Source organism: Molothrus ater, chromosome 19, assembly GCF_012460135.2.
Source record: "Molothrus ater isolate BHLD 08-10-18 breed brown headed cowbird chromosome 19, BPBGC_Mater_1.1, whole genome shotgun sequence".
Classification (NCBI taxonomy): Eukaryota; Metazoa; Chordata; class Aves; order Passeriformes; family Icteridae; genus Molothrus; species Molothrus ater.
Genome location: NC_050496.2, coordinates 10451481 through 10594504, shown reverse-complemented (window position 1 = coordinate 10594504; position 143024 = coordinate 10451481). Strand labels below are relative to the sequence as shown.

The following is a 143024-nucleotide window of genomic DNA, read 5'->3' as shown; positions in this document are numbered from 1 at the left end:
CAAACGGCATCGTGCGCTAATTTATGTTAATGAGCCTATCAGCAGTGCTTCCACCTCTCCTCCAGAGGGAAGAACAGCAGGGACAGGTGCAGGGTGGGGTTTGGGAGGGGTCTGGACGTGCCTTCCCTTCACAGCCCCCCTGGGTGCCAGGGGGGTTCTGTCCCTCTGCTCTCTGTGGGTCAAGCCCTTGGGAGCAGAAATCCGATTTTTCACAGAACAAGTCACCTCTGGAAAATGGAGAAGCCACAGGTTTTATTGCAAGGAATGGTGTCTGAGATAAGGCTGCTCACCAAGGGATGTGTTCCTAGCTCATCCCTAACTCCAGGCCAGCACACCTCATCCCATCCCTGCCCTGCTGCCCTGAGCTTCTCCAGAGGTGCAAACAGGAGGGGTTGTGTTACACAGCAGAGCTCCAGGGTTAAGAGGAAGTGCCAAGCTAAAAAACTCCTCTGAGATCACCAAAGTCCATCAAGCACTCAACAAGCAAGTCCATACAACCCTGGAAGTGAAAGCTTCCTCCTAATCTCTGCCATCATTCCCTGAGTGCCCATCCCTCTGGCAGGGCCGCCCATCAGTCACCAGGAAGAGCTGAGCCCTCGCTGCAGACACACAGACGATGACAGCAGATGCCCACAGTGCCTTTGATCCCTGCTCTGTGTTTCGTTTGGGGAGTTTATTCCTCGGCTCAGTGGCACTGGGGGGGCCTGGCAGCTGCTGGTGGAGACAGAGGAGCTGTGGGCGCACAGCCCGTCCCAAGGACACGCACTAAATAACAAGAGACTGTGCTGAAAACATTTCCTGCCTCAGCTCAGGCCTCTGGGAGTGACTGTCTGGGAGTCATTTGGAGGAACTCTACCAGCAAGTGCAGAATCAGCGTGAAACTCCTCCAGACTGGGTTTGTATTTCAGTATCCAGCAGACACCCTCATCTCCTGGGAAATTTGCAGTTCTGTGGCACACAGAGAATGTGGCACAGTGAGAAGGTTTCCAAGGAATATCCTGCTGTTCACCAGCTCCTCAGTGCCTCAATTGAGCCACCAGCCAAACCACCCCTGCAAACCCACAACTGGGGGTCTGAGTGTCTCTAAGAGCCCTCATGGGCTCCTTATCCCAGGTTTAAAGCAATCACTCAGCTCTCAGTTCAGCAATTCCAGGTTGGCAAAATGAGCTGCTTAGCCCAGATTTGCTCTGCATGGGTGTCTCATCTACATCCACACACACACACACAAATTTACCAACTTCCATGTGCTAAATGCTTTCTAAATTCCTGCCTGACAAGGAGCTGGCTGAGCTGCCAGCAGGATTCCTGTCTGATGGCTGCTTGGTGTGTGCCAACAGCTCCCTCTGGGTTTTTTGTCTAAGATTTACTTCAGTTGCAGGGAAAAAAAAAAAAAAATTAAAAAATCGAGCAGTGCCTTTGTTCCCAGAAGAATTTTTTTGGCAGCATGACCCATCCAGGCTGATCAGTCTTTACATCAGCCCTCGGGGCCAGCACAACCTGGGGAGATGAGATGAGCTCTGTAATGGAAACTGTTGTGCCTTTGTGTCTGGGAAGGCAGCAAGTGTCAGTCTTTGGGGCACAGAGGTTTTTTGGGAAGGTTTTTTGCATCCTGAGCGGAGATTCCTGCAGCTTTCCAGGGCTCCATGGAGCCTCCAGTTGCATAACCCTGACAGTCTGTGCTGGAAGGCTCCTCAAATTCCCCCTCTCCTGTTAAACACAAAGCATCAATGACCTCAGTCCTTGGCTGTCCCATCCATCTCCAGCAGCAAATGTTAGAGGGAGCAGCATCTCGGAGCCCCTCCCATAATTTATGAACTACCACAGCTGATTTTACAGCTACTAAAACACAGCAAAGCTCCAAACAACAGCTGGGTGAGCTGACTGAGTGGGTAATGGGAGCCAAAAGTAGGAGGCATATGGGTTTGGACTGAGGTGAGCACCAGGCAGAGGTTGGGCTGCAGTCCTGCAGCCCAGATTTGAGGGCTGACACATTTATGCTGAATTTCACCAGCTGAGAATCTGGCACTGTGGGTTTTTTACAGCCACCAGTGCTGATAGGATCAGATCTCTGATACGAGGTGGCTGCTCCATGTCTTTGTTCATTGGAACTGGAAAGAAAGAGCTGACCAGTCTGGAAAAATTCTGTGGAGTCTGGTAGAAATGGGACTGAGCTGCCATGGAAATTTAATAGAGTCATATGCAGAAATTACTGTAAATAGTTGTAGAATTTAATAAGTGCTTTTATGCTTCCTGTTGGGTTATTTTTAACACTCTGGTAGAATTCCATAGTGGGATATGGTTATGTATTAAATTTTAACAGTTGTTTAAAAAAAGAAGCTGTTGAACAGTATCATTTTCTATTAGGTTACACGGGATGCCTCCATTAGGAGTGTTTTTCTGCTTCCAAACAAAGCCTGAACAGATTTGAACACTGTACATGAACAAAATAATCCCAGCTCAGGGAAGATATTAATGAAATCCAGGCTGGAAATATGTGCAGGAAGCTGCTGTAATGTTTCTATTTCCAACTTCAGTTCACACAGGTGAATTGAAGAGCAAAATAAGGTTCACCACATCCTAATTGTATTTGGGGGCACTGTCAAACCCCTGAACTCTGAGATTTCCCTTAAGGAAATCTTTTTGATTCCTATCTTCTTTTGTGATCAAGGAGTTTCCCTGCAATTTGAGCAGGCTGGATACATTTCATGCCTTTTTTAATCTAACCCAATGTGGTCCAGATGAAAACCCTTCATGAAGTTCAGTGATGAAGCTGGGTAATCTTGCACCCTGTAGGATTTATCCTCCAGGAAAACATCTGAGTCTGCTGTGAAGATGTCCAAGGCTTCTGTGCCCTGGCTGTGTGATTAATCACTGTGGTTTCTGCAGGACTAACACGGTCATGTCTCATTAGCTCCCCTTGGCCACCACACATTCATTAGTCAGGCATCATCAGACCAGCTCTGGTTTTAAGGGCTGCAGGAGGTTTGCACAAAATCTGCCCAACTTCTCCCAGAGTGCTGGGGAATGGTGGTGGAGCTCAAACCCCTGTGGGAAAGGGGTGAATTGTTCTCTTCACACTCATTAGCTGAGGGTGCCAGGATGAAGAAACACTGAGGAGGATGTGGGCAGCTGCAAGGCTCATGTGAGCTGCTCCCAGGGTTTGGGGTGGTGGATTCTGCCAGGATTCAGGCGGGAGAAGATTTGCTGATGAAAAAGGAAAACTGAGGAGAGGATCTGCAGGTGAAGGTGTCACCCTGTCATAGCTGAGAGGGTCACAAAGCAACACACTCCATTTTCAGAAGGTTTCAAACCTGTTTTCATTCCATCATGCATGCTTTTTATCCATTCTTACCAAACTTATAAGTTTACACTTCACTCATTGGTCAGGAAAGACAAAGTGCTCATTGGAACAGGCAGCTGCAGCTTTCTCTTATTTCTCCTTCTTCCTTTCTTGGTTTCTGTGTCGGTGACCTTGGTAGAAATTTTTTTCAGGGGTGAGCATGGATCCTCTGATCAAACTCCTCTCTGGCTGACAGGAGTCCCTGTAAAACCTCTTCTACACCACCACATCTTCAAGCTGTCGCCACATTGTCCCTGACCCTTGATGCATCAGGAGCTGAGTTTCTCCCCCATGGGGAGAAATTTTGGGATGTGAACTTTTTGGGATTTTCAATTTTGGGATGTGAACTTCTGAGCTGGCTCCTCCCAGCCATTCCCTGGCCGTGCTCAGTGCCATGGGCAGGTTTGGTGCCTGAGCTGGAGGCTCTTTAGGCTGGAGAGGAGGGGACATCACGTGAGAGATGGGCAAGGGCAGGGATCCGTGTCCAGAGCTTTGACTTCTCCAGGGAGCTGCTGCAGTGCCCTGGGCCGTGCAGACATTTTTCCAGCTGCAGATCCTGTCTCCATTCATTCCTCATGTTGGGACTATTCCTTCTGACTCCACTTCCTTATCTAAACACGTTGCCTGCTGACCAGTCCAGACAGGGTGTTCTCTTTTTTTAGCTCCAGAAGGAAAGGCTCATGAAATGTGTTGCCAGTCTAAATCATTCCATGACTTGCCTACATTTCAAATTAACTGGAGGAATATCAACAAACACAATGGCAATTCCTTTCCAATTCCATCTCCTTCAGCCAGTCTTTAACCCACTTATCAGACACTTGTTATTACAGAAATAATCAGGAGAAGAAAATACACCAGTGCTGAATCAACACTACTGGGCTTTTTTTTCTCCATTTTTCTTCCTCTTTTTTTTTTTCTTTTTTTGTACTCGTGTAACTCCCTGGGTTTCTGTTGGACACACACCAGCCTGGAATTGCAAAAACACAGCTGGCTAAATCCATCACATCTCATTACTGGTTATCAATTCTCCTGTGCAATAAACACATCTGACAATTAGCAGGGAATTGATGAGTGATTCAGATTAGAGGAGACCATTTTTTCCTATCTTGTGCCTAACAGAGAAGTTTGCAATACAGGCTGGATTTGCAGAAAATGCAAAATGCTGCTAAAGCCATTAGCATTTCTTATAACCAAAATGACAAATGGTCTTTACATTAATCTCAAATAACTTCTTTAAAGCAAGGATCAGGAAAGAATTTTCCTCAGAAGGATATTGCTGCTCAAATGGAGAGGGGCTTCCATGGGGCTTTCTCACCTTCTGTGGGATTGATGGGCTTGAAAAAAACCACCGGTCTGACTTCCTTTGCTGATCCTTCTGCTAAAAAAAAATCACAGTATTGCAAAGTCTGCATAGACAAAAGACTGAACCACGCTGTGACTCAGAGTGTCCAGTAAATCCTTTGGAGTAATAGTGCAATAATTCAGATTTAATTTGTTCAGCTCCATGTCTTGCTGCAATTAAACTGGGCTACTGTGGCCAGCTGGCTTTTTTCAATTCCAGCCCTTTATTTGGTGGGGGGAGATGCCAATGCCAATCACAACTCTAGAAAAGTCTGAAAAATAAATCCTGAAGGAGATTTTGAGGAGGAAAGTGTTTCTTCCCTCTCCCCGAAGTTGAGACCTCCACTCACTGCAATCACAGTGAGTTCTGTCACAGAATCTGAGTTTTTTGGTTGTTTCCATGGGTTTGGGCTGGTTTGGGGAGACTTTTTGTGGGTATTTTTTCTAACCAAGAAGTTTTTTTCTCTTCATGCAAGCTAATTTTTTTTTCACTCATAACCTTGTCCTAACTTTGTTTTTCAAGTGCATTTTTCCCCTTATTTTGGTGCCCTCTGTCCCCAGCTGGGGCAGGGATTTGCTGTGGCCCTGGGAGAGAAGGGTGCAGGTGACACTGAGGAAAGAAAGCAGCAAAGGGATTTGGTCTGACCAGCAGCATGAAAATGCCCCACACATCCATCAGTGAGTGAAAGAGATTTATCTGACAAATCTCCCAGTCCAAAATTCAGCTGGGTTGGGAACGGTTGGGTTTATTAGCCTGTACTTTGTAAGAGCAGTTTGGGATTACTGAGGTTTGCTGATCACTGTGTGAACAAGGGAATATTCAGAGGGAGGGTCAGAGGGGGTGCGGCTGGGTGGACACAGGGCTCAGGGCTGGTCAGGAAGCTCGAGCTGCAGCTTTAGGGTGCTGATGTTGGGGGTAAAACGTTGTTGCCTCTGCTCATCAATGCTAAATGAGACTTCAGGGTGTGTTTCGCGCTCCAGGCAGGAGATGCAGCCCCATTTCCCCACAGATTCCCATCCCTGGAAGTGTTCATGGCCAGGCTGGATGGGGTCCTGAGCAGCCTGACCCAGTCAGGTCATCCCTTAATCCCTTAACGAGGAGGCCCTTCCAACCCAAACCCAGGAGAAGATTTGCTGATGAAAGAGGAAAACTGAGGAGAAGATCTGCAGGTGAAGGGGTCACCGTGTCGTAGATGAGACATTACCCATTCCATGATTAATGAGTTATTCCCACATTTCTAAGCCTGGTTTGTATTTCCTTCAACGTAACATCCAGCACACAGAAGCTTCAAACAGGATGCCTTGGTTTGCATTTGCCACAGATGCAGAAAACCAGGGGAGAAAAAAAGCACATGTGGAGATTTCCTACAGCTCAGCTGATGCACAGGCACTTGTTAAATCCCAGGAACTTGAAATCTCTTCCTGGCAAATGAATTACAGCTCTGCCTGGGCTGGCAGGGCCTTAACAGAACACAATGGCACTTTGGAGCCCTTAATGAGGGTTCATTAAAAAATAGATCCAAATTATATCATGCAGGAAGTACGTAGGATGGAACAAAGAGGAGTGGGTGAAAAGCAGAGGTTCCCAAATCGATGTGTTTTGGGAAAATCATCTCCAGGTTCCAATCACCGTGTCAGCTGAATCGTTTGAGCTGCCTTTGTGTGCAGAATCATGCAGGAAATCCCAACAAAGCAGAATTTCTCGTAAGACTTCTGGTGCATCAGCCCTGTGGGCCGAGCCAGAAGGAAACCACAAAAACAACTGCACTCTTTGCTGCGTGGCTACTGAGAGTCCCAGGTGGAAGCTGAAGATGAAATGTGTGTGAGAGAGTGTCCAAACACTGCAGGCCTTTCCAAAACCCTCCCTCTGGATGGAGAAACAAGCACATGACAGGGGCACAGGGTCCATCTCTAAATTATGCATTGTTCTCTCTTCAGCTTGGCTGGAACTGACCCAGTGACTTCATTTATTTAAGAATATTTTCAAACATTTCCTATAGGTCTCGGATCAGGTATCACTCTGGAACATCTTTAAGGAAACTTTAGAGCTTTTATACACTTCCCTGAACAATGGGTTCGTTTCTTCGTTGTTGCTGTGAAAGGGGTTTCTGCTGAACCTGAAATGTATAAACAGTGAGAAAAATTGGCTCTAAAAGGTCTTTAAAGGTAATTTATATTCAAGGCATGGTTAGGGAGTCGAATTGGCCCACCCTCACCTTTTAGAGGACTGAAATAATAAAGGTTAAAGACCAACAACAGTAATACAAGATGGATATTTAAGCCACAGCTAAGTGTTATTGGTGTCTTCTGAATGTTTAGTGCACATAAATTAATAGTTGGACTCGATCATCTTAAAGCTCTTTTCCAGCCTAAAGGATTCTCTGATTTTCAGGGCTCTCTCTCTCTTACAGGATTGCCTCAAAAAGTCACAGCCTTCCCCTCCTGGGTGGTTTCTGTGCACACTTGAGGTTTTCCTATCACCAAGGTGGAAAACCTCAGGGATCCTCTGTCCCAGGGGAAAGCAGAGAGGGCAACACCAAAACCCTCAATTCTCCTGCCTGTGGTGTTCCCACCACTGAGGAGGTTGGGGGCGAGCAGGGCCCCCAGCAAGGTGTCTCAGCACCACAATTTCCCATTTTTGCAGTCACTTCTCCCTTTGCTGAACCCTGGTAAAGTCCTGGGCAAAGGAGCACAACACCCTGGAGGAATTTTGGACAAAAGCTCCAGCAGAAGGGTTAATTTTCTGGGAGTGAAGGATGTTCTAATTTGCCCTATACCTCTTTAAGTGGATGTGTTTCCAATACATATATAATTTGTTCTTGGTACAAATTATATATGTATTTTTTAAATTTCCTAAAATCCTATTGGGAAATAATTTTCTCAGATCTCCTCAGCAATGTTTGTTATTCTGCTTTCACTGGATTATGAAAAAGAGAGATGCCTGCAATTTCTGGTTTCTTTAGGGGTGAATTTCATCTCTTTTGTGAGATGAAAAAAAAATAAACTTCCCAAGTCTGTTTTAAGTCTTCCCCTGTAGTTTTTAAAAAATTTACTAATTCTCATCTAGCAGCAACATTTCCTGGAGAGAGGAATCGAAAATTCTCAAGCACAAGAGGAAAAATGAATAAGAAAAAAAGAGCTTTATACAGATGAAAAGCTGGGAAGTAGCACAAAAATTGGACAGGGTTAAAAAAGGTATTCATGCCAAGGATCTTGTCTTGTTGTCTTCCTCTGCAAGATCTCCAGAAAGCTGCTGGCACTAAATGAAACCCTCTGTGAGGCCGCGGCCGAACGCGCCGAGGCTCCGCTGAAATCCAAGTCCTGCTCCAGTTTTTTTTCCAGAGTTTGTGAGAGCGATTTCCCTTCCACCTGCTGAGCAAACAGGATAGCAGTAAAATATTTCCTCTGAGTGACTCACAAATCTGTCGGAGGTGATGAGGCCCCTTGGGAGCTGGATGATGTCTTAAATAACGATTTGCTTTTCTCCTCCTGGCCAGCGGCGCTCGCTCGCCGGGCTGGTAACACGAGCTGCATTCTCAGGCTGTGCAAAAGCAAGGAACCAGGGAATGTTCTGCTGTTGGTTCTTTTGCTCTCAGGTTTACAGCAGGCAGCTTGGTGGGATTTGGGATGCACAAAGGAAAAAACAACAAAACACAGGGAAGATTTCAGGAGTTTAGTGATGTGATGCTTTTACAGCCTGAAAATGCTATCTGAGTTAATAGCCCAAAATTCCTGCTAGGAATGGGCTCTGTTGAGTGGAACATGAGGTTTATCTGCTCAGAAGTTCTTTTAGTGGGTATTTTTTTTACCATTTCAAGGTACTGAGGGATGAAGGCTCCACAGCTCTGGGAGCAGGCACCTCCCTGCTGCTGGTCTGGAAGTAGGGAATGTACTTTTGGAAGAGAACATGATCCAGTCTATTGCCAAAGGGAAAATCAAGGGTTTGTGTGGCCCAGCACGGCTCATCCCATGTCATCCTTGGGGCAGCTCTTCACTGACTGTCAGACCAAGCTGCTCCTCCTGCTGACAGCCACAAACCCAGGAGGCTCCAGCAAACCTCACCCGGAGCCCTTTTATTTTTATTTCGCTTCCATCAAGGCAAGACACCAACGGAAGATTAAAGTGAATTATTGTGTGCTATGGGTTTCGGAAACATCCTTCTGCTTCCTTCCTAGGTCATGCTCAGCCCCGTGGGTTGGGACTGCAGGCTCTGCTCCCACTCCCAGCCCTTCCCATTCCCATTCCCATCGCTGCTCTTCCCAACGTGTCTCCTGGTGCGTTTCCAAGGGGAAATGATTAACTCCAGCCATCTATAGAAAGAAATTCTTCCTATTTAAAGACATGCCCGACAAAGCTGAGCGGGAATAAATGGCTGCAATTGAAATAGGCTGCGGTTTTTCCCAAGAATGTTTTCGTGTTTTCCGTGAAGGATAAAGAGAAGTTTCTGCAGGAGAACATCTGCCATCATGCTCCTATAATTGCTTTTTGAAATTAATATATCCACTGCTTCCCCACTTGAAATTAAATCCCATGTATCCAATGGAAATATTGATTTCTAAACAGTCGGAGTGCGAAATTAAAGCATGAGCTGGAGGTGTAGTGAATTAAAGAAAAGGGATATTTAGTTACACAGTAATTAATATTTGGACTTGTATTTAACTCATGATCTGAAAACAAGGTGACACCTATGAACAGTCAGGCTGAAAACAATTTGGGCTTATTTTCTTTTGTTTCAGAAACGTATTGAGGACTGAAATGTTTATATCCTTCTCATTTTCCACTCCTGCTGAAGAATTTAAACCAAGGTGAAACAAGAAAAGAAACAGCATAGGCAAATTTCAGGGCACAAGATTAATTACAAGGCATCTGTAGCTTTTTTCCCCCATTCTCTACTAATCTACCCAGGAATATTTGGGTGTATTTTCCCCATGCCAGCAGATTCCCACTGAATTTATCCAAAGACATCTGAGTTCTTAACTCACACCTGGCCTCAAGCTGCCTGGAAGCCAAATGGAGCCAGTCCTTCGCCAGTGGGCTCAGGTTTGTTAACAAACTTTAACATTTAACATGCTTTTTCTTTCCCTGAAGTCATCATTTTGCCCATGCCTGGACTTGATGATCTCAAAGATTCTTTTCTGACCCAGTTAATCCTGGGATTCTGTGATAACACCTCCAGGAGGCTTTTGTTGTTTTTTTGGGTTTTTTTTAGGCATCTGTTTGGGGGATATTCAGGGGAAAGGCCCCAAATCCACAGCAGGAGGTTTCAAGGTTGATTCCCAACTTGAGGCACTTGCAAAGTTGATGTCAGGGATGAAGCTGTTCCCATTCACACACAGACAAATCTTTCTTGCACTACAAAAAAAAAAAATAAAATAAATGCTGTCAGTTTGCATATTTACAGCATCCATGGCATGGAAGGTGAATGCAATGGGGGAAAAAAGGAAAACTGAATGAATTCCTACCAGGAACAGCTGAAGCTGCCAGGCTCTGGGCTGGGGAGGGGATGGTCCAGCTGACAAGTGAGGCTGCAGAACTACAGAGATTTATTGTGCTCCAAAATAATTCCTGTGCTTGCTGAGCAGAGCTGCTGCCCTGGAGTAGCTGCTCTCAGAAATATTTTCCATCGTGAGCTCCAAGTGCCTCTTCTTGCCCAGATTCCATCAGAACAAAAAGCCCCAGGATTTCTGTGCCTGTCACTTACCTTGGGGGGTGACCTGATGGCCTGAGGTACAGGATTTGTGGGGACAAGAGGGCAGGGTGCAGGGAAACTGGGGGAATTGAGGAAATTGGGGGAATTGAGGAAATTGGGGGAATTGAGGACTGGCCCATCCTCAGGAGAGCAGAGATGCCCAGGTGTGGTTGGTGTTGCCATAGCCCAGGTCTGGTGTGAGAGCAGAGCAAGGCCCTTTCTCACTCAGGGCTAACAGTGCCCAGCCTCAACCCCACCAGGTTTTTTCCTCACAATTAAAGGCATTTTCAGCAATGTCACATCACCTCCTTGACTTGATAACAGCCTAAAACCAGCAGATTTTGGGTAGTGATGGGGAGATTCAAAATCCTCATTCTCTTTTCACATGCAGGTGCCCAAAATGAATGAGAGACAATCTCAGCTTCAGAACAAAAAACTATTTATTTATTGTCAGGCAGCTCCTGACCTGCAGCTCAGCACCTGGAGCTGATGGACCTAAAAGCCATCACTACCTTGTTGATGGGGATGCTTAAAAGTGAAATGAACCTTATGTGACTTCAGGGTGTCTCAAAGCTAAATGAGTAATCTGGGCTTGTGCCCTGGCCTCCTTTATGTCCACTAAAGAAAACCAGACATCACCAAAATTTCCCTGTGTGCACGAGTCTGAGGATGAGACAAAAAAATCTGGACTATAAAGGGAGCACAGATAACAAGCCCAGACTGTGCCAGTGGCCTATTTATAGGATTTCAGGGATAAATCAGGGATTTTTTATTGTTGTGGCAGTAGAAAACTCCAAAATGTCTTTGTCCCACGGGCCATCACCTCCTCCTGCTGACAGAGGTGGCCTGGAGAGGACAGCAGGGACAGTGACAGAGGATGGCATGGAAACGAGCCAAGGGACAAATGGCAGAGGCTGCTGTGATGAACAGGGCTCCGAAAACCATGAATGGCAAAGGGAAATCGGAGATTGTGGGATAAATGAGTGTCAGGAGAGCTGAAAATGCAGGTGGGAGAGGGAAGGTCCCCCCGGGAGGGGGGCACAGCACCAGGGCCTCGATGGAGCAGGTGCAGAGGAAGATGTGGGGCAACCAGGGAGGGGGAGGAGAAGCTAAAATAGCTTTGTCCAGGCTAGGAAAAAGCAGGAAAAGGCTAGGAAAAGCAGGAAAGGGCTAGGAAAGGGATTGCTTGCTATAAATAGCCCAGGTAAACCCCCAGGGAAGGGAGAGAGAGTTATTTAAGCTAAAGGACAATGTTGGCCACAAATCAAACTGGTTGTGAGTAAATAGAGGGGGGAAACATGCAGGAGGTTTGCTCATGCTTTTCTGAGCATCACAGGAAAGATGTTCTGAAACAACTTTCCAGTCCCAGCAGGAACCTGAGCACTTCTAAATCTGTCAGAGCAGGAAATGGATCTCTGTGCCAGGATAGCATCAGATCTCCACTCTCATTACTCAGGCTTGATTTCATCTTGATTTTGCCAATGACAAATTTTTTGCCCTGACTGGGGAAATGGGAGTGGACACAGCTTGAGAGGCCGTGGTTGAGAGCTTGTCTGAGGGCAGCTCCATTCCCATGGATGGGAATTGGGCTGGCATCACTGGGACATCCACAAGTGACATCCTACACCTTTCTAGGCCTCCTCATTACTGCCTAATTCTGTTAATTGGTTGGGGTTTTTTTGTTGTCTAAACTTATCTCCCTCCCTGCAGTTTAAGTAGATCATGAGGTTAATATTGGCTAATGGAATTTTGCAAAAATTGGGGTGGTTTTTTTTTGGTTTTTTTGTTTTGTTTTGGTTTTTTGTTTTTTGTTTGGTTTTTTTTTTTTTTTTTTGGTTTTTTTTTGCCTGGCTAAAAATGCCATGAAACCTCCTTTGGAGAAACTTCTGTCAGCAAAGAAACAAAACGAAAGCAGTGCTGGGTTGAATAAGAAAGTTCAGCAAACAGGGAAACTGAGGAAATTTGGTTCAGCTTTCCTGTGCTTTAATTACCCCTTTCACACAGCCATAAACAGAGGAATTTGATAGTGACACAGGAAAAAGCAACATTCCCACAAAACCTTTGGTGCACACGTTCCAGCAGCAGTGGGTGAGGGTAAACCAGGGTGGTCTCTCATTTCGGGATTAGCCTCATATGAGATTTTGGCTTGGCTCTGAAGCCAGTGAAAAGTCCTATTCTAGCCCAGTTTGCAGAGAGTTGCACTCTCAATTTTACAGAGTTTTACCAAACCGCTTTCTTTTAAAATCTTTATACCTGAGGGAAATGGTGCAAGACTGACACTCAACCCTTAAGTAGTTAATACTCCAGGAAAAGAATTTTTCTTGCCATATAGAAGAGATTCCACTCTATGGCCCAGAAACCAATAAGTGATTTTATTAAAAATAATTCCTTTTAAGTAGGAATTCTAGAGGAGAGAGAAATGTATCATTTTCTTTTTATTCTCTGTTTCTTGTTCAAAAGATCAGATTCACACTACCTGAGACTTCTAATTTAATCAGAGTAACCTTGAGTCATTCACCACTGAATTGACCAAAGTATAGCAAAGCAAGAAAAGAGCTTTTTCCAGCTGAAAATGAGTGAAATGTCCATCTCAGCCCCTCAAATCAAGGGCAGGCAAGGCTGGCAGCACTGGGAGGAGTGGGGTTTTGTCAGGTTTTGTCCACTAAAGCAGTCTGTGACCCCAGTGATGAAGAGAAATAACCCCTCATTAAGAGTGATGCCTTAAGTGTTCCTAATTAGGAGTGATGCCTGAAGTTTTACCTTTCATATTTTCCACGTTCTGTGCTGCATTTTGGTTACTCTGAGCTCCATATAGAGTGTCAGCAGTTCTCCTCACAGCTCAGTCACACAGAACAATCCTTCTCCAGCCCCAGAACCAAGGACACCACTGCACCTTCAGGCCCAAAAAGTGCAAACAACAAAAAGGCCCAAAATAGCCAAAAAGTGTAAAACCAGCAAATTGAGGAGAGCAAACAAAATAGCCAAAAAGTGTAAAACCAACAAACTGAGGAGAGCAAACTGGGAGGGTGGGACTGCATAACCTGGAGCTGGAATTGGACAATTAACCCCAATATGGACATGGACAAAAAATTATGAAAGTGTGAAAACTTTTGACTCTGAGTCCACCTTGTGTGGCATTCACGTTCTCTGAACAGAGAGAGACATAATTCTCTCTCTCTCTCAGGTTTTTCCTGGAGAAAGCAAGCACAGAGATCAAAACAGTTCTTATCTCATTTACTGCTCCTGTGTTCTGGAACATGTGGAATGTGCTGGAAGATTGTTTACCTGAAGGAATTTGCTTGATTGGATTCTGGTGTGAGTGTTTTGTTTTCTTGACCAATCTCAGTTTGCATTGGTGAAGAAAACAAAACACTCACACCAGAATCGGTCAGGAGACAGTCACAAGATTTTGTTCAGTTGAGTTGAGTGCTTGTGCAGTTTCAGTTCAGATGTAGTGTAATATAATATAGAATATTATAGTATAATAAAGTAATTAATTGGCCTTCTGATATCATAGAGTCCTTCTCATCATTTCTCCTTGCCACAAGGGTCACCTTGAATCTGATATCTTGGGTGTAGCCCTGGCTGGGCTCTTGCACTGCCCAGGGTGTGTCCTTTGAGGCCTTTTAATAAATCCCTACTTTATTCTTTAACTCTGTCCAGCCTCTGTTCTAGGTGAACTCTCAAGACATCAGGAGGGCAAAGAGAACCTGCGTCAAATTCATCACCACCGTCATCATCTTCCTCTCTCATGCTTCACCTGAACCTTCACTCCCAACCACCCCACTGGTGATTATCCAGGGTTGATGAACAGCCTGTCTCCTCTGGAAACTCTGTATTTAACACAAGCTCCTGCTGTGTCCCAGCAGCTGCCCTGGGAGCCCTCTCCATCTCCCACATCCTAAGAAAAACCCATTTGTGAGAGCAGGAGCTGAGTGAACTTGGCCCCAGCTCCCAGCCAGTGCAGGAGAGCATTGCCAAACGGGGAGAAAAGTGCATCTGATTCTCCTGCTAAGGCGTCCAAGGAGGGCCACAAAATTATAGCTCCAACTATAAACAGAATGAGTACATTTTGTTCATTTTCCTGTTCTCTGCCTAATCGATGCAATATGAAGAGCTGCTATCAGTGCAGAGTTATACAATCAGATGGCAGCAATAAAAGGAACGTTAGCAAGTCTGGGCTATCATGGGAGGCTGACTGCAGGAAGCAGTTATAAAACAAGGCCCTTTAGATCTGTTTAGATGAGAACATCACATTCGTGACAAAGTCATTCTGATGTCTGCCTGCCCACTTAATACTCAGCTAATGGACATCTGCATGGAGATTTACTGGGGCTGCCTGGCCCAGGGGCAGTGCTGAGGGTTGTGGGTGCACAGACAGGGCTCTTTGTGCACCTTAAATAAGATGTGTCTTACATCCAGCAATAAAACCTCCATATATCCATGAGTTCCTGTTATCTGCACAATATATCATCTGCAGAACTGGATAATTGTTGTCTGCTTTATTGTTTCCTTGTTCTCTGAGACTCCTGGAAGGTTTTATTGTGGTTTTAGCACAAATCAGAGTGCAAACTCGCAGACTTGCAAGTCTGTGGCATGAGGAACACAGTAGGAACACTGTAGAGGGGTAAAGCACAAGCTGGGCACCTCCAGCAGCTGTCAGCAAGGAGCCTTTGCTGGAAAGTCTTTTGTTCTTTGGTAGCTGAAAAGTTCCTGCTCCTCTGCTGCTCCTCAGACTGGTTTTCTTCTCTCCCAGCCACCTCTCCTCTGGTATCTGCACAATGCACTTGGAAAACCCAGGGACTATCAAAAATGAGAGCTGTAAGGCTTTAAAAACAAACAGACATTTCACCTGTCTCCAATCAGCCCCTTCTCAGGGCTTGGCTTTGATTTCCCCAGCGCAGAAAAGAAACGGAGAGGATTTTAATTTCCTTGGCTCCCCAGAGCAGCATGAATGAGGCTGCAGCCTTGCACTGGCCTTGTGTTATTAATGGGCTCCATGCTTGCAAATGTCTCATTCAATATATTTGCTCCAAGTGCTTCCAAAAAAAAAGGGGGAAAAAAAAGAAGAAAGCAAACCTCAGGTTTCTGGGCCTAATGTATGTGACCTGACAGCATGAATACATTAGATCTTCCCCAGAACCACACAATTCCAGACTGTGCACTGGATCTCCAGCCTTTTTGTCTTCATCTCAGCTCTAATCAATGTGCTGGCAACGAGCCTTATTTTCCTGCCAGTCTGGCTCAGGCTTTGTCTCCCTCTGACAGGGTATGACATTCCTGCTTCCAGAGTGCCTGTGAGCTGGGAATGGGTCTGAGCTCCCCATTCAGGCATCCCCAGCATCTTTCCAAAAGCACTCATTGCTTTTCTGCCCAGTTTCTTGGCTCTCCCAGCCCTCTGCAGGCACCAGGAGCAGTGGCTCTGCTCAGGGCTCTGAGGATCTCATCCATCATTCCCCAGCCCTAAAGAAAGGCCTGAAATCCAAACCCCAGGCCCAAAAGCTCTCAAGTTGTCTTCTTAAACTCCAGGCAGGTGGTGGCATTTCCCCACTCTGTGTCTGGTTTTCCCTTCCCAAGCTCTGGTTATCTGCAAGCCTTTCAGATCCCAGAAGGAAGAGCTGGTTTATATTATGGGCCTGGACAGTGTCTAACCCAGGAGGGCCCCACTTTGATTAGGGTCCCTTGTGACCACTGTAATACAAGCACTGCTAATAAAATGCATTTGAAGCAGAAAAAAAAAGGCAGTGATGCTCCTTTTCCAGTTCATTCCTAACTTGGGAAGGCCTGGGAGAGGTGGGATTTTCAGCCAGAGGTGAAGTGGCCTGACCTGACCCATCCCAAGCCTTTGAGCTGCCCTTGCAGTGCTGCAAGCTGAGCTTAGCAAGAGCTGTGCTCATCTGTGCAAAGCCTTCTGTGCACATCCAAATGTGCCACATATTTGCCTTCCCAAAGCTGGACCTGCTTCTGTTAACAGCAATTAATCACTTTACAGCCAGCCTTTTATTATTATGAACGCAGCAGATGTGTTTCCATTAATAGGTTCCCGAGTGAGCCTTATCCAGCATCGCTGATACTTTAATGAAGGAGATTATGTGGCCTAAACAGACTTTTCATTTGCAGCATCCTCCCATTTCTATCTGCACTTCCCAGTGAGCAAACAAACCCGAGTGGGAATCTTGTTTCGGGCTCAGTTTCAGCACAGAAGATAAACTTGCTGCCAAATAATAAAATGTGTCCCCTGGTTTAATGTGATTTGTAAGAGCTAAACCTTGCCCTGCTCTGTTTGCAGGGCTCTGGAACCAAACATCAAGCACAGAGATGTCTGCACCCTGCTGTGGGGACTCAGAGCTCTCTGCCACCCCAATTAACCCCAAAATCTGAGCCAGGAGAGGGCAGGCACTGGGCTCCCCAGGGATGTGTCTGTCTCCACAATATGGGAATTTTTCAAGCATGCTGTTGCCATTAAAAACTCATCACTTCCGACAGTGGCTCAGACCTAGGAAGTCATTGGGTGCTTATAAAATAGTCCCTAATTAATGACAGCAATCATGAGGGTCACCAAGCAGTGCCATGGGAGGTTTCTCAAGCCAAGAGGATGTTTTATGTTTTCCAGTGTTTTTCTTTTGCAAGGTCAGACTCTGCAATTGCTTTTGCTCCCCTAAACCATTTCTAGAGCCAGATCCCTGCACCCCACGTGGCTTCTTCACCCATTTGCTGCTCAGCATTCTCTTTAACTTATTGAATTTTCATCTTTAACTTGGATATTAAAAGCAGAAATAAAGAGGCTACACTGCTCCTTAGTAAATAGAGGAGGCAGTCCCTTCTGTAACACAGACAGAAAAAAATCCTGTGCATTTCAAACAAGTGCTCTGGGATTCCTAAGGAGCACCTCCATTGTATAAATGTATCATTTTAAAATCCAGAAGGATTTTAAATCCTTCCTTAAAATCATATAAATTCTATAGATCTGCCTTCCCCTGCTCTGTGCAACAAAGGATATTGAACGATGTCGTGTCTGCAGGAGGGAGCTCAGCCCCTCAGCGTGGAGGATTTTTCTGCTGGACAGGGACAAAGTGGCCTCAGACCCAAAGGCAAGGTGGCAGTGCAGCCGCAGTGAAATCCCAGGGGATTGTTCTCCAGCTTTTGGGTCCCTGCACCAAATGCTTGAGGTCTGACAGAATGGAAAAAGGATGAACTTTCCTTCACACCCGCATCCAAACCACTGTACCATGAAAAACCAGAGATAACGAGGCGACGACTGCCCCCCAGCCTTGTCTCTTTAAACCAAACCAAAACAAAGCGCTGCCTTTTTAATTTGAGCCCAATTAATTTGAATAAAGTGAGGAAATCACATCTGGGCTGTGGCTGCTCGAGAGCTCCTAACCACAGCCTGCGTGAGGTTATGTCAAGGACTTGCTTGTCAGTTTTGCTTTAACTCACATATGGGACCGGGGAGGAAAGAAAACCCCAGAGTTTTTACTTTCTGCAGTAAAAGCCAAACTAACATAAAATGAGATTAATGGCAACAGCAGTGACTGCTTTCATTTCCCAGTGAACTGTCTCAATAGTACCAGTAATCAAGATCAGGTTGGCTTTCATTCTTTTTTTTTTTTTTCTTTCTTTCTTTCTTTTTTTTTGGTTAAAAAAAACAACTTTTCTGCAGAGAAAAGAAAAAGAGATACTTAAAATACATAGACACATCTGTTCTCCCATATTAACAACATTACGTCTTTCTCCATGTGATGCATAATGAATCATCTCAGTGTGTTTTGCTTTATAGTTTTGTACAAATCCAATTCCTTGTGACTTTTACTGTAATAATAATATTTTCCAATTCAACAGTACCTTTCATTTTGAGTTTCTCAGCACTAATGAGAAGAGAAGTGTGCTGAACCCATTGAAACAGCTTGAAAAAGGGAGGCACAGTTGTAATTACCAGAAATTGAATTTGTCTCCTAATGGGGAGAAGAGAAAAGCACTTACAGCTCTTTTTCTTAGGCAGACATATAATTTTCACTGCACTCTGCTCAAAGGAGCTGGTGTTGTCAGCTCCCTTTGGAATGCTTGGAAACACGAGGCTTGGAGCACCTTACAATTAGATTTTTTTGTTACTTCTTGAGATTTAAATTACATGGATCATGCATTCTGGGAAGGTCAAATTCGAGCCACTGCTGGGTCTGTGTGATGAGCATGGGGCAGAGGTTCTGCTTCCATCCATCCATCCATCCATCCATCCATCCATCCATCCATCCATCCATCATCCATCCATCCATCATCCATCCATCCATCCATCATCCATCCATCCATCATCCATCCATCCATGGATCCATCCATCCATCCATCATCCATCATCCATCATCCATCATCCATCCATCCATCCATCCATCCATCCATCCATCCATCCATCCATCATCCATCATCCATCCATCCATCCATCCATCATCCATCCATCATCCATCCATCCATTCATCCATCATCCATCCATCCATCCATCCATCCATCCATCCATCCATCCATCCATCATCCATCCATCCATCCATCATCCATCCATCCATCCATCCATCCATCCATCCATCATCCATCCATCATCCATCCATCCATCCATCCATCCATCCATCCATCCATCATCCATCCATCCATCCATCCATCCATCCATCATCCATCCATCCATCCATCCATCCATCCATCCATCCATCATCCATCCATCCATCATCCATCCATCCATCCATCCATCCATCCATCCATCCATCATCCATCCATCCATCCATCCATCCATCCATCCATCCATCCATCATCCATCCATCCATCCATCCATCCATCCATCCATCATCCATCCATCATCCATCCATCCATCCATCCATCCATCCATCCATCCATTCATCCTTTGTGGAGATGGTGTCGAGGCACAGAAATTAAAATCCAGCATCTCCTCCGTGCTCTGCTGCCCTTTGGATGCCCTCAGGCCCCACGTTTGCCTTCACAGCCTCAACTCAGAACAGCTCTGGGTTTTCCTGATGCCCCTCATGGACCAAAATTAGATCCATTTTTTCTTTTCCTTCCACATGGCCACATGGGAAAGGTGATCTGAGATCACTTTTCCCCAACAAATTTGTTAAACTGAGCTAATCCCAGTTCTGACATGCAGGGTTGGAGGGGATTGATGCTCCTAAGGAGGTACCAAACCATATCTGAACCCTTCCAGCCCGTGGAAAACCTCAAATCCTGGGCACCTTCGTGGGGTTTATAGGAATTGTTAACCTCATTTGGCAGCAGTAATTAACATTTCCTTGAAAGACAGAGATCCTGAGACATCAGACAAAGTGTATGAAATTCTGCTTGAGGACAGAAGTCTTGTTTGTATTTGCTACCAAAATCCAACAGGAGCAAAGGAATGTTTTCCACAGCAAGAAATGGGAATGATGGCTCTTTTTTTAAATTAAAAAAAATAAAAATCAAAAGACAGAAGAAAGAGCAAAAATTCTTGATTCAATTAAGTTCTTAGTCATGTAAATAGTTGGGAGTTTCCACAAAGTAATGTCTTTATAGCAGGATGCCAATGCAGTGTATAATTAAAATGTAAAAAATGTAGGAAGTTGGCCAAGCCTTTGATTACAAACAAGATTTTCCTAACCCACCCATGACTTGGCATTTTGATCCCAAAATTTATCAACAGGAAAAGGTGATGATTTCTTTTTCTGGACTGAAATGGAAAATAAGTTAGTTTGTAGAGAAATAAATCTCGTTCACAAACTTGATTTGCTCATTACAAAAGCTTTTAGCATTTGATCACACTTTAGAAGGAGAAGGATTTTCTGGAAAGGGGATTTGTTGTCTTTGATTGGTTGCTTTATATAATAACTGCTTTCTATTGTATAATATGAAAGGCGATGGAAAGCAAAGAGCTTTTACATAACAACCATTTAATTAGAATAATTTAATTCAACTTTACTGTGCTGTACCAAAATGATAACAAGACTTTGGCAGCAAATACCAGTGTTGAGCACAGAGGAATCCCAAAATATCATGGAACACTCTCCCGTGTTTTAACCAGCACCCCTAAGCAACTTCACTCTCAAACCTTGGACAGCTTTGTTTTTATTTACACTCTTCACTAAACTGGAAATTAAATAGAATCCTTGACAGGAGGTGGTTGAATGGGTTGATAAATGTAGTTTTATGTTATTATATAGATGCAGGATCATCAAGCAGGGTCAAACAGTGGGAACAACACAATGTCCCACCCTGAGCTTTTCCATAGATTTGAAGCACTGAATGAGGATGAATTTTAAAATTCAATGTTGTCTTTTCCTTTATTACCTTTACCCTTGCATTAAAGCAGCCATTAATTGGAATATTGTAAGCAGCAAATCTTCTTGCTCAAAGTATGAACAGCAAGGAAAGATTCATTAAACTCCATATTTTGTTTATTGTACAGTTCCTTTGGTATGGTCAGGTCTTAGGGAATTGCAGAAAGCCAAATCCATCTCTGAGCTCTCCAGTGTCCTTTCACTATGAATCTCCAGCCAAAAAATACCTTTTGCCAACATTTGCCACTCAACACCCTTTGAGCTGCAAGGTGGGAGAAGAGACCCAATCAATAATAAAATCTACCCAGAGATGAATATTTTGACCAGCTGGGGAATTAATCCTCCAAACAGTCACTCCTGGTTCCCCAGTTGGGTTCCCCCACATGAAGGAAAGAGGAAAAGTTGGGCACAAATCTCACCCTCCTCACTGCAGAGTGGGAAGGTTCAGCACCCCTAAAATGCTCCAGATTTATTTGAAATTTGAGCCTCCAAATCTGTGATCTCCAGTGCAGAGTCTCCACTCAATGTCTCGTTGATCATTTATTTTGCTTTGTAGCACTCTGTGGAGTCCAGGCTTTACATTTTAAGCCATAAATAGGTAAGATCAGTAAAAGTTCACATAGCATGTGGTCCCTGATTAGTCATTCCCAAACAGTTGGGGCTACAGATTTTCTCAGCCAGGTGTCTTTAGTACAAGGCACATTCCTCTCTCTTTTTCTCGCTGTGATTGCAACGCTTGAATTTTGCAAAACACAAGCTGTGCAATTTCATCAGAATTTATTTGGTACGAGGCAGCTGAAAAGCAACGTTATGCCAAGAAAATGCAAGGAGAGAAGAATTCACAAGTCATATATTGTGCAGCCACACTTCTCAAAGGGTATTTGTGTGTTTTAGTGGAGCACCAAGCATGTTCGTGTCTTTTATGACCGAATAAAGCATTCAGCAGCCCATGATACAACTATTCAGACTGCTGGCAGCCACCAGCCAGTTTCCACTTCTTTGAGTGCAAGATTCAGGGTGTGGAAACTTTCTACTTCCTTGGAAACTCTTCTGAAAACGGGTTTTCACTCAATTCAGCCTCTAAGTGTTTAAGAGGTGACTGAAATTCTGAAAGTGGACGGGCTGTTTTAGTGCCATTGGCAACCTCGGGAAGTTTCTCACTATGTGAAGGGAAAGGAGGGGAGAAAAGTGGGGGAGAAATCTGTGTTATTAAAAAGTCTAACTCAGGATTTTCAGTGAGCGCCTCCTCTCCCTCTCCTTCTCTCCCTTTGAAAAGCGGGAGGTGGAAATAGCAGGATACTTTTCACTTCCATGTATCATTCACCCTCTGCATCAAAATTTCTACCCCTGCACTCAGAGCTCCACTTTCTGCTGTTGCTCAGAGCTGCTGATTCAGTGAGATTGGCCAAATGCTTGATTTAACCCAAAAAATCACACTTGAGAAAATTCCCACCATCATCCAAGCAGCAGGGAAGATTTTGCCTAAACACACGTCATGACTTGAAGGATATTCCCAAAGAAATCAGTGATGGGAGATGCTTAATGGACCTGGGATAGAAAATCCCCCTGGATGGGACTGATTTCACCCAAGTTTATCAATTTAAAGTTAAATATCTATTTAGAGCCTGTTGTAAAGGCTCTGGAGTGGCTGGTGGTGGGAGCTGGCTGTGTCAGAGGGTGATGGATGCCCTGCTGGGGTGAATCACCCTCTGGATGCTGCTGCCATTCCCTGGGCAGAGCAGGGAGGATCCAGGGTGGCTGTGGAACGGCTCTGCTGGGTGGGATGAGAGCTGGCACAGCCTCCTCTCCCCACACACACACAGCAGGAGGAGCTGGGTGCTTGCTGGTGTGTCTCACAGCAAAGAGGTGACACAGAAATGACAGAGATGGAGAATGGTGGAATATCCCACAGGACCATTGATCCAGCTCCTGGCCCTGCACAGACACCCCAACAATCCCACCCCGAACTCCTGCAGCTCCAGCAGCCTCTGGGGGGACAACCTTTTCTGACATCCATCCCAGCCCTCCTGACACTTATTATTCTCCCTGATAACAGAAAAAACTCATTAAACCCATGTTCAAATCCAGTTCTCTGTTGCTTCATGTACAGCTGGCTGGAGAAGGCTCCTATCAGTGACTTGATCTAATTTTGTGTAGTACTTAACAAGATGGTCATAAGCCTTTATGAACTTTCTGCCAGGATAAAATAGTCCAATTTGTGTCTCCACTTCACTTTGGTCTCTAAATATTGTCCTAATCTCACAATTTTTTTTTCCACTCCACTTTTAGATCTCAGCATTCCTTACCTTTGGGCAACCTTCATTATACAAGAAAAAAATAGGACTAAACAAACTAACCTTGAGGTGATTAAAGAAATAACTCTATTCCCAATGGAAATATCTGAAATTCCTCAGCAATACCATGAGAAACTAGTCTTGAATGTGATCTGATTTCAGAGGATGATTCATGGTTTCTGACTCAAGAGAAGTTGTTGATTGCAGTTTAGGTGTCTCATCCTAAACAAAGAGACACTTTTTATTTTGGTACTTTCTAACTAAACAAATTCTTTTTTCTTCCCATGTTGTCAATATATTGTGAATATTCATAGCTGTGGACAGAATAACACAGGGAAAATTAACATTTCTCACTGAGCAGCCAAAGGAGACCAGGCAGGACCTAAAGCACCGGGGGGAGTTTGCCATGAAGCTCTTCCTGAGTGGATTTAGGGACAGCAAAGCCTCTCAGCTGCACCCTCTGACCTTTGCTTTGTGTTTGCTACATCATTTTTTGCTGTTGTTGCTGTTTTCATGGAAGTTCTTGGAACAGCCTGTGCATTTCTCAGGGCAAGGCTCCTGCACATGCCATAACACAGCATTCCCAGTGTCCATGGGAGAAATGGGGCCATGACAGAGCATTCCCAGTGTCCATGGGAGGAATGGCACTGTGACAGAGCATTCCCAATGTCCATGGAGGGGACAGAGCTGTGACAGAGCATTCCCAATGTCCATGGGAGGAATGGGGCCATGACAGAGCATTCCCAGTGTCCATGGGAGGGACAGGGCCATGACAGAGCATTCCCCGTGTCCATGGAGGGGACAGAGCCATGACAGAGCATTCCCAGTGTCCATGGGAGGGACAGGGCCATGACAGAGCATTCCCAGTGTCCGTGGGAGGAATGGGGCCATGACAGAGCATTCCCAGTGTCCATGGGAGGAATGGGGCCATGACACAGCATTCCCAATATCCATGGGAGGAATGGGGCCATGACAGAGCATTCCCAGTGTCCATGGAGGGGACAGGGCCATGACACAGCATTCCCAATGTCCATGGGAGGGACAGGACCATGACAGAGCATTCCCAATATCCATGGAGGGGACAGGGCCATGACAGAGCATTCCCAGTGTCCATGGGAGGAATGGGGCCATGGCAGAGCATTCTCAATATCCATGAAGGGGACAGAGCCATGACAGAGCATTCCCAGTGTCCATGGGAGGAATGGAGCTGCCCTTCTATCCTGGGGGAAGTTCTTCTTGCTCCTCCCTGGGATTTATTCACCCACTGTGTGAGGAGCTGAGCGTGTGGCTGGTCACTCCTCCCTCAATCCCAGTGCTGTGTTTGCACTCCTATTCCCAGATGTCCATCAGATTTCCAGGAGATTTTCTTCTTGCTTGGTCATCACAGGGACTTCCTTCATCACAATTCCCTCCCAGGGATTTCCTTCATCTCAATTCCCTCCAGGTGTTGCTGGGACTTGTGTCTTCTGGTGTGAGAGTGGCCATTCAGAGTGAGCAGAAAGCAAATGCAAACCCAATCCTGCATTTATCCTAATTCCCATTTTTCCTGCAGACTTCCAGCAGTGGATGGAAAAGAAAGGGAACTGGTTTGTCCTTTGTGTGGTGGCCCTGCCACAATGGGGACAAAGCTCATGAGCCACCTCTGAGCTCAGGCACCCAAAGCAGGGGGAGGCTGTCTAAGCTGAGCTAGGCTGAATTTTAAAGCTGGGAGCCTGGGATGGCTCTGCCTCACTGCTGGGAGAGAACAAGGATATTAAATTGTGAGTATTTCACCATTGTTATCCACAACAGCACAGCCACGCTCACTGGTGTCAGAAGGCTGCAGCAGGAGGAAAGACTTTTGAATTATTAATTCCTGAGGGCTAATTAATAGGAAGGATGCTGGGAAAGCCAGCAAGCTGAAGTTCACAGCCTGCATGTTTGTAGCTGTGAGCAGCCAAAACCTGGCCTGGTATTTCAGGCAGCCAGTGACACCCCTGACATCACACGCTCAAATAATGACACAAACACACCAACCTGGCACTGCAGAGCCTTTGTTACCAGCAGGAGACAGATAAGAGAATTTGATTTATAATTGATTACAAAAAAAAAAAAGAAAAATACCCCCAAAAAAGATAAATAAAACAAACGGTTTTATTTATCTGATGCCAACTGTTGCATCTCCCTGAGCCAATTCAGTGCACGATACAGAGCAGATTGCCCAGGCTGAATTTCTGATTTCAGACTTGTCTTTTTTCTGACATGTGCAGCTGAAATCCAACTGAAGAAGCTGTTTTCCCCAAGGCAGAGATGTTTGCTGCAGTGATTCCCTTTTGAACCCTGGGCTGGTTCTCTGCCTCCCAGCACAGCTCACCCTGTGTCCTGCCTGCAGCATGCCCTCACTGCTGGGCCTGCAGCTCACCCTGCTGAGGGATGGGCTGCTGGGATCCCCATTCCCACACTTCCCAACGTCCCTCTGCCAGCCCTGAGAGGGACAAAAGCACAGCAGCTGCCAACTGGCCTCACGCTGGGAGGGCTGACATCCAGTTGGCACCCAGTGGGTTCCTCGCGCTGCAACAGGAAGAGAACTCCCTGCTGCAATTCCCCTTCAATCTCTGCTGTTTACCCCAGGAATAAACTCATTGCTGCTGTAAAACCCCCTCCCAAGGGGTCCAGGAGGGAAGCATGGAAGGCAGGAGTGTCAGCCAGTTGGTCAGTGGCCAAATCACTGGCCAGAGGCCAACTGGCATCCCGTGTTTTACTCTCAGTGGAGGGCCTGGCTGCAGATCACCTGCCCGGTATTTCCTCCTGTTTATCCTACAAAAACCCCAAATGTCACACCCTAAAGCGGTGTTTCCTTGGTGGCCTAGCAGAAATGTGGGAACCAGGACAGCTCTTCATTCTCCCACTGCATGAAGTCAATTTATTTGAGAGTTAGGAGCAGGGCCTGAAGGGAAATGCCAGCAAGGTGGAGAAGGATCATTCCCATGGGAATGCACAGGGGACATCTCTCAGTGACTCAGCCCAAAATGTCACCTGCCACTGTATATCCTGAGCCTTTTTCCTTCTTGTTCTGTATTTGCTTGCAGGGAACACAGCAGGGGATGGTCCCAACCCTGGGTGTGTGCTGGGCAGGCTGGGGGTTCACCAGCCAAAGAGGAAAAATGCAGCTCCTCATCCCTGCCTTGGGTTTGCTGCCACTGATTGTCCCTGAATCCTTTTGGGAAGCGTCGCAGACATCTTTTATGAAAAATCCTTTCCTTAGGAGTTTTTCCTCCTGAGAAGCTGAGAGGCCTCAGGAACAAAATGTGAACAATGGTTATCTGCTGCTGTGGGATGCAACAGGTGCATCTGGGATTGGCCCATCTTGCATGTTTATAATTAATGGCCAATCACAGCCCAGCTGGCTCAGACTCTCAGCCCGAGCCACAAACCTTTGTTATTCATTCCTTTCTATTCTATTCTTAGCCAGCCTTCTGAGGAGAACCTTTTCTTCTATTCCTTTAGTATAGTTTTAATGTAATATATATCATAAAATAATAAATCAAGCCTTCTGAAACATGGAGTCAGATCCTCATCTCTTCCCTCATCCTCAGACCCCTGTGAACACGGTCACAGGGAAGGGCCAGGCTGGTGGGTGAGCCCAGCTGGGAGCAGAACCCTGCATCCCTCACAACTCTCCAGCAGCTTTTCACCCATCCCATGCAGGGCAGGCAGCCTGGATGGAGCCAGTCCTCCTCTGGAGGAGGATCCTGAGGGCTGTCTCTTAATTGCAATGCACTCCATAATCACTCCTCTATTTCTGTCTTTCCAAACCCTGCTGGCAGTGTCAAAGCCCATTTTGGGCATGGCAGTAAACACCATTTGTTTTTCCCTCTCAGTGTCGCTGTCCCAGTGAAGAGGAGTGACAAGGGTGAGTCACCATGGAATCTGGCAAAACATCCTGGGAAAAGTGTTTGTCTGGAAAGCTGAGGAACCAGCCTTGACCCAGGAGAGGTGACAGGATCCTCCAGAGCCTCTCCAAACCTGCAGGAATGGAATCTTCCAGCACGAGTGGACGGTGATAAGCAGCAGAAAGCAGCTCAGTCCCGAGCTGTGGGGTGCTCCACTCCTGCCTGGCAGATGTTAGCAGCTGTATCAGGTTGCACATCTGCCTTTTCCTCTTTTTTCCATGAGGCTCAGCTCAGCAGCTCATGTCCCCAGGCTCAGCTTTACCCTGGGGCTGCCCCTTGCCCCTGGTGCCATTTGTCCCCCATGTCTGTGTGACAGATGAGCAATGCCAGGGTTGGCTCTCACAATTAAAAGGCAAATGTTATGTATTTGTTAAGAGAAGTTTTATAGATGTACAGTTATATTTTACCCCACCTTGTGTTGTTGTTATGGGGTTTGGGACAACAGCTGACTTCTAATCAAAGTGATCCCCACCACTGGACAGGGAAGAAGGAGTCAATTGACAAAATTTTGGGAGGGGCTAAAGGGTTAAAAGGTGAAACCTCCATTGTGTGGATGAGCACAAAAAAATCCTTTGTTTTTTTTTTCCTTTGGTGGGAAAAAATCCTTCGCTCCCAGTGCTACAACATTTCTCTATTCAGCCTTCTGTTGTATTTTTGATAAGGTTTTAATAAATCTTTTAAACTTTTAGAAGTGAGGATCATTTCTCACATGTGGGACAGCAAAGGGCACACAGAGGGGGCTGTGGGCAGCAGAGTGGCTCCTGATGCAGTGGGAAGGATGCAGCAAGGCTGCTCCAGTGGGTTAGGGGCCAGCTAGAGAGGTCTCTGTGTAAAACAACGTGGAAAAGGGCAAGGATTCACCAGCTCTGTTCCTACAGAACATTTCAGCCATTTATCCCCAGCCTCTCAGAGCTGGGATGAGTGGTGAGGGAGGCAAAGGAGGGGAGGGCAAAGCCTCAGCTCCTAAACCCTCACCCTGTGCATGCACCCCCAGCACATCACGGACAGGGACACAGAAACCTTGAAACTGGGAAAAGGGAACTAGGAAAAAAAAAAACATTTTAACAAATCCTAATTTCCCAATTGAATTAACCCCAAAAATTCCTCTGCCTCCTTGTCTCACTTGTTCTTAAAGCTTGCAAATATTTCCACCTGATACTTTCCCTTCATCAGATGTCTGTGTTCCACTTAACCCCCCCAGGACCTGTGAGCAGGACTGGGAAGGGTAATAGCAAACAGATCACAAACTGAGCAATAGACTAAGCACAATTAGGCCTCACATTCCTCTCACTCCTATAAATAACTCTCAGTTTCCTCTCTGTGTCTGCAAATTTCATTAGTATGATGGAAAGAAAAGAGAAACACACACACACACACACACACTCTCTCACACATACACCCCAAAATTGCTTTTCTTGCAAAGCCCAGATCTGATCTCTCAATCAAAGGTTTTGTTCAGCCTGGGGAAGGAAGGGGGGAGTTAAACCCACACCCCCACCAGTCCTTGGGCCATGTGCTCCTGGCCATGAAGGGAAAATTCTCTGCAGATGGCTGAGGAATTCACCTGCAAGAAACAACAGAGAGAAAAAAGAATCCCCCTCTTTGCTGGGCTGTGTGTGCAACCTGCAGCTGGGGCTGTGGGGTTTTGGGGCAGCATCCCCCCTGCTTGTCCCTGATCCCAGAAGGGTGGGTGTCACTCCCAGGCCAAAGCCATCCCTCAAACACCCCCAAGTGTGTCCTCTTTGAGGTCCCTGCCTGGGTGTGAGTGCTGGGATTCAGGCTGAATTTCAACAAGCAGATGGAAAATGAAGAGGATCCTAAAACAGTGAAATTGTGAATTTTATTCTCTATAAAGGACGCAGCTGCTCACTGAACATTCAAGGTTTGCAGGTCTTCATCATCTTCCCTCAGTGGAGACCCCTGAGTAACCTCTAAGTGCAGGTTGCAGTTGCAGGGGGGACAAAATTCTTCTGTCCATGGGACCTCAGCTAAATTATTAAGGAAAAAAATAATTTGTATTAACTGCAGAGAGAACAGAAAGAAAAAAAAAGGGAAAAAAAGGCTCAGACAGGAGTGTAAAAACCCTTGGAAACTTGCTGTGGTCAGCACTGTGATGGAATTGATAAAAGAAGTTGGAGGTGTTTCCCTGGGTCTCAGGGCCGGACTGGCTGCTTTGTCCAGGGTAGCTTCAGATATGGCAAAATCTGAGGTGCAAGGCAGCCTGGGCACCTGGAAATGAGAGAATGTGGGATTTCAGGGGATGTGCCCCAGCAAAGGGCACCTGAAACTGCTCTGACAGAAATGTTAATTGTTAATGGCTCTTGTAACGTTTGGCACGAGAGAGAATTGGAGAGTTACACCAGGAAAAAGCTCCTGAAAGGCAAAATTGGTATTTTGAGCTCCCACTGTGCGAGGATGAGCAGGGTGGAGCTGTGCCCACGCCTGCCACTGCCACCCGTGCCACACCACCCCTGCCCTGCAGCAGGAGTGATCCTGGGGTCTCTGTGATCAGGATGACCCCCAAGGTGCTGGGGAGTCTCTTTTTCCCAGCCCCGAGATCGGAGAAGGAGTCAGGATTCCTCAGCTCTGGTTTTCAAGGTTGGTTATTCTTTACCTATAGATAATAGATATCTATATCTTTTATCTATAACATTCTTTTTTCTGTTATCTATAACATTCTTTTTTCTGACCTGCTGAGGCCTGTTCAGCAGGTCGGTCCATGGCACACTGAGGTGGTGTTATCTTTTTATACTAAAAACTACCCATACATTATTTACAATCATTTTCCAATACCTCTCACCCGTGTTAGACAGTGTGTTTCTCCTCTAAACCAATCCAAAAGTGCCACCATCACCCAGAAGGTGGAGGCCAAGAAGAAGAAAGGAGGACAAGGCAAACCCAAATCCCTCCATCTTGGCTTCTCAACCCCCATTCTAAAAATCCCAAAATTCTATTTTTCTACCTTGTAACAAACTAACTATCATTCTGCTTAAACTCTTGTGGCTTGTAAATCTTCACGTAAAGTTGTTAATTTTCTCCATGGGTTAAAATCAAAGGCACAGGGGTCCTGGGCTCTGTGCCAAGGTCTCTGAGCCCCCATCAGGGGCTCGAGCCCTCCAGGGCAGCCAGAGGGATCTCCTGGGTTCTGACAAAGTGACAGCAGTGGCACAGCCAATGCCACCATCCCCTCAGCCTGCATTTGCTAATCTGGCTCTGCTCTTCTGGGCACCCTCCTCCCTAAGGCATAGCAGAGGTGGGAAAGAAATGAGGTGCTGAGGGAATTTTCCCCTTGACAGCAGAGACATCTCTATTTTAATTTCTCTCTTTTTCAGCTCATGTTAGTATTCCCAAATATGGTGCATAAATAATAAAATCCATGCAGTTCAATGAATTATTTGCTCTTTTTTTTTTTTCTAGAAGGGGTTTTTTCCTTTCTTTCCCCTCCCTTTCCAAACCCTTCTACTTTCATCTTCTGAATAAAGGACTTATAAGAAATGATGGGCAGTAATGAGACAAAGATGATAAAGTAAACTTCAGAAGAGAAAGAATTGGCTATTGCAGCAGCCTTTTTGCACTTGCAGGGCCAATAGAAAAAAAAAACAGACACGTAAAGCAATCCAGGAGGCATTAAAAGAACCTGTACCAGCTGAATGTGAGGCCCAGACAGCTGCCTGAGTCTGTGTTTAGGGGCTGAATTGTGGGCACCCCAAGCACCTGTGGGTAGATGCTGATAAACCCTTCAAGGCGTGGCAGTGTTTGAATTTAGGGCTCCTCCTGAAGCCAGCCCCCAGAGGGGAGCAGTTATTCACTGATCTTCTCTCATTTTGGGCTCCCACGTCAGAGCCTCAGAGACCCAATTCACTCCTGGTGCTGTTATCTGCCTCAGACGGGGAGAATTTCATTAAATTCCTAACGAACTGAAATAATTGCCTGGCTTTTCTTGCCGCCCTCAGCCCATTGTTGTTTTAGTCTCCAGTGGCTGGAGGATGTGGAGATGGAAAGATCCAGATGAATCTAAGGAGTTAAAGGCTGGGAGGGCCCATTGTTCTGACTCCACATTTAATGAGTTCTGCCCCAACCCATTACTTTGCCTCATCTCTTCATTGCTATCAGCAGAAAAGTGTCTGCAAATAATCGTGTCCCAGTCCTGCAGCCCATAATGAGCTCATCCCCATGCAAAAGAAGTGTTATCTCTGACAAAAAAAAAGCCAAATTGCTGCTTACCTTTGGTGTGAAGTCCCAGTCAACAGCGTTCAGTGAAAGAATCACTTGGGAAGCCACACTCCCAAGTCTCCCTGTTATTATTAGAATGGAGGAGAAGAATGGAAGATAAAGTTTGATTCTACACCATGGAAAATTATTGTAGAGAGGGAGAGGGGCCTGCCTGCTAAAGAGAAAGCACCAGGTTGGATGAGGAAGAACTTTGTATTTCCTCTCCCTCGAAATCCGAGTGCACCTCTGCCAGGCTGGCTGGAAAGGAACAGGTTTGAAGCTGTCACTGAACACTCGTGGAGAGGAGCCCTCCCTTTTCCATTTGGAATGCTCCTCGACGCTGCTTTTCATCCTGGAGTCATGGAATGGGCTGGAAGGAACCCTACAAGTCATCGTGTTCCACCACCTGCCATGGGCAGAGTGACCTGGACCATTTACCTTTGCCATTTCCTGAGCTCTGGTGGCCACAGCTCCATTCTCACATGTGGAAAGGGTTTGTCAGAGGCTCCTTTGGCAGGAGCTGCCAAAGCCACCACCTTCCTGAGAGTGTCTCACTCTGGAAAGGGATGGACAGCTCAGGGTGCACCCAGTGCTCCCACTGCTGTGCAAACCCAGGGCTCTGGGAATATTTCTGTGTCTGCTCTGGGGTGCCCTGACCCCCAGGGCAGCTCTGACTTTGACCCTCACTCATGGAGAAAGCTGCCAAGACTTCAAGATAGACTGGGAACCCACAAAAGTGTGAAATGGATTATAGAGAGCAGTGTAGGTGCATCACTGGGTGAGAAATTGAGGGTTTGGGATTTTTAGTGTGCTGTGGATGGCAGCAAGATGTAGGGCACAGGGTGTCATCCTGGGATTCTTCTTCATGCTTCTTCTTCCTCCTTCCTCATGGGTTTGGGTGGCATTTTGTAATTGGGCAGAAAAGTCCCCATTGTGGGCTCTGTGGGATCAGTGATTGGGTTAAAAGGGAAAATAATCCAGGTGTCAGCTCTTAATTGGATAGTTTAGTCTGAAAAGACCTTGGAACAAGAGATTGTGGCCATTTTGTGCCCTCTAATGAAAAGCTGCAGAACTCACAGTTTTACTGATAAGAAATAATAAACACCTGAGTGTGAACATGAATTACTGTCTCAAGTGCCTTCAATCCAGACCCAGAGAAACCCACAACTGGTGCCCCCACACTTCTCCCTCATGGGTTTGGGTGGCATTTTGTAATTGGGTGGAAAAGTCCACATTGAGGTCTTTCAGGGATCAGTTATTGGGTTAAAAGGGAAAATAATCCAGGTGTCAGCTCTTAATTTCTTAATTGGATAGTTTAGTCTTAAAAAACCTTAGAACAAGAGATTGTGGCCATTTTGTGCCTTCTAATGAAAAGCTGCTGAACTCGTGTTTGTGAGGCTGTTTTACTGATAAGAAATAATAAGCACCGGAGTCCAAACATGAATTACTGTCTCAAGTGCCTTCAATCCAGACCCAGAGAAACCCACAACTGGTGCCACCACATGCTGCTGGTGGTGAGGGCAGGTCAATGGAAAAAAAAAGCAGGAGGGGCTCCAGGTGTGGGGTTCCAGCTGTATTTATTGCCCCTACACACTGGAGGGTCCAGGAACAAAGAGCCAGTAACACAGGAGGGTTACGTGGGTTTAAATGGGACAAGAGAGGGGGAGCATCGGGTCTGAGGCCAATGGATAAAGGGAACAGAGGTGGGGTTATAGGGTAACAAGCAGCTGGGATCCAGGGGGGGAGCTGTCAGCAGAAAAGTGCCTGCAAATAATCCTGTCCAGGTCCTACAGTTCCTACAGGTAGGGAATGGAGACCAATGGGGAACCTTCCAGAATGGGGAGGAGAAAAGAGATGTAACTGGGGTTATTAGCCTAATAACTGAGGTTATTAACATAAAAGTACAAGGAACTGTGGGAGAGCATCTCTTTGGGTCACCCTATCCTAAAGGTGGGTACCTTCCCATGGCATCCCTGCCTCAGCATCTCCTTTGGAATCCTGGGATGCAGCAGGTCCCAGCTCCTGCTGACTGCTGCTGGGAGTGCTTTTCCCATTGCCTGATTTTGGGAAGCAGGAAATGGGAAAAACAGCTGAGGGTCTGTCCACAGGCAGTGGGCAGAGTTGGGAAAACACGAGGCAATTTCTCCTAAAACAAAGTGAATTGCTGTTGTGAAGGATGAGATCCCTGTCACCAAACTGAGTCACCATCATTGTCCCCACCCTGGGGCATCCCCCGTGTGTGACACACGTGTGGTCCTTGTCACCTCCCATGATGATGATGATGGAGCTTAGGGATACTTTAGGAAAACAAAACTCTTCCTTGTGAAGTCTTAAGCTGCCTCTGCCTCGAGCACTGCAATCAATACAAAGGAAAATAATACTTTTGTTTTACTAATCTTCTGTAGGCTTGGTAAAATATATAATAGGTTCCATTAAGGCCGAGTTAGTTAATTACTAGGTAGGAAATCCAATATCTTCTCAGGGTTATTTTCCAGTTGTCATTTTGCAAGAGAATTTCTGCTTTGACGTCACTGCGAGACAAAAAACACTCTGTGGACAAAAGAAACCACAAATCGGGGGAAAAATACATCAATATTGTTTTTCTTATAGCCTGCCACTCATTGGGTGGAATTTTGTGCAATATTGTGAGCCTGCCTCTGGCAAAGCTCCGTTTCCAACCCAAATGTGTGCAATAATAGGAGGCAGCTCGTGGAGCCATTCCTGGAAAAGCTTTGCAGACTTTGCAGGTCCTTCCAGGGCCACCTTCAGGTGCTGACCCACAGCTCAAGGATCACTCCTTGTTGAGGAAAAAATAAAAATATCCGTGGATATTTTCATGTTGGAATTCAACATCAGCAGTTAATTAATTTTCTGTAAATTCCATTGCATCCCCACACAGGTGTAAATCAGTTCCACGACCTTCCTTGGTTAACAAGGATATTACCATTACCAGGATGCCATCCTTGGAGCAGAGAGGTAATTGTGCTCATTAATATTAATCTGATCACCCACTGCATCTATTTTCCTGCTTCAGCAGGAGCTGAATTAAAATGCAAACTGACTTTAGCAAGGTTTCTAATCTGATTAATTACTATCCAACTTATTTACACACAAAGCCATAAAAGCACCCATCAAACTAAAATACCTGGTCATTTGTTCTGCATGGTTTTGTGGAAGTGCTGACTGCAAAAGTTCCTGCTAAAAAATCCACTATTCTGTTGGAATCTGCAAGGCTGAGGTGGAAGTTAAATATAATTTAATGTTGGTTTTTTTTTTTTCCTCTGGAATTTTGTTTTGGAAGAGAACCTGAGGGGAAAAATTCTGACAATGTCAAAATATTCTGTTTTGACTATTTCAGAACAAAATGTTTAGAGTTTCCTGTTCAGGATGGATTTTGTTTTGAATTTTTTGGTTTCGTTGTATTTTTTTTATAATAAATACATTATATTGTGTCATAGAAGGAAAAGTTTGAGAGCCATAATGAAAATAAATGGTTTTATCTGCAGAAAACATTTTTTTTTTCTGGTGCGGAAAACGTGATTTTGGAGCTTTGCACAGACTCTGGTTTGTAACAAAGGGCTGGAGGCTGTGTTGGCCTTGAAGGACACAACAGGGAGAACCCGGCCTCATCTGTCATCGTCCTGCTGAAGGACCCACCAGATCATTTTTATCAGACTCCCAGCTTGGGATCAAAGCCCCAGGTGCTGTTTTATGAAGGGTAAATGGATGGAGAGTGGCACATTTGCTTCACTTCCTTTTCCCACCAGATTCCTACAGACTTGCAGGCAACGATGACAAATGATGAAGGAATAAACAGAGTTTGTGGACTTGTCCACAGTCCCATCGTGGATGGGATCCTTCACCAGCCTGTCGGACATCTGTGACACAGCTCAGGAGAAGGGAGTTCCCTCCCAAGGAGACCCATTGCAATTACAACAGCTTTTCGAGGGCATTAACAGAATCATGGAATGGTTTGGGTTGGAAGAGACCTCAAAATTCATCTCATTCCACCACCTTCCACTATCCCAGGTTGCTCCAAGCTGCATCCAACCTGGCCTTGGGCACTTCCAGGCCAGCCTTTTCCCCTCAGTGGGACTGAATCCTGAGAGGGAAATATTTGGGAATTGTTATTTTGAGCTGAGTTATTCAGCTGTGGCCTCAAGAGCTGCCACAGAGCTGCCACCTCCGTGTAGTTGGGTTGGGGAGGGTTTGCCACATTCCACATTTCTTTGAATGATCCCATAAATAGGTGTCAAACCCCTCACAGCTCTCATAAGAAAAGAAAGCCATGTTTCAACAGCTGTTTTCCTTCTTTCTTGACTATTTTAATGTATTTCCCCTCAAAGTTACAAAACAAACAAACAAACAAGCACAATACTTTTAAACACTTAATCAGGGAAACATTAAATTATTAGATCCCTCAGGTTGGTAAAAAAATTGGGGAATTACAATTTGAATTCTGTGCCCAACAAGACATAATTTTAGTTTGTTTAAAGGAATCCTCAGCACCTTCATTTTCCAAGAGCATTTCTGAAAAGTCAGGCCTGAGAGAGGTCAGCCTGGATTTCCGAAATTCAAGAAATCTAAATGAGAAACCAGCTTAAATCATTGGCCTGAAATTCCTCAGGCACCTTCCCTGCTCCTCTTCTTATTTCCCAAAGCACAAACTTGAGTGGAGCTCATTATCTGCCTTAATCACCCATAGAATCACAGAATCCTTTTAAAAGGCAGAACCAGCAAACAAAAGCAGCTGGAAAGAAGATTTCAGGCATCATAAAATGCTGAAAGTACCGACAGTTTTCAATAAAGCCATCTTGATTTAGGATTTCTCTTTCAAAAAACTGCACGTCTTGATTATTCCTGGGATATATTTAAAAAAAAACACAAAACAAAATGAGCCCAAACAACCAATCTTGGTGGTATTTTTGTCAAATATTTCCATTCTTTTTCCAAAGGAAATAGTTGATTTTATAACTGCGGATGCCTCTTGGTGAGCGGTTCAAGAAAAATCCCAAGATTTTTCCATTCATTAGCCAATCCAGGCTCACTCTTGCATCCACAGAAAGGTGTTGCCATCATAAAACTGGGCCACAGTGTTTGCATTTTTATGATGTTTTCATAATTAGCAACTTTCTTCTGTGTCCCTCTGGTGACTAATTAAAAAGCAGCTGATCTTCGATGGAAACTTTAAGAACATCCTGTTTTGAGATTATTCTGCTGCTCTGGCCCATATTTTCTGTTTTGTTTTTTAAAGCTGAGGATAATTCTACAAAAGATAAGCTCGTTGTTGTGTCAGGTGGGATGTGGTGCTGATGAATTCTGGTGTTGTCATGCTCTGCATGGCATCCTAATGTCACCTCCAGCCATCTGATGTCACAGTTGCACCAGAATTTCTGCATTCAGGACATCTCTGTTTGTGAGAAAATAAAACAAATTATCCAGGTGTGGAAAATGCAGCTCTGAGGACCTTCCCACACCTGGCAGGCTGGCTAAAAGAATAGCAAGAAATGGGTATTTTTTTTTTTTTTGGGTTTTCCTCATTTGTGGGGATGAACCTGATACAAAAATGTTTCCATCAAGAGGTGCCTCCTGTTTTCCAAGCCTGGAGGCTCCAGGCCTGCATGATGCCAAGAACCCCAAATATCTCATGAGGCTCCACTGAGGTGAGACCAACCTGCTCCTCACCTCATACCCATGGTCACCATCATCATCATCATCACCATCCTCATCAGCAGACCCTCTTGCATTTGAGAGGAATGGCAGATTTGTCTTTCCAAACCAGCTGTGGGTCTGCTGGTGGATAAAACCAGCACTGAGAGATAAACAATGGGAAGGATTCCACTGATTGATGAATGGAAAAAAAGAGATTTGCTTTTACAAATAAACTTTAGGTTTGCTGATAAATGAAATTGGATATTGAAAGATGAAAGAAACAATGGGGAAGAAAAACCCCTAAATTCCATAAGAATTAAAAATGAAAAGGGAGGGTTGTACATTAGAGGGGATCAGGTGTTTTGGGAAGTCTGAACCTCTCAAGTACCTCAGAGAAGGGGAAAGAGAGAAGGGAAATGTGGCTGGAAATTGGGATAAAAAGGAGGCTGCATCCTCCAAAAATTGGAGAGACCCCAGGGAAATGCCCCATGGCCTCTCCCTTTATTGGAATAAAGTTCCAGGACTCCTCTGTCTCATTTTTGGACAGAAACCTCTGCTGCTTGTGGATTAATTTTCCTAACACATTGGATCCAGTGGGAATTGGGCTTGAGGACCCTCTCCAGAGGATCCTTTCTGCCACCTCAGGTTGTTATTTACACCCCTAACTCCAGCCCTGCAGTGCAGACCTGATGGAAGCTGCTCACCCCCAAACCCCACGTCCCTGTTTGCCTGGAAAGGAGCAGAATTTGTCATAAATTTGGATGCCCTCCATAGAAACACTTCCACAGTGTCATAAATACATATTATAATATTGGCTTTCTGCAAATATTAAAATAAATTTTATATGTGTTGTCAGGAAAATTAATCCATAAAAATCAGATGTTTCTGTCCAAAAATGAGACAGAGGAGTCCTTTTTACTTTGTTCCAATCAAGGGAGAGGCCATGGGGCATTCCCCTGGGGTCTCTCCCATTTTTGGAGGATGCAGCCTCCCTTTTTATCCCAATTTCCAGCCACATTTCCCTTCTCTCTTTCCCCTTCTCTGAGGTACTTGAGAGGTTCAAACTTCCCAAAATTCCTGATACCAGAGATTTCCCTCTAATGTACAACCCTCCCTTATAATTCTCATGGAATTTAGGGGCTTTCCCCCCATTGTTTCTTTCATCTTTCAATATCCAATTTCATTTATCAGCAAACCTAAAGTTTATTTGTAAAAGCAAATCTCTTTTTTTCCATTCATCAATCAGTGGAATCCTTCCCATTGTTTATCTCTCAGTGCTGGTTTTATCCACCAGCTTGTTTGTAAAGACAAATCTGTCATTCCTCTCAATGTGGTGTTAAAGTAACTTTGTTCTAGAGATATAGTTTTTATTTCTGTTGTTAATTAAGCTTAGACATAATAGTAAAATAGCTGATATAAGTGTTAAAATACCTGCTTGGATGAGATAACATCCAATAAAGTTATGAAGAAGACACCTACTACATAAATACAAAATAAACATATGAAGAAGACACAACTATCAGCACTCCCCATCTGAAGACAGCGTGGGCTGTCTTCACTAAAAGTGATAATAAAAAAACCCTAAAACCACAACCAAAAAATACACACACTCTAAAAAAGCAGACCCAAAGAAGAACCATACTAAACAATTCTTAGAATACATAAATTAGTTTAAAAAAAAACCAACTTTACTATGCATTGGAATCTATGAATATGCAACAGGCTGATGAAAAAGAAAAACTATTTAAGGGGTATCTCTGAAGATATCTCAGCCAAGATGCACCTGGCCATAATAACCTTTATTCTATAATCCTTATCTCCTATTATCCTTCATTAAACTCTTTACATTTTCACAAGAGAATAAACATGTTTTTCACGCACGGGAATGAGAGGAGGGCTGGTGGATCCATCTGTGAGGAGCAGGGGGAATTTGCGCTTTCTGCTCTGCCTGGATTCAGCTTTCACAGCTCCACTGCCTGCCAAAACAACAACCACCAAAAAAACCAAACAAACCACCCCCAAAGCAGCTGTGGGATCACTCCCGGGTCCTGGGGCTGGGAAGTGACTCGGAATTAAAGGAAGAATCCAAAAGTGACAGGTCCCACCCGCAGCCGTTTGCCTTTTCTGTCCCCGTGGATTGTTCACTCAGAGCTGACGGCATTCCCAGGTTACACGTGATGCCAAATTGTTCCAAAACAGAGCTAATGTCACCTTTTAGCTCTGCAATTCACCCCCTGGAGCTGGGACTGTCTGTCTGTCTGTCTGTCTGTCTGCCAGGCACAAAACAAGACGTGGGCAGCGAGTTTGTTTTTCCCACTGGGTGACAAATTTCGAGACTTCACCGCTTCTCCTTCCCTCTGCTCGCTCCTCCAGCTATTTTTGGACTCACTGGTGTGGCTGTTGCTGCTTTCTGGCCAAAGCTGCTTTGCAAATGACCATTTCCCCGTGTGTTTGCTGAGTGTAAACATCTTGCAAAACAGAACTTCTGCTTCCAGGAGCTCTGAGGAGCAGCAGAGGAAAGGGGGAGTTGCTCAGAGCCTGGCTGCTCTTGTAGTAACAGCAAAGAGATTCTCAAATTAGAAATCTGGCTGCAAGATTTCTGTGTCTCGGGCTACTGGAGCAGTCAATGAGTGAGGAAATAAAGAAGAGATGGAAAAAATAAGCCCTGCAAACACACAAGGAACACTTCAGTACTGCACTGAGCATCGTGGCGGGATATTTTCTCTTTTATAGGGTAAAGAAACACTGATATCCCCCTTTAGCAGCCCTGTGGGAAGGGGTATCCCAAATTCCCATTGCTGGACTGCAGATAAAACACAAAAGAAGCCTGAGTTCAGTCCTTAAAGGCAGCCAGCCTGGATTTTCTGGATCTGCAGCACCAGCACTGCCTTTGCCCAGCAAACATCTCGCCTCTCCCACCTGCCAGGGCAGGGTTTGCTTTCCTGCCTTTGCAACCACGTTCAGAGAATACTTAAAAATACTTAGAATTTAAAAATAAAAGGCAGGTTCTGCCAAAAAACCAGGTGTCCCCTCATGAATTCCCCATCAGAGGGATTTTACAGCGAGTGACAGGACAATGAACACGTGGGAAAACAGAGTGCTCTGATCCTGCATTGTTTCTTATATTTTTATATCGATAAACACTGACTCACCTTCACCAACGTAATCCAGAGACAATCAAGGGAAGTACGTGGGGATCTCGTGATCTTTGCTGACTTTGTTTTGTTTACAACCCCAAAACACCACAGAAGACAAATCCATAAGTGTGTCCCGTGTCTGCAAAGCTACAAATGGGAAAGAGCTGAAAAACCAGGCAGAGCCTCTTCCTTGACACTGGATCTGCAAATGTTGTGAGGTTGGAGTTCAGCATTTTCAATTCTGCACTTGCCATCCATTTTTTGAGGCTATGACTTCTTTCAGAGAGTGGAAAAGCACCACGTTTTCCCCATTTTTCTTTTTCTTTCCCGCCAAAATGTTGTGTCCCATAATATTTGAAATGCTGGGAAAACAATTTTCTGACTTTTAAAGGAAAAGTTGTGGAATCAGCTCCAAAAGGGCCCGGCCACGCTCACAACTGATCAGCATCAAAGGGAACATTCTTCTCCTTGCACTGCTTCCTGTAAAGGCACCAATAGTCCAAATTTTCATTTGGATCTCTGGGCATTAGGAATGTGTCCTGAACAGCATTTTGATAAAAATCAACAGAGAAATGACCCTAAAAATACTGTGCAATCACATGTCCTGAGAAAATGGTGATGGGATCTCGAGCTCCACTCCCTGATGGCTTTTGCAGGGAATCAGGGAGGATGTCCAGAGCTGCCAGACCAGCAAAGGTGGAGAGATCCTTTCTACAAGGAATTGTAGAGAAGATCTACACGGGCAGAGAATGCTCCACACGGCAAATCCTTCCTTGCAAAAGCATTGCTGGATATGAAAACCCTCCTACACCCCCAAAAAAATCAGTGGGAATTTCTTATTCGCATTGAGAGCTGGATATTACCTAAAGCTCCCCAAAAATCATTAGAAGTGTTCTCATTAAAAAGGAAAGAGGGGGAAAAGGCAGAGCTTGTCCCATGGGCTCTGTGGCTTGTGCTGTGTGAAATCTGCCAGGATTTGATCCCTTCAGAGCCTTCAGAGGAGCTCAGATTCCCACATTCCCACGAGGCTCAGGGTGATGAGATGGAAGCGCTTGGGCTCCCCAGCCAAGTCTGACTGCGCAGCTCTCAGGGGGATTTTTGTGACAACAAGGCCTGGATGAGATGTGGTGATGGGGAAGAGCCAGAGCGGGGGCTTCCAGCACATTTTACTGCAAACCAAAGCCTGGGCAGGGACTGGCTCTGATCCCTGTGCCCAATCCATGACCTCCACAAAGCCATGAGTCAAATGCCAATGGAAACCGCAGCCAGCTGTGCCACCAAGAGCACAGGACGTTTCTCTTGGTTTTCCTCTCTCCTGGAACATTGTCCTTGCTCAGGGCCTGCCTCTCCTTGCCCAGGCAGAGGCAGGACCCCAGTGAACCCATGGTTCAGTGAATGCATGGATGTTTACCTGCTCTCAGAAAACAGCTCAGCTGTGAACTCACCCTCCCTGTGGCAGCTGTTTATCTGTTCCTACTTTTACCTGCTCTTCCAGAAAGTCACTTCTCTCTTTCCCTTAATTTTCCTTTCATCACGCACAAACAACCCACCCAAATTTCTCTACGTCTCTTTTTCTTTTTTTTTCTTTTTTTTTTTCTTTTTTTTTCTTATTTACCACACAACAAAAACGTTTCTCTTCCATTGATGTTGTCACTCAGGCAGAGCAAACCATCGCTCCTCAGTGCATCCCCCAAAAGCCAGAGTGGAGTGACTCAGGCAGGGTTTTATTCAAACCATTTGTCCTGTGGTCAGAGCAGATTAAAGGCAGATCAGGTTGCCCTGGGAGCAATGCTGGGACAGTGAGAGTGAGAGATGTTGGCACTTGCTCCTCAAACCACAGGCAGCTCGCGTGACTGCGGCTTCCTCCAGCCTCTCCTGCCTCCTGGGAGTGCCATTTCCATGTGGGAACACCTGTGTGCCCCTGGGATGGGGCAGCAGAGGGTCCCTGGCCACAGGTGTGTGTGGGGCACTGTGGTGTGGTGACCCCAGGGTGGGCACTGCTCTGCAGGGATGGTCAGTGCTCTGCAGGGATGGTCAGTGCTCTGCAGGGATGGACAGTGCACACCAGGGATGGTCAGTGCACACCAGGGATGGTCAGTGCACACCAGGGATGGTCACTGCACTGCAGGGATGGTCAGTGCAGAGCAGGGATGGTCAGTGCTCTGCAGGGATGGTCAGTGCACACCAGGGATGGTCAGTGCACACCGAGCAGGGATGGTCAGTGCACACCAGGGATGGTCAGTGCACACCAGGGATGGTCAGTGCACTGCAGGGACGGTCAGTGCACAGCAGGGATGGTCAGTGCACTGCAGGGATGGTCACTGCACACCAGGGATGGTCAGTGCACACCAGGGATGGTCAGTGCACAGCAGGGATGGTCAGTGCACACCAGGGATGGTCAGTGCACTGCAGGGATGGTCAGTGCACAGCAGGGATGGTCAGTGTAGAGCAGGGATGGTCAGTGCACACCAGGGATGGTCAGTGCAGAGCAGGGATGGTCAGTGCACTGCAGGGATGGTCAGTGCAGAGCAGGGATGGTCAGTGCACACCAGGGATGGTCAGTGCAGAGCAGGGATGGTCAGTGCACTGCAGGGATGGTCAGTGCACACCAGGGATGGTCAGTGCACACCAGGGATGGTCAGTGCAGAGCAGGGATGGTCAGTGCACTGCAGGGATGGTCAGTGCACTGCAGGGACGGTCAGTGCTCTGCAGGGATGGTCAGTGCTCTGCAGGGATGGTCAGTGCTCTGCAGGGATGGTCAGTGCACACCAGGCATGGTCAGTGCACTGCAGGGATGGTCAGTGCTCTGCAGGGATGGTCAGTGCACACTAGGGATGGTCAGTGCACACCAGGGATGGTCAGTGCTCTGCAGGGATGGTCAGTGCACACCAGGGATGGTCAGTGCACAGCAGGGATGGTCAGTGCTCTGCAGGGATGGTCAGTGCACACCAGGGATGGTCAGTGCAGAGCAGGGATGGTCAGTGCACACCAGGGATGGTCAGTGCACTGCAGGGATGGTCAGTGCACACCAGGCATGGTCAGTGCACTGCAGGGATGGTCAGTGCACACCAGGGATGGTCAGTGCAGAGCAGGGATGGTCAGTGCTCTGCAGGGATGGTCAGTGCTCTGCAGGGATGGTCAGTGCTCTGCAGGGATGGTCACTGCACACCAGGGATGGTCACTGCACACCAGGGATGGTCAGTGCACACCAGGGATGGTCAGTGCTCTGCAGGGATGGTCAGTGCACACCAGGGATGGTCAGTGCAGAGCAGGGATGGTCAGTGCACACCAGGGATGGTCAGTGCACTGCAGGGATGGTCAGTGCACACCAGGCATGGTCAGTGCACTGCAGGGATGGTCAGTGCACACCAGGGATGGTCAGTGCAGAGCAGGGATGGTCAGTGCTCTGCAGGGATGGTCAGTGCTCTGCAGGGATGGTCAGTGCTCTGCAGGGATGGTCAGTGCACTGCAGGGATGGTCAGTGCTCTGCAGGGATGACAACTGCATGTCAGGGGTGGCCACTAAAGATCAGAGATGGTCACTAAACACCAGGGATGACCAGTGCACACCAGGAAGGTCACTGCACACCAGGGATGACCAGTGCACACCAGGAATGGTCATTACAGATCAGGGATGGTCACTACATGTCAGGAGTGGTCATTGTCCATCAGAGATACCCACTGCACAGCAGGGGTGGTCATTAAAGATCGGGAATGGTCACTGCACACCAGAAATGGCCACTGCACTGCAGAGATGGTCAGTGCACATCAGAGATGACCACTGTATGTCAAGGGTCATCACTGCATGTTAGGAGTCGTCACTAAAGACCAGAGATGCTCAGTGCACACCAGGGATGGTCACTGCACACCAGGGATGGTCACTATACCCCAGGGATGGCCACAACATACCAGTGATGGTCATTACATGGCAGTGATGGTCACTTCACACCAGAGATGACCACTACATACCAGTGATGACCACTACACACCAGAGATGACCACTACATACCAGTGATGGCCACTACACACCAGAGATGACCACTACATACCAGTGATGACCACTACACACCCGTGATGACCACTACACACCAGTGATGGCCACTACACACCAGAGATGACCACTACATACCAGTGATGACCACTACATACCAGTGATGGCCACTACACACCAGAGATGGCCACTACATACCAGGACAGGCAGGTCAGAAGGAGGAAAGGGTTAAAAAGCACATTCAGCATCTCCTCATCCCTCCCCATTCTGGGGTACCTGCAGGTTTTTTGCCCTGCCTCACCAGCAGAAGGGTTAACTCAGTGTGAGAGCGTGGGTCAGGCCCACCAAAGGTTTTGGGACGAAAACCCAAAGCCTCCTGGAAGATCTGACAGAAAGTTCATGTGATGAGCTGGCTGCAGAGAGGTCCCTGCTGGACCACGAGGATTGGAGAAGGATCCAGGAGGGTTTAAATTGATTTAATAATTCCTGTTACAGTGTCACCCCTTGCACTCGGTGCAGACATGGAGGGAGGGGAAAGACAGTAAACCCCAAACCCCTGGAGCTTCTCCTGACCATGATTTCACACTCTGGAGTGCTCGGGGCTGGTCCTGAGCCCTCTGCTCAGCTCCCAGCACCCTGAGCCAGGCTCCTCTGCGCCAGCACAGCCAGAGATTGCACCACAGAGCAGCCTGGGGATGGAGCTGGCTCAGAAAGAGCCCAGCAGCAAAAGAACATTTGGTTTAATTTTGAGGAGCATCATTTCCCTGATCTGGCTTGCAGCACCTGCCAGCACTGGAGGAGCAGGAGCTGCTGCAAAGGGAGGGAACCAGGCAGGGAAACACCTCGTGCTGCCATCCCTGCAGGTACCCACAGCCTCCCCAAGCTCCAGGAGCTTTAACTTCATTTAGGAATTTAATTTAGGGCTTTATTAGCTCTCAACAAGGCATTTAAAGCCCTGAGTCTGGCAGCAGATGGTCAGGGTCTCTTCTGGCTCTCACTGAAACACAAAGCATAAAACCACAGAAGTGCTGTAAAAAGAGAGAATAAACACAAACCTGCAGTGGGAACTGCTGCAAATTGTCCTATTCGTGGCTAAAAAGGACATTTCTAGGGGTTTATATACGTTTTGATATATTTATATCTCATTGGAGCCTGGCTACCTAAGTCCAGGCAGTGCTCATGCCATGCACCAGAGATTTATACAAAAACTTTCTCCCAAATTGACCAATCCAGCAACTCATACAAACAATCATTTTCCCCATATTAGAAAAAGATGTTGAGGGCTTTGGTTAAGTGCCTCATCTTCCTGAATCCCCCCTTTAGATCCAGGGCATGGGGTTGCAGTCTGGGATGCATTCTGTTAATGCCAAATCAACTCATTACCCAAATCCTTTGAGAAACAAAGGATCTGGCAGCTTTGTCTGGACTTTTATTATGGATTACAACTCTTGTGATCAGTTAATCCAAGAAATTACTCAATTCTTCCAGTTGACAAAGTCAAAATATGATTGCTCTTCAAAGAATGCAAACTCAGAGGAATTAATCTCTTCATCTCGGGGATTTAATAATTTTTTACTAATTTTATACCAAAATATTGCCATGTGTGGGCTCCATAAATCTGTCTCACCCTGTTAGCAGTTACTTTCCCCAGATGCTTTGAACTTTGAGAAAAAGTTGCTTAACCAAAAAACCACAGCTGCCACATGTTGTAATTTCCTCTTTGGGGGCATCTGGTGCTGTCTTTGCAGAGGTTCTGCCAAATTTTCCCCAGGACTTTTTCTCTCTTTGTTGTATTTCTCAGTATCTTTGGGATTTCTCCATATCTTTGGGATTTTATCCCAGAAAACAAAGCTGTGTTGTCAGCAGCTTCCCAACCCCCCCCCCCCGCAAGATGCAGTTGCATAAACTCAGGTTTAGATTTAACATTTAGCAAAGAAATTACATTTCCCAGCCCTTTGAACTCTCCTGGACCTGTTTTCCAATGATTATTGGGCGTTTGACTTTTTGCCTGACCAACATCGGTGTCAAATTCAGGCAAAAAAGTGGAGGGGGGGGGGGGGGGGGGAAAGGAGGGAGGAAAATCTTCTGTGAGATAATAAATTAAGAAGAAAAAGAATAAAAGGTCATGATGTGAAATTTACCTTCATGTTCCAGTGCCCAAAATTTCCCCTTGTGCCTGTGAAGCGTTTCTCCCGACTTCAAAGGCGTTATTTTGGGAGGTGAGCAGGACTTGGCCCCAATTCCTGATGACAAACATGGACATTCCTTGGGTGACCTCTCAGCCCAACACTTCAAAGGTTTTGCTGGAGTTGCACCTACAAAGAATTTGTCTGGAGAGGCACAAAAGCTTCTCCATTGTAGAAGCAGCAGGCACCTGCCAAAATACACAAAGCAACAAGCAGGAGCGGGGGGAAGATCCCTGGGCTCTCAGAAAGGGATGTTTGAGGTGGAAAGTGGGGAATTTCCACTGGGAAAAGCAATGTGGGAGCCCTCTGGAGCCCCCAGCTGCCATGGGAAGTATCTGGAAAATGCCCTGGAGGTGGGCTGGGATCCCACAGGGAGAATGGGAACAGTAATTATGAGGTCCTGATGGTTTTGGGGTCTCCAGCGTGCACTGGGAGTGCTGGAGCAGCCAGGGAGATGCACTGGAGGATGCTGCTGCCCTTTAACTCCTTAAACTCCTCTTAACTCTCCAGGAGAGTTCAAAGGGCTGGGAAATGTAATTTATTTGCTAAATGTTGAATCTAAACCTGAGTTTATGCAACTGCATCTTGCAGGGGGGGTTGGGAAGCTGCTGACAACACAGCTTTGTTTTCTGGGATGAAATCCCAAAGATATGGAGAAATCCCAAAGATACTGAGAAATACAACAAAGAGAGAAAAAGTTCTGGGGAAAATTTGGCAGAACCTCTGCAAAGACAGCCTCCCTGTGAAACCATCACCGTGAAAAACTCCCCAGAAGTTGGTGTTGCAAAGCACAGTTTGCATGAGCAATTTCCTTGGGAATTCCAGGAGCTCCTCACCACAAGCTGCTCCTCCTCCCCAGCGCTCAGCTCTGCTGGGGGCTCACAGATGCTCCACTGGCCATTGCTCTGCTCTATCCAGCCCAGAAGTCTCTCTGATTTTGGGGAAAGAGGAAAAGTTTGGCAGGAAAGGCTCTCCAGCACCACCATGGGCTCCTCAGGTGAGCCCCAGCATCTCCTGCTCGGCCTCTGGCACCACGTGCCCAGGTGGGATCCCAAAAACAGGAGAGAGACACAAAGCACTGAACTCCCACCCAAACTCTGATGCCTTGAGAAGGCTGATCTGGAGCAGAGGCTGGGCAGAGTTCCAGAATAAAGCAGGGATTCATTCAAAGCATCTCCTCCATGGATCCACCTTGGGCAGCACCAGAGCCCAGCCAGGGCTGCACCCAAGATGAACCCAAAATGTCACAAAATGAAGCTAAGATGAGCCAAAATGGTCCCAAAATGAGCCCAAGATGAACGAAAATGGCCCCAAAATGCACGGCCGGGCACGGGGTCTCTCCCTGGGATCAGTTCTGCTCCATTTGCATCTTGCAGTTCATTGTCCCATCCCAGCTTTAGCCCCTGCAGTCCCATCCTTGTTTTTCTCTCTCCAGCCCACGGGGTTTGTGCTCCTGGGCTGAGATTTGGATCATTTGTCCTTGGTGCCCAGCTGGAGCAGGAATTGTTTTGTGTCCCTGCTCAGTGAGGAGAGCTCACCAACATTTAATATGAAGCTCAGACCCACACACAGCAGCACAGGATCTGAAAAATAGAAAAGCTGCAACCTGTGGCATCAGCTCCATCTCTTGTGTAGATTGCAGTAAAAAATTGGTTTAAATAACTCCCCATTTCCAGGTACCAACCAGCAGCAAGGTGCTGTTTCCCAGGAAATCACAGCATAGTTCACGCTCCAGCAGGAATCTTGACTCATTGTTTTCCAATTACTCTTGGGGAGTTGTTTTACTGTGTGCCCATCTAAAAGTTTATTCTCCTCCTGACTAATGCAAGCAGAGAGTGACTTATTTTATTTGGCAAATATTGCTCATTTCTCCCATTGCTGTGGGTTTTTTTCAAATGGCTTTTTTGGGGGTTGTTGTTTCTTTTTTAAAGCACAGATAAAACGAGCTGAGTCTGAATTTCGTTTTGCTTTCTGCAGCTTGGTTTTAAGTGGAAATCTTGTCATCATTGCTCTCCCCTGAAGACACTGAGAGGGGAGTGTGAGTAAGCTGAGTGTATCACCTCCTTCCTGCAGAGCAGACGTGGCTCAGGTTGTCAGAACACTGAGAACTGGGAGATAAAACATCAGGCTGAAGGTAAATGTTTGATTTTTCCTCTTAGATTACACTGAAAGGAATCTTTCTAAAAAAAAAACAAACAAAAAAAAATCCAACAAAAAAAGCAAATTTGGTCTAAAATCTGCCATGGATCAAGAGGAATTTTTAGGAATGTGAATGGCAGAGCTGAAGGGATGCAAGAGGAGTGACCCTGGTTAAATGAGGTCCTTCTCTCCTCCTCCTCACACACCAGGGGAGCCACCACTCATCCCACCCCACAACCAATTCCAGGAGTGGCAGAGGAAGGATCTGCATTCCATAGGATTCCAGAATATCCTGAGCTGGACTGGACCCACAAGTCCAACTCCTGGCCCTGCACAGACACCCCAACAACCCCACCTTGTGCCTGAGGCATCGCCCCAGCATTTTCCCTGGAGTTCCTGTTGTTTTCCATCTTCCTTGGTTTTCCGGCCTTGCCTGGGGCTGTTCCTCTCTCCCATCGAGGCAGGCTTTGCAGTGTCAGTGTATTTAGGGCCTGGATGGCAATTCCCATTAGGCACAGAGGGAACTATGAGACATCTCCAGGTGCCCTGGGGGTGGCTGCTCAGTGGAAGCCCAGGCTGAGCGCCTGTGGTGGTTCTGCTCTGGGAGCAGTGCAATATCCTGTCGGAATGGCAGCAGGACAGCTTTGCAAACACCTCATCTCATGGAATCCCAGTGGGAAATCTGAAAAGGAAAGAGGGAAAGAAGGAAAGAAAGGCCAACCCAAGGTCCAGGAGCTCAGCACCTCCAAGAGCTGCACCCTACACAAGCAATTCCTTAGCAGGGTCCCTGCTTTCCTTCATTAATGATCCATTTGACTGCAATTTGCAGGAGCAGAATTTGGTAATAGAATTAATCTTTGACTATAAAGGAACAGCTGTGAGGCTGAGGAAAATTCACCTTCTGGAAAGTGCTTTGTCTTGTAATGGGCTGCTCTGCTCACATGTGCTCTAATTCCAGTGTAAAGAGGAAAACCATTTGGAAGGGGATGTTATTCCTCAGGGCTCCCTGTTGGAATTCATGTCACTGCAGAAGTTATTATTGTAATAAAAAGTAAAAATGAGTTCTCAAAATACACTCGAGCCTATTATTCAGGACAGCCTGGAAGCAGAACCTTAATGTTAAGCACATGCATGGATCAGTCTGAAGTCAAAGCAAGGGATAAATTGAGGGGAGCTCTTTTCCTGACTCAGGACCCTACACTGATCCTCCAGATAATATAAAAAGACAGGCACGAGCTCATGGGGAAAAAAAATCCTAATCACATTAAATCAGTGGTAAATTGCCCTTTACCATATTGCAACCCAGTTTAGGACAGAGTAAATGATTATGTTTGTTTAGTTTTTGGTTTTGGAACCATTTCTGGGCCAGCTGTGAAGCCAGGCATGTGCAGGGGCACTGCACCCCTGCACCCCATCCCACTGTACACACACATTTTCAAAGGGACTCAGCTCCACCTTTAACATTTGGTTGATTTTCCTCTTCTGTGGCTGAAGGTTCCTCCAGCCCCTCTTGCTCTGATGGTTAAAAAACCTCCCCACTGCACCCAGGGTCAGTTTTGCCCTCTCCCATAATTTCCAGATCCTCCCATTATTTGTAGATTCATTCTAAAGTTCTTTTATGTCTTTAGAGCCTTCACTGCATAGGGATGAGCCAAACCAGCCTCTCTATTCTCCTGTTAGAGGGGAGATCCGTGTCCCCCTGACACAGGTGACCTCAAGGGGAACATAAAAATCCCTGACATTTAAGGAGCAAGTGGAGGGAAAGCAGAAATGCAGAATATGTGGCAAATATGGACGGAAATGCTGGAATTTCAGATCAGATTGTTTGGAGGGTTTCCAAAGTGAAGCAGTAACATTTTAACAAACCCTTTATATGGCATTCCTCACTTAAAAAAAAAACCAAAAAACAAAACAAACCAAAACTCATTCTGGGGTCAGCACAATGCATCTGATCTTTTATTTGGTTCAACTTCCAGCAGCCTGAATTCAGGGGGGAAATTGTAGCATTTTGGGAAGATTTTCCAGCTGTGGAGAGTTGTGAAGAGCCAGCCTGGTGTGCAGGGACAGCTGGTGGCACCCAGGCCAGGAGAGCTGCTCTGATGAACCCAGCAGGCAAATTTCTCTAATTAACAATGAAAAGACAATAACATCCACAAGATATGCCCATGAAAACTTATTTAATGCTCATTAAACTACATATAAATTAAAACTGATTTATAATTATACATCAGTTAAAATAGCTGAAGACTGTTACGTGAGATCCAGAAACTGAGATGCAAAAGTAGATGCTGACAGCAGTTTTGCTTTTGATTTTTAAACACAGGGGGGGGTTTTAATCCTTCCCCACAAAGTGAAAAAAGCCACTACCACATATCTGCACCTGCCAGATCTTTGGGATCCACAACCTGTCCCTGCTTTATCCTCAAATCCACTGTGCACCCACCATGGCCACTGCCAGAAACATGACTCAAAGATGAATTTCTCCTCCTCCCCATCTTCTCAAGGCTCACTAAAAGAACTTCATCAGGGAAAAGTCAGGAGTGAAGTGTCCTTCCTTCCTCCCCTGCAATTTGTCGAGACACTTAAAGGAATTTTAGGAAGGCAAACTCACTCTGAGCATCAGCCTGGCGGGGGCAGAGAGCTGCCAAGTTATTATTGCAGCATTTTGTTATTATTTAATAGGAAGCATCCCAGACATCTTAACAAACAGGAGTCCCTTGCGGCTCTTCTGCTCAGGATTCCTTGGATCCTGTGACTCAGCACTTTATCCTCACAGAAATGGTGTGAAAAACACGACTGGAAGTTGTTTCCTGTGAATCAGCACTTTATCCTCACAGAAATGGTGTGAAAAACACGACTGGGAGAGGCAACAGGCAGCGTTCATAGATGAGAAGAGCTGGGGGCACTCATCAGGAAAGCCTTGGTGGGTCCTTGGTGGGTCCTGTGGGGTTGTGTTAGGGAAGATGAAACAGGAAAGCCTTATCAATATGATTGTCTGGCAAAAGATTTTGAGAATATAGAAACTATAAGTGAGATTGAAATGAAAGCAAGCTTTGAGATCCCTCAGTTACTGAACAAGTAAAAAACAATGGCATGGCCAGCTGAAGGGGATCCCCTTTTGATGGAACAACACCCTCTGCCTGCAGACAGGCCCAAGGGTCAGAGCAGACCCTGCCAGCTTGGCAGAAGGGGCCCAAAGAGGAGTTTTTAGGGTTTAAAATGTAACACAGTGTGGTAATGTAGTGATTCTTATAGGCTGTATGGAAATGCTGTAGGATTTGTATCTTGGACTAGATTGGTTAGTGAGAATTGGAATATTCAACACAGAAGAAGATTTATTGTATTGTAACGGGAACCTCGCTCTCTTATCCTTTTACTCTCTCACCCTCTCATCCTCTCTCCCCCTCTCTTCTCTCAGGCCTGCTCTGAGCTGTGCTGGCAGCTCCCAGCAGGGCCCTGCACTTGGCCCTTTGCAATAAACCCCAGTTCCAAACCTGGCTTCAAAGATCTCTCATCTCCGTCCATCCCAACCATCCTACCCCCTGACACTCCTACAGGGTTGTCCTTTCCAACACAAAATTTTCCATCCCTCTGCCCATGGGAAAGATGCTGCTCCCACTCTGGGTGACCAGGATAACAAATCCTCCTGGAGGGAGACTCCAGTGCTTTCCTCAACCTCCTCGTGGTGGCCACATGAGGGCTGCAGACTGGTTTCACACCAGCATTTGCTGACAGCAAAATACAATGGAAAACATTTCCGTGCAACAATGCTGACCGCATCCTAATTGGCATTTTGTGTAACCACCCCCGGGATCAGCAGATTCCAATTTAGCAAAACCAATCAGTGGTGCTCCAGGGGTGCCACTGCTGCCATCCCTGGCCTCCAGAGCTTGTCCCTGTCCAGCCCTTGGGTGCAGGAAGTCCCATGGTGGTGGCCCAGGGATGGGTCTTGTGGCTGCATCCCAAGGGAAGGGAAAAGAAGGAATTGCAATTTGGTTCAGTCTGCTGGAGTTGGCCACCCCTGGGGTGTCAGTGGGTGCTGGGAAGCCTGGAAGTCTCTTGGAGCTTCTTCAAGAGCAGCTGGGCCTGGGATCCTTGGACTTCCCATCTTTGATCATTCACAGGATGGTTAATGGATGACAGAATCGTAGAATGGATTGGGCTGGAAGAAATCTTAAAAAATATCTTGTGCCACCCCCTCCTGCCATGGCAGGGACACCCTCCACTGTCCCAGGCTGCTCCAAGTCCTGTCCAGCCTGGCCTTGGACATTCCAGGGATCCAGGGGCAGCCACAGCTGCCCTGGGCAGCCTCAGGGCCTCCCCAGCCTCACAGGGAAGGTGGAAGAAAGGAAAGGGACAGGAGGACCTGGCTGTGGGGACAGGAGGACACACCTGGCAGTGTCACAGCACACCCCAGCATCTCAACCACCACTAAAATCCCACCAGGGATGTTCCTCCCACAGACACCCAAAGGGAGATCTGAGCTCGTCCTCTTTGAGTGTTGGATCCGTGTCCTCAAAAAGAAAATTTCAAACTCCAGGAGCCTCCTCATTCTCCCAAATATTTTCTAGAGAAGCACACAGAAAAACTGCATTGAATGAAATGATTTCTCACACTTTATGGATATTGAAATATGAATATTTACATCCCACTTCAGCTTCGAAACTTCTAAGCCATTTCTATCTAAACACCATTTTTGGCATAAAATACTGGGCATTTTCTACCTTGTTTTTTTTAATTTGCAAGAGCACCCAACTGTAAAAACCTTCATTTTAATGCAAATCAGGGATGAATGAAGCAGCAGAGAAACTTTTGCTCCCTTTTTGGGGACTTTTCTCCCAAGTTTTGCTGCCTTTTGCTGGCTGGGGTAGGCAGGGAGACACTTTGAGTCCCACTGCTGTTTTCCCCAAGCATTCCCACAATTACTCCTCAGCCTTCTGCTCCCTGTCCTGAGATTCAGAAGCAAAAAAAAGACAGTACAGGAGGTTTTGGTGGATTTTCCTTCTGTTGAGCTGTTGTGGGGCTCCTGTGCTCCTCCTGAGCTCTCAAAGAGCATGAAAAGTTCATTTTCCTCCCTTCTCTCCAGTTCTACCTCTCTACTCCAATCCAGGGCATAAAAACACAACCAGTCATGCCAGAGAAACATTTAAAAAATATTTTAATGCCCGGATCCAGTGCTGGGGCCACAGGAGGAGCTGGAGCTGGGGCAGGACAGAGCGTGCAACCACCAGCCAGGGTGAGAAAGTAGGTCCAAGGTGATCAGAGTGGAAAAACAAACCCTCCACGTCCCATCCCATGCCATGCCACGCCAGGGTTGTTGTTTTCTCCTTGGAGGTCGCTCAGGAAGTTTGCAGCAGGATACGCCGCTGACCTCTGCTCCGCTCGCGAGCCACGGTAACGCCGCGCTCACCTTCTCTCACACCACAAACACAAGGTTTCCTCCCTGGGAATCTGGCTCTGCCTGCAGGTTTCCTGTGCTGGGCAGCAGTTTAACCCTTTGGGATGTCCTCATGCCCCAGTTGGTCCAGTGGGATCCCTTGGGGAAGCAGCTTTGGTTGGGATTGACAATCAGCTTTGATTGGGCTGACAGGAATGCTGTCCTCAGTTATCTGAGCTTTGTGGAGAGGAGGGAGGAATAAATGGTGAAAAATAAAAGTTGTCTGCTTTATTTTTTTTTAATTAGTCAAAATTCAGTGTGGGGGGTGCTCTGCTTGGTGCCATGACCAAAGAGTCCAGAATACCAGAGAATTCATTCCAGAAACGTGGAGATTCTACCACCTGGATGCAAAATCCAGAAAAACTCTCTTCCTGGTGAGGAATCCTCTGGAAGGAGCACAGGTGAGTCTTTGGGAAAGCCCCAGCTTTGTCCCAAGAGATGTTCTGTCCTATGTGCCTATTTCAGCCCCAAGTAAGTTTTAGATTAATCATGAACAGCTTGGAAGGTGGAATTCGCATCCTACAGGTACATTCCAGCCCCAAACATCTTCTGGAAAGGAGGCAGGAGTTATTCTTACCCTCCATCTCTGCAGCACTTGCCCTCACTGGGTCCATCCAGGGATGGATGGTTGGAAAAAGCAGAGGGACAGCCCCATCCTGGGGGCTCTGGTGGTTCCTGCTTGGTTTAATTCCCCTTTGTAGCTTGGGTGGGGCATGGGGGACACGACAGCAGCTCGAAAACAGGCTCTGGAAAGAGCGACTCACTTGCTGAGCCATTGAGGATGTTGTTTATATGTGAGATCCTGTTTTCTTCCTCCAGCAAAGTGCTTCTCCTCCCAGGTGCATCTCCCGAGGCTCCCCGGGGTGAGAGCGGCTTCCTGGCAGAGTGACCCCGTGGGAGAGGCCGGGATCAGCCAGGGGGACAAGCCCCATGTCCAGGGGAGGAGCCCCCCAGCCAAGGGTCTTGGGATGAGCAGTGTGAGGTGATAAATAAAGTCCCCTTCACCTCCATAGTGGAGAGAGCAGGACCTGGGTTGAGCACGATGTTATTTGGGGCTCCTGGAATCCTTCAGACTCCCTGGAAACAGCCCCAGGTGTTGGGGGAGCTCAGGGTGGAAGGGGCCATCACCACCACAACATCCAGCACTGCCTGGGCAGCCCTTGGAAAGCCCTCAGGATGCAGAAGTGCAGTGTGATTTTCCAGAGAACAGCTCCAAACGACAGAAAAGTGGGCACTGGTGGGACCCCCCTCCAGCACACACCTGCAGGAGCTGCTCTGCACAGGGGAGGTGGCAAGGAAGGAGAAGGAAGATGGTAACTCAGGGGGACAGGCCAACAAATGGGATATTCCTGATTATACTCCAAGAGTTTGGAGAGGAGGCCTGAGCCTAGGGAGGCCGCGCCAGGACATGGTGGTGTCACCATCCCGGGAGTGCCCAGTGATACCCTGGGGGGGGATACCCAAATATTTCCCCCACCTTCAGCACCTCCCACCTGCTGGAGACACTGCCTGGGCTGGCACGTCCCTGGTTCCAGGAGGGGAGGACAGGGCCTGGCAGAGCAGCAGCTGCCAACATGGGAATGTTTGAACAAGGAGCGAAACCTCATTTAAACAAATAAATAAACAAGCTGACATCCTCCAGGCCCAGGTTTATGATAATAAAAACAGAGCACACAGCTTGTGGGAGGAAAATACATCGTGTATTTTCACATCTCCCGCTTCCTCCGAGACCGTCGCAAGAATTTCCTCCGAGTCCATCGCTTCCTCCTGACATTTCTGAGCTCAGAAATCCCTATCTGAGCCCTGGTGCCCTCTCCTTGGTGAGTGATGCAGGAAAAGCCTTTGAAGGATCCCCGTCAGGCAGATTTTTGTGGCTTTGAGGTGCTGGAGGCAAGACAGAGACAAAGCAGAGCTGGGGATGGGCACCCAGCACGTCCCAGCCTGGGGGTTGGGACCCTTTTTCTCTTTTTTCAGCCCTGGAGGTCTGTGCAGAGCAGCACTGGGCAGTTTCATTTACTCACATGATGGTGTCCTCCAGCCAATCTTCCTGTTGAATTCCAAGGAATTTTCTGGCGGAATCATCATGGAATGGTTTGGATTGGAAGAGATTTAAAGCTCATCTTGTTCCAGGGCAGGGGCACCTCCCACTAGACCAGGCTGCTCACAGAGGTTCTGAAAAAAGAAGCTGCAACTGGGACCTGCACCTGCACCTGGAGCTGAACCAGTTCCATCTTTATTTTATAATAAACTCCTCTGTTCCAGTTTGCAGTGGAGGAATGGACAGAGACATCTCCCACACTGATAACGTGGGGTGTGATCAGGAACTCAGAGCAAAGCCATGGTTTAGGAACAGGCAAAATTAGGCAAGAAATTTGCTGGAGTCACAAATAAACTCTGGGATATTTTAGTGTTATTTCTGTGTTATTTCTGTGCTTAAAATGCTTTCAGAAATGGGGCTGAAGCATTTTCCTGGTGTTCAGATCCTCGAGCAGCGCTCAATTGTTTGCACTAAGTTGTGAATGAGCTTGGGAAACTAAATCTAAGAATTCAGTAAACAGGTTATGGAGATGGGAGCTGGGATATCCTGGAAAGCCCCAGCTGCCCTGAAAAGGAAAAATAAAAAAGGAAAAAAATGCAAAAAAAAAAATCACGAGTGCATTCCAGAGTCTTTTAAATGAAGGTCAAGTTGCCCCAACTCTGGCTCCAGCCAAGGCAATTTTTTTCCTAAAGATCAGATAATTTAGGCACCTCTGCCCTAAAGCAGTGACCTCCAGCTGTCCCCAGGGGCCGTGTCCCCAGGGCAGTGCCATCCACGCCTCCACAGCCCCCAGCCTGAGAGCGAGCCCCAGCAGCGCTATCACAGAGGGGGGAAAAAATAAAGTCACCTTGGGAAGAGAATGCTTCCCATTTTTTGGCTCTCAGAGGTGTCAAAGGAAGCAATCTGACGTCGAAGGGCCGGAAAAAAACAGCTCCTTGGCCGATGTTGGTGCTGCACAGCGAGGTCACTCCACAAGCTATCAGTGGCTTAAAAATAAATGCAGCGTGGAGGCTGCCATTCAGCCATATCCTGGATCTGAAAGCTGCAAGCAGGAAGAAACTGGAATGACCTTCCCTCCCCCCTGCCCCATTCCCATGGTGTTTTTTTTTCTTTTCCACGCTCCTGGCTGTAAATCAGTGAAATTTTTTCATTGCGGAGGTTGAAAGCAGCCCAGTGAAGGGTTGGTGTGGGTGATGCCAGGCTGTGTGTCCCCTCCTGGGTGTCCTGTACAGGGGTGGGAGCTGTGACACGGAGCTGTGGCAGGGAGCTGTGACAGGGGACGTGTTCCCAGGTGTCCCCAGGGGGCTGCTGCGTGCAGTTTGTGTGTTCTCTGCCTGGACACCTGGGCTGGAGGCCGAGCTGAGCCTGCACGGCAGCTCCGGGCACGGATGGAGGGCGGTGCTGGGGTCACCAGCCCTGGATGGTTCAGAAATGTGTGGATGTGGCACTTGGGGACAGGGTTTAGTGGTGGCCTTGCAGTGCTGGGTGAGTGGTTAGACACAACAATCTGAATCTCTTTTCCCACCCCAGTGATTCTGTGATTTGATGATGATGATGATGATGATGATGATGGTGATGGTGACCAGGCCCACACCCCGGTGCTGCCTGCAGAGCGAGTTCTCCGACACGCACACGGGAAAAGAGAAATTCCTCTGTGGAATATATTTACTTAGTAGCTTCTCCAGCAGATTAAAAAGACATCACAAACCCATCAGTATTGTCCCAGTGGAGCCTGTCCAGGCAGGAGTCACTCACACAGAGGATGAGACATGGGAGGTGAAGCTGCTGGGGACACGGGAGCTCCAGGAGCAGCTCAAGAACAGCTCCAGCAGCTGCAGATCTGGCCCTGTTCACTCCTGGTCTGTGAAATTTACCTTTTTTACCTTCCTCCCTCCTCCAACTTCCATCAGGATGGAAAGGAATCTCTGAATGAGGAACCTGGGGCAGGCAGGGGTAGGAGCAGACCCCTCTGGGAAAGGAGCTCCCAGGTAGAGGTGTAAGATTTTGGGTACTTTAAACAGTCCTTGGCCAGGTGATCCTCACCTGAGAAGACCCCAGGGCCCCATTTCTGCTCCATCACCCAGCAGATTTTGGAAGAAGCTCCACAGCCAAACTGGGAGCTCTGTGGGAATGGGGTGCCCAGGCTCTCTCCTTGCAGTAAAATCAGAAATACTGATTTTTTGCCCTGCACTTCCAGTCTTAGTGAGGCTTCCCCAGTTAATGCCAGAGATGTCCACGACAGGGATTATCTGGAGAGCCTGGCCATGCTGAAAAGTTGACACCAGCATTACAAGCATTACCAAACTGCTGGGGGCTTCTCCCCACCACAGCAGCACAGCTGGGCTTCTACTGAATCAGCACTGTTACAACTCCTGCTGCCCTTTCTGCACCCCTGTCAATCCTTTTTCCACCCAGCAGCAATGGTGAGAATCACCAAGGTAAAAATCTGTGGGCAGAAAATCAGCTTATGAAACCCGTTTACATTTTCTCCTGAGAAACTTCAGAACACAGGAAAGAATCGACACCCAAACAGAGAAAGAAAAGGAAGAAGATTTATGTCTCCTCTGCTGAGAGGATCAAAACCAGCCATGATGTAATCTCTGATGGAGCCCACAATCCCCTTTTGATGTCTGCAGGAAGGAAAGAAGATGCTGAGAACTTTCTCAGCTCTCTGGACGTTATTTCCACATCCAAGGTCAAGAGGTGGTGGAAAGAAAAATAAAGTCCCACTGGGAAATGAGGAGTTGAAAGAGCCCTTTCCTTCCCTGGGGCTGCTGGGCAGGGGCAGAGCTGTGCCCAGGGGTGCTGGGATGGGTGGGTGAGTGGTGGGATGAGTGAGAACCACAACCCCATTCCCAGCTGTGCCAGTGGCTGTGCAACACCTGCACAACTGAGGGGCCTTCAAGCAGCTGTGGAAGTTCACAGAGGGATTTGGGAAAGCAAAATGTTGTGGCCACAGATTGACCTGAGTGTCCCCTCCCACAAGAGTGCTTGATCCCACCATGCCACTCACAGGGAACCCCTAAATTTAGACCCACCAGCTGTGAGAGGCATGAGAGGTATTTAGGGACTATAATTTTAGACAAAGCATAATAGTGAGATATATTTAATTGTGTTCTGTGGGGGCCTGAGCCATGCCAAGTATTTTCCATGGTTATTCCTGTAGACCTTGACGTGAATTAGCAGCAGCCACAGCAATCCCTGGGCAGAGCCTGCAGCACGAGGGACGGGAGGCAAAGCTGAATTTTGCATTTCACCCCAGCTGGGCTTTGTGAGGGAAGCACTCTGGCATCCACTGGAGCTGGGAAAAGAAAAATCCCCCCTGCAAAGGCCAGGTGTGAATCCTCAGCAAGGCTTCGGCCCCAGCTCTTCCCAAATCCCCTGCAGGATGAACAGGGCAGGCATTGGAGTGGTCAGAGCTCCCCACCCCAACTTCCTGAGCTGTCCCCATCCCCTCCTCTTGTCCCCCTCCCTTCTTCTTTTCATCTTCTTGCATTTCAGGAGACAGAGGAGGAGGAGGAGGAAGGGAATGGTAATTTTGACTGATGATGAGGAAACAATTTGGTGTAACTCGAGCCAGTTTTTTGTCAAACACTCAGCACCCAGCATCATTTTCCTCAGCCTGGGGAGGCTCATCTTACCCTACTACCTGGAGGGTGTTTAACCTCCCTCCATCCCCCCAGCAGGTCAGAGTTTTCCAGACATCCAAGGAAAGGGGAATTTGTGTTTTGGGTTGGTTTTTTTGTTTTTTTTTATTTTCTCATTTGTCTGTTTTCCAACACCACTTGTCCCCTCTGCCTTGGAGTATTTGTGCTGACAGGAGAAGACCAAAGTGGAGAGGAAAAATCTGGAGAGCTCCAGCTGCACTGGAGGGACTTGATGCAGCTCTAGGAATGGATTTAATAAAAGACAGGACAGAGGGATCAGAGATCAAGAGCTGGTCCAGCCCACAGGGTAAGAAAACTCCCTTTTTTGTCTCATTTTTGTATCTGTGGCCCTTCCAGTTCAGCTCCTGGGGCTCCCCTTTTAGCTCAGAGGTGTTTTATTCCCCCAGCATCTTCTCAGTGATGGCGGCCACGGGTGGGAGCTCCCCCAGCCCTCACTCCAGGTTCACAGAGCTGGATGGGAACAGTTTTGGCTGATAAAATCTCATCCAGGAAGGTCTGGACCAAAAGGTGAAGCAGCTCAGAGGAAGGACAGCAGGAAGAGAAGAGTCACTGCCAGCTCCTGAGTCACAGGTCCAGGCAAGACCTGCATTATGAATAACACCCCTTCCTTGGCTGACTAAAAAAGGATTAATTTTTAAAAACCCAACTGATTTTTATTATTAATGTCCTACCTGGGTGCCTCACGCTTGCAAATAAAATGAATTTGGGTTGCTTTCACATTTATCTTCAAGTGGTTTCACATCAAGTCTTACAGACATAAAAAGTGGCCTGCAAAGAAAACAGAAGTTTTTTTAATATGTTTGCCATCAGATGGTTTCACGGGCATGTTATTTTCAACCCATAGAATCTTATTAATTTCAGTTTTTATATCTGATGCCTGTTTTAAATAAAAAAAAAGGAATTTGTTGGGGTTTTTTTATGATTTGGTACAAATAGGAATACACAACATCTGGTAAAGTTGCATGAGCATGTGGTTCCAACCTGCTCAGAGCAGTTGCAAGTGTGTTCTGAATATTTATCAGGTATTCTAACCCAATTATTCCCTACTAATCAATAAGAAAGGAATTATCCCAACAGCTTCCCTACCATGCATGGGATCACAGCAAAATTAGGAAGAGTGCATGGTTAATTACTCCAAGTGCTTCCTGGGTGTTTTACAAGGCACCTTTTCCAGGGAGAAATGGCATCCTGAAGGTGCTGTGGCTCTGCCTCTGGGCCAAGGAAAAGGTGACAGGACCAAACCAGTGTCACCTTCCCGCAGCACCGGGAGGGGCACGAGCCTGCCACGCTCCCCAGCCCGTGCTCCTGTGCCACAGAAACCTCTGGGAAGGGACACAACCGACAGGATTTAGGACCTGAACGACTTCTGCAGGTCTGGGCAGGCGTGCTCCTGTCTCACAGCCAACAGGCAGGAAAATTGAACCCGAACCCCTCGCGCTAATCCCGCTATGGAAAAAGGGTTTGAGCAGGGAAAGCAGAGAGGGGATGGGCTGAGTGTGTAACTGAGCACAGAGGAGGCAAGGGCCAGCAGGGATGGTGCCTTTTAGGGCTACCTAAAAACAGAGGCTAGACAGAATTCAGAGAATAAAAAGCAGTTTATTTTATTGAAGGGCCTTCAGGTACATTTAGGGCAGACAAAGCCCACCCAAAATAGACAGGGGGTCACGGGTTTTGACACTTTTATCAGTTTGTTCCATTTGCATATTGGGGGTTCATCTTCCAATTACAGCTCCAGCTAATGAAGTCATTTACCCCAAGTTTGCTGCCCCCAAGTCCCTTTTGTTTCCATCTCAGGGCCTGAGGCAGTGAGGTGTCCTTGATTGCCAGGCCTGGAGAGGAATTGTTGTGTCTGCCCAAACTGGGGAAGCAGCAGCTCCCACTGTACATGGAGTTTAGAGTTACACACTGAAGAACTGCAGGATTACAAATAGATGAAAATATAAAAAGCAGAACCCTGAGGCACCAGGGATGACCTGGCCAATGGCACTGAGCTGCCCCTGTCCCTGCAGGGCCCAGGGGTGACAGCAGTGCCAGCAAGGCCGCGGTTCCTGAGGAGGTGCAGGGGAAGCTCTGCAGGACATATTGGGGGTTCATCTTCCAATTACAGCTCCAGCTAATGAAGTCATTCACCCCAAGTTTGCTGCCCCAACTCCCTTTTGTTTCCATCTCAGGGCCTGAGGCAGTGAGGTGTCCTTGATTGCCAGGCCTGGAGAGGAATTGTTGTGTCTGCCCCAAATGGGAAAGCAGCAGCTCCCACTGTACATGGAGTTTAGAGTTACACACTGAAGAGCTACAGGATTACAGATTACAAATTACAAAGCAGAACCCTAAGGCATGACCTGGCCAATGGCACCGAGCTGCCCCTGTCCCTGCAGGGCCCAGGGGTGACAGCAGTGCCGGGCAAGGCCGCGGTCCCAAGGAGGTGCAGGGGAAGCTCTGCAGGACATATTGGGGGCTGCAGGCTCCTTGTCCCCGAGGGCTGCTCGGGTGGCTGTGAGAGGAGCCCCTCTGTCATCACCCAGCTCCGTTTCCTCCCTTTCCTGCCCCAGCCCCATCCTGGAGCGCTGGGATCGCTGTGGAGCCGCTGCTGGCCCGGGGGCCTCTGCTCCGGGCCCTTCCAAGCACAATAAAAGCCTCGACCACCAGCCCCAGAAGTCTCTCCTAATTAAAGGCTTTAGGGATGGATGTTCCAAGAGCCGCCGAGCTCCGGTGGAAGCGGGACAATGTAAACAGCTCGGGAAACGCCTCGGGTTCCAGATGAGCTCCCCACACAAAACCCTGACCCACCAGAGCAGAGCAGAGCAGCAGGGAAGGCCGTGCATTGGCCCTTGTGCTGCTCAGACAGCAGAGAAGTGGAAAAACTCCTTCATTTCTGATTATTCCTGATCAGCAGAGGTCCAGAAATTTGGCAGCTGGGAGCTTTTTTCCCCTCAGCTTTTGTGTGTGTCTATTACTGTTATTCATTCCCCTCCTGCGGCACCAAACTCCCTGCTCTAGGATGGGTTATAACACCTAAAAAGCAAAAGCTGTTCTTGCCCTGTGGGCAGCAGGGATTGGAAATATTTGATGCACCTTTTCAGTGTTGTCCAGGGATTTTCCTCTCCGAGGGAGGCTGTGCCCTTGGGCATCAGGGGCAGTCCATGACATTATCGTCCATCAGAGAACTCTGGGACTGGTTTTACACTCATTAATTAAACCCCACGTGCTGCCTGGGAGATGGATACAGGCAATCCACCTTAAATTAACCTGGAAAAGGTGAATTGGACCTCACAGGTGCCCTTCCATTCCTGCCCAGCTCCCAGATAAACCAGGACCAGGCTGTTCATGCTGGTGCCATTCCCTCAAATCTGTCACAGACCACACAGGGGAATCAAGTGAGCAACACCAAAAAAAAAACCCTCCTGCCTATATCCATCCTCTCCTGCTTCCCTTCTTGCTTTTCTTAGCATCCAGAAGAAAGAAAGGAAAAAAAAAATTTAAAGGCAACCTGAAACCACTCCACACTCCCAATGAGAAAATAAAAATGGATGTTGCAGGCTCATGTGTTCTATACGTTTCCAAATATTTCCATCTGCTCCTGAAATTTCCATTAGGAGTTGCCAAAAACTCTTACAGAATTGTTAACACGATGGTAAATTTAGATTCTTTTTATGGAGAGACGTTTCCCCACCCTCATAAAAGTCTGGTATCAATTTGTCCTGTCACTGATAAGCCAGAGGTATTGCTGGATTTCCCCTTTTGCTCCCTGGGATGGGCTCAGGGAAGAGAGGCAGCACCCACATTTTGGGTCTGGGTCTGTCCCCTCCATCCTCCTGGTGTCAGCACAGAAATTCCTTCCAAGGAAATCTCCATCCCCAGCTGCTCACCCCAGGATTGTTCTTCAGTTTGGAAGCTCCCAAAGGAAAGCTGGAGGCTGCTGAGGTGTCCTGCCCATCCACCACCCAGAGCCTGATTAAAATCTCGGTGTTAATGAGCAGGTTTCAGACCCTGATTAAAAAAATCTTGGTGTTAAGGAGCAGGTTTCAGACCCTGATTGAAATCTTGGTGTTAAGGAGCAGGTTTCAGAGCCTGATTAAAATCTGAGCAGGTTTCTGACCCTGATGAAAATCTTGGTGTAAATGAGCAGGTTTCAGAGCCTGAATAAAATCTTGGTGTTAATGAGCAGGTTTCACTCCCAGAAGGATGTAGAGCAGGAGTGAGGAATGACAGGACAAAGGGAATGCCTTCAGACCCACAGAGGGTAGAGTTAGATGGGATGCTGGGGAGGAATTCCTCCCTGTGAGTGTGATGAGGGGCTGGGATGGATTTCCTAGAGCTGTGGCTACCCCTGCATCCCTGGAAGTGCCTAAGACCAGGCTGGACAGGGCTTGGAGCAGCCTGGGCTGGTGGAAGGTGTGGGTGGAACTGAGTGATCTTTGTTTCCTCCAACCCAGGTGAGTCTATGAGGACAGATATGGCTCAGGGGTGATGGGAACCCCCCCAAAAAAAGCTCAGGGTGAGGTGGAGAAAGCAGAGTGAGGCCTCAGCGTGCAGGGAACGCTCTCAGGAATATTTCCAGGTGCAGTGACACATCCAGAGTTGTGTCACTGGGCTGCTTCACCAAGGGTTTGCTTCAAGCACTTGTTTTTTGAGTGGAACAGGGAAACAGGGCATTGTTTCCTGTCAAAAAGGGCCTTTTTGGCCCTCTTGTGCGTGCTCCACCTGGGGAATTACCCGTGGCATCACTCAGGGCTGGCCAAGCTGTTGCTGGAGTTCTGAGGAGAGCACAGCGAGTGCTCTGCAATATTATTTGAAAGCACTCACTCCCTGCCACCATTTAATAATAATCCTGTTCCCACAGCAGAGCAAATTAGGGCCATTTTCCAGAGGAGAGATGAAAGATTCAGAGCCCACACAAAAAGGCAGCAAGCACCAGTCCCTCCTCTGGGATGATGTCAAGAACCTGTGGAACCTGAGCCTTCCCCAGCCTCATTTTGTTCATCCAGACAGAGCCCTGTGCCTCAGGCAGGTGAAATCCCTGCTCTGCCCGAGCTCCTGGGTGACATCAGAGCCTTTTCCTGCCCTCCTGGCACAGCTGCCCCATTTCCAGAAGCATTTCTCCACATGGAAAAGGGGTTTTTGTCCCCTCCAGTATTCCCAGGCTGTTGTGCCAGGCTGTCCCCTTCATCTCCCAGGATTTAAAATGCTGCCCCAGCAAAACCCCAAAAAGATGAGAAAGCCCTGCTGGAGCACCCACAGGAGTGGGATTGCTGTGTGGACACTGTGAGACGTTATAAATCATCACCTCATTAATTAATCTGAGTTTTACTCTGCCTGATCTTGCTTGAGGAAGGAGGGAGAGCTGCCAGTCTGGATTCTGGCTCCTGGGGGAACAGCTCAACAGTGGGGTCAGGGAAGGGGGATTAAAATGCCTCATTTCATTTTTTTCCACTTTCAGGATGTATTTTGCCCATCTGCCAGCTGATTTCTCCACTCAGCTCCTGGCACCACACAAATTCCAGGGCTGGGGAGAGGCTGGGAGGGTGACAGGGAGAAAGGAGCCCTTCCCACCAAGAGGAAACCCACCTGATCTCCGCCTCGATGTTGAGTTTTATATTTTTTTGGTCAGGGTTGGGATTAAATGTGCTAGACAGTATTTCTTATTCAGACTTAGATATTTATTAGTTTTTATCTATATTACAGTTTCACAAATTGTGAGTTCTACAGCACTTCACTCTAACAAACTAAAAATTGAGCCCTATCTCTCAACAAGGTTTTTTAAGGATAAACTGTCTAACTAAAAAATGACACTTAAATTATTTTTACTTCTAACTTTATAACTAACTACTTGTGGCTTACAGAGTGGACTTTTTTATCTAATTACATAATACTATCTAAACTTATGAAGAAGAAGGTGAAGAAGAAGGAGTAGCTTCTGCCTTAAAACTTCTACCTTGCTTTACATTATATATATGTATTAATTGCTTTATATATATATATATATGTATTACTTTATTCTAAAAGGTTAAACTCTAATTTTCCTACTATGTGATATTGCACACTTCTATTTAAACTCCACACTTATGATCCCAGTTCTATCATTTAATTTTGGAAGCTTTCTCTACAGCTTCAGGTCAAATGCAGTGCTCTCTTGGGGGTCAGTGCCTGACAGCACAGAAAGTCTCAAATTCCCAATAACCAGGGTTCCAACACTCCTGCCCCCTTTCCCTGCAGTCAGATTTCCCTGCCCATGGATTCCTTCTTCGAGAGCAACCTCCTCCTCCTCCTCCTCCTCCCGGAGCTTTCAGGCAGAGGCAGCATCAGGAATAAATGTATTGCCACCTGCAGCCTGCTTGGGAAAGAGCTGCTGGAACCAGCCCTGCAGGCTGCTCTGACAACCTGCTGCCTCCAAATCCCTCGGATCTTCAGGGATGGTGGGCATCAACCCTCGTTTCAGCGTTGTAGGAGTGAATCAGTTTGTTTTATTTCTAATTTTGATCCGTGCCCAGAGATGCGAGCTCGGGGGAAACAGGGGAGTTTCCATCTGCTGATACTATTTACAAGCTGGGGTGGTGTTATTCAAACCTCAGTGTAAAAAAATGGGGTTAAAATCTCCCTTGATTTTCATGTTCCTTTTTATTTTGTGACCAAAACTTCCCTGTTTTCAGTGTTAAATTCACCCAGGGATCCAGCAGCCTCCTCAGCTCTGCAGAGATGGGAGTGAGTGTGTTTATATGTATTTCAAGTAATTTTACCTTTAAAAAATGCAATGTTATGAAATATTAACAGTTAAAGTATCAGTGACTGCACTCTTAGCCAGATCTGCTTTGTTGGTTTTTTTAATACATGTAGGGAAAAAAAAAAAAATCTTATTTGCCTGAAGAACATGTCAGAACTTGAACAGATGGGAGTTTTTACCAAAAGGAGACTGTTTTGTTCAGACATCATTCCCTTTCCAAAACCTCAAGTAAAGTTTTATATCTTTCAGCAAATCTTGGAGTGGGATTATAAATTCAAAATAAAAATACAGAAATTTCCTATGGTGAGCTTATAAATGCCAGTTTACAACATTTTCTGGTGTCTTAATGAGAGCCATGTGACCAAAGCTATATATTCTAGGAAATAGCCAAAAGGCACATATGCTTTTACAAGCCCGTTTTTAAATGTAGAGGACTGATTTTCACAGTTTTAACACAAGAGGTTATTATCCTTTTTTAATTAAAAAATTACTGGGTTATTTTATTATTTTTTTTTCCATTTTCAACACACTCTGCACTGCTGGAGAGAATCAAGTCCTGTCTCCAGAGACCCAGTGCAGTGCAGGGATGTTGATATTCCCCTGGCATATCCCAAAATCCCAAAGTCATCTATTTTCCATGCTGATTTACCCTTGGCAGCTCCCAAAATCCCAAAGTCACCCATTTTCCATGCTGATTTATCCCTGGCAAATCCCAAAAAATGTCACCCATTTTCACAGCTCCCAAAATCTCAGTGTCACCCATTTTCCATGCTGATTTATACCTTGAAAATCCCCAAAAATGTCACCCATTTTCACAGCTCCGAAAATCCCAAAGTCACCCATTTTCCATGCTGATATTCCTCTGGCAGATCCCAAAATCCCAAAGTCACCCATTTTCTATCTAGATATTTCCCTGCCAGCTCCCAAAATCTCAGTGTCACCCATTTTCCATGCTGATTTATCCCTGGAAGATCCCCAAAAATGTCACCCATTTTCCCAGCTCCCAAAATCTCAGTGTCACCCATTTTTCATGCTGATATTCCTCTGGCAGCTCCCAAAATCTCAGTCTCACCCATTTTCCATGCTGATATTCCTCTGGCAGATCCCAAAAACCCAAAGTCACCCATTTTCTATCTAGATATTTCCCTGCCAGCTCCCAAAATCTCAGTGTCACCCATCTTCCATGCTGATTTATCCCTGGAAGATCCCCAAAAATGTCACCCATTTTCCCAGCTCCCAAAATCCCAAAGTCACCCATTTTCCATGCTGATATTCTCCTGCCAGCTCCCAAAATCTCAGTGTCACCCATTTTTCATGCTGATATTCCTCTGGCACCTCTCAAAATCCCAAAGTCATCAATTTTCCATGCTGATGCTCCCCTGGCAGATCCCAAAAACATCACCCATTTTCCCCTCAGTGTCGCTTTGGTTGTGGGAGTGTAGCACCCATGATGCTTTCACACTGCAGCATCATTAAACCATATTTATTTTACTTAAACCCTGCAAAATAGGACAGTGACCCTAATGGCACATCATGGTGTCAGTGGGGGAAGGGGGCTGTTCCTGAACCTCTCCAGCTGTAAATTGTCAGGTTTGGTGCCACAGCAGGGCTGAGCTCTCTGCTCCTCACAGCCCCCAGCCCCATTTCTGCTGTCAATAGGGATGTTTGTCCCGATTGAATGCCCCGTGATGGGTTGTAGCCTCCAGGCATCCTCCCCTCTCATCCCCAGCTCCTGAAAAACGCAGATGAGGCCAGGCACTAAAAGGTGAGAGGCTCCTCTGGCTCCCTGTGGTTGGAGCTCTGGCTGCTGAGAATTTTGGAGTTTCTGTGCTGCCAGGCACTGACCCCCAAGAGAACACAGCACTGACCTGAGGCTGTGGAGAAGCTTCCAAAATGGAATGGCAGAACTGGGATTGTGGGTGTGGAGTTTGGGTAGAAGTGTGTGATATCACAGGGTGGAAAATCAGAGTTTAAGGGTTTAGAATTCAGTAATAGATATGGGGCAAGATGGAGGTTTTAGGGTGGAGGCTGCTCCTTCTTCTTCCCCTTCTTCTCCCCTTCTTCTTCACCTTCTTCTTCACCTTCTTCTTCCTTCTTCTTCACCTTCTCCTTCACCTTCTTCCTTCTCCATGGGTTTGGGTGATTTCGTGTATTTGGACAGAAAAGTCCACATTGTGGACTTTGAGTGATCAGTTATTGGGTTAAAAGTGAAAATAATTTAGGTGTCATTTCTTAATTGGATAATTTGGCCTTAAAAGACCTTGTAGCAAAAGATTTTGGCCATTTTGTGTCTTGTTGGTGAAGAACTGCAGAACTCACTGCAGTGAGACTGTAACCAACACCCTGTAATATTTCCAGTGGAGCTTCCAGGGCACATGGGGCACACCCCAGAGGGGTCCCAGGGGGGTTCTTTGTCTGTATGTCCTAAATGTCAGCTCCAGGTTCAACTAAACCCATCAGCTGCCAGCACTGAGGCTGAGCAAGGAGAAAACTCACTGGGTCAGGGTCAGCAGAGGTGCAGGGATGTCCCTCAGCCCAGGATGGCTCCTTGCTGGACTGGTTCTGACTGGGATGGAGTTGATTTTCTTCCAGTGGCCACTGTGGGGCTGTGTTTGGGGTTTGTGCTGAACACAGGGTTGACAACCTGGGGATGTTTTTGTTATTTTTGAGCTGTGCTTGCACAGTCAAGGCTTTTTCTGCTCCTCACCCCTCCAGTGAGGGCACAAGGAGCTGGGAAGGGACACAGCCAGGACAGCTGACCCCAAGTGACCCCAGGGATACCCCAGGCCACCCATGTCAGGCTTGGGAACAAAGGAGGAGGAAAGGGAGGACATTTGGAGTGGTGGCCTTTGTCCTCCCTGCTGTCCTGGGGATGGCTGAGCCCCTGCCTGCCATGGGAAGTGGGGAATGAATTCCTTGTTCTGCTTTGTTTGCATGTGTGGCTTTTGCTCTAATTATTAATCTGTCTTTATCTCAACCCAAGAGTTTTCTCAGTTTTACCCCTCTGGCTCTCTCTCTCTGTGGGGCTGAGCTGCTGGGGCTGGGGTTAAACCACCACATCTGGAATGGAGCCACAGCTGGAATCTCTGCTGGCACATGGAGTCTCCGAGTGGACCACGAGATCAGCACATGACCCCCAGACTGTCCATAGGGGCCCTCAGTGGCACCAATTTAATCATTAAATATTTGCATGTTTCCAATTAAAACGGAGCCCAGGAGACTCTGCAAGCCTGGGATGGGCCATGGATGTGTCCTGTGCTCTCCCCCAGCACTGCCTGCTGGGCCAGGGAAGCTCTGGCTGTGCAAGAGTTAAGGGCTGGGGGCTGGGAATTAATTAACATCTTCCATCTTCATCTGATCTCAGGTGGATACTTAATGTTTTTGTCTGCAGAGGTTTATTTTCCTCCAGATTGATTGGATGAATTGTGTTCCCAGAGATCAGAGAGTTCAGATGGCAGAGGATCCTCTTACCAGAAGATGAAAGCCAACATAATCAACTGCACAACTTCAAAACATGCAGCTTGTTCTTGTTGGCTGTGCCTAAGTTTTCCCTGCAGAGAAGCTGTCGACAATGATTTGATATCAATCCAGTAACAATCCCTGGTTTCTAATAATAATTTGCACTTCAGTAGAAATGTTCATGTGAGGCTCTGAGAGCATTTAGCAGATGGTCATTAGTGAAGCTCCCCAGTTCTCCTGTGAGGAAGAGATAACAATTACGAGCCTTGTTTTACAGATGGTGACACTGAGGTGAGGCACTGAAAGGTGAAATAACTCTCCTAATTTTCCATAATGAGCCAGTGGCAACAGATCCATGAATGAAGCCCAGGCATCCTGCTGCGATTACTCCACAAACCCTACATCCTTATCTTTCACAGGAAAACGTGGTCAAAGAGATGAGCCTGGAAAGCAAAAAAGCAAATGACTCAAAGGCAGGATTCATGACACATTTCTGGAAATAAGGAATTAGGTCTGGGTCAATAAATAACTGGGAAACCAGGGGGACGCAATCCGAGAGGCATGTGAAACGAGGATGGATGGAAAAGAAAGAAGATAATGGAAGGGAGGGGAAGGAAAACAGAGCAGCTCTGACTTTTTATTTCCACTCTTGGTTTCAATCAGCCTTGTAAAATTAAAGGTTAGGCTCTGAGAGAAAGGAGAAAGCTCCATCTGCTCCCGTGGGGATTCATCCAATGGGTGAGGCTTCAAACTGCCTGCAACAAAAACCCCTGATGGCTCCTTACCCTGCAGCCAGGTGCCAGCTGCTGGGACACTGCTTGTGTTTGGGTACCTCAGAGGCCATGGGGAGGGCAGGGAAACGGGGCTGGAGCTCTGGGAACAGCAGCTGGAGCTCTGGGAACAGTGTCTGGAGCTCTGGGAAGAGCGGCTCTGCCCTGCGGCATCACCCACCAAACCGCGGCGGGGCTGGAGAGCGCTGCGGGCTCAGCCTGGCTGGAGGTGCAAGGGCTGGAGCTCTGGGGCTAATTTTAGCTTCCACCTGCACTGGTTTTGCCTTTCTCACCCAGCAGGGCTGCCCTGCCAGCGCTGAGGGACTGGCTGGTGCCCCGAGCCGCCCCGCGCGCAGCGCGCGCACGCCGAGGGAACGCGGCCCGGCCGTGCAGTTTATAAAACAGCCAAGTGGAAGCCAAAAGACTTGAGTCTAATCCCTCCAGTTAAGTCATCTAGATTCCTTCTCGCCACCAGCCATCTGATCTCAATCAGCAAATCTTGGCCTTCCTCTCCTGACCCAGCCGAGCGCGGAGCTGAGGCCTGAAGTAATCTGCATGCAAAATGCTTTAGTAATGATTCCTGCAGGAGGGGCTGCTTTGATTGTTATTTCCCAAAAGCCCTCCAATATGAAAGGGGCAGGCAAACAACAAAGGTGGCTTGGTAATGTTTGCCATCAATAATTTGTCAATGCTTTGTAATGTTCCTCCATTTATTTTCAGTGCCTGTGGTTAATAGAAGCCTATTGAAAGAGACCTATTTATATGCATGCCTTAAAGGCAATCACTGGGTATTAAATGGGATGTGCTTTTAGTCTGAAGGTGCTTCCAAGTGTCTATTAGTAAGATTCAGCAAGTAAATGGAACAGAATTAAACATCTGTGTGTTTAACATCAATAAACTGCATCACCTTTGGGTGCAGTGTATGCTTCAAAAACGTTGCAAGACCTTCACAGATTTATGAACTCACAGAATGGTTTGGGTCAGGAGGGACCTTAAAGATCATCCAGTCCAGGGACACCTTCCACTATCCCATGTGGCTCCCAGCCCCATCCAACCTGGCCTTGGGCACTGCCAGGGATCCAGAGGCAGCCACAGCTGCTCTGGGTACCCTGTGCCAGGGCCTGCCCACGCTCACAGGGAACAATTCCTTCCCAATACCCTACTCTCTGTGAGTCTGAAGCCATCCCCACTTGTCTCATCATGATTATATTGATTTCACCATCACTCCCAGCACCAGACAGCCAAAACTGGAACCAAAATTGTGTTGGAGTGATAACACCAGGAAAATTTGGGAGAGCAGCAGCGATGTCTGACAGGCAAGATCTTGACTGGAAAGAGTTGGAGAACCTCAACCACGAGCACAACCGTGGCTGCTCCTGTTGCAGGTGCCCCTCAGGGGCACAAGAGCTTGGTGGAAGCTGCTCAAAGGCAGCTGGTTGGTGTGGGAACTGGGATGGGGATTCTGGAATGCTCATTGGCATATCTGCACTTTGGAAGCCAATCCTAGTGCCTATCCAGGCAGGCTCCCAAAGGAGAGGAAAAAAGATGAAGAAGGGCAGCTCAATTCAGCCCCAAGGACCCCAACTTTCTCTCTTCTCTTCCTCACACCTCAACTTTCCCTGTCCTTTTCCTCACTTCCCTGTGATGTTAGCTGGGATAACACAGGAATGACTTCACAATTTCATACATGGAGCAGGCAGGGGAGGCAGAGGAAACAGGATCTGCCATTTTCAACCCAGATAATTGCATTACAAAGCCCAGCACAGTTTTCATTATTGTGCCGTGTTCAATCAACCTCCATCCCAAAGGTGCACACAGATCTCAGGCTATTCCAGGCCTTGGCAGCTGCTTCGCTGTACTTGCTCCTTTTTATTTATTTTTTTTTTTTTTTTTCATCTTGGGGCTTTTAAAATTGATGGGAGGCTGAAGGCAAGAGCTGATGCATTGTAGATGACAACAAAAGAGGCTCCATAAAATTGCTTTTGGCATCTCGTGTGCGTTCCGTCTACATCTTATAAATTACTGCTGCATTACAGCGATAAAAATAGGTTAGTATTTGGAATTGATTACAGTGAGATAAAGCCCTAATAAAAAAAAAAGCACTGATGCATAAATATTCCGAGCATACAGGGGTAATTTGATTTGATAAAATAAAAATATGGCTCTTAATTTCTTCCTTTTAAACAGAACACACACGCACGTGCAGCGCAGGGAGAGCTTCAGCAGCTGTTCAGTTTAGGATTCTCAGAAATGGGTCTGTGCCTCTTGCAGCTCTTCCCTTCAGACATTTTTATGGCAATCTCTGCAACACCAGCATTCCCACTGCTGGGTTATAATATTCCTGCTGCAATCCCAAAGTGTTCAGCCCAGGCATCCGTGCTTCTTCCAGGTGGCAAACATTGATTTTCCTCACACCTCAATTTTTCCTGTTCTCTTCCTCACTTCCATGTGATGTTAGGAATTACTTCACAATTTCATACATGAAACAGGCAGGGGAAGCAGAGGGAACAGCATCTGCTATTTCATCAACCCAAATAATTGCATTACAAAGCTGCATTTCAAACCCGTGCCCCTCAAAGCTTTTCATTAACCAGGCTGGGTCTCTGGAGTTCGCTGCGCAGCACATCAGCTCTGCAGCCAGTGCTCTCGCCCTCACTGGGACTGCAGGATCAGCAGAGGGAGCTGGGATATTGTTTTCTGCAGTTCTAACATAAATGGAAGGATAATTTTATTTACAGGAGGAGGAGGGAAGCAGCGATTCATGTTTCAGCACGACCAGCCCAACACGCTCCACTCCAGCACAGCGGTTTGGCTCACACAATGAACTCAGGGTGAACACTGGCCCTGCATCAGGACAAAAGGACAAAGAGTGGCCTGAGAGCCACCCTGGGAAGAAAGGCAGGTAACAGAGATGGGGCTGGCAGGGGAATGCAGAAACACAGCAAAGCAGCACATCTGTCCTGCAGCCCAGCCCGGCACCCGGCCCTTGGCCACATTGCCAGGAGGTGCTGAGCCTCCCACCCAGCAGAGCCCAGCCTGGATCAATGCTGGGCACGGGGCTGGGTCCCCTGGAACCCCTGGAAAAGCTGATTTTGGGGAGGGTTGGGGGCAGGAAGGCGCTGCTGCCGTCCCTGCGGGCCCTGCCTTTGATGTGGGCTGGACGGGATGTGGCTGCGCCTGCCCCCGCCAGCCCGAGCAGGGAAAGGGAAACCAGCGCTGACAATTATCCCTGTCGAGCAGCTTGAGCATTCCTGAGCTCTCAGTAATGTATGATAAGCTGTTGGGAGTAAGATGATCCCCAAAAACCTCCCATGGGAATGGCAAAAGCAGCCCAAAGCGTGTCCTGACACAACTGGTAACACTTCCACTGAGGGAAACACAGGTAGGCTGAGAGAATGTTACTTTTAAATTTCATTTATTTATTTTTGTGTACATTTCCCGTAATTCGACTGACATACCATTGCTATAAAGATGCCCTGCTCTTTGAATATTTCCATCCAAGACCACTAGTTTCAAGTGTGGTTATGAAAAGTCACGGCAAACATATGACTGGAAAGAGGTGGTTGGTTTTTGACTTCCAGGCAGTTGTTTGAAGCATTTCAGAGATGCACACGATATTCAGCAGAACACACGCACGCACAGCGCTGGCTGACACACGCACACACGCACACACACATCTGGAAAACTGTTACAGTGGTTGAAGTCTCCAAAAAGGTGAACTGTCCCCTCTCAGCAGCAGTGGAAAACCTCTGAGTATCCTGAGAAATCAAATCAAAGCACAGTAAAGAGGAGTAACTTACCCCATCAGCAGGGTTTGGTGTTGGTTGGGTTTTGTTTTTTTGTTTAAAGCCAAATGTATTTTGCCAATCTGATTGAAGTGAAGAAAGGGAAGGGAAGAAAGAATCTGTGGCAGTGAAGGTTAAAGAATACCAGTTCAGCACGGATCCTAAAAGCATCTCATTAAAACAACAACATGGAGTAAAAGCCTCTCAAACATTACACACAGTCCCACTGTCACTGTGCTACCCCTGCCCATCCCCAGAGCACCAGGAACAGCAGAGATGGGTGAAGGCAGCACAGGGACGTGTTGCAGGTGGAGCCAGGGGGAGGGGACGTGCAGGTGGGCAGCCAGGTGACCTCAGAAGGGCTCTGGGGACAGGGACAAGCAGTGAGCCTGGCAGTGCCTGACTGGTGGGACTTGGCAGCGTCTGCACCTGGCTGGGAACAGGAGCTCAGAGCACCCACCCCGCACAGGGCAGCTCCAAACCATGGGCAAAGCCCACAGGACACTGCCAACCAGCCAGTGCCAGCCACAGCCATGCCAGTGCCACTCAGAGCCCAGCCAGTGCCACTCACAGCCCTGCCAGTGCCACCCACAGCCCTGCCAGTGCCACTCACAGCCCTGCCAGTGCCACTCAGAGCCCTGCCAGTGCCACTCACAGCCCTGCCAGTGCCACCCACAGCCCTGCCAGTGCCACCCACAGCCATGCCAGGGCCACCCACAGCCCTGCCAGTGCCACCCACAGCCCTGCCAGTGCCACTCACAGCCCCGCCAGTGCCACTCAGAGCCCAGCCAGTGCCACCCACAGCCCTGCCAGTGACACTCAGAGCCCAGCCAGTGCCACCCACAGCCCTGCCAGTGCCACCCACACCCAGCCAGTGCCACCCATAGCCCAGCCAGTGCCACCTCATAGCCCTGCCAGTGCCACCCACAGCCCTGCCAGTGCCACTCAGAGCCCAGCCAGTGCCACCTCATAGCTCTGCCAGTGCCACTCACAGCCCAGCCAGTGCCACTCACAGCCCTGCCAGTGCCACTCACAGCCCTGCCAGTGCCACTCACAGCCCAGCCAGTGCCACTCACAGGCCTGCCAGTGCCACCCACAGCCCAGCCAGTGCCACTCACAGCCCTGCCAGTGCCACCTCACCCCCTCCAAGCTGCTCTGGCTGGCCAAGCACCCTCCCCAAGGCTGTGACCTGGGTGCTGCCTCAGGCTGTGGTGGTTTGGATTCTCACAAGGAAAGAGCTCCCTCCACAAGGCTGAAAACTGAAAATCACCCACGTTGCTCTGTGCTGCCTTTAAGCCAGCACCAGCTCTGCCCTTGCTCCCTGCCTGCACCCCAGGGCTCTCCTGAGGGGCTGGAGCTGCCCCGTGCCCTGGCTGACAGAGGGGTTGTGTGAGGTGACAGAGCCCTGCAGAGGAAACCAGAAAAGCCTGAGACAACACAAACAAACACCAAGCAATTAAAAGAAGGATGGGAGATGTGGTCTTGATGTACTTCTGCCAAGAAATAAATATTTTACGCTGCCTTTTTTTCTTTTTTTTTTTTTTTCTAAAAGCACTTGCATTGTGTTTTTGTAAATCTCAAAATGGTTGAGTTACTCCCTGCACACCAAGCACAACACACACACACACACACACCACACACACCCACACACACCTCTCACACCCTCTAATGCACACAATTCCAGCTTTGTAGAGCTACTGGATTTACTTTGAGACAAGTTTCTTGTGCATTTGGACAATTTACTTTGAGACAAGTTATTTGCAAGAAGGCAAAGTTCATGCATGGCTTTGACAGCTCCACTTTCTCATAAATGGATTTTGAAAAGCAGAAAGCAAATGAGGGCCAAAGCTCCATTTAAAGTTCACCTCGGATGCCTGAAAAGCATTTATACCCACATCCTTCTGAGGTCCCTGCTTTATGAACTTCTAATCAATTCCACATTCTGCTACCCAACGTTTCTTATACGTTGGGGAAAGAAAACAAACCAGAGAAGCAGCGTGAGCTGTCTGAAAACAGCTGCACCAGGGAAGGGCTTGAGTCACCTCCCTGGAAGGGCCCAAAGTGTGGGCATGTGGCACTTGGGGACATGGGTTAGTGGTGGCCTTGGCAGTGCTGAGTTTTTGGTTGGACTCGATGATTTTCAAGGTTTTTCTACCCTAAATGACTCTGTGGTTCTCAGATTCTGTTATTCTTTAGCAGAAAGGCTGGGGAGGCTTTGGAAGCACCTTTCCAAGGGGAGAAAGGGAATAAAAAGAACAAAAACCTGATGGGTTTTGAGCCCCCAGTCCTGATTCTCTCCCACGCTTCAGGGGTTCCCCTCGACATCCCCTGGAGAATAAGAAGCTGCAGAGGAATTGCTGGGTTATTCCTGCAGGACCCGGTGTCCTCCATGCCAGAGGTGACACCTGGCTGTCCCCAGCCCTGCCTTGGCCCATCCTGAGCACCCAGGGCTCAGCAAACTCCATGGAAATCTGACAGAGAAAAGCCTGGCACGAGCCTTGGACAAACCAAGTTTGTCATCAACCAGATTTTGATTTCCAGGTGGAAAGCGGTTGTTTTGTCAGAGTTCAGGGTGGTTTTAATGATGGGACACAGAGCATTTTACCAGCTAAACTGAACCCTGGTGCTACTCAATCCCCTCCCAAAGGAACAAGAAACCCACCTCGTTCTTCCCTCCTAAAAACATAAAAGTGAGCAGGTTTCTCCAGAAGCCCCCAAGATGTTAAAAGAAAACTCAAAAAAAAATTACAATTTTTTAAAAACAAGATTCCTTATCCCCATCCCTAATTCTAGAGCAAACCAGGACACTAAAAGAAAAATCATCTAAGTTGCTATAAATATAATTTAAAATCATAATTAGGTGTCTACTGCCATCCCAGCTGGTAGGAGAAACCACAGGGATTCCACATGGCTCGAGGACAGGCTGGGAGATACCTTCAGCACCTCTTGGATAGTACCAGAAAGGGATAAATAATAAATAAGAAGAACATGAGAAAGAATATCAGCCTTCCACAGGGATGGAAAAGCAGAGACTTTCACAGTTAAGCAACCAAATGATGTTACTGTAAAAAAAAAAAATCCTAAAAATAAAGTAAAAAAGGACTTGCATTACAGCAAGTTGGAAAGTCTTCTCTTTCCTAACATGTTCATGTGCCCTCTTCAACACCAGAGACCACTGGGATCTGGATGCTTTTCCATTTTTTTTTGCTCATTTTTTGGTGTTTGGGTTTTTTTTTTTCCCCAGCCAAAATGATGTAGAAATATTCTTGTTACAGGTTTCCCACCATCTCCAGAAAAAGCAGACTTCACACCTTAAGACAGAAAGTCTAGAAATCCCATATATTGATGCTAAACATGGATCTTTGCCAATAAAACTGTAAATCCTTAAATTGAAGATTCTGGACAATTTTAGAGAGTTGTTTAGGTTTTTTTTTCCTACAAGAAATGACAAATTTTACTCCAACACATGTCCAGCTTACAAGAAGCTCCATTTAGCAGCTTCCCCTCATTGTATTGCTATTAAAAATGCAGAATTCCAGCTCTTTTGGATGTTGTGACTATTTCCAGCAGCCCCTGGCACAGGGACAGCTCTCACCAAGCACAAACCACTGGATTCACCAAAATAAAAACAGCGGCCGAGCCCTGGAAACTCACTTTACACATGGATTTTAAAGGGAAAATTCAAAGTCAAATCCTGGCTTGGGGGACATTGGATGTTGAGCCCCAGCCTGCAAGAAGCCCCCCAGAAGGCACAGTCCATGCTGTAGGTGTTTATGCAGGATTTGGGACTAAATTTGGGCTCAAAATGGATGGAGAGCTCTGCAGCTGTACCTGGATTTGGGAAGATTCGATCCTGGCTCAACAGCTGTGACAGAGACTGGGATTTATCTTTAAACACACCTTTTTTGGCTTTTACCAGGCACTTAATCCACATTTCTTCACCCTGGCTGTGCAAATCAAGGACACCTGGCCCTTCCTGACTTTTCACAGTATCCACCCTGAAAAAAAAAAACCCAAACCATAAAAATGCTGAAGGTTTTTGGGTGTTCTGGGACACCCCAAGACGGCTGAATGTTCTCTCCTAGAGGGAAAAATCCCAAGATATGGCAGAACCCAACACCTCCATCCCACAATTCCTGGGGAAAATGTGTCTGTGTGAGTTTTTGGAGGCCATGGATACTCCAGGCTGCTCTTCCAGCCTCCAGACATTGGCCCCTCTCACTGAATTTATCTCCATCCACCTCCTGGAACAGCTTGGTGCGTCAGGTCAAAGCCTTTTGGAAAGATCACGGCCTGCTCTCATTATTTCCTCAAAAACAATCATTATCTAGGGGCAAAACCAGACTGAATTCAAGCCTGAGCTGGCCTGAATTATTCCTGGAAGATAAACCAAGCAGCAGCTTTCCTGATGGGTTCAGGAATACTTTGGGGTGTGTTTAGTCTTGATTCAAAAATTACACCACGGCGAGTTTCCTGGATTTAGCTAAGCCCAAAAGCGAAAGTAACAGATCAAAATACTCCAAAATCCAACTCCTAGGAAGGGTTTTCAGGTCTGGCTAACACCAGGCAGCTTTGGAAATGGCCAAAGGATGTCTGAGCTTTTGAGATTTCCATCTCCACTTCCAAACTTCTCCCGGTTTATCCCCGCAGAACCTCGCGGCCGCTGGACGCTCGCCCCGTCCTCCGAACACCAGGAGCCTCCCAAGGAAGGGCCTGTGGCTCCTGCTGGCTGCTGGCTGGGCTCAGCCACCTCAGAGCAGGGCTGCTGCAGCTCCAGAGCTGCCCAGCATCCCCAAAGGGCAGCAAACACGCTCCTGCAGGGCGGCTGTGCAGCTGATTCCCAGCTGGGGAATGAGGGCGCGGGGAGCTGGAGAGGACAGGCAGCTCCTTCCTCCCCCAAAGCACTCCATGCACTGCAGGCCCCTTCCCCTTCCTGCTGCCTGCCCATGAAAATAAAAAGATGAGAAATATTTTGATGTGAAAATAAGGATATGAAGGTGCCCAGGATGTCAGGTGTCCCAGAGCTCTGCAGCATCCCAGGGCTGCTCTGAAGGACACAAATCAAGGACACCTGGCCCTTTCTGACTTTTCACAGTACCCACCCTGAAAAAAAAACCCCAAAACCATAAAAATGCTGAAGGTTTTGGGGTGTTCTGGGACACTCTGAGATGGCTGAATGTTCTCTCCTAGAGGGAGAACCATCCCCAACCATCCTGCAGCCCCAGCTGCTCCCTGGCTGTCCCTGGGGAACTCCCTCCTCCTGCTGGCCTGAAAATGGGGATTTCCAGCACATTAAGCTGGTTGGAGACCACCTTGAAAGCCTCCCCTCTTCTCTCTCAGCTCCAGAGGCCTCCAGGCCTTTTCCCTTTTATTAAAAGGGAAAAACTCTCCAGGCTTTTCCCTTTTTTTAAGGCCACACAGCAGCAGCAGCAGCAGCAGCAGCGTGCCTTGGGTCACCTGCAGGTTCTCCCCTGTGGGCTTCTTTTGGGTTTTAGGTTTTTTAGGTTTTACTCTGGGGATGAGTGGGACCCACAAATGTGGGTGTGAAGGAAGATGTAGGGAGGGCAAGGGCAGCCAGGCTGCTCTCAGGCTGTGTCCTGCCTCTCCTGCTGCCCCCTGGCAGACAGGGCTGACAGCAGCTGCCCACAGAGCACTCATTCTGTCCCCAGGCCATTCCATCCACCCTTGAAGTTCACTGCACTCTCAGAGCCCTTTCCATCTACCCAGCAATGGAGCTTTGTGCCTGCAGCACTGCAGCAGCAGCTCCTGGCTGTGTTTATTCATCTGCAAACACCTCAGCTCAGAGATGCAGCTTTTTCTGGCCCTATTTATTACCAAAAGCCACCGTTTTTATGGAGTGGGGTTGTGTGAAGGAGCAGAGTCCTTTCAGCCTTCAACAGAGCTGCCACTCCTCCAGCCATGAGCCAGGGGAGATCTCCCAGCTCTGCAGAGCACAGGGCAAATTTCACATTCTCCATCTGCTCCAGCAAAGGCTGAGCTGAAATACTAATGAGGAGATGTGATCCCTTCTCACCAGAAACAACCTGGGTTTTATAGGCCAGAGGCCAGAGGAGCAGGCAAAGCTCTGGGATCCATCCTCTGCTGCTGCTTAAGGGCTTTCAAGGAAACCAGGACCCAGGGTGTGAAATGTGGACATCTGGTGTGCTCTGTGTGCTCTGCCCAGCCTTCCTCTCCCCAGGCTCAGCCCCCTCCTCTGGGCACACCCAGAGCAGAGGGGGGAGCCTGCTCTAACACCACCACCAACAACATGGCAATAAAGATTAATGAGCAAAATTGCCATTTTATGTCTAATCCGTGGGGATTTGTGCTCATTAATCTTTATTAGTGTGTAATAACTGTTTAGACACTCAGGACAGATTCTCAGCTGGACCAAACTGGCTTTACTCCAGCCAAGGCAGTGGAGCAGTGCCAGTTTACACCCTCCATGACCCCAGCTCCACATGAGCCATCCCATCTGGAGGAATCACAGCCCTGACAGTATTTCCCCAGCAGCAGGGGCACACAAGTGAAGGCAACTATTTGTCTTTCCCTGTATCCCAAAAAAAGAGAGCTGCATGTGTCCAGGAAGCTCAACAATAGACATGTCAATAAACACAAGGAAATGCAATGAAAAAGCACCAGCAACAAAAGGAACCCCAAGGAGCAGGGAAGTGGATGGTCTCAGAGGCAAGGCTGTAAGATCTGGTTTGGCAGGAGCATAACTAAGAGGGATCTTTGGCATGTGAAAGAGTGAAAGCACCAAGACAGGCCCCCAGAGTTCCTCTAACAGGAACAAGATGGAAAGGGGGAAAAAAAAACCATGGAGCATCTTGGCTGGCTTTTTGGGGGGTTGTTTTGAGTTAAAAGGATTTATTAAACATGGGAGCTGGTGGGAGCCTTGTCTGAACTACACCAGAGCAGCCACTGAAGCAATGCTGTGTTGACCAAGCAGGATTTCCTCTTCCAGAAGGTGTAGGGAAGAAGGGAAATGTGCAGGTACACACCAGCATGGAGAAACCCCAGCTGAGGCTGTGCCCTCAGCCCCTTCCCACCTGGACAAGGTGCAGCAGGGTTGAGAATTGAGATTTTTTTTTTTTTAGAGATTTTTTCAAGTAGGGACCCATCAACTCCCTCCTGCATCACACACCTGCCTCCAGACATGGAAGTTTCACCTCTTTAACAAGTCAGAGTTGCCTCTTTGTCACCAGTAAACTCATCAAAAGTCAGGGAAAAGCAGAGAAATACAGTACAGAGATATCTGTGTCAAGGTTTGTACACCTGGAAGAACTCCAGCAAAGATGGGCATTGCACCCAGTGCAGCAGCATGAACCTGGTGGTTAAAAACAGCAACCAGAAAATGCCCTCCAGCTCCTCTTTCAGACTGAAGGGTCCAAAGGGCTCCTGGGGACACAGAAAACATCTTTGCTACCAGTGACACCTCAGAGCTCCACCATGGCAAGGCCTGCAGCATCCTGGAGACTGCAGGGGCTGTGCAGTGAAGGGAGGAGGAGGAGGAGGAGGAGGAGGAGGAGGAGGAGGAGGAGGGGGGACATCACACCTGGGGTCCCTGGGGATGTGGCAGCCTGGAGAGGCCCTGCCTGCCCTGCAAAGCCACAGCCCCCAGCAGCTCTGCTCTCTCTCTGCCCCCTGCCTTTGGGGCTCTTTCAGATTGATGGCATTTGAGACCTGCTTCTCTAAAAACCCCAGTGTGGGGCAATCCCAAACCCTGTGCTGGGTGAGCACACAACACCTTGGTGAAGAACATCCCTAATCCTCCATCCCTGGGCTGGTCAGGGGGCCAGGCTCTCAGGAAAGGTTTCTTGGCCAAACAAAGAACCTGAGCAGCAACCAAAGGCTTTTCAATCTTGACAGAGGTGCCAATTAAACAGCAGAGAGAAGAGCCTGAGCCTCATCCTGCAGCCCAGCAGGGCTCTGAGGCACACAGGAGTGCCTGGCTCTCCTCCCTGAGCTGCAGCCACCGAGCTCAGGCTTCTCTCTAAGGAATTCCTGGGTCAGGCCAAGCTTTGTGTCCACCACGAGGGAGGCAGGGACAGCTCCCCTCAGCACTGGGCACTCTCACAGCACCTCCCACCCTCAGACAGCTCCACACTTACTCTGGGCTCACACAAACCGCTTGGAAAGGAGCAAAGGCGTGGAGAAGGAGCAGGGAAGGGGAGGGGAGGGATTTGCTGAGTGCCCTATTGTAATGTCATTAAAACCAAGGGATTAGAGCAGAAAGCAGAAAAGCAGGGCCTGTGTGGAGGCAGGGAGGAATCCTTTCAGAGGGTTACAGACAGCACTGCCATTAATTCTCCATTGGAAAACGCTGGTGACATTAATATCTGCTATTAATACTGAGCCCTGACAGTGTCTCATAAATTCAACCTGTCAATTACCATGGCACTGAAATGAAGGTGCTCTGAGGTCAAGGAGATGTGGTGTCCAAATCAGACTTATATTGCAGGGGAAAAGCAGCAAAAACAATCTTGAACAAAAGCATCAGATCCATATGTAGGAAAACCAAAGGGTGGTTTTAAATGTCATGTTTTTCAAAGTGAGAATTGATGCTGGAACCAAGTCTATAAACTGGCTGGCTGGACTTTCAGCTGCAGCTGAGGACAATCAATCAAAACAGCTCTGTGACTCTGAGAAAGTGAGAGAGAGCAAAAACACACACACACACACCATGGAATATGAGAGGGCAGATCATGAGCCAGGCCAGGCCTCTTAAAATTACACTGTGAAGTAAAACATCCTCGTGTTTCACCCGCCACAAAATGTAACCTGAAAGGTTCCCCTGGGCACAGGCTGGGACGTGGAGCTTGTCCTTCCCCGAGGGCTGGGCAGGCTCCTGGGGCAGGGCTGAGCAAGGGGAACCTCCTCCCTAAAGCCCCAATGACCTGGGAATGGCAGCCTGATTCCTGCCAGCCCTCTGCGAGCCCCTGCTCTGCACCAGCATTGAGAAATCACAGAAATGCTGCCCTGCCTGTCAGTGCCAGCCCAGGGCAGAGCTGCAGCTCCCCAGCCTGTGGCAGTGGCAGTGACAGTGCCAGACACCCCAGGCTGTGACAGTGACAGTGACAGTGTCAGTGCCAGCCCAGGGCAGAGCTGCAGCTCCCCAGCCTGTGGCAGTGGCAGTGACAGTGCCAGACACCCCAGGCTGTGGTGGCAGTGACAGTGACAGTGCCAGACACCCCAGGCTGTGACAGTGACAGTGACAGTGTCAGTGCCAGACACCCCAGGCTGTGGTGGCAGTGACAGTGGCAGCCCAGGCCCTGGCAGCACTGGAGGTGCCACCACCCCAGAGCCCTGCTCTGAACGCTGCCCTGCCAGGGGATCCCTTCCCAAAATCCTCTCAGGCTGTTCCAACCTGCACCAGCAGAGCCTGGAGCTGCTACCCTGGCAGGGTGGGGTGAAATGACACCTGCACAGGGCCAGTGACACCTGCACACATTCAGTGACACCTGCACAGGTTCAGCACTGCAGAGCAGGGTTAAATGACACCCTGCACGGGCTCAGTGACATTGTGCACAGGTTCAGTGACACCTGCACAGGTGCAGCACTGCAGGGCAGGGTGCAATGCCATTATTCATAGGTACAGCAGTGCAGGGCAGGGTGCAATGCCATTGCTCTCAGGTGCAGCACTGCAGGGCAGGGTGTGTTTCTGCTCACACCTGGCTCTGAGGGGCCGTGCCCCAGCCAGGGGTGGGGATGGAAGCGTGGGCAGGGGCACGAGGCACTTGTGCAGCCGCCCACAGTGCACAGGAGGCCCCACTGCAGGGCTGGGGGAAGGAGCCAGGGCAAAGGCAGAGGAGCTCAGGCAGGTGTGGCTCAAAGCAGCATTAACCTGGAGCCAGCAGCCTCACCTGGGCTCAGCAACACTCACAGAGCCCCTGCTCACACAGTGACTGACTGCAGGGCAGAGCGACCTCCAGCTCCTGTCCCACCTCCCCAGCCTCCTTCTCCTGCCCCAGGGCCTGGCCAGCAGCAGGGAGCTCCTGGGCAGGGTGGGCTGTGGTGTCCCTGCGTGGTTTCCCAGGCTGCAGCTCCCACGTGCAGCCGGGGCAGAGCCCAGTGCTGCTGGTGGAGCCCATCTGGGGCTGACACAGCCCAGTCCAAGTGCCAGCAGGGGCTCCTGGCAGCGCTGGCACTCCCAGACCCTGCGGGCAGCAGGGAGGGATCGCTGCCAAAGCAGTGCCAGGAGCCCTGGAAAGCAGCACTAAACCATCCCATCCTTCAGGTGTGTCACACCCTGTGCACCCTGTCCCACCCCAGGAGGAGACAGGAGCTCCCACTGAGGCCCAAAGCAGCTCATCCCCAGCCCAAGGGAGCCTCGGGCACTGCAACGCTGCTGGGCAGGCGGGCACGGACCAGGGCAGCCTCCTCCTCCTCCTCCTCCTCTTCCTCTTTGTGCAACTTCTCTGACAACCTCCTTCCTTCCCTTGTCCCAGCCACTGTCCCAGGGACTCCAGAGCTCCCAGCCTGCCTCTCCAGCAGGGCAGGGGGTGGGATGGGGCTGGGAAGCACAGCTGGACTCAGAGTGTGTGTCTGGAGGTGACACAGGGGACACCAGGGCCTTCCTCCCTGGCACAGCTCAAGCAGCTGAGCTGCAAGTCTTGCTCATCAATTCCTTTTATGATGCACATTAAATGTATTCCACAACAGGGACACTTCTCTGCTCTCTCCTCCTCTCAGACACCTCTTCCCCAGCAAAGCCCTACAAGTGCTGCTTGCTGTGGCCTCATTTTGCATCATCATCATCATCATCATCATCATCACCACGCACTCATCCTCATATAAAACAGAAATCTATTCCATCAAGCACTTAACATAAATATTAAAATAATGGAAGGGACAAAATATAAATCTACATACAACTTCATGACTACCATAGCACCTATTACCATGACAAAGCAAATTCTGGTTCAAGGGGAAGGGAAGGGGGATGAGGAGCAAGTTAGGAAGAGGAACCTCGACTGTCATTAAATATGTAAATCACTCATTCAAAAAAAAAAATTTTGCTGTTGTTGTTGTTTTGTTTTTCTTTTTGTTTTAAGGTTACCAACCTTATTAAAATTCATTTCCACTAACCAGCTCGTTCTATGTCACTATGGATACCAAAGAACCCTTTCAAAAAACTCGGGCGAGGCGGGGGTTTCTCAGAATAAAACCAAACCAAAGCAAAACAAAACACTTTCTGTTGGTGCTTCCATGACAAGTCCTGCCACGTGCCCCTCCCCTGCACCCACCAGTCCACAGAAGGGCAATTCTTTTCCAAGTCCAGTTCTCAGTCTCCCAGGATGAGCTTGACAAAAGAGGCGACGTCTGTCTCTTTGGATTCGTGCAGGGTGAAGAAAGGATGTTGCTGGGAAAGCAAAGAGAGAGAAAAACAGCAAAGTTTATTATTCACCACAATGAGCATAAAAGCTTTGCAGACAATCCTCTAGACAGTGAAGAAGGTTTTGTCCTTAGCATCGTAATATTGGGTTTTTACAGCTGAGAAAATCAGGGAGCACAAGGGCTGCTCCATGGAATTGATGGCCCCCTTGATTCCCTCCAGACCCTGCCCTACCTGGCAGGGCTCAGTGGGCAGCTCTGGAGGCAAGGGGAGGCTTAGAAAACCTTCTCCATGTGCCCCAAAACACCTCCCAGCCCATGGTTACCAATCCAGCTGGAGCAGGTTGGATTCCCCCCAAACCCTGCCCTGGCTGACAGGGCTCAGTGGGCAGCACTGGAGGCAAGGGGAGGCTTAGAAAACCTTCTCAATGTGCCCCAAAACACCCCCCAGACAGCCCATGGTTACCCATCCAGCTGGAGCAGGCTGGATTCCCCCAGACCCTGTTCTGGCTGGCAGAGCTCAGTGGGCAGCTCTGGAGGAAAAAGGAAGGCTTAGAAAATCCTCTCCATGTGCCCCTAAACACCCCCCTGGACAGCTCATGGTTACCCATCCAGCTGGAGCAGGGCAAACCTTGCTGTTTGGATTCCCCCAAACCCTGCCCTGGCTGGCAGGGCTGAGTGGGCAGCACTGGAGGCAAGGGGAGGCTTAGAAAATCCTCTCCATATGCCCCAAAACACCTCCCAGCCCATGGTTACCCACCCAGCTGGAGCAGGCTGGATTCCCCCCCAACCCTGCCTTGGCTGACAGGGCTCAGTGGGCAGCACTGGAGGAAAAAGGGAGGCTTAGAAAACCCTCTCCATGTGCCCCAAAACACCCCCCAGCCTATGGTTACCCATCCAGCTGGAGCAGGGCAAACCTTGCGGGTTGGATTCCCCCAAACCCTGTCCTGGCTGACAGGGCTCAGTGGGCAGCACTGGAGGAAAAAGGGAGGCTTAGAAAACCTTCTCCATGTGCCCCAAAAACACCTCCCAGCCCATGGTTACCCACCCAGCTGGAGCAGGCTGGATTCCCCCAGACCCTGCCCTACCTGGCAGGGCTCAGTGGGCAGCACTGGAGGAAAAAAGGAGGCTTAGAAAACCCTCTCCATGTGCCCCTAAACACCCCCCAGACAGCCCTTGGTTACCCACCCAGCTGGAGCAGGGCAAACCTTGCTGGCTGCAGTGGTTTTCCCTCAGCTCTGTCTGTGTATTTTTACCCTCTGGCGACTCCTGAGCCTCATTTCCTCCCTGAGCTGCCCTTCCTCAGAGCAGGAGAGGCTCCTTCACACAGGAAAGCCACCCCAACTGGAAAACCATCCCCTCTTGTGTGTTTAACTGCTTCATCCTGACCAACATGGGGAGACAGCCTGCCAGAAAACCCTGCTGACATTTCAGCACCAATGGAAAAATACGGGTGAGGAGGAAAAACACAACCCAATCCCACCCAGAGCAACAAAACCCCTCTCCACCAGGACCAGAAATTCAGTTTGGTTGGTTCAGACACACACCAAGCTGAGATCCCACCTAAAAACCCCCAAAATCCTGCTTGACACCCGCTGTCCTGGCAGATAATTGGATTTATTTTTATGGAGAGGGTCAGAGGGAACCAAAAGGCAGCCAGGGCCCTGCAGGGCTCACAGTGATCTCTGCTCTGTACAAGGCTTTGATTTCCAGTCCTCTCATTTCGAGTCAGATTTTTAAAGGTAATTTGGGGTTTCCAGGGTTTTTCCAAGCTGCCCCTCAGCATTGGCTGTTTCCTGGCAGTGGCCAAGTGGAGGGAGAAGAAGAGCAAAGAAAAGAGATTTTTCAAGGTGGGCTTGAGTGGAAAGTCACAGATGAGGCAGCTCAGAGTGGCTGGGAAGTGATCCAAAGACACTCCAGTAAGGAAGAGGAAGCACAATTATGTGGGAAACAGGGCTGGAATGGGCTGAGGCAAAGATCCAGGCAAAACTTGAGGTCTCCCTAGGTCAGACAGTCACAGGAATTGAAGTGTCCTGAGTAACTCTGAGGTGACCCCAATGTCTTGTTATAATCCCAGCATGACATCCCTGCTTTCACACCCTCTAAGAGCCTAAATGAGGGGTGTGGGACTCCAGGGGCTCTCCAAAATGCAGTTTATTGTATACAAAATGCAGTTTAATGTATACAAAATGCAGTTTAACATATACAAAATGCAGTTTATTCCGTCCAAGAGGTTACAGCACTCCAGGGTGGTGGGTGACAGAGCTGTGCCCACAGCTGCAGGCAGGCCTGGAGACCCTTTGGTTTTGGTTACAGTGCATTCTATACTTTTCTTTTGGTTACAAAAGAGAAGAAGCCTCATGGCTTTGCTCGCTTAATAATTAATGACACATTTTGCTTCATGTTAGCCCAGTAATGCAAACCAAAAAAAAAAATGTCCCAAAGGTGGCAGAGTAGGTGGGATGAAACACTGCTAGGACCAAGGATTTTTCATATCAAAGCTCAGGGGTGTCTGGGCTTGTGCAAAAACGTAAAGAGGTGGGATGGGGAGGCTGTTAACTTGTTCTTCTAGAGCATGAAAGGACTCCCACAGCTAGTCTGGGAGGTGCAAGAACAGCTGGGAGGGCTATTAGCCAAAACAGCCACCAAGAATCCGGAAAACATGAGGAGAAATGAATCTCAAGCAACAATTTTGAAAGCAGGATTTAGTTCTGAAACATCCATGACATTTTTCCTTAGGTGGGCAGAGATTTTCCAATTCTAGGAATTGTCATAATGCCCATGGCTATTAACATAGGAATAGCTCAGTTTTAGGTTACACTGCATTCTATACTTTTCTTTTGATTACATTGCATTCTATACTTTTCTTTTGGTTACATTGCATTTTATACTTTTCTTTTGGTTACAGTGCATTCTATCCTTTTCTTTTAGTTACAATGCATTATAGACTTTTCTTTTGGTTACAATGCATTCTATACTTTTCTTTTGGTTACATTGCATTTTATACTTTTGGTTACAATGCATTCTGTACTTTTCTTTTGGTTACATTGCATTCTATACTTTTCTTTTGGTCACAATGCATTCTATCCTTTTCTTTGCTGAGCATCTTCATGCAGTAGAACCAATCTATCCCTTAACTTTTATCTATGGCCCATCATAACTCCTGTGATTACCATATTCATGTTACTGTTCTCCAATCACTAACAGTCAGTACATTACAGTTTAAGCCAGAAGTTGTTTTTCAGTTTTCCTGCAGTGGAAAATTCTGAGACCTTTTTTCTCCTTGCCACATTTGCTGCCTTGTTTGCCTGTGCTCTCTTTCTGCCTGGTAAAAACATCTTCTTGTTTGGGGTGGGTTTATCCTTTGCTCTAAGCCATACAAACCCCTTCTAACTAACATAAAATACCCTTTGCCTCCTTGGTTATCCAGCAAGGCTGGCTCAGCAATTCTTTTCTTCTATATCAAAACTTGCTTCCATCTCTATTCCTTTATCAGACTCCACATTCAAAAATCTTTCTGCCCAGCACACAGGTCTGTGAGACTTTCCTGTCAACCTTTCCTCCTTCCCAACACCACCCCACTGAAGGGACACCCAGGGCACAGCCTGGAAACACCCAGATAATGTGCCAGGGGTGGCAGCAATGCCCCGTGCCAGGCAGGCTGTGCACGCCACCACTGCCACAGTAGTTTCATGCTCCACTTCACCTGAGGAAAGGGGGTTTTTAAATGAAATTAAGCAGCCCTATCAGCTTTCCTGATGCTCAAGATAGCACAGAGTCACATTTTCCATGAGAAACCTCAATCCCACAGGAAAGCAAGGGAGCAGTCTTGGTCTAAATGACAAGTCCAATCCAGCACCACAACTTAATGCTGTAAGAGAGAGGAAAAAACCCCAACAGAACAGCAACCCTCAACCACAGGACCTCACAACATCCATGTCAGCCATAAAATACCACAGCATTGAGGTACTCTGCAGGGGTGATCCAAGAAGCTAATTCAATAGAAATGCACTCCCTTGCCAATGGGTATTAATGCTGCAGCAGCCAGAGCTGCTTCAGTGAACCTTTCTTGATAAAAGGCCATTTGGCAAAGTTCAGAAGTTTGCTTAAAATATACAGATGGATCTATTCAATGATATAGCCCCCAAAAAAATAAAGTTTGGTTTTTTTTTTTTAAAAAAAAGCCATAAATCTCAGGCCTCTCTTTGTTTGAAACCAGTCTGGGGCAAGCTGTGTGTCAATCAGATCTATTTATAGTTTAATTGCATTACAGGGCCCAGCACCAAATGCCACGGGAATTATCCACTGCTTACAGCTCAGGGTGGTGGATTTCCAGCATGACTTGCAGGTAAAAACCACCTTAAACCTGCCCCTTCTCCCCTCTGAGCAGAAGGTGTGAGGTGGTGATGGGTCTGACCCTCTGGTGGCAGAATGTACATCCCAAAAATTGTGGGGTAGGGAATATGAGTGCCTAAAGAAATCCCTCAGCACTTTCCACCCTTAATCCAGGTGATCTTGACACTGAGACTGGACAGGGGTGGGAATGCAGGGTCAGGATCTTCAGAAATAACAAATTTAGGCACTTCCCTGCTTTTAGAAAGCTGTGAATTGTGTGAGAGTTAAAAAGGATTAAATGCCTGCAGGAGTGAAACATCAACTTTCTGAGCTCTCCTGCTTTTTACCAGCCTTTAGGAGCACCAGGATCAATACCAGAGAGTCAGGAGAGAAGGGGAGGCCATGAAACTCTGGAGCCCAAGCAGAAAAATCTGTTCTTGCCAGCTGCAGCCCAGAGCAGTGCCCTGCATTTCCCCTGTCACCAGCCTTTATTGGCATTTTCCTCCTTGGTTACTCCTCAGTTATCCCTCCCAGTAAACAGTCTCTAGGCAGCAGATGAAATTCAATAACTGGAGTTATTAGTCACAGACTCATCCCTGTCCCCAACATCCAGGAATTATTCTGTCCAAAAATCCTCCTCTCCAAAGCACCAGGGCAGCAAAGCCCCGTTGGCCACCGGGCTCCTGCAGCTCCTGTGGAGCACCTGGGGCACACTGAGGAGTTGGAGTTGATCACACAAACCCCACAGAAGGATTTGAGCCTCACCAACTGATTCTTCACAGCCTCATTCTTGTCCATGACCTGCTTTAACATGTATTTTCTCCCTTGATTTCCAAAAAAGGTGGAAAAGCAGCTGGCTGAGATTTCAAAGAGCATCTCTGCTTTGCAGCCACCCTCCCAGTTTCACAATTCTCCCATCTGGTGTGAAAAAAGAGATGCAAAGCAGCCCAAAACCCCACCAGTACTGGAATCTCTGCCTTCAGCACCTCACTGTGACCCTTTCCAGCTCTGAACACACTGCTTGAAGCAGCCACACTCACCATAAGCTCTGGGTATGTTGGCCGTTCTTTGGAATTCTTCTTCAAGCTTTAATTGGGGAGAGAAAAAAACAAAATTAGAATTGACATTCTGTCTGCAATAAAATAACACCATGACCAAATTAGGGTTTAAAGACTCTGCAGAACAAGTTCAGCTACTCCTCCATGCTGAGGAAACAATTTAGGGGTTGAGGACAGTGACAGTGCAGGGTAAAAAAGCTCAAGGTCCACCGAGAGACCTGGAGCTACCAAAACCACCACTCAAAACAGTGCCTCTTGCTGGGGGCCAGGCACAAGTGGGAGTTTGGGTGCTCTCCAGCAGGCCAGTGACTCAGGGAAGGACTGAGGCTCTGAGCTGTGCCTGGGAGCAGCGACTGAGTGGCTGCAGAGCACGTGCCCAGCTGTTTGTGTATCACCGCGCCGTTATCAGCGGGGACGCTTCCATGGGACATCCTTTTTTTCTCCTCTCCTACAACAGATGGCCCTGGAGGGTTGTAGCTGGAAGTTATTTTGGTTTCCCTCCAGCAGAAAATAGCTTTTTAAAAGACAGGACGTAATCTCTACTCACTTCCTGGCAGTGTATTTAGGGGAAAGAAACTTGGAGCAACTTGAAAAGATCTTCGCACACGTACGCGGCGGTGGCGGGGAAAAGGTGTCACACTGAGCAAAACAAAAGTGAGAACCTCTGCTAGGATTTGCTGGGGCCCAGAGGAAGCAGAGGACACACACTGAATAGATATTTCCTGCTTGCTGTGTGTAGAGGGCTCGTGTTTAGTGTCATGTTGTGAATGAACAGAGGAACCCGGGGCCCGTACGTGCCAATATCGCCGGCCCGAAGGTTCGGGATGTGTCACATCCTCCCAGCTCAGGAGCAGCCCCAGCCAAGACAAGGTGAATTTGAAGGTTAGCTGTGTCCAGATTTGGTGCAATTCTCTTAATTTAGACCCTCTACAAAACCAATTCATGCCCAGGTTACTAATAGCAGGAAATCTGGTGATAAGTTACTGAAATCAATGTAAATTTTCAGGAATGAAGAGTTATATTGGGATGTGATCCTGACTCAGATATCCCAGGACCTTCCTGCAGTGCCTACAGCTGATCAGACTTCAGGCAGAAGATGAATAAACACAGTCCTAAGCCAGCCTTGATACAGAGTGGCTGTGACCTGGTTTGGTGTCAGAAGGAATTCCCAGACCCCAACAACACAAAACTGGTGCAAAGTTCACCATTCCAAGTCCTTTACACAGAACTGGTGCAAAGTTCACCATTCCAAGTCCTCTGCACAAAACTGGTGCCAAGTTCACCATTCCAAGCCCTTTGCACAAAACTGGTGCCAAGTTCACCATTCCAAGCCCTTTGCACAAAACTGGTGCCAAGTTCACCATTCCAAGCCCATGCCACTCTGCTGGCAGTCAGGGATCTCCAGTGACCCTGGAGGACAGGATTTGCAAAGACAGGAATCACCAGAGTGGCTGTGGATGTAAATCCTGAAGCAGCCACAGCCCGAGCTACAGGACAGAGAGCTTGGAAAAGCAAATCCCCAGAGAGGAGCAGCCTGCCTGGCACAAGCAGGGAAGCAGCAGAGCCAGCAGCACTGTTGGAGCAACAGCAGCTGCTCCAAATCCTCAGCGTGGGCTTGGCAAGAACGGGGGGCACCTTGTGGGAGGGATTTTCCAAGGCAGCTCCCCCAGAGCCAGGGCACAGTGGGCAGGGCAGGTGTCCCCAGCGTGGTGTCACTGGCATCTTTCATGAAAAATCCTTTCCTTAGGATTTCTCCTCCTGAGAAGCTGAGAGGCCTCAGGAACAAAATGTAACCAATGGTTATCTGCTGCTGTGCAATGCAACAGGTGCATCTGGGATTGGTCTCGTGTGGTTGTTTCTAATTAATGGCCAATCACAGCCCAGCTGGCTCAGACAGAGAGTCTGAGCCACAATCCTTTGTTATCATTCTTTGCTGTTCTATTCTTAGCCAGCCTTCTGATGAAATCCTTTCTTCTATTCATTTAGTATAGTTTTAATATAATATATATCATAAAATAATAAACCAAGCCTTCTGAAACATGGAGCCAGATCCTCCTCTCTTCCCTCATCCTCAGAGCCCTGCGAGCACGGTCCCAGCGTGGGGCAGGAGCTGAGCAGCTGGGCTCAGGGACATGGGAACAGGCTGGAACACGACTCTGAAGAATCTAAACACGGGTACTGAGAGTCCCCAGGCAGCAGCAGCTGACAGCTCCTCCCTGGGGCACAGCAGAGCCCTGGCCCTGGTGCTGGCAGCTCAGAACAGTCTCACATTTCTGTTTGTCCATCTGCCATCCTTTGTGGCAGAGCCTGGCACTGGGCTGGGTGGCATTTTAGGGCTTTCCTGGAACACCCAGCCCTGCAGGGAGCCACAGTGAGGGCAGGGGCTGAGTTCCCTGTGCAGGGCTGCTCCAGCCCTGTCCTACAGCACAGCCAAATCCTCCTCCTGCTGCTGCTGCTGCTGCCAGGGCTGGGGAAAGCACAGCAGCAGCCCCAGGGCATGAAGAGAGGGACAGAGACTGGGCAGAGGGGGCCAGCACGGGGCAAAACCTGCCCTCAGAGCCGTGTCCCTGCAGGAACAGTCTGGGGGGATGGGGATGGGGCTGTGCACACAGTTTGTGATAACTGGGAGTGGGGCTGTGTGTGCCACACTGTGCTAATTGGGGCTGGGGCTGTGTGTGCCACAGTTTGGGGTGATTGGGGCTGTGTGTGGCACAGTTTGGGGTCATTGGGGCTGTGTGTGGCACAGTTTGGGGTCATTGGGCTGTGTGTGGCACAGTTTGGGGTCACTGGGCTGTGTGTGGCACAGTTTGGGGTCATTGGCAGTGGGGCTGTGTGTGGCACAGTTTGGGGTCATTGGGCTGTGTGTGGCACAGTTTGGGGTCATTGGCAGTGGGGCTGTGTGTGGCACAGTTTGGGATCATTGGGATGGGGCTGTGTGTGGCACAGTTTGGGGTCATTGGGGTTGTGTGTGGCACAGTTTGGGGTCACTGGGCTGTGTATGGCACAGTTTGGGGTCACTGGGCTGTGTGTGGCACAGTTTGGGGTCATTGGCAGTGGGGCTGTGTGTGGCACAGTTTGGGGTCATTGGGTTGTGTGTGTGGCACAGTTTGGGGTCATTGGGGCTGTGTGTGGCACAGTTTGGGGTAACTGGCAGTGGGGCTGTGTGTGGCACAGTTTGGGGTCATTGGCAGTGGGGCTGTGTGTGGCACAGTTTGGGGTCACTGGGGCTGTGTGTGGCACAGTTTGGGGTCACTGGGCTGTGTGTGGCACAGTTTGGGGTCATTGCCTGTGTGTGGCACAGTTTGGGGTCATTGGGGCTGTGTGTGGCACAGTTTGGGGTCACTGGGCTGTGTGTGGCACAGTTTGGGGTCATTGCCTGTGTGTGGCACAGTTTGGGGTCACTGGGGCTGTGTGTGGCACAGTTTGGGGTCACTGGGGTGTGTGTGGCACAGTTTGGGGTCATTGGGCTGTGTGTGGCACAATTTGGGGTCATTGGGATGGGGCTGTGTGTGGCACAGTTTGGGGTCACTGGGCTGTGTGTGGTACAGTTTGGGGTCATTGGGCTGTGTGTGGCACAGTTTGGGGTCACTGGGCTGTGTGTGGCACAGTTTGGGGTCACTGGCAGTGGTGCTGTGGCCCAGCCTCATCCCCAGTGGGTGCAGCTGTGAGCAGCAGGTGAGCAGCACTGGCAGCAATGAGCCATGGAGTGCCCAGGTGTGCTGAGCAACCACCCAAGGGAGCAGAGGGCACACAGGGCAGTGCAGGAACATCAGGGGTGCAAAAGCTTGGGCTAAACAACAACAAGGACGGGTGTGTGGATGCTTGAAGCCTTCTGGTGTTTCTCTGCATGGGTTGAAGCTTTCTGAAGTTGTATGGTGGCACTCTGTGTATTGTGGCTGTCCCTCCTGTGACATCCCCCCAGACAGGACACAGCCATTCCACACCCTGCTGTCCCTGCACACTCAGAGCCAGAAGCCTCCTGAACCCCCTGTGCCCCCTCCTGAACCCCCCTGTGCCCCTCCTGAACCCCCTGTGTCCCCTCCTGAACCCCCTGTGTCCCCTCCTGAACATCCTGTGCCCCTCCTGAACCCCCCTGTGCCCCTCCTGAACCCCCCTGTGCCCCCTCCTGAACCCCCCTGTGCCCCTCCTGAACCCCCTCAGACAGACTCCCCACACTGCTGTGTGCCAGGCACGAGGGCACAGGGAAGGTTCTGCCCAGAACTGGGGCTCAGAGCTGCCTGTGGGGATGTGCTGAGGGTGAGCAGGGCCAAGCAAAGAGAGGGGGAAGAGGGGAATTGTTACCATTGCGAGGTAAAATCGACGAACTCTGCTGAGAACCTCTCTGCTGGGAGCTGTGGTGAGGGCTCCTCCACCACCTGCTTGAGCTGCTGGAAGGGGGTGCCCCAGGAGTCGTAGGGGAAGCGCAGGATGGCCAGCTCGATCTGCAACACACAGGGGACTCAGGAGGGGACACCCCCTGCCACCAGCCCAGGGGCCTGGGATGGCCCTGTCAGGAGAGGGGACACCCCCCTGCCACCAGCCCAGGGGTTTGGAATGACCCCGTGCCCACCCTGGGTGTGGTTTTGTGGCTCCACACAAATGGGGTTGGTCAGCCTGAAGATGGGAACATTGCAAGGAGATCTTAGAGCCCCTTGCACACCCCACAGCCACTCACCCATCCACCCCACGGGCTTGGGACAGCCCCATCAGGAGGGGACACACCCCACAGCCACCCCATGGGTTTGGGATGACCCCATGCCCACCCTGGGTGTGGTTTTGTGGCTCCACACAAATGGGGTTGGTCAGCCTGGAGATGGGAATGTACCAAGGAGATCTTGGAGCCCCTTGCACACCCCACAGCCACTCACCCCACAGGTTTGGGATGGCTCTGTCAGGAGGGGGACACCCCACAGCCACCCACCCACCCCAGGGGCTTGGGACAGCCCCATCAGGAGGGGACACCCCACAGCCACTCCAGGGGTTTGGAATGGCCCCATGCCCACCCTGGGTGTGGTTTTGTGGCTCCACACAAATGGGGTTGTTCAGCCTGGAGATGGGAACGTTGCAAGGAGATTTTAGACCCCCTTGCAGTGCCTAAAGGGGAATTCCAGAAAGGTGGGAGAGGGACTTTTTACATGGGCAAACAGTGATGGAGCAAGGGGGATTGGTTTGGAACTAAAAGAAGAGAGATATAGATCAGAAGGGGAGCAGAAAATATTAGGAGGGGATTGTTTCCTGTGAGGGTGGTGAGGCACAGGGTGCCCAGAGCAGCTGTGGCTGCCCCTGGATCTCTGGAAGTGCCCAAGGCCAGGCTGGACAGGACTTGGAGCAGCCTGGGGTAGTAGAAGCTGTTGCTGTCCACGACAGGGGGTGGAATGGGATGATCTTTAAGGCCCCTTCCAATCCAAACCATTGTGGGATTCCGTGATTTCCTCAGCACAGCACATTGCTCATCCCCCCCCAGCAAACAGGAGGAACCCCAGGCAGCTCCACAGGCCACCCCTGTCACCCCTGCCACAATCCCTGGGAAAGGCTGCCAGCTCGACCAGCCCCACCCTGCACAGCTAACTGGGCTTTGGGAGCAGATGGGTTCCCCAAAACACCGCCTGGGAACCCCCTGTCCCTGCTCCCTCTGTGAGCGCAGGGAGTGCGGGCTGTGCAGCCATCCTGCCTTAGCCCATGCTGCCATCTCCCGGCAGCTCCGCGCCTGCAGGGCTGACACAGCGGCTCCTCCCTCCTCCTCCTTCCCTCCAGCCTGGGCCACCTGCCTGAGCTCCTCCCCTGCCAACCCATGCCACCTGCCTGAGCTCCTTCCCTTCTCACCCTGTGCCACCTGCCTGAGCTCCTCCCCTGCCACCCTGTGCCACCTGCCTGAGCTCCTTCCCTTCTCACCCTGGGCCACCCGCCTGAGCTCCTCCCCTTCTCACCCTGGGCCACCCGCCTGAGCTCCTTCCCTCACCCTGTGCCACACACCTGAGCTCCTCCCCTGCCACCCTGGGCCACCTGCCTGAGCTCCTCCCCTGCCACCCTGGGCCACCTGCCTGAGCTCCTCCCCTTCTCACCCTGTGCCACCTGCCTGAGCTCCTTCCCTTCTCACCCTGTGCCACCTGCCTGAGCTCCTCCCCTTCTCACCCCGTGCCACCAGTGCCGCTGTGGGCAGGAGAATGAACCCATGAGCCACACCAAGCACTCCTGGTGGCCCTGGCAGACCCAGGTGACCCAACCATGGTGATCCCCAGGTGACAGCCCTGGCAGCCCCCAGGTGACTCTACCATGGTGATCCCCTGGTGACAGCCCTGGCAGCCCCCAGGTGACCCTACTATGGTGATCCCCAAGTGACCCTGCCATGGTGATGGCAGCCCCAGGTGACCCTGGTGACTCCCTGGTGACAGCCCTGGCAGCCCCAGGTGACTCTACCATGGTGATCCCCAGGTGACCCCACCATGATGATCCTCAGGTGACAGCAGTGGTGACCCTGGTGATCCCCAGGTGACCCTGCCATGGTGATGGCAGCCCCAGGTGACCCAGGTGACCCCCAGGTGACCCTGGTGACCGTACCATGGTGATGCCCAGGCTCCAGATGTCAGATTTGACGCTGTATCCCTTCTGGTTCAGCTCTGGGTTGATTCTCTCCGGCTGCCAACAGACACAAAGGGGGGTGAGGAGCAGCAGGGATGTGCCCAGTGCCCTGCCCATGCCCAGGGAGGGTCTCTCAGGTGCCAGCCCAGCCCCCTTGGCCCACACAGCCCCTTCACCCTCCTGGTGGTGCTGGCTCCCATCCTCACAGGGAGGGCAGGCAGTGAAATGGGGCACAGAAAGTGGCACAGCTGGCACCAAGGGCTGGGCTGGTGGAGCTGCCCTGGCACAGCTGGCACCGAGGGCTGGGCTGGTGGAGCTGCCCTGGCACAGCTGGCACCAAGGGCTGGGCTGGTGGAGCTGCCCTGGCACAGCTGGCACCGAGGGCTGGGCTGGTGGAGCTGCCTGGCACAGCTGGCACCGAGGGCTGACAAGCCTCAGTTCTGCTGAGGTCAAGTGCCCCACAAAGGGTGAATCCTGCACAGCAGCTCCCAGGAGCAGCCCAAGGCACCCAGCCCTGGGTGTTTTTCCTCCCCATGCTAAGCACTGCTGTCCCCACGGGGCAAATGGCAACCAGGCACTGGGGAGCAATTCCAGAACCTTCCCCAAGGTCACAGGCAGGCCAGAGGGCAGCAGGAGGGCATGCCCAGGAGATGTGACCTGAGCCATGAGCCATCAGATCAGATCTGCCTCCCCTCCCAAGGGAATTGTATCCCTTGAATTCAGGGCTACTGTGGCATTCACACTTTCTGGAAAAATCCCCTCACCCAGGATTCTTCTCCTGGGAAGCTGAGAAGCCTCAGAGAAAAAGGAAAACAATAATTATCTGATTGCATCTCCTGTGTTTTGCTCATGTGGAATGTGTTTGGAGATTGTTTACCCACAGGTGATTGTTCCATTGGATTCTGCTGTGAGTTGTTTCCACTCTTTGGCCAATCAGGGCCAAGCTGTGTCAGGACTCTGGAGAGAGTCAGGAATTTTCATTATTATCTTTTCAGCCTTCTGTCTGTATCCTTTCTGTATTCTTTAGTACAGCATTCTTTAATATATTATAGTATTATAAAATAATAAATGAGCCTTCTGAGCACATGGAGTCAGATTCATCACTCCTCCCTGCCACAGGGGTCCCTGAAAACACAAACACAGGCTCCCCAAAGGCATCCCCAGGGTAGGTGCTGCTGCTCCTTCCCCCCAGGCTCCTCTGGCTGCTCCCCAGGCAGCTGCTGCACTTACAGCCATGTAGGGTTTGCATCCTGCATCCATGGTTTTAGCCACAGAGTCAACGAGGTACCCGCTGATCCCAAAATCGCACATTTTCACCTGCCCCTGCGTATTGATCAACACGTTAGAGGGCTTTACATCTGCAAGAAGGAACACAGAGCACAGTCACTGTCACCTGGGGGTGCTGGGCCAAGGCACAGCAGCCACAGAGGGCACGAGGAGCCCAGCAGAGCCCAGCAGGGCCCAGCAGGGCCAGGCGTGCCAAAAGCCACTGGCTGTGCTGTGGGGTGTGCAGTGACAGCCCCGTGGGGCTGGCAGCGTCCTGGCAGTGTCCCTGCACCCACACACCCCATCCCTGAGCCAGGGCAGCAGGAGGTGACTCTGAGTGCCACCAGCACACCCCAGTGCTCAGGGAATGGTCACGGACAGCAGGGAGCTCACAGGGAGCAGCTCCAAGGGGCTGGGCAGGGTGGTTCTATAGGGTGGTTCTATGGGGTGATCACAGGGGTGATTCTGTGCCAGTGATTCTATGGGGTGATCCCATGGGGTGATTCTGTGGGATCATTCTATAGGGTAATTCTGTGAGGTGATCCTGGGGGGTGATTCTATGGGTGTTTCTGTGGGGTGATCATAGGGGTGATTCTATGCAGTGATTCTATGGGGTGATCCTGTGGGGTCATTCTATAGGGTGATCCTATGGGGTGATCCTGTGGGGTGATTCTATGGGGTGATTCTATGGGGTGATTCTATGGGGTGATCCCGTGGGGTCATCCTGTGGGGTCATTCTATAGGGTAATTCTGTGGGGTGATTCTATGGGGCGATCTATGTGGTAATTCTGTGGGATGAACCTATGTGCTGGTCCTGTAGGGTGATCCTGTGAGGTGATCCTATGGGGTGATCCTGTGGGGTGTCTGCAAAGGGCTGGAGCTCTGGCAATGCCCTGTAGGTCTGGAGTCATGCCAGCAAAAGGAAAAACCCACGGGGGAAGGATGTGGGGCAGGAAAGGGTGAAAGGGCTGCAGGGGAAGGAGAGAGCAGCAAACTGAGACAAGGATCAAAGGCTCAGACACCTTTGGGCTCTGGTTTTAAGGACACAAAGCCTGACTGCAGCGTGAGCAGCAGCAGGAGAGTGGGAGCTCCCCACCCCATGGAAATCAGGCCAGATTCTCCTCTCCCTGTTGCTGCCAGATTTGTCTCTTCCCATCGTGGCCACACAAATCCCTGCGTGTTCAGGCTCCTGAGGGCAGCTCTGATCCCCAGCAAAAGGGGAACTGAGGCACCCAGAGATGGCAGGAGGTGACAGCCAGGGGAGCACAGAGGTGTTCTCCTGCAGAGCAGGGAGCTCTCTCTGAGGCTAATCCCAAATGGAATTCCAGCACAGGTGACCCTGCTTTCTCTGGGATGCTCCAAAGGGAGCAAAAGATCCTGAAGATCTGTGCTGAAGATCTGTGCTGAAGATCCTGTGTCTCCACATGATAAAGAATTCAATGGAAGAGCTGCAACACCCTTTGAAGGATGCCAGGAGCTGTGTTTGAGCCCTGCTTATTAGAACCGTGGCTTTACACCTCGTTAACATCTGCTCTCTAATCAGCATCCTGCAACCAGGTATCCAAAATCCCCACCCATCTGTCACTAGGCTGAAATAAGACAATTTTCTCTGGAAATCAAACCAGTGCACACAGAAACCCAGCAGCCAGGAGGGATTTCCACCTCCTGGGAGTGAGACAGAAGCCAGAAACTCTGCCCCAGCCACAGGAAGAATAGAGGCAGTGCCACTGCCAGCTCCAGCTGAACTCTGCTGCTTCCCAGGCACTCACACACTCCCTCCTCCTCAGGACAAATTGAAAAGCACCCTTTAAAAATAAAGGTGTCAAGCAGCCACTGCAGGTTTGTTTCTGAGAGTGTGCACAGCAGCTTTGAGACCCCCCAGAGGGGAAAACATAAGAAGGGTTTAAGGAGGGGATCTATGATTTGATTTGAGGCTGGTTTAGGTGTCAGACTGCTCTGCTGCAAAGGGAAGCTCATGGAAGGGCTGAGGATGGGAGGATGAGGCTGGCAGGGAGATCCCTTGTGGAGTTTTATATATAAAACTTACACACATATATATATAAAACTTTATATATATTACTATATTCTAAAAGCTTAAACTCTAATTTTCCACCCTGTGATGTTACACACTTCTATTCAAACTCCACACCCACAATCCCAGTGCTATAATTTAATTTTGGAAGCCTGCTCCAAGGCCTCACATCAATGCAGTTTTCTCTTGGGGGTCAGAGCCTGGCAGCACAGAAAATCTCAAATTCTCAGCAGTAACCAGGCCTCCAACATCCCCTCCCACTGCACACCAGCACAGAGCCATGGAGAAGGGGCACAAACCTGGGCACAGCCTGCTCCTTGGCTTTCCAAGGTCAGGGAAAAAGGCTGAATTTCACCCAGGTGATGGAGCACACCATGGGTTTAGGGAAACACTGGGAGCAGCAGGCAGATTTTAAGGAGCAAACAGCAGCCATCTCCTCTGCCTGGGTTTTGCTGAAGTCATGAGATGCTGGGGAGCATTTCTGCTGTCAAAAGCTGACTTTATCTGGGGTATTTTGGGAGCCCTTGCCAGGCTGAGAGCAGGGCAGGGTGTGCCTGGCACTCACCTCGGTGGATCACAGAGAGCTTGCTGTGGAGATGTTCTAGTGCTTTTACAATCTGAAACAACAAACCCAGAGTCAGTCCCAGCTGGCAGCACCACGAGGAGGAGGAGGAAATGATACCTGGCTTCACCCCCAGACCTGCCAGGAGGGCAGGAAAACCACATCCCCCAGGAGTCCTACACCCTGCCAGCAGCCTGAGGGTTGGTGGGTGCCCAGGACCTTCCTGAGGGCTCCAGGACCTCAGTGAGAAGGGAAAGGAGCTGCAGGAGCCTCCCCAAACCGCCCACTGGGCCAACTCTCCATCCTGGGTGTGGATGGGCACATTCATGGCTTGTAAACCTCCAACATGTGTGTGGATGGGCACATTTATGGATTATAAACCATAAAGGAGCTGCAGGAGCCTCCCCACACCTCACACTGGGCCAGCTCTCCATCATGTGTGTGGATGGGCACATTTATGGATTATAAACCATGAAGGAGCTGCAGGAGCTCCCCCAAATCTCACACTGGTTCAGCTCTCCATCCTGTCTGTGGATGAGCACATTTATGGATTATAAACCTCCAACATGTGTGTGGATGAGCACATTTATGGATTATAATCCATAAAGGAGCTGCAGGAGCTTCCCCACACCTCACACTGGGCCAGCTCTCCATCATGTCTGTGGATGGGCACATTCAGAGCTGCAGGAGCCTCCCCAAACCTCACACTGGGCACATTCATGGCTTATAAACCATAAAGGAGCTGCAGGAGCTCCCCCAAATCTCACACTGGTTCAGCTCTCCATCATTTGGGTGGATGAGCACATTTATGGATTATAAACCATGAAGGAGCTGCAGGAGCTTCCCCAAACCTCACACTGGCACAGCTCTCCATTATTTGTGTGGATGGGCACATTCATGGATTATAAACCATGAAGGAGCTTCAGGAGCCTCCCCACACCTCACACTGGCACAGCTCTCATTATTTGTGTGGATGGGCACATTCATGGCTTGTAAACCATAAAGGAGCTTCAGGAGCCTCCCCACACCTCACACTGGGCCAGCTCTCCATCCTGTGTGTGGATGAGCACATTTATGGATTATAAACCATGAAGGAGCTGCAGGAGCCTCCCCACACCTCACACTGGCACAGCTCTCCATCCTGGGTGTGGATGGGCACATTTATGGCTTACAAATAACATCAGACCAGGCATGGGAATGGCCACATGGGCTGGTACATGGACCAGCCTCCTCCTGGTGCCCACAGAGCAGGGAGCTCAGCTCAGGCAGGGCCTGGCTTAGAGGAGAAACCCCTTTCCCTGCCCTCCTCACCCTGCTGCTACTCACAGAGACCGCGATTTTCCCCAGGATGTCCTCGGGGATCGTCAGGCCTTTGTCAATGACGTGTTTGTAGAATTTGTCCAGTGAGGTATCCATGAGCTCCATGCAAATCCACACATCTCCCTGCAGAGTAAAGCAAGCAGATACCCAGAGATTTGAACAAAACATCTTTCCTTTCCTATTCCTTCCTTTCTTTCCCTTTCCTTGAAATTTCCTTCCCTTTCCTTGAAATTCCCTTCCCTTCCCCCTTTCCCTTTTTTTGTTTTTTTAAACCCATTCAAAGCTGTCCTGGGCTCTCTTTTCCCTGCTCTGGAATTCAGTGCTGCCGTGCACATTCCCTACCATTTAGGGCATCCCCTTCCCAAAGCAGAGCCACGGTGATTTAGGAGCCCAGAAAATTATCAGGAACTGAGGTTCCCAATGCCCAGCCAGGAAAAGCTCAGCTCTGCAGAGCTGTGCTTCAAGCTCTTCAAAAAATCCTCCTTTTCACGTGGATGAAACCAAGCCAGGGCAATTTTAACACTATGGGACCAGGCTGTCCCAAAACCACAGTGCCACATCCTTAGGCCAGGACTAAAACCTCCATGTCTAGGTGGAGATTAAACCCCTGGGAGCTGCAGGAAGTGCAGAGAAGTGGGAGCTGAGCCCCAGGAAGCCTCACCTCTCTGAAGAGTGCCCCGTAAAAGGTGACAGTGAAGGGACAATCCACTGTCCTCATGGAGATGTCCAGGTCCATCAGCAGCCTCTTCTGCTCCTGGCTGTTCACCGTGGCTCGGATGCGCTGCAGGACACAGCAGCTCAGGCTGGCTGCCCCAGGGCCTGGCACCACACCTGAACACCCCCAGCACCCCTTGTGCCTTGTGCCACCCCTCTGCCACCACTTTGTCACAGGCACGTCCCCAGCCCAGCACCCATGAGGTGTTCACAAGGATGTTTATGGGTCTGATCTGTCACATTCACATTTTCTGAAAAATCCCTTCGCCCAGGATTTTTATCCTGGGAAACTCCTCGGAGCAAAAGGAAACCAATTCTGATCTCATTTGATTCTCCTGTGTTTTGCTCCTTTGGAATGGGTTTGGAGATTGTTTACCCACAGGTGATTGTTCCATTGCATTCTGCTGGGAGTTGTTTTCACTCTTTGGCCAATCAGGGCCAAGCTGTGTCAGGACTCTGGAGAGAGTCAGGAGTTTTCATTATTATCTTTTTAGCCTTCTGTCTGTATCCTTTCTGTATTCTTTAGTATAGTTCAGTATAGTATTCTTTAATATAATATAGCATCATAAAATAACAAATTAACCTTCTCAGAACATAAAGTCAGATGAATGATTCCTTCCTGCCATGAGGGTCCCTGCAAATACAATATTGACCCAATCCTCCAACATTTTGTCTTATGGACTCATGCTGCAGTGTGAGCTTTCTTAGCCAATCATGTTATGAGACACCAGCCTACAGTACTGCATTCTAAACTCCTTGTTCACCTTTGTAGCTACTTTTATTTTTTTCTGTATCTAGGATGGTCAGGATGGATGGAGATGAGAGATCTCTGCAGCCTGGTCATGGAATTTGGGATTTATTGCAAAGGGCCTGGGTGCAGGGCCCTGCTGGGAGCTGCCAGCCACAGCTCAGAGCAGTAAAGAGAGAGGGAGAGAGAGGTAAAGAGAGTGGTAAAGAGAATGAGAGAGCGAGGTTCCTGTTACAATACAATAAATCTTCTTCTGGTTGTGGAACTGGGGGTTTATTGCAATGGCCCAAGTGCAGGGCCCTACTGGGAGCTGCCAGCACAGCTCAGAGCAGGACTGAGAGAAGAGAGGGGGAGAGGGGATGAGAGGATGAGAGGGTAAGAGAGCGAGGTTCCTGCTAAAATACAATAAATCTTCTTCTGTGTTGAATATTCCAATTCTTACTAACCAATCTAGTCCAAGACACAAATCCTACAGCATTTACATACAGCCTATAAGAATCATTCCATTACCATACTGTGTTACATTTTAAACCCTAAAAACTCCTCTTTGGGCCCCTTCTGCCAAGCTGTAGGGTCTGCTCTGACCCTTGGGCCTGTCTGCAAGCAGAGGCTGCTGTTCCATCAAAAGGGGATCACCTTCAGCTGGCCACACCATTGTTTTCCAGTTGTTCAGTAACTGAGGGATCTCAAAGCTTGCTTTCATTTCAATCTCGCTTATAATTCCATATTCTCCAAATCTTTTGCCAGACAATCATATTGATAAGGCTTTCCTGTTTCATCTTGCCCATCACCCCAGCCCCCAGAAGGGCAGAATGCCCCAGCTCAGGGTACCTTCACTGCCATGATCTGCCCGCTGGGCATGTGCCGCATCTTCTCCACCACGCCGTACGCGCCCCGGCCCAGCTCCGAGATGGGCTCCAGGTCATCGGCCTTCACCTCAAAGTTCTGGGGGACACAAGGCAGCAGAGCCCTGAGGGTTTGTGCTGTGCTCTGACCCCCAGTGCAGCCCTGCAGCCCCCCCAGTGCAGCCCTGCAGCCCCAGCAGTGCAGCCCTGCAGCCCCCAGTGCAGCCCTGCAGCCCCCCCAGTGCAGCCCTGCTGTCCCCCCAGTGCAGCCCTGCTGTCCCTCAGTGCAGCCCTGCAGCCCCCCCAGTGCAGCCCTGCAGCCCCCAGTGCAGCCCTGCAGCCCCCCCAGTGCAGCCCTGCTGTCCCCCCAGTGCAGCCCTGCTGTCCCTCAGTGCAGCCCTGCAGCCCCCCCAGTGCAGCCCTGCTGTCCCCCAGTGCAGCCCTGCCTGGCACATCCTCCCCCTGCTGTGCATCTCCTCCCCAGCTTGGGAGTTTCTACAGATATAAATTATATATATTATATATAAATAAAAATAAAAATAAAAATAAATAAATATATATATATATAATAAATAATAAAATAGTAAATAATAGTCAATATAGTTATATAATTTATATAATATACATTTATACTTTATATTTATATTTATATTCATATTTATATTCATATTTATTTATTTTATACCTATATAGTTTAAATAATATTTAATAGATAAATTATATATTTTACATACAGATTATAAATAATGAAATAATAAAAAATAATATTCATTATAGTTATGTATAACATATAGTATACAATATTTTTATATAACTTTATATTTTATTTATTTATTTTATTTATTTATTTTATATTTATATATTTTAAATATTATAGTATTAGATATATAAATTATAGTATATAGATTACATAGATATTATATAAATAATAAAATATTCAATATAGTTATATAATTTATATATCTATATATTTTATATTGATATTATATTTATATCTCTTAAATAATATAATATTTAATAGATAAATTATAAATATTACATATAGTTTATAAATAATAAAATAAAAATAATATTCATTATCATTATATATCATTTATATATTTTTGTTATAATTTTATATTTTATTTATTTTATATTTACACATTTTAAATAATATGCTATTAAATAGATAAATTATAGTATATAGATTACATAGATATTATATAAATAATAAAATACTATATTTCTATATCTTAAATAATAGATTTAATAGATAAATTGTATATCATACATATAAAGATATTTTTTTAAATATACAATTAACAAATAAATAAAGAAATATAAATAAATATTTATATTTATATTTATATTTATATTTATATTTATATTTATATTTGTATTTATCTGTATATGTATATCTATATAAATAAAAAGATAATGCAGGGCAATCAGCCAGCACCATGGTGGCCACAGGGCTCGGAGGGGACATTGCTGATGGGCCGGTGTCACAACACCCCAGTCCCAGCAGGGGAAGGGTGGGAGGGACCTCGCTGGGGCCCCCTGGTCCCTCAGTGCTGCGGAGCATCCTGGGCAGGGCTGGCACGGCAGGGCCATTCCTTCCTGTTGGAGCAGGAATTGGCTCTGCCCCTCTGCTGCACCCTGTTTCCACCTCCCAGCCTCTGCTCCAAACACAAAACCCAAAATGAAAGGAAAGCCTCCAAAATCAGGCATTTCAAACCGTTACTGGGTTAGAATTTCACTGCATAAATTACCCCACTGACACCAAGGCCTATCTTTTGCATATTTATTGTCCAGCTTTAAAAGTGCTTTTTTTTTTTTGAATTCTGCTCTGCCTTTTCCTCCTATCAAAATCACTGTCCTGGGGTTTGTTTTTTTCCCTGATATATTTTTTATTCCAGGTGGATTGGTTTCCATGCTGCCACAATAATTTCCTTCCAGGGCAGGAACATCCACCCTGAGCTCAACTCCTGGAGGAGATGACCTTCAACATCAGCAAAGAGAAATATTTTGGGTGAAGGCTTTCAACCAGCAAAGGAACTGCAGAGGAGAGTAAAACAACCCTGTTAGCAACCCCCTTGCTGGATAATGGTCATTTCCAGGGGATTAGCTGCACCTCAGTGCAGCAAGGAAGGAATTTCCACGGTGGAAAATATGCAGGGAGCCCACGTGCCAGGGGAGGCAGAGGGTGATGCTGGGCAGTGCCAAGCTCCAGCTCCCACCCACACAGCCCTGCCTGAGGAGCACAAAAACCAGGGGTCACTTTGGTATTTCTGCCTGCACGTGGCTCACAAACCCCCAGAGCTCAGGAGCTCCCAGGCTGGAGCTTCTCAGCTTTTATTCCTCCAGCAGCTGCTTTTTTTTTCAGGTAAAATGGGCTTTTAATGCTAATTATAACATTATAATGTTAATTATAACAATTATTAACATTATAATGTTAATTATAATATTATAATATTATAATGTTTTATATATATAAATTATATGTTAAAATATATCAATTATAATTTTAATTATGTATAATATAAATATAAATATAAATATAAATATAAATATAAATATAAATATAAATATAAATATAAATATGATATATATAAGTTATATGTTAAAATATAGAAATTATAATGTTAATTATATATATGAATAAATTATATAAAATATAAATATTATTTATATAAAAATATATGTTAACATAGATAAATTATAATGTTAATTATATATATAAATAAATTATATATAAATATAAATATTTTATTATATATATATAAATATTTATATATATATATATATATATATATATATATATATATATATATATATATATAATATGTTAACATATATAAATTATAACGTTATTTATAATTTTCTGCCCTTTCTGCGGGGTTGAAGTGAAGCAAAGCACAAGCAGCCAGCCCAGGATGGTCTCTGGTCCCAGAGGTCTCTCACTCTTACCTCCTCACCAATAGAGATGCAGGCTTTGGAGTCCAGATCTCTGGGTGGCCTGCATGAAAAAGAAAGGAAAAAGATTTGAAATATTCCCTACAAAGATCAATTTTCCCTCAGTGACTAAATCCAGCCCCCAAACCATCCCCTCACACCTTCCCTGCAGCCCTGAGCAGCCTCCTGGCTCTGCAGGATCAGCAGATCCCCAAAGTCACCCCAAAAAAAGGGGGAAAAAAGCAACTGGAGTTGGCATTTCTCACACCCAGCCTGCCCCCGCAGGATCCCAGAGGGATTCACTGTGAAATCCAGGCAAGCACCAAATCCCTGCCAGCCTGTAGGAAAAGTGCATTAAATGGGCAGGAGCATCCAAAGCTGCTGTAAATCATCGCCTCAGTGACACAGCACGGGCTGACAGGCTAAAAACACTCAAACCACAGAAGCAAAGAAAGCCAGGCAGGCTGGGGATGCACAAGGGGCACTAAAACCAGAGGGATTCCCTCTGCAAGGCTGAGCAGGGAAGGGCATGAGTTTCATGCCTTGACCAAATGCCTGCTGCTCAAACTGGTGCCAAAGAGCCACACCAGTGGAAACTGGGGGCTCATTCTGGCTTTTAACTTTTTCTTTTTTTATCTTTTTCTTCTGCTCTTTATCTTTTTATCTTTTACTGCCTCGTCCAGCAGCACAAGAGACTGAATGATGGGGCTGAGACCCGCTGGGAAATGCAAGGGCTGAGAAATTGTCACAGAATCCCAGAATGGTTTGGGTTGGAAGGGACCTTAAATGTCATTTAATTCCACTCCCTGCCATGGGTAGGGACAACTTCCACCATCCCAGGGTGCTCCAAGCTCCATCCAAGTGCCAGCCAAGGCTGGAGGGCAGCTGGGCTTCGTGGTTTGCTTTTCATTCTGCCCCAGCACTTGCAGACTTACGTGGAGCTTGTCTGTGGTTGCTCAAATGCTTCTTTAGGAATTTTCAGCCCAGGGTTTCTCTTCTTGCCTGTAAAACAAGAAAGAGGCAGAGTTAAAGAAAGGCACTCTTTGGTGGTTGTTGTTGTTTGGGATGATTTGTTTGGGGTTAATTTGCAAAACACAGCTTGTCTGTATTTGTTGAGCTCATTTAACAGAAATGCCCAGCCAGGCTGGTGGGGCAGACTCAGGGCACAGAGTTCAAACAGAAAGTGCCTTTGTTCAGCAGGGTTTCATTAAAACCTGTGAGCTCTGCCTGCCAACTTGGTCCAGAAAACAGGCAAGAGCTCTGGCAAAGGCAGGCCAGGAGAACATGCAAAGGGAAAGGTATTTCTGCTCCTACCCACAGAGGAACCCTTCAAACACTTCTCAGATTTAAAACCATTCCAGATACAGAACTTCAAACCCTGGCAGGATGAAACATCTTCTGAAAATTGCATCTGAAAGTGCAGATTGTGATTCTGTTTAACTGCACCTTTCATCTCCTGGTCACTACAGTTATGCAAACCCAGCAAAAATAAAGGAGAATTCAAGTTTGGAGGCTTCAAAGCCATTTGTTTCTATTCCCACTGACCAGCCAAGTTTTCTGAGCTGAGAAACACAAGAAGCCTTTTATGACTGCACAGATCCAGCCCCTGGGAGAAAACAACCTGGAAACATCACTCATGGCACCAAACCCCAAGGGAAACATCTGCCTGCTTGCCTGGGTGATAAAATCCCCCAAAAAGCACAAGCATCTTACTGAGGTATTCAGGATTTTTAATCTAACCATTTCTATTAATTACTCTTATTTTTTTTTAAGCACGAGTTTTACTCTCTGTCCCAACCCTCCCTCTCAAACTTCACCTATAATTTGGCCTATCCCCCCCCAAAAAGGCACAATTTAATTGAGGTATTCAGCATTTTTAATCCAACCATTTCTATTAATTAATCTTTTTTTAAGCAGGATTTCCACTCTGTTCCCAACCCTCTCTCTCAAACTTCACCTATAATTTGGTCCATCCATATACTCGACCTATAATTTGTTCCACCCCCCCCAAAAATGGCACAAGCATCTAATTGAGGTATGCAGCACTTTAATCTAACCATTTCTATTAATTACTCTTTTATTTAAGCAGGATTTTCCCTCTCTGTTCCCAATCCTCTCTCTCAAAGTTCACCTATACATGTCTGAATTTGTTTTTCCTTTTGACACATCAATAGATGCCTGTGCATCCCAGTGCCAGAGGGGTGCTGGATCAAAGGGCAGCAACCAGGATGGAAAATGACCTGTATGAATCAATTAATCAATTCAGATTAGCTTTTTTTTTTTTAGAGTTTTGGTTTTGGGTTGTTTTGTTGCTGTTGCTGTGGTTGCGGGTTTTTTTATTTTGTTTTTGTTTGGGTTTTTTTTAAAGATTTTTTGTTGTTGTTTGGGTTTGGGGTTTTGGTGGAGGGTTGTTTTTTTGTTTTTTTTTCAATTTTAGTGGGTTTTTTGGTGTTTTTTAGTAATTTTTTTCTTCATCTGCTCCAAAAAATGGACAAAATTTGACAAAGTCAAAATAAAAGCAGCAAGGTCATGGAGAGCACAAAGCACAGCTCTTGAGCTTTCCCAAAAAGTAAAAGCTGGTGTGTAAGGAAGCAAAAACTGCTCTAAAAACCAGTGAGGGAATTCCTACAGTGAGCAGAGCTGCTCTTTGACCCCTTTCCTTCCAGTTTCTTGGTTGTATCCAAGAGGCAGAAGTGAGGAGCAAACCCTGCTGTGCTGGTGCTCCAGATTCCCTCTCCTGCCCAAGCTGTGCCAGGTGCACCTCAGATCTGTGGGATATTTCATGGGAGAGCTGTTCTGGATGCTGGTATGTTATCCTGAAAGAGGAATCTCAAAAATAAAAGTCTGGCAGTGCAGGCCAATGTGGTTTGAACATTGAAGATCTGCAGCAAATTTTTATTCTGTTGAGTTTTCATTTCAGGATGAGTGGGACTCTTTGGAATGGGACTCTTTGAAATGAGAGACTCTTTGGAATGGGACTCTTTGGAATGGGACTCTGGGTAGAAAATTTGGGATTTTTTGCCCTCCTTGGGTTGTGTTGGAATTTAGGGTTGGGAAGCCAAAGCACTGTTGGGGAGCCACGTTGATTTCTAGAGTTCTCTGGTGCTGGGTGCTCCAGATTCCCTCTCCTGCCCAAGCTGTGCCAGGAGCACCTCAGATCTGTGGGATATTTCATGGGAGAGCTGTTCTGGATGCTGGCACCTTATCCAAAAAAAGGAATCTCAAAAATAAAGGTCTGGCAGTGCAGGCCAATGTGGTTTCAACACTGAAGATTTTCAGCAAAGTTTTATTCTGTTGAGTTTTCCATTCAGGATGAGTGGGACTCTTTGGAATGGGACTCTGGCTGGAAAATTTGGGGTTTTTTGCCCTTCCTGGCTTCTGGTGGGGTTTTGGGTTCTGCTCATTCTGGGCTTCACCACCTTCACCTACACAGTCACGGACGTGCTGAGGAGCATAGCCCAGGAGTGAAATCCTGCAAAGACCAAATTTTAGTGGGGATTTTGGGGTGATTTGGGCTCTTTGAGGGGGCATCTTGGGGTTTGGCCCTTCCTGGGTCATGGTGGGGATCGAGGAACCATTTTGGGTTGTAGAGTTCTCCTCCATCTGTGGTTTGAACATTGAAGATCTTCAGCAAATTTTTATTCTGTTGAGTTTTCATTTCAGGATGAATTCTCTTTGGAATGGGACTCTTTGGAATGGGACTCTGGGTGGAAAATTTGGGATTTTTTGCCCTTCTTGGGTTGTGTTGGAATTTAGGGTTGGGAGGCCAAAGCATTGTTGGGGACCCACATTGATTTCTAGAGTTCTCTGGTGCTGGGTGCTCCAGATTCCCTCTCCTGCCCAAGCTGTGCCAGGTGCACCTCAGATCTGTGGCATGTTCAATGGGAGAGCTGTTCTGGATGCTGGTACATTATCCTAAAAAAGGAATCTCAAAAATACAGGTCTGGCAGTGCAGGAAAACAAATTCCCTGCAAACAAATTCCCTGCAAACCAATTCCCTGCTCCTCCGGCCTTTCCCAAGCTGCCATCCCAGCCTCTCTCTGCATCCTCAAGGAAATGAGACAGGCACAGGAAAAGCATGTTCAAACTGATTTTGCAGAGGAAAAGAAGACACAAAAAATCCACCAAACTGCCTGTGGAGGAACTAACTGCTTCTTTTAGGGCTGAACTGTCCCTGTGAACACTCAGCAGCTCCTCCTGGCAAACCCCAAGGATTCACTCTGCTGCAGTCACACTGGCACGACCGAAATCAAACAAGAAACGGGCACAAATTTGCTCTGTTATTCACTTTGTTCCATTTATCCTTCAAGGCTTTGCTTGCACTACCCTGTGTGCTGTCCCCAGGCTCAGGAACCTGCTGTGGGAGGGAGGGAGAAAATGAATCCACTGGGAATTTTGACTTGAACTGCACCCAGAACAGGTTGTGCAGTGTTGAATCTTATCTTGGTTCACGGGTGGTGTCAGCAGAACCAGGGAGCAAAAAGCCAAACCCAAATAAACACCAAAAGCCTTTCCTCCTAGGGAAATAAAATCTGCATCTTGGGGAGTTTATTTTCCTTGTCTCTTCTTCACAGAATACAATATTTTGAAACTTTGCCATTTTTTTTGAAGCACAATCTGTCCGTGCCTCGGAGCTGCCAAGGCACAGGCAGAATTTACCATTCTTTGGGGTTTTCTTTTCAAGAAAGAAGAAAGCAACAACAGCAGCTCGAGTAAGACGTGGATTTCATGATGGCAGCAGGAGGAGGGATGGGAAATGGGAATTGCCATGGCCAGGATCTGCACCTGCAGCAGCCAGAGGTGTGTGGACGGTGGGGGCTGTGCTGACTTAATGGTTATTGAATGAATCCTGGGCTGAAATCAGGCGATTTCATGGCTTTTAACTGGATCAGGCCAAATTTCTGAGCTCCTTTTGTTCCAACATGCAAAGCACTGGTCCCTCCAAGCCTCTGGGGCCAAGGTCTGTGAGTGGTTTGCAGGAAGCACCAGCAATCCTGAGCATGGCGCTGCTTTAAACCCAAAATCAGCAGCAGAGCCACCCCAGCAGGCTGCAGGGGGATGCAGGAACCTGGATCCCCCTTCACTCCAGAACTCAGGAGTCCAGCTCACACCAATGACTTTCTCCCCCAACACAAACACACTTAAAAGGCTTTAAAAAAAAAAAAAAAAAAAAAGGAAAAGAATATTTGGAAGTCTGAAGATCAGTTCTGTTCAACAGGAACTGCCAAGCAAGTGTCTCTGTGTCAAAATAAAATCCTCCAGTTTGCCAGAGCAGACTCAGCTTGGGGAGCATTAAAATCATCTGCACAGGAGCTCCAAATGCGGGGGCAGCTTAATAACACACAAAATGGGATGGTACCTGTTCCATGCACCAGAAAACCAGTATTTTCAAGAGTGTTTTTGTGAATCATGACTATTTTTAGCTTTGTTTCCTGGACAAAACCACCATGTGTGTTTATCTGTGCTGCCTGTGGCCCCTCTCAGCCCCACCTGACACAGAAACTGCGCTTTTGGAGATTGCAAATCTGGGCAAAGCAGGTGGTTCAATAACAGAGTCAGGGACTGAAAGACAAAAGCCACCCATGGCAGGCACCAGGAATCCACACAGGTGCTTCAGACACCAAACAGCAGCACAGGGCTCCAGCCTGGGGCACATCCCAGCAGCGCAGAGGGGTTTTCCTGCAATCCCTGGGGATCTGCAATAAGGAAAGCCCTGGTGAACCACCACACACAGCTCCAAGTCTAAATGTGGCTCCTTCTGCAGAGGGCTCTGCTGGTGGCTCAGCAGATGGGATGGTGCATCTGCTCCCCAGCACCCAGAAAAACATGAATTTTCTGTGTAAACAAGCCCTGGAGCTTTGCTGGTCCCTGAGCCTTCGAGCTAAAGCTCATTTGAGAGCTCTCCCTGCAATTTGGCACATGGAGACATCCACAAGCACTTGAATCAAAAGCCAAGTTTGAAGAATAATTGAGGGAGAAAGAACCAAGCCTGGTTTGGAGTGATGCTGAGAGACATCTCCAGAATGCAGTCTTGATAAACGAAACTTCCAGGGTATCTGTGACATTAAGCAGAAGCTTAAATCTACTTGCTTTTAGCAAAGAAAACCCCAAAACCTCACAGTAAACACTGAACTGGTGCTGCAGAAGGTGTCACCTTTACAAAGCAAGTTTCCTGGAAATTCTTTCCTGCAAGCTCCCTCTCAGGATGAGAGGAAACAGCCTCAAGCTGTGCTCTGTGCTCTCCATGACCTTGCTGCTTTTATTTTGCTTTTCCTGTGTGGGACTGGGAGCTCCTGGGAGCAGAGAATTGAGGGGTTTTTCCCCAAGTTGTGCCTGGGGAGGTTCAGATTAGAAATAAGGAGGAATTTCTCCAGAAGAGTGGCCAGGGCAGTGGTGGCATCACCACCCCTGAACAGACACGGGGACGTGGTTTAGTGGTGACCTTGGAATGCTGGGTTAATGTTTGGATTCCATGAGCTTGGAGAGCTTCTCCACCCTCAATGATTCCCTGATTTTGGAGTTCTTGTTTGGATTCCAAGCTCTCCATGAGCTTGGAGAGCTTTTCCACCCTCAATGATTCCCTGATTTTGGGGTTCTTGTTTGGATTCCATGAGCTTGGAGCTTCTCCACCCTCAATGATTCCCTGATTTTGGGGTTCTTGTTTGGATTCCATGAGCTTGGAGCTTCTCCACCCTCAATGATTCCCTGATTTTGGGGTTCTTGTTTGGATTCCATGAGCTTGGAGCTTCTCCACCCTCGATGATTCCCTGACTTTGGGGTTCTTGTTTGGATTCCATGAGCTTGGAGCTTCTCCACCCTCAATGATTCCCTGATTTTGGGGTTCTTGTTTGGATTCCAAGCTCTTGTTTGGATTCCAAGCTCTCCATGAGGTTCTTGTTTGGATTCCAAGCTCTCCATGAGCTTGGAGAGCTTTTCCACCCTCAATGATTCCCTGATTTTGGGGTTCTTGTTGGGATTCCATGAGCTTGGAGAGCTTCTCCACCCTCAATGATTCCCTGATTTTGGGGTTCTTGTGTGGATTCCATGTTCTTGTTTGGATTCCAAGCTCTCCATGAGCTTGGAGAGCTTTTCCTTCCCTGATTTTGGGGTTCTTGTCTGGATTCCATGAGCTTGGAGAGCTTTTCCACCCTCGATGATTCCCTGATTTTGGCGTTCTTGTTTGGATTCCATGAGCTTGGAGAGCTTTTCCTTCCCTGATTTTGGGGTTCTTGTTTGGATTCCATGTTCTTGTTTGGATTCCAAGCTCTCCATGAGGTTCTTGTTTGGATTCCAAGCTCTCCATGAGCTTGGAGAGCTTTTCCACCCTCGATGATTCCCTGATTTTGGGGTTCTGATGGCAGCACTTGGCTGCAGCACCCCTGGAAGCTCCTGTGCCCCAGAACTGACCCCGACTGCTCCTGCAGGGCCCAACCAACCCCAAGAACCAAACCAGACCTGAGAGCAAAATTGGGACAGGAAAAAAAACCCTGACTCAATGAGAACACATTAAACACTTCCCTGTGAAGGTCTCAAAGCCAGTTCCTGAGGGAGGGGAGGAAAGCACATTTTCCAAGGGGCTCCTTAACCTCTTCCCACTGACAGAGCACAGGGATGGGTGCTTTAACCCCCCTCAATTAAACAGCAATATTTAATTGAAAAAGGAAACTTCAGAATTTCAGTGAAAAGAGCAGAGAATAACAAAGAAAGGGAGGACAGAAGAATTTGCTGCCCACATGGGCTGTAACAGAAAATAAACTTTGACTTCAGAAGGAAAATCCCAGTCTCCAGACTTTTCACTGCAGTCAAAAACTTTTTATGATATAATCCAAAATAAATGGTTCCTTGCCACAAAAAGCTCCTGTTTCCTTCAAAGGATATTAACTAGTTCTGTCTTCACCACAATTTATTATTAAAAATGTGTTCAATAGCCATGTAGCAACATTTCCTTTCAAGCAACACTCTTAGTCATAGAACTTGCTGGTAAAATTTCACAGGCAGGAAATGCCTCTTTCTCCCATTTTTTAGGAGATAAAAGTGGCTCATTTATGATTCCTGTCTCTCCCAAGGATTTTTTGTGTGATTTCTTGGAAGGTTTTGAAAGCTAAATGATCTGCTTTTCCCCTATCAGCTGCAGTCTCTGTGTGAGCAAACTCCCACCTCAAAAACAAGGGCAAACTGGGAATGTTTGGTGGGTTTCCATGGAAGAAAAGTGAATTTTGGCAGCTCCCAAGGCTCCACAACCCAAGTCTGACCTGATCCTGAAGCGCCACTTTGCAGAGGGACAGGACCCACGGCCATGGCTGAGGTGCAAAACTCCCAACCCAGATGGTTCTGGCAAAACCAAGGAATTAAGAATATTTCATTTGTGTCCCAGCCACCCTGGAGATGCTGAGCAGGAGGAAGTTCCTCATGCAAAGCCTTGGTGTGCAAGTGCAAGGGGCTTCTTTTATCCACAGCTCTGCTCCAGCCCACATTTCAACAACAATGGTGGGTTGGGTGCTGCCAAAGAGAACTTTAAGCCTTGCAGGACACCTGGAAATACCCAAATCTCTGAGAAATTCACTTGTGAACCCTCCTGGACACAAACACTGAGATATCTCAAAGCAGCACCCAGGACAGAGCAGGGTCACCATGAGCAACTGCTGCTGTAGGTGTAGCAACCTTGTATTTAAATATATTTTGACAAAACGAACAAAGAAGTGAAAAAAATATTTTTAGCAAGTATTACAAATCATCTCGTGGGTTCATTATTTATATTTGTGAGTTCTTGTGGCTGTTTCTCAGAGCATCCTGGCACAGCTGAGGGCTGGGGATGTCCTGTCTGTCACCTGCCCCAGCTCATCACCACTGCCCAGTGCTCAAGGCTTGAAGCCTTCAATCCTGCCCAGGTCTCTCCCCCAAGGAATTCAATTCTTCCCCCACACGTGGGGACATCCCAGGCCAGTGTGAGAGGAGCATTCCTGGTGTCCCCGGGGTCAGACCCTGCCCACTCCTGACTAAACAAGGGCCACGAGCACAGCCCGGGGCTCCCTGCGAGCTGAAAAATGAAAACACACACAGAGATGACAAAGTCTCCTCTCAGTGAGTGGGCCTGAGGAGAAGCCCTGCTGCTGGAGCAGTACCAGGGCTCCTGCTGGCTCCACTCCAGCTGAAATGGAAACCCAGCCCTCCCAGAGAACAAAGAAGGGGAACATCCCTCAAGCAGCCACTTGTGGTGGGTTTTGGGCTACAAAACCCTGGTGGCCACATCCCCACGTGTCACCTCCACAGTGATTTCTGCACCACCACCTTCCTCCCACAGGCTCCAAAGAGGTGAAACCCGCTGAAATTTGTGGATGGATTTTGGATTTAAATGCCTTTGGGATGGAGCTGCAGGTGACAGGGAGGGGGGTGCTGGTGACAGTGGTTTGGTGACCGTGGTGGGGAGGCACAAGCTTAAAATCCACTTTCTTTTAGCAAAGAAAACCCCAAAACCCCACAGTAAATACTGAACTGGTGCTGAAGAAGGTGCCACCTTTACAAAGCCTTTCCTGCAGGTTCCATCTCAGGATGAGAGGAAACAGCCCCAAGCTGTGCCTGGGAAGGTTCAGATTAGAAAGTTCCCTCACCCCTTCTGCCCCTCTGGCTGGGTTGTGTGCCTTGGCAACATTCTGGTAAAGGTGCCTAAATGCCCTTTGTGCCAGGGACAGGCTGGGTGAGTGGCTGAGCTGTGCCCACCATCCAGTTTGTAAATGCAGAGTTTTAGCCAAGCCCCAATTTCTGGAGAAAACCAAAATCCAGGTGTTCATGTAAGCACCAATGATACAGAAAAGTGGGTCTGAAAATCTGGTTTAGGACCCCTCATTAAGCCACAAAAAGAATTTAATATGTAAGAGACGTTTAAAAGCTGTAGAAGTTTCCAGCAAAAAGCCAAGGGACGGGATGAGGTGGATTTGTGCTTTATTTTTCTCTTTGAAACCTGAGGGAGCTGCTTTCCCTTAGCCCTGCCAGAAAGTGGCCAAGTGCCACTGGCTGCTCCTCCACCACTGCAGCTGGATGTGCTGGAAGCCAATGGAGATGGCCCAGGGATGGTGGTGCAGGACAGGGACATTCCCCACACCTCCTTTATCTGTGCCTTGCCTCGTGGCTGTTTGCAGCAGCTCCTTGGAAACAGCAAAACTGAGATGTGTTTCCTTAACAACACTTCTGGGCTGCAGGGGAATGGAGCTGAACCTGCCACGCTCCTGGGGCTGAGGTGGCTCCCAGCTCCAGCCTCTCCTCCTCTGCTCTGGGTGCCACGGAGCTGCTGGCACATCCAGCCCTGAGCACCAGCCCCACGGGGTCCACACTGCAACTCACACCTTAGTGCATGAAATAAAGCATTATTTATTTTCCTTTCTGTCTTTAGGAGTCATAGTTTGGGTCAGGCAGCAGGGAAGGCAGGAGCACTTTCATGGCTGTGGTGAATTCTTACAAGAGAGTGTACCAAGAGCATTTTCATGGCTGTGGTGAATTTTTACAAGAGAGTTTACCAAGAGCATTTTCATGGCTGTGGTGAATTCTTACAAGAGAGTTTACCAAGAGCACTTTCATGGCTGTGGTGAATTCTTACGTGCACCAAGAGAGCACAGCAGGAAACCCTGGCACACCACAGGAGCAGAGGATGCTGCACTGGCATCCCAATCCCTGGCATGGCCTGGCATGGCCTGGCACAGCGACCCCACTGACCAGGCACCAGCTGATCCCAAACTCCCCATGACACCATCAGCACCCACAGGCAATGGTGGGGATGCAACTCACTGTCCTGTCCTGAGGGTGGCCATGGCCAGCTCCTGTCTGTGCCCCAGCACCCAGATGTGTCCCAGCATGTGTCTGTGCACCAACATCCAGCTGTGCCCCAGGATCCAGATGTCTCCCAGCATCCAGATGTGCCCCAGCACCCATCCCTGAACCCAACACCCACCCCTGTCCCAGCACCCAGATGTGTCCCAGCACCCATCCATGTCCCCAACACCCAGATGTGTCCCAGCACCCAGATGTGTCCCAGCACCCCTCCATGTCCTCAGCACTCCTGTGTCCCCAGCACCCATCCCTGTCCCAGCACCCATCCATGTCCCAGCACCCAGATGTGTCCCAGCACCCATCCATGTCCCAGCACCCAGATGTGTCCCAGCACCCCTCCATGTCCTCAGCACTCCTGTGTCCCCAGCACCCATCCCTGTCCCAGCACCCCCCTGTCCCAGCATCCAGATATGCACCAGCACCCACATATCCCCAGCACCCACACGTCCCCAGCACCCCCACATCCCCAGCAGCCCTATATGTCCTCAGCACTCCTCCGTGTCCCCAGCACCCATCCATGTCCCCAACACTCACCCATCCCTGCCCCAGCACCCATCCATGTCCCAGCACCCACCTATCCATGTCCCCAACACTCACCCATCCCTGCCCCAGCACCCATCCGTGTCCCTAACAGCCAGATGTGCCCCAGCAGCCACCCCTGTCCCAGCTCCACCCCTTGCCCCAGGCTCTCTCCACCTCAGGGCTGCACTCGCTGCTCTGACTCAGCCCCACAAGCTGTAATAAACTCGGGGCAGGAGAGGCTCCAAACCAAAATAGCAGGGCTGTGCAGGGAGAGGTGAGGTGCACCCGCTGAGCTGGGGCAGCCTTGAGCAGAGCCAGGGTTATTTGTGTCCCTGCTGAGGCACCCACACCGCCCAGACAAAGATCTCCAGCTCTGCTGCCAGGTAAAATCACAAGGTCAGGGCTTGGTGCCTGCCTCAGCCCGGCCTCCAGCAGGAGAAGCTCTGAAGAGCAGCAGAAGAAAACTGGAACTGTTTTGCTGGAACAGGCAGAGCAGGGAGCTCTGCAAGAAGGACTCCAGCAGACTCAATCTGCGGCTCCTGTGGTGCAGACATGAACAGAAATGTCACCAAACTCTGCAAATATCAGGAGCTATTTGCCTGCCTTTCAGCAAGCTCTGTATTTCAGTAATTCCATTTTGAAGGTAATTTCCTGATTGGGGCTAATCTCTTTTACTCTGCCCATTTTCCTCTTAACACACCCTGCAAAAGGGCTGCAGGCTGCTGGGTTACTCCTGACAATACTGAAACCAGAGGATGCCATTTCTCCTTGTTTATCTGCACATTTTGGTTACCAGGGTCTGTCTGTCCCTCTGATAAGAGTGCATTTCCAAATCTCAGAGGAGTTCAGACCCGCTGAGTGCAAAGATAGAGATCAGAGGTGGGACCCTGTGCAAGACATGCCCTGGAGGGGGCTGCAGGGACCCCGGGCAGCTGATACAGCTTTGAGGCAGCTCTGGAACCCCCCACCAAACAGACCTGAGCCCCTCACAGCTCCTGCAGGGAGCTCTGGGATAATCACAGGCTGGAGCAGCCACCCAGCAGGTTTTGTGGGACACCAGCAGCCAGGGCCAGTGTGCAGATGAAGGCTGGTGGAGATGATCCCACAGCTATGGGTGTTTAGGATCCTCTGTGTCCTGGGGAAGTCACTGACACCTCACTGAGCAGTTTCATGGGCTCCCACACTGGCCTGGACATCCCAGCACCACGGACTGCACTTCCCACTGGGCTCTGTCCCATTTCCTCTACCCCATTCCAGTGCTGGCCTGCAAGAAAGGAAAGGGGGGAGAGGAAATGGGGCCCTGAGTGCCCATTTGTACACTCAGGGATCAGCAGAGAGCAGCCACATGATGCTAATGGGGAGGTGACAACAAACAGCTTTGCCAGACAATGGCCCTTCCCAGTTACTGTCCCTTCCCAGTGAATGTCCCTCCCCAGTGACTGTCCCTCCCCAGTTAATGTCCCTCCCCAGTTAATGTCCCTCCCCAGTTAATGTCCCTCCCCAGTGACTGTCCATTCCCAGTTACTGTCCCTCCCCAGTGACTGTCCCTCCCCAGTTACTGTCCCTCCCCAGTGACTGTCCTTCCCCAGTTGCTGTCCCTCCCCAGTTACTGTCCCTCCCCAGTGACTGTCCTTCCCCAGTTGCTGTCCCTCCCCAGTTACTGTCCCTCCCCAGTTGCTGTCCCTCCCCAGCCCAGTCACTTCCAGTCTGTGCAGGGAACAGTGTGGGGCCCCTGGTCCTGTTGCTGCTGAGCTGCTGCCAGCAGTGGTGCTGGCACCTGCAGAGGTGAAGATGAAGATGGGAGGAGGTGGTGCTGCAAGGGATGGAGCACACACAAATTTCAGCCCTAATAGCCCCTGGTCCTGTTGCTGCTGAGCTGCTGCCAGCAGTGGTGCTGGCACCTGCAGAGGTGCCAAGGGCAGCCAGAGCCCTGCCCTGCCACCCTGCCCTGGGTGCCCTGGGTTTATTTCTCCTTACCCAGCCAGCAGCTGCAGAGCAGCCCCAAATCCATGGGTGCTGATGGGACACAGGAGTGCTCTGCTGCCTGCAGCTTTCAGCACAGGCCATGGTAGGTGGGAATGTGAAAATCCCTCTTGCAACACTGTGCTGAACCCAGCTCCAATGGCCTGGGGGAAAGGGCACAGCTCCCCCCAAACCCCTGTGCACACCACAGGCTGGCATCACCACCCTGCAGGAGCAGCACCTGATCCCAGGGAATTCCACCCAAACCTGGGGCAAGGCTGACCCCAGCAGCAGCCCTGGGGATCCCACACAGCCTCCTCCCAGCTGCTACAAGTGGGAATGCTCAGCTCTCTCCTGATTCACCCCAGCTGCTCAAGGGGCTCTGTGAGGAGCAGGCACAGCCTCAGACCCCTGGGATGAAGATGAAGATGGGAGGAGGTGTTGCTGCAAGGGTTGGAGCACCTGGAGGTGCACACACCAATTTCAGCCCTAATAACTCCATCCATGGCCATGGGTGACATGGAGAGCCACAAACATCCCCGTGGGAATGGGATCATCAGTGGCATCACCACCCTGCAGGAGCAGCACCTGATCCCAGGGAATTCCACCCAAACCTGGGGCAAGGCCGACCCCAGCAGCAGCCCTGGGGATCCCACAGGATCCCACACACTCTCCTGCTCAGGAGGAATGCTCAGCTCTCTCCTGATTCACCCCAGCTGCTCAAGGGGCTCTGTGAGGAGCAGGCACAGCCTCAGACCCCTGGGATGAAGATGGGAGGAGATGGTGCTGCAAGGGATGGAGCACCCACAAATTTCAGCCCTAATAACCCCATGCATGGCCATGGGTGACATGGAGAGTCACAAACCCCCCCTGGGAAGGGGCCCACAAGGATCTCACCAACTCCCAGAGCTGCACAAGCCTTGTCTGTGTGTCCCCTCTGCCTGGTGTGTGCAGTGAGGAATTCAGGCTAAACCACCTCTGCTGCTGTGGGCTCTGAGTCACATCCAGCAGAGCAAGGGACTTCCATGGATGAGCATTTCAGCAGCTGCCAAAGGATGCAGCCCACAAAATGCAGAATTCCATCTTTGGCCATCTCCAACAGCCTGACAGGCACCAGGACCAAAGCTTCTCAATCCCTCTCACCTTCCTCTGCTTAAACTTGCTTTTCCCCCCAGCAACTTAACTTCACAGGTGGCCAAAGCCTCCCTTCCACTCCTCCCATCAAACACCCTCAAATCCTAAAAATCACCCACTGCTGCACCACAGGGAAGCTGCAAGGAATCAGGTTCAAGGCTCAGGGAAATTCTAGAAGTATCCTCCTAAAGGACTTGGTTTTCTGCTCCTCGGGGTCACGGGAGCTGGGGCTGCATCCCTGGTGCCTTCCAGCACTGGGATGGCCACATCCTCCTGCTGCTCTGGGAAATACGTGAGGGTGATGGAGATCCCACAGAGCAACAGAGGCCACTGAGCCTCATGGCCTCCCCCTTCCCCTGTACCAGGAGAAATCCCAGCGCTGGAGCTCTGGGCAGGCACTCCCCCAGGCAGCAGCACACCACAAACCATCAATCACACCCCCATTTTCCCTCTGCTGAGAGCTCCCCTGCCTCCCCATCCCAGAGCCTGCTTTCTTCCCTGCTCATCTCAAACCAGGAAATCCACAGGAGCTGCAGGCCAGGGAAGATGTCAGAAAAGAGCCTCCAGCCCTGGCTGGGCTTTTTTCTTTTTAGAAGGAACTTTTCATTTTGCTGCCACTTTGTTTTCAGCCCTCGCCTGTCTTCTTGCAGTGGGAGTTTGCTGGGATCAAAAGTGGAGAAAAGCTTTTGGAATTCACCCTGGGAACAAAAAGGGCTTTTGTGCAGGAGGATTTGGAGGATGAGGCAGCTTTTGCTGCCCTACCTCTGTGTCTGTTTTCCTGTGCCAAAGAGCACCTGGCAGGAGATGGGCACAGCAGGGGCCGGGCTCTGCCAGGCACAGGGGACACCTCCCACACCTCCAGCAGTGCCAAAGCAGCAGATTTAGGCTCCATTGTCACAGACACATTTTATGAAATGCAAACAATGGTTATCTGCTGCTGTGGAATGCAACAGGTGCATCTGGGATTGGTCTCATGTGGTTGTTTTTAATTAATGGCCAATTAAAATCCAGCTGTCTCAGGCTCGCTGGTCAGTCACAAGATTTTATATCATTCCTTTCCTTTCAAACCTTCTGATGAAATCCTTTCTTCTATTCTTTAGTATAGTTTTAATACATCATTTCCTTTTAATATAATATATCTCATAAAAGAATAAATCAGCCTTCTGACACATGGAGTCACAATTCTCATCTCTTCCCTCGTCCTGGGACCCCTGTGAACAGCACCACAGGCAAGTGCTGAGCCTAAAGGGGTCAGGAGGTTTAAACCTGGGAAAAGCAGAAAAGCAGGGCTTGGATATCACAAGGGTGTGATTGGGTCAGGAAGGGCTCACCTGGGGAGCCCCTCTGGGCTGTCACTGTCCCCAGAGGAGCCTGCACAGAGATTTATGCTCCATTGTCACAGACATCTTTAATGAAAAATCCTTTCCTTAGGATTTTTCCTCCTGAGAAGCTGAGAGGCCTCAGAAATGAAATGTAACCAATGGTTATCTGCTGCTGTGGAATGCAACAGGTGCATCTGGGATTGGTCTCATGTGGTTGTTTTTAATTAATGGCCAATCGCAGTCCGGCTGTCTCAGACTCTGGTCAGTCACAAGATTTTATTATCACTCCATTCCTTTCCTTTCAAGCCTTCTGATGAAATCCTTTCTTCTATTCTTTTAGTATAGTTTTAGTATATAATTCTCTTTTAATATGATATATATATCATAAAAGAATAAATCAGCCTTCTGAAACATGGAGTCACAATTCTCATCTCTTCCCTCATCCTGGGACCCCTGTGAACACCACCACAATTCCATGCAGCCCCATTCCCCCCAGGGATGCTTCTGCTCACTGAGCACCTTCCCTGGTTTTTATTCCCTTTTTTTTTATTCCCTATGGGATCCCTGTCCTGGTGCCACCACGCTCCCAGCAGGCTGGAATTAAATCCCACCAGGGTAATGTGAGGTGCAGTTTTATTTCTGTTCCCAGGGGATCCAGGCAGCCACAGGAGCTTTGTTTTACCAAGCACAGATTGGGTTTGTTCAGCATATTGTAAATTTGGGCATTTCAATTGCTCTGCCAGCAGATATCTCCTGCTAATGCCCTGCATGTAAAATTTGGGTGTTAAAATTTTCTGCTCATGAGTAAAGATACCTTGGGATAAAATGGGAGAAAAGTGCCCATTGATTTGGTCATTCTGTGATTTATTAAATATCAATAACTTTGAGAGCCAAATGGGAATACTCATGGAAACAGAGGGATGTGCCACAAGCTATTTCTTTATGGAGCATCTTCACCTTCTGCAGAAGGCCCTGATGAGCAGGAGGGCTGGGTTAATCCATGTGCAGGTCAGGAATTAGGTGGCAACTTTGCCCAGAGCTTTCCTTCATGAGAGGAACACCACAAGACCAGCAGCTCTGGCATGGTGGGAAAGGATCTGCCTCCTTGCATTCTGTCATTGGGAATTCTGGCAAAGCTTCAGCCAAATACTGTGATTAAATTTCGACATGTGAAGGTCAAAGCTTTGATTATCCTGCCTTTGTGCCACACCATCACACAGCTCTCTTGCTATTCTTTAAGGATGCAAGAGCTTACTTGCATAAAGAATCATATTTAATAACTGAGATATAAAAATAAGCAAGTAAGCTCTTTCTTACTTTTCAGTTAGCAATTTTAACCTTTTTTTAAGCAAATTTATAGTTATGACCAGCACAGAGGGGAGGAACCAACTCCAGCTCCCTCTGCTGGCAATGCCTCCAGCAAACCTGGAGGTCCCGCTTTAAAACCACCCAGGAGCACCATTGCTGTGGGAAGCCAGGAGAAATGCAGAAATCCCAGAAAACCAAAGCTGTGACTCCTCTGTGGGCACTTTGAAACACACAGGAGCACCATTGCTGGGGGAGCCAGGGGAACTGCAGGAAACCAAAGCTCTGACCCTTCTATGGGACCTGTTTTAAAACTACCCAGGAGCACCATTGCTGGGGGACACCACGGGAAATGCAGGAAACCAAAGCTGTGACCCCTCTGTGGGGCACTTAAACCCAGAAAATCAAAGCTGTGACTCCTCTGTGGGACATTTAAAACCAGCCAGGAGCACCATTGCTGGGGGAAACCAGGGAAACTGCAGGAAACCAAAGCTCTGACCCTTCTATGGGACCTGTTTTAAAACCAGCCAGGAGCACCATTGCTGGGGGACACCAGGGGAACTGCAGAAAACCCAGAAAATCAAAGCTGTGACTCCTCTGTGGGACATTTAAAAACACCCAGGAACACCATGGCTGGGGGGAAGCCAGGGGAACTGCAGAAAAAACAAAGCTGTGACCCCTCTGTGGGGCACTTTAAAAAAACCACTGCTGGGGGAGCCAGGGGAACTGCAGGAAACCAAAGCTGTGACCCTTCTATGGGACCTGTTTTAAAACCAGCCAGGAGCACCATTGCTGGGGAAGCCATGGGAAATGCAGAAATCCCAGAAAACCAAAGCTGTGACCCCTCTGTGGGGCATTTAAAACACCCAGGAGCACCATTGCTGGGGGACACCATGGGAACTGCAGGAAACCAAAGCTGTGACCCCTCTGTGGGGCATTTAAAACCAGCCAGGAGCACCATTGCTGGGGGACACCAGGGGAAATGCAGGAAACCAAAGCTGTGACCCCTCTGTGGGGCATTTAAAACCATCCAGGAGCACCATTGCTGGGGGAGCCACAGGAAATGCAGGAAACCAAAGCTGTGACCCCTCTGTGGGGCACTTAAAACCACCCAGGAGCACCATTGCTGGGGAAGCCATGGGAAATGCAGGAAACCAAAGCTGTGACCCTTCTATGGGACCTGTTTTAAAACCATCCAGGAGCACCATTGCTGGGGGAGCCACAGGAAATGCAGGAAACCAAAGCTGTGACCCCTCTGTGTCGCACCCTGCAGCTCTGGGCACTGGCCCAGCTCCTGGCAAGGATCTCCCTCCTGTTTGTGGCACTGCCTGCAGCCACCAGGGCTGCTCAGGAGCCCAGGGGCACAGAGAGCCAAGGACTGGAGCTGCTCCAGCAGCAGCAGCAGCAGCTCTGGGTGCTGCTGGCACAGGAGGGAGCTCCAGGAGCTCCAGGCTGAGCAGGGCAAGGTGGATGCAGCTTCCAGGGAAGCTTTTTCAAGTTCAAACCTGTTTAAGCCAGAGGTCAGAGAGCACGACCTGCCAGCCACCTCCTTCACTGGTTTTTCACCCTGCAGCTTGGCTTGGCCCAATCCTGCCTTCCACTCCTCCCAGCACACGCTCTCAAATGCCCTCAAATCCTAAAAACAACCTGAGCTGCAAGGGACCCAGCAGGAACCCTTCAGGATTATCCAGTCCAGCTCCTGGCCCTGCACAGACACCCCAAACCCCACCCTGTCCCTGAGAGCTCTGGCAGCCTCGAGCTGTGCCCACTCCCTGGGGGAAGAACCTGTTCCAAAAATCCATCCCAATGCCCTGACACAGCCCCAGCACTGCCTGTCCCTGTCCCACAGAGCAGAGGCTGGAGCTGCACCCAGGGCTGGAGCTGCAAGTGCTGAGATCTCTCCTCATCCTCCTCCAGGCTGAGGAAGGCACATTTGCTTGTCTGGCACATAAAGAACACGAGGCATTTATCAAGAACAAAAGCCTTTCCCCAGGTTTTATCATGCAGTTTTATCTCAATTTGGAAAACACACTGAAGAAATCCATGACAGCACAGCACTGTGACAGACTTGTGACAGCAACTCTTGTCCTCCCAATAAAGTGACACAAGTGGGCAGGTTTTTTTTTTTTTCCTCTCTGCATATGTCCACATGGATCAAAGCCCACCAGGTCACATCTCTGAAGCAGAAGCTGGAAATACAAAGCTCCCTTTAGGAGCCTTTCTGCCAAAGCCTGCACAGAACTCCTCCCCATGTGAGGTCTGGGGCTGTAGTTTCACTCACACACTCCCAAAAAGGAGACTGCTTCCCATGAGCAGATAAAGCAGAATTGGGGCAAAAGGAAAGCAGAAACAGGGAGAAAAAAGGAACCAAGAGAAGCAGGATGAAATAAATCATCAACACAAATCCATAATGTCCATCCCACTCAGCAACCAGGACAAAATACATCCCAACCTTGTAAATTCTTTTATGGGTGAGCTCAACCCCAACCAAGCACATTCAGTCCCACTGACTCCTGCAGAAGGATTCACATGTTCTGAGTTTACCACGTGCACTTTCAGGATGAAGACATGAAAAAAAATCCTATTTAGCCTCTCCATTAAGAGAAAAGAAAAAAATTATTCAGCCCCTCCAGTTCCAAACAGGGCCCTGCTATGCATCAGCCCTGAGTGAACCTCAGGATTGCTCCTGCTTTTCTGCTGTGGCAATGCCATTTTAAAAAACCCTTTTTAAAAACCTTTTTTAAAGCAAACTGCTGGAAAAGCAGCCCCCCTTGGCAGGAGATGCTCGCACAGGATGGACCCTAAATGAGATTATCCGAGGTAAAGAGAGGCTGGAAGTGCTGGCATTGTTCTGGCTCTGTGCAGGAAGAGCCAGAGGAGAAATTCTCTCCTACTGCAGGAAGCTGTTCCAGCCCCTTATCAGACAGAAAGCTCCTGATTTTTTGCGGGGGAAGCACCAAATGTTTTTGAGGGGAAGGGAAAAAAAAAAAAGAAAGGGAAAAAAAAAAAGGCATGGCTGGCTCTAAAGGGAAAAAAAAAAAAAAGAAAAAAAGAAAAGACATGGCTGGCTCTAAAGGAAAAAAAAGGAATGGCAGGCTCTTGAAAGTCTCTTCTGAATTTACTTGATTTTAAATGTCTGTGTAGAAGACATATTTATTTTCTAGAATTTTAGATCCTGCTGAAAAATTAAAACTCCACTTCCAAGATACATTTTTGTCACAGTGTTCTCCTGCATTTCAAGCTGAACTTGCCTTGGCCAGAGGCTTATTTGTCTCTCCTAAAGTGAACTTCACATTGTATTCTGGATAGCATTTTACATCAACCTTTTACACATATAGACAAAAGCAAAAACATGCACTAAGTGACCTCAAAGCCTCCCAAAATTCTTTCACCAACCCATTTGTTCACTGCACAAAGGTACCTTAAGCATTTCCTGGCTCAATAAATGGCCTGAGGACACGAATGGAGCTGAGGAAGCCTGAGGCGCTGCCCAGCTCAGGTGGCTCTGAGCAAGGGGACATGGCCAGGGCGCATTCCCCTGCTGTCCCCCCACAGGGACATGCACAGGTGCGAGCCCTGGGCTCCTTCCCTCTGCCAAACCATGTGAATTCAGCCCGGTCTCACTTCACAGAATCACAGAATGAACCAGGCTGGAAAAGACCTTTGAGCTCATCAAGCCCAACCCATGACCCAACACCTCCTCATCAACTAAACCATGGCCCTGAGTGACATGTGACATGACAGCGGCCCCACCACCTCCCTGGGCAGGTGATCCCAGTGCCCAATCACCCTCTCAGTGAAGGGTTTTCTTCATTTGTTGCCTCCAGAAATCAACTTGTTTCTCATCATCTCTGAATGCAGCATCTGTGTCACCCTCCCCAGCTGCCAGGGGCTATTCTGGGCTCTCCCTCCAGTCGGGGGCTGCTTTGGGATGTGGGATGTCCTTCCTTGCAATGCACAATCTGCTCTTTTGCTTCATTTATAAAACTGATTGCTTGGCAGGGATCCAAAGATTTCTGTAGATGTGTTCCAGAGTTTTATTAGCAATGAGCAAATTGCTGGTGTCCTTGGGAAAGGTAAGGAAGTCAGAGCCTCTGTTATTTGACTTTATTTTTTTCCAGAGGGTCTCTCCCAAAGGACAATTCCATGTCACAGAACAGAGCTCACTTGCTGCACAAGGACCTGTAGATATGATGGCTGTCTTGGCATATTCCATAGATTCTAAAAAACTTACTGAGATTTTAACTCTGTTCACTATTTTATGCCTTATTTCAGCCCTGTCTCAGCATGGTTTCTCCTGGTAGGTTGTTAAGGGATTGGGGTTTCCATCTCTTAGGAGTTAAAAAGCAGAAAAACACTTTGGAACAGGTCAAAACCCAACAGTATTAGAGCATTGCCTTTCTTCTCCTTTAATAGGCTACTCTGACAGCCCTCTGCTTGTTAAATGAGAGAAAAATCTGTGGGCAAGCAGTGAAGGTCAATCTTGTGGTTTTTGAAAGCATTTAATTAACACAGTTAAGTACCAAGGTCTGCTTGGGAGGGAACTTCTGCATTAACCAGCAGCATCCTTCTCTTCAGAGAAGCAAACCTGCAAGAGGGGACTGAGTGCAGGATTTATCCTCATCTCCCCATCCCAAACCTCAGTGCTGCTCAGATTCTGCTGCAGCAGCTTCCCTGTCCTGCTGCTGCTGCCAAAGCTGTGAGGAAATCATGGTCAGAGCTGTGTCTGCACCTCTGGCCAGACCCTGACCTTCTTCTGCAGGGTTTGGGGTTACCCCCTGAACCCTCAGGGCTGTGCCTTGGACTTCTGCTCCAGGCCTTTTGGTCAAGTGCTTAAACAAATCTACTTTTGGGGTTTTGGCACTTCAATGACAGCATGTAAAGTCCCTGTCTCCTCCTTGAGATGCTCTCAGCTCCTACAGGTGCTCCTCTCCTTGGGATAAAACTAAACATCCCCTATTTGTGCTTCAACCCTGGGCAGTCACATGCACAAACCCCACAGTCCCAGGCTGACAGCTCCCTTCGAAAAGGTCACAGCATCAGCTGCTTGAGAGGAGAAATCAATCCCAGCCCTCACAAAGCCAGACTGGCTTTTATTTCTTCATACTTTTTTTTGCAGCACTGGAGACCCTAATTGCAGGCAATTAAAGCAGCCCTAGGAGAAAGGGGTTGAAATCCAAGCTGGGAAGTGTGGCTCTGACTCCAGCGCTGGAGAGGTGCCCTGCAAGGAGCAGGAGCCGTGCCCAGGGCTGTGCCTGGGGCTCCACAAACCAACCCTGAGGGCAGAGCTGCTGCCAAAAGGACCTTCTGAGCCTGTGTGCCCTGATTTTGGCAGGGATTGTGGCAGGGATTGTGGCAGGGACAGTTCCCCTCCTACCTGCAGGGACTCGAGGCAGTGACTGCAGCGGGCTCTGCCTGGGGCTGCTGCACACCAAAGGCGTGAGAGCACACAGAACAGAGCAAACCCAGGGAAAAATCACCCAATCATGGAATGGGAAGAGGCCTTAAAACTCATCTCACACCTTCCACTGTCCCAGGTTGCTCCAAGCCCTGTCCAACCTGGCCTTGGACACTTCCAGGCAGCCACAGCCTCTGTAGGCACCGTGTGCTTTCTGCATTTTAACTCCTAAGAGATGGAAACCACAATCCCTTAACAACCTACCAGGAGAAACCAGGCTGAGACAAGGAGTTCTTAGCTAAAATAAGGCATAAAATAGTGAATGGAGTTAAAATCTAAGTTTTTTAGGATCTATGGAATATGCCAAGACAACCATCATATCTACAGGTCCTTGTGCCTCACCACCCTCACAGGAAGTAATTTTCTCTTAATATCTAATCCAAACCTACTTTAAAAGGTCAGGAATCAATGCTGGATTTGCCTTTATAAAACAGTCTTTGTCCCTTCCCTTTTGGTTCTTTGGGAAAGGTTTATCTTTGCTGGATTGGGTCTTCCATCACTTTAGAGCACTCAGAACAACAAAAGACTTTTGAGCCATTTTCTATATCTGACCTTGAACTACTGCAGAAGCAATAAACATTCATAGGAGGAATGATACCACAGAGAGGAGCTGTAATTTTTATAACTTGTTGCTTGAGTGTGGAATAAGCCCTGTGAAAAGCCAGGAGTGAGGCAGTCAGGGATCAGCCCCCACTGCAGGAGGAGCACAGGCACAAAAACCACCAGGCCTGGGACTTGCACACAGCAGCCACACCACGCTCTGGGGCCATTTGGCACTGATAAGCATTTTTCATGGAGTGCAATTACATATTTTTGTTTAGAAAAAAAGATTCTCCTTCAAAAGCAGCTCCCAAGTCCGTGCTGATTCAGCCTTCATTAAAGGCCTCTTCTTGCAGACACAGTCAAGTGTTGACTCCTGCACTGATTTTCTATTGCTGCCTTATCTTTGGCATCTCATCTGCAACTTCTGCTGGGGTTTTTCTTTATATTTTTTTTTTTTAATCTGAATGCAGTAAAAGTGGCTTCAGTTCTTCTCACGATTTTTGATCTGCCTGGGTGCAGGCTAAGAAAACCCAGCCTTGATGATAAAATTGCTAAGTAGGCTAACAAAACAGCACCAGCAAGAAACTGGATCAGCTCAGCTCTGTGCAGTTTTCCTGCTAGAGTAGGGGAAAAAAAAAATGCTTTTTCTCTTACAAATCTGAAACCCTACCCCAGCTGCAGAGGTTGTTTGCATTGGGCTTCACAGGACTCGGATTCTGCAGCCCAAAAAGCCACAGGCACTGCTCCAACATCAACTGGGGGATGCAGCCAGAGCAGCTCCTAGCCCTGAGCCTCTCCTGATGCCATCTCTGACCCTGTCCCTCCAAATCCAGGCTCCTGATTGAGCTTGGGATGCAGATCCAGAGGGATTTTTCACAGCTCTGACAGCACCAGAGGATTCCTGCCGCTCCCACAGAGGATGTGCAGCATCTCAATGCACCATGGCCAAAGGAAAGGAGACTCAGAAATGCTTCAGCACCCCATGTCCTGGTGGGATGAACCCTCTGTGTTTGGAATCCCCATTTCAAAAGGATGGGGAGATTGGAAGGATGGGTTTAATTCTGGCTCTGAGGCAGGAGAAAGCCCTACAAGCACCAGGCTGAGACTTCCCCTCTCCAAACTTGCTTTTCACTGAGCCAAGGCCACTGAGCAGCAGTCAGTTTTCCATTCACACTTGTCAAGTGCAGAATATTGTGGATTTGGAAGACAAAAGCAAAGAAAAAAAAAAAAAACAAAAAAAAAAATCCAAAAAAACCCCAGTTTTTGCACAATGAGCAGCTATGGAAATGGCACCCAATGGCCTTCACCATTTGGCCACCACAGACCATAATAATATCTGAGGTGGCACAGCTCCAGCCTCCTGGATCTGCTTCCCTGCTACCACTGCTCCAGCTGATAATGCTAATCCCTTAAACTGCTCCCAGACAGGCCCTAAGGAAGGGAGCTAAGGAACTCCACAGGTAATGAAACAGATTTTTATTCTCTTTAATTATAGCTCTGTCCACGTCCCAAACCAAAAGAACACTCCTGCAATTCCTCTGGCTACTGGAGGCTGACTCAAGATTTCATCTAATGATGCTGCCAACTTGTAAATGCACCCCAAAATGGTCCCCAAAAACGTGAGAGACAGCAGGAAGGGACTCCTGGTGAATAATTCTTGCCCAGAACTGCTTGTGCCACTGCTGCCATCACAGCTGTGACCTGCCCTGTGCCTGCACCCCCTGGGAAGGGCAGAGCTTTGCCTCTGGAGCTGGAGCAGCATCAGGAATGAAAGTTCATGGGGTGAATCCCTTGGGGCAGGGCTGGGAACCAGCACAATAACCAGGCTAAGGAGCTTTGGGCCTCCAAGAGCATTTGCAGAGGGCTGGAGAAGCATCCCCGCTCCTGTGCCAACACAACTCCCACACTTCTTCTTTTTCCTGCTTTTTTCAGGTGTGTTGGTTTTCAATCCTTTTTGGAGAGGCTCCTAGAGGTGCTGTCACAGCTCTTTTCAGCAAGAGAAAAAGCCCAAGTGACAACAAACACAGGCACTGTTTGGGGGGGAAAAGGCAACTTTTTAATCCTTTTGTGTATTTTCAACCAGGGGGCCCAGAATCTCAAACCTGCAGTAACCATGTTCCATGTGAAGTGTCTCATGTCTCCAAATTACTCCTGATGTTTTCATGGAGCATCATTTGCCCCACCTGAGCAGCTTGTGGATGTGTCAGGGGAGGGAATTCAGCCCTAAGGAAGCCCCCAGGTTTTGGGGACTTAAACACCACAATAAAAAGGAGCCTGGCAGGAGCACTCAGCTCTCTGCTCCCTTCTTCCTGCAACTTTGCACTTTTATTGCTAGAACTGCTCCTAGCTGGAGCTTTTAAATATTAAATACGTTCCTGGGTGGCAGCAGGGAGCTGCTGGCCTGAGCAGTGGTGTTGGGACATGTTGGGACCTGCTGGGACATGGGGACAGGACAAGCACGTCCTGAGGGCAGAGCAGGGGCTCACCCAGGTGTCTCAGCCCTCACCTGGGCACAGCTTTGGTTCATCTCCAGCCACTTTTCTGCCCCAGCCACATTCTCCTCTTCCCAAGCTGGGTAATTCCTCTAGCCTGGCATTGCATGAGATTTTTAAACCTCTTTATAAATATTTGCCCCGCTCTTAACCCAAAGCAGGCACACAGGCACCTCCAGCACTAAAACTAATTCAACAGGGCACCCTTAAAAAAAAAATTAATTAAGAATAAATCATCAACTCCAGCTGAAATCTGCTGCTAGTCCAGGCTTTGCTAGGCTTGCACCTGGCTGACCGTGGCACAGCTTTGCTGTGCCCCTGCCAAGTGCCTGTGTCATGGCAGAGTGTGAGTGGGGAGAAGCTGAGGTGGTGCTGATGAGGCAAAATTCACATTGCACAACCCACAGGAGCTGCTTGCAGGTTAAACCTACACCAGCAACAACCTGCCACCTACCTAGGGCTGCAAAAAAAAACCCCCAAAAACCCAACAACAAGGAATATTTCAGCTTTACAGCTGCTCCACTGAGACTTCTGGCTGGGGAAAACATGAGTGTTTCACATAAAACTCTGGTATTTGGACTAGGTGCAGGGCCTTTGGTCAAAGTCCATAGGGTGCATGCTCAGCCAGCATCACGTGGGATGTGCTGCTCACAATCTCAGCTTCCCTCTGCAGCTGGAGCGCTGAAAATTGTGTTTGAAACAAGAGCCTGGGGTTTAGGTGTGAGATCAACAGGCAGCAATACTTAGTTCAAACATCATTTCAGTGCATTTATGAATCAGTGCTCTCTCCTGGGTACTGCTCCCCCTTCCCTTTTCTTATTGCAATGGAGAAATTTGCATATTTGCAGGTGTTTGCTCCCATGTGGGCTTTGCCAGGGAATAATTCCCCCTGTTGGAAGGATTTTGGGAGACTCCTGAATATATCTGCTGTCACCAGAGTCCAGATTTACAGCCTCAAACTGTGCTTGGCTTGAAATGAATATGGACTTCCTCTTTTTTTTTCCCCCCCTCCTCTTCCAAAATAATATCCTATTAGTCATGACAGCCAAATGGGCTGGATTTGGGCAAGGATTCAACTTCTGAGCTCCCATCAACACCAAGGCCCTCCTGGCCAGAGCAGCCCCATCTCTGAAGGTGAGGAACAAGCTGCAGGAACCTGCTGTGCTCAGGAAAAGCTGATTTGCTGTGGGTTGCTACATCCCACAAACAATACCAGTCTGCAGCTTGAAAGAGGGAATGAACAGGCAGAGGGTGAAATGCAGGGCTGTCTTTGACTTCAGGTGAGTTTTGTACTTGGGTGGACCCTCAGGGGCAGGTAAGGTGGCTCAGAGCCACGAGAGCACAATGCTGGAGGCATCTGCTCATTCCTGCTGCAGAAAGGGCCAGAAGAAAAGTGTTATTTCTGAATTCCAGGGGGAGTTTTACCCTTTACAGACTGTGCAGGAAGCAGATCCCCCCCCCCTCCATTTTTTTGCACAGCACAGGTAGGGTCTCCCTGAACCTGAACCAGGTGGGATTCCTTGCAGGGAGTAAGAACAACTCTGCTGCTCACATGTTCCCCTGCCACGCTGCATCAAAAAAAAAAAAATTAATCTCTGGCAAATTCTCAGAACAACTCTGGAAAGGATTCAAAGCAGAGAGAGGGCTCAGCAGCTGGCTGAGGCTCTGGGCTGTACTTTCCACAGAGCTGCTGAGGAACCTCCCGTGCAACACGATGAAAGCTGATCCCAAAACTCAGATCATCCCAAAGAACGACACCTCTGCTGCAAAGCCCAGAGCTGAAACCCCTTCCTGAGCAAAAGCTGGGCCTGAACAGCTGAGCTTGGAAAAGTCATCTGTGCCAGGAATGCAGGCACTGGTGCTGCAGAGAGCGAGGAGGACGGCAAAGGGAGTCAAGAATGATGCCATTCATTGAGATCATGTTTTGTGGGTTGGCTACTTCCATCCTCCCTTTTCCTGGTACTGGGGAGGACGCAGAAGGCCCTGCTGGGGGACACTGAGCACCCCTGCAGGGCCACCAGCACAGCTCCCTGCCTGTCACCGCTCTGCACGCTCAGCCTTGGCCACCCCCTGGCTTTTTGGGGACCCCCTGTCCCCCCCGGCAGTGGCAGAGGGCTCTGGGTACCCCCGGGTTCAATCCTGCATTATCAAACTTCCTTGGCTCTCTGCATCGGAAACTTTTACAATTCCCTGCTCGGCTGGAAAAGATGACTGCAGCAAACCCAAATTAGGAATAAATTATACAACAACTTTACATTTTTCTTTTACAAAGGAAAACTGTGTGGCAAGAGCTGTGCAGGCACCTCATTCCCAACGTCCTCCCTTGCAAGGATTATTGTGGAAGGCTTAGTTTGAATAAATGAATAAATGAATAAATAAATAAATAAATAAATAAGTAAATAAACACAACACGAGCTCCAAACTCACTTTGGGACCTGGTCCTGCTGTGCCACACGCTGCCTCTCACCCCCAAAATCCCAAATATGTGTGAGGGCTGCAGGATGCAGGGAGAGCCAAGCTGTAACATCCAACCCAAGCACTTCCAAAAGCTGCATCTGTGTCATGGGCATGGATTTTCACAATGAATGGCCACAGCTACTCCTCCTTAAAGCTCTCTCCCTGTTGCATTCCCGCAGCATTTTTGCAATATTAAATTCTCCACCTCCTCCCAGCCTGCCCCCCCGCCCTTGCAAGGGCACAAGGCAGAGGCAGGCTGGAATAAGCAGCGAGTTAAAAAGCAAAGAGCCAGCTCTCTTTGCCACCACCACCAAAACCACGCTGGCAGAAATAAATCACTGCTGTCCCCTTCCCAAATCCCCTCCTGCTGCTCCTCAGGCCTCAACTCCTGCCCTTTTGCAGCTCCTCAATGCTCAGCTTTGCCCTTTTGCAGCTCCCAAACTCTCAACTTCTGCAGCGCCAAAATGCTCAATTCCTGCAGCTCTCAAATGCCCAATTCCTGCCCTTTCGCAACTCCTAACCTCTGAAATTCTGCAGCTCCAAAATGCTCAACTCCTGCCCTTTTGCAAATCCTGAATTCTCAACTTCTGCAGCTCCAAAACGTCCAATTCCTGCCCTGTTGCAATTATTAGTTTCTGCCTTTCTGCAGTCCCTAAATGCTTCAGTCCTGCAGCTCTTAAATGCTCTAGTCCTGCCTTTCTGCAGCCCCAAAATGCACAATTCCTACAGCTCTCAAATGCCCAATTCCTGCCTTTTTGCAACTCCTAAGTTCTCAGCTGCAGTTCCAAAATGCTCAGTTCCTGCAGCTCCAAAATTCATAATTCCTGCCCTTTTGCAACTCTGAAATTCTCAACTTCTGCAGCTCCAAAAAGTTCAATTCCTGCCCTATTGCAACTCCCAAACTCTCAATTCCTGCAGCTCCAAAATGTCCAATTCCTGCCCTTTTGCAACTTCGAAATTCTCAAATTCTGCAGCTCCAAAATGCATAACCCCTCCCCTTTGCAAATCCTGAATTCTCAACTTCTGCAGCTCCAAAATACTCACCTCCTGCAGCTCCAGAATGCCAAATTTCTGCCCTTTTGCAACTCCAAAATTCTCAACTTCTGCAGCTCCAAAATGCTCAATTCCTGCAGCTCCAAAATGCATAACTCCTCCCCCTTTACAAATCCTGAGTTCTCAGCTCCTGCAGCTCCAAAATACTCAACTCCTGCAGCTCCAAAACCTCCAATTCCTGCCCTGTTGCAATTAAATTATTAATTTCTGCCCTTCTGCAGTCCCTAAATGCTTCAGTCCTGCAGCTCTTAAATGCTCTAGTCCTGCCTTTCTGCAGCTCCAAAATGCTCAATTCCAGCAGCTCCAAAATGCCCAATTTCCGTCCTTTTGCAACTCCTAAATTCTCAACTTCTGCAGCTCCAAAATGCACAATTCCTGCAGCTCCAAAACTCATCATTCCTGCCCTTTTGCAACTCCGAAATTCTCAACTTCTGCAGCTCCAAAATGCACAATTCCTGCAGCTCCAAAACTCATCATTCCTGCCCTTTTGCAACTCCTAAATTCTCAACTTCTGCAGCTCCAAAATGCACAATTCCTGCCCTTTTGCAACTCCTAAATTCACAAGTTCTGCCCTTCTGCAGCTCCTAAACAATTCCTGCAGCTCCAAAATGCTCCCGTTCTTGCAGAGTTCCAAACTGCTCCATTCCTGCCTTTCTGAAGCTCCCAAATACCCAATTCCTGCACTTCCAAACGCTCCGTTCCTGCCTTTTTTGCACGCTCGGGGCGTGCTGGTGTGACCAAAAGTTACCAAATATTAAAAAAAAAAAGGGGGGGGGGGGAGAGAAATGGGTGGAAAATGATCTCAGCGCTGGCACGAGAACAATACTTTCCCATGGAAACATAGGTATATATTTAATTCCCGGTAACTCCACTCCAGTTTCACCTTTCATCTCCCTCGCGGACTTGTTTAAAAGTTTGTTTTAACCCCGCGCCCGAGCCCCGGCTGCAGCTGCTGCTGCGACACCCCCCGCTCGTTCCGGGCCGTGCCAAAGGCAGCCGAGGGGCACCGGGGGCTGCGAGCACCGGGGGTGTAAAAGGAGCTGCACCGGGAGCTGCACCGGGAGCTGCACCGGGGGTGCAACGGGGGCTGCACCGGGAGCTGCACCGGGAGCGGTGACCCCCGGGCAAGGCGGGCGTGCAAACTCGCGGGCACCCGCACCCGTGCATGCACATGCACATGCACCCGCACCCGTGAATGCACACGCACGTGCACCCGCGCCCGTGCACGCGCGTGCACACGCACCCGTGCATGCCCGTGCACGCGCGTTTGCACGCGCGGCTGCGTGCCCGGTTGCGCGCGTGCACCCGCAAGTTGCACAAGCGATTGCGCGCGCGCACCGGCCGCCCCCCCCCCCCCCCCCCCCCGCTCCCCAAACCCCGCAAGTTGCACGAGCGCGAGTGCACGCCCGCGCAGCCGCGTGCACGAGCGTGCACGTGCATGCACGCGCGGCCGTTGCACGCGCGCACCCACCCGCGGGCTGCACGTGCACGCGCGCTCTCTCACCTCGGGGCTGAGACATTGTCCCCCGGCGGGCTGGGGGCAGGGCGCGCGCACAAAGAGCCGTCCCCCGAGCGCGGCCCCGCCGAGGGGCGAGCCGCCCGGCGCGCTCACACACACACACACACACAAAAGATGCGAGCCGCGCGCTCCCCCCCCGGAACGCCGCGCGCGCTCCCGCCTGGGCGGCGCGGGGCTCGGGGCGCGCCGGGCCGCGCCGTGCCGGGCCAGGCCGGGCCGGGCCGGGCCGGGGGGAGCGGGGGGGGGTCCCTGCGCGGCTGGCGCGGGGCCGGCGCGGCTGCACCTACATGATGGGCCGGGGCGGCCGCCCCGGCCTCCGGCGCGCACCGGGGGGGGCTGGGGGACCGCACTGCGCACACGCGGGGCCGCCGCGGGGCCGCATGGGAGCTGTAGTCCTGAGGCCTCACATCCCCCTGCTGAGGCGCCGGCAGGGGGCGCGGAGAGCGCGGCCGGGTTCGCCCGCTTCGAACCGATTAAAATCGCTTCAAACCGCTTGAAACCGCTTCAAGTCGCTTCAAACCGCTTGAAACCGCTTGAAATCGCTTCAAACCGCTTGAAACCGCTTCAAGTCGCTTCAAACCGCTTGAAACCGCTTGAAATCGCTTCAAACTGCTTGAAACCGCTTCAAACCGCTTGAAACCGCTTCAAACCGCTTGAAACCGCTTAAAATGGCTTCAAGTCGCTTCAAAGTGCTTAAAACCACTTCAAACCGCTTCAAATCACCTCAAACCGCTCTAAAATTGCTTCAAATGGCTTCAAATCACTTCAAACCTCTTCAAATCATTTAAAATCGCTTTAGGCCATTTCAAGCCGTTTCAAACTGCTTAGAATCTCTTCAAATCACTTCAAATCACTTCAAATCGCTTTAGGCCACCTCAAACCATTTCAAACTGCCTAAAGTCTCCTCAAATCCCTTCAAACCGCTTCAGACCTCTTCAGATTGCTTCAAATCGCTTCAAATTGCTGCAAATAGCTTCAAATCCCTTCAGACTGTTTCAAACCACTTCAAACCTCTTCAAATTGTATCCATTATTGAAGTTCTGAATCCATGTTTTTTAATTTTTTTCTTTGCAGGCAGGTCAGATGGAGTGAGCTCACCCCGAGTGTCTTGGTTGGAACAAACAGGTGTCTGCTAAGGAAGGCAGAAGCCTCTCCTGAACTGGAAAATGCAAACCTCCTCCCTCTAAATTGTTATAATTTTGCAATTAAGGGGGGGCTCTCATGCAAAGATGTGGGAGCAGGAATAACAGTTCTTTTATTAGAAAAAATAAAAATAAAATAAAAATGCAGAGTCAGAACAGGGTGGTGGCACAGCCCCATCCCATGGGGGCTCAGCCCTCCTGCAGTGCCAGCTGTGGCTCTGCTGGAGCAGGGATCCTGCACAAGGGGGGAGTTTTCCTCTGCAGCTCCAGGGCTGCTGCAGATGGGCCTGGGCTCCCTCTGGCCATGCAGGGCAGCAGAAGCTGCTCCTCTGGCAATGCACTGGGCAAAGGCTGCTGGGCTGTCCCAAAGCTCAGATTGGATCCAGGTAGGAATGCTTGGCTCCTCCCCTGGGCGGAGCATCTCCCCATGGGATGATGGGATTGGATCAGCCCTGCACTGGCATGATCCAATGGCCCATGAAAAGAAGATAATTAATAATTAATTAATAGTTAATAATTAAGGGAAAAGGAAAGGAAAGGAAAGGAAAGGAAAGGAAAGGAAAGGAAAGGAAAGGAAAGGAAAGGAAAGGAAAGGAAAGGAAAGGAAAGGAAAGGAAAGGAAAGGAAAGGAAAGGAAAGGAAAGGAAAGGAAAGGAAAGGAAAGGAAAGGAAAGGAGAAAAAGGAAAAAAGTTATTGCACAGCTGACTGAAGAACTCAAACTTTTACATCTGGGTCTGGCCATAACTCTCTTCCTTAGGACTCCCTGCCTGCTGTAGTTTGAATTTTCTATGAGTTCTGATTTATTTATTCCCCCTCCTAACTCAATCTTTCATTGCTGAGGAATTAATTTGCAGCTGAGAAACTGGACAAACAATTTCTGTGGTTTCACTGCTGAAAAATCTCCTCTCTGTGTCTGTAAACAGGAGGTTTGCCCCGAAATGTTGTTTGTTTTAGACACCAGGCTGTTCCCAGCCTTGGTTTGATCAGGGAGCTCGAGAGGCAAGCTGGGTTTGTCCAGGAAAACACAATTGGAGGCTTCAGTGTCAGTGTTTGTGTGAACACAAACACTGGGCCAGGAATTCAGCCCAGGGCTCTGTCCATGACAGCAGTGACCTCCAGCACCCCCAAATTCTCCTGCTTCCCTCCTGCAGGAGCTTTGCCAGGGGTTGTTTCCCTCTCCCATCTCTCTGGGGAGGGGGGTGTTTTCCCCTGCTCCATCTCCCTTCACAAGGAATTCGTTGGAAAATCCGGATGCTGCTCACGTGGGATTTTCAGCTGTTACAGGTGGTGGGAAACAGAAGCAAAACTGTGTCCAGAACACCTGTGGTACCTCCTGGTGCATGCTTGAACACCAAAACCAGGTTTTGAGGCTTAAATCAGGATTTTCCCAGCGTGTCATGGGGAGAGAAGGGGCCATAGGTTTTGCTCTGAAGCTGTTGTGTATTTTGGATGACAGCCCTGTGCAGGGACAGACAGAAGCCCTGTTTTTTCCCAAAACAATGCACTTTGCAAATGGAGAAACCAAGCAGAGGAGCTTGGTGATCCAACTTTATGGAGCAGGAGGTGGGACAGGCTCCAGCAGCTCCTGTGCTGAACGATCCAGTGGCTATTTCAGTTTCTCTGGTTCTGGTTTATGTTTTTATTTGATTATTCTGCTCTCAGCCATCCCCTCCTTCATGGGAATGGGAGCTGTGAGGAAGGAAGGATGATTTGGAACAAGTGTAGAGAAGTTTGGCTTGGTCTGTCCTGTGAGAGGCAACGAGACAATGACATATTATTTATTATTTATTCTCTTCTATATCTTGCTAGGAGAAACTGTGCCAGTACAGAAAACAATCCCCATTATTTTCCAGATTTGCAAAGTGGTCTGCAGACTCTTTAGAATGAAGTAAAAGAGAGTTGTCCAAAACTTTGTCTATTCGAATATAAAGTGAATATGAAGTGTGATCCCATCCTCCGGACAGAACCTCATGAAATTTCTCATTATTTTTGAGCTCAGGTAGGGTCCAGTCCCCACAGAGCAGCTGGACAAGAGAATTCAACTATTCCCCAATGCTCCTAAGGCACAGGAACAAGCTGGAAATTCAGAATAATTGGAATAATGACCCTAAAGGCCCTGGCTCTCTGCTGCAGAGGATGAATAAAGTGCAGGAAGTTCTCCCAGCTGGGAAAAGAGACCCTCCCAAGGGATGTCTGGGCCAGGAGCTGGAAGCAAAACCAAAGCAAACAGAGGGTGCAGATGCTGGGGAGGAGAATGTGGCTGGGGGAGAGAGGAGGTGAGAAACAATGAGCTGTGCTGATGGCAGCAGCACCATCTGCTCCTCGGGGTCTGAGTGCTGCCGCTGATATCCTGCATTCCTTTGTTCCCCGGGAGCTGCAGCCTGCAGGAATTTAAAGCCAAACACAGCCCCTGCAGTTCAGCCCCATCTTACCTTTTGTCTGAATTTCCTCAGTCTCCTCCTCCTCCTCCTCCTCTTGCAGCCCTTAACTCCCAGTTTTTCCCTGAGTTGATGGATGAAAACCCAGGAGAACTTGGGATTCTCAGGAGTTAAAGAAACTGTGCTGCCCCAGCACACACAGGGTGATATCCTGGTAAAATCTCTCTTTAGCTGAAGAGCTGAATTGAGAGGATAAAATGATCCAAGAAGCACATGCAGCTCATAAAAGAGGCAGAGGCCAGTAAATAAAAATGACTTTCAGGTTAGTAATAAGAAAGTTTTAGAGCCATAAATCTGGCTGGACAATAATGATGAGTCCAGCATGCTCTTCCAGGAGGGGTGAGGGTGATGTTTGTGTGTGTTAACCTAAAGAAGAAGGACAGAGCTGGAAAACCAGGTAGGAATTTTAAGTTTTTAGAAAAATATGCAATGAATGCACAGGTGAACTAAGGCAGCCTCACTATTATAAAATCATTGATTTGGGGTTGGGGGAAAAGGTGTTTTTACATGGCCTGTCTTAAACTGCTTGTCCTTCCCTCTGAGCCTTGCACTCCTGTTCTTGGGCATGGTTTTGTTTCTTAGAAAAAACCTGAAATTTTACCAGTTACATCTCTTTGTGTGGTCACCTTGTTCTGTGTTGCTGCAGAAAGTCAGAGGTCCCATCCCCCTGTCCCACTTTGGGACAGAGCTGAGTGTGGTGGTTTTTCCTTGGCTGCTGGTGTGGGTTTTAATGCTGCAAACACTGCTGGGTTGTTTCAGCGTTTGCATTTGCTCCTTTGTGCCCTCTCTGTGTGTAACACACTCTGGGCTTGCCTTGCTGCAGTAATGGACCCAAATGCACCCTTGGGGCAGCTGGGAGCACTCAGAGCAGCCCTCAGCCCCAGCCCTTTTGTGTCTGTGCATTCTCAGGGTCACATCCTGAGCTCCAGGCTCTGTGCAGTGCCCTGAGCCTGCTCAGCCCTGCAGCGACAGCAGCTGCTGCATCTTTAGGGTCAGATCCATCACCCTCAGCCCCCTGGCTGGCTGCTGCA

General features: G+C 48.5%; 1 protein-coding gene across 3 annotated transcripts; it reads right to left on the bottom strand.

Moving 5' to 3' along the window:
- Window positions 1-51035: 51035 nt before the first annotated feature.
- Window positions 51036-138545, bottom strand: MAP2K6 (mitogen-activated protein kinase kinase 6). Of its 3 annotated transcripts, XR_008508708.1 has the most exons (14): window positions 138398-138545; window positions 108760-108826; window positions 107840-107888; window positions 104877-104990; window positions 103245-103364; window positions 102590-102706; window positions 101267-101318; window positions 98634-98761; window positions 97383-97460; window positions 95127-95266; window positions 90807-90852; window positions 85344-85459; window positions 60034-60130; window positions 51036-51160 (listed from the first exon to the last, which is right to left on the bottom strand). XR_008508708.1 is itself a non-coding variant. In XM_036394340.2 (12 exons), the coding sequence occupies exons 1-12, from the start codon at window positions 138411-138413 to the stop codon at window positions 85382-85384; spliced, it is 1005 nt and encodes a 334-aa protein (XP_036250233.1). In that variant the 5' UTR covers window positions 138414-138544; the 3' UTR covers window positions 73708-85381. The 3 variants fall into 3 exon arrangements, 1 of the variants encoding a protein (XP_036250233.1); XR_008508707.1 differs by lacking the exons at window positions 51036-51160; window positions 60034-60130 and adding an exon at window positions 73708-75060 and having other exon boundaries at window positions 75104-85459; window positions 138398-138544; XM_036394340.2 differs by lacking the exons at window positions 51036-51160; window positions 60034-60130 and having other exon boundaries at window positions 73708-85459; window positions 138398-138544.
- Window positions 138546-143024: the final 4479 nt, after the last annotated feature.

What these genes read in the sequence shown, in the direction of transcription:
- MAP2K6 (XM_036394340.2), bottom strand. An exon ending in CAACCACAGACAAGCTCCAC is followed by an intron (nt 107,889 to 108,759) that starts GTAAGTCTGCAA and finishes TTTTTCATGCAG; the next exon opens with GCCACCCAGAGATCTGGACT. An exon ending in CAACATACCCAGAGCTTATG is followed by an intron (nt 85,460 to 90,806) that starts GTGAGTGTGGCT and finishes TTGCTTTCCCAG; the next exon opens with CAACATCCTTTCTTCACCCT.